Consider the following 105,346-nt stretch of genomic DNA (forward strand, 5'->3'; position numbering starts at 1 on the left):
TAGACCCGCTTTTAAATATATTGTACGATATTGCTATTTGGATAGCCACTATTAGAATCCAAAAGTGTAATGATCTTAGCATAGGTTTCCGGTTTGTTTTTGAGAAGGAAAAAAAAAAGTACGGTTTTTAGCAGACAAAAACCTACACCAGCCGCCACTCACGTATATAAAAGTACAACGAAATACTGGCATTCAGGTGGGCGTAACCACCACCTACATCGCGCATGCGGATCACGTCAAGTAGGTTTAACTTCCTTTTCAATGCATGCTGGGAAATATGATTCCCTGCCAAATGGTTTTTCGGGGCGGAGGCGGCAGTCTTCATTTCTTTCTCTCCTTGCATTCCCCGTTCAGACTCTCCCGTTGCAATTCCAGGGGAGACCAAAGCAGGCGCGCGCAAAATCCTCCACCTCTTCTTCTGATTTGCTGCTAGGTAACCGAAGCCCAGGCGGAGCGGAGCGAGAGCTCAGCCTGAAAAATAAATGGCGCCTTAAGAGCAAACGGCACTGAGTCAGATGTGACAGTCGGTGCGCCCCGCCCTGTGACAGGGTGGAGTCACCCGCGGCGAAAGGAAATCAGAGAAAACGGACTCCAGCCGTACAATCTTCTCCTGTTTCCTGCCCCCCCCCAAAAGAATTGGCTGAAGTCACGTGGAAAGGGCCGGTTGGGAAGCCACATGATCCTGAGCGGCCCCAGAGGTTGGGAGTCGTCGCGATGGGTACCGCGCTGGACATCAAGATCAAGCGAGCGAACAAGGTGTATCATTGCGGGGTGAGCATTGTCTGCAGGTGCTGCTGCACAAATCTGGCGATGTGGAGACGCTGGGATGTTAGGGAAGCTTTTATTCGTGCGGAAAAGAGCTCTGCAATCTGGTTGCGATCTTCCTCGGGATTACCACGTTGCATTTCCGAAGACTTCGGCGCGTAAGAGTTTAAGCTGGTTTTTCAGCGCTCGGGATTTTTTTTTTTCCCCAGTCGAAGTTGTGGTTTTTTTTTTTGTTTTTTTTTTTGGAAGTAACTCCTTAGGATCGCAGGTTTGTGGAGCCGTGGGATCTGGGCGTCAGCGTCTGAAGCAGCAGATGAGATCGCGGTCGGTCGGATGATTCTGGAATCCTCCTCCTGGAAGAGGGAGAGGAATTAAAGATGCCCGCCCTGACCAAAACGGACACCTTCATGAGGGGAAAAGAAAGAAAGAGGTCTTCCTGACATCTTGTGTGCAGGATATTTTTCTGGACGCTCAGTTCCGTATGTAACCTCACTACGTTCTAAAAGAGACTTTCTACAACACCGTTTTGCCCCCTGAATATCTGTTTCGTAAGAATTAGGTTATTCACATTTTTTTAAACTCTAGTATTCTGGTATAGTTACTAAATTGGGGATATCCTAAGATTTTATAGGCTCTCTTTATTTTTCTACAGAGTCAGTATTTGAATTTATGAAGTGCAGCAATGGCTTTGGAAGACAGGAGAACAACTCCTGCATTCATAGGAAAACAAACATGTACTTGGGAGTACTGGAGTTGAAGGCTTTGTTCCTGGTAATGTAAATGGTTCAAGATTTTAGAAGATCAGAGTTGGAGCCCGTGGTGTAAATCAGCGTTTCTCAACAGTGGCAACTTGAAACTCTGAACTTCAGAGCCCAGGATTCCTCAGTGAATAAACCCATTCATCTTAAAGTTGCCAAGATTGAAAAACACTGGCATTGAGTCTTGATAGAAAGTAGCTATGTTTGCCTCTGTGCCAAGCGGGAGTTGTGAAGGTTCAGACTCCCCTCACCCCCTGCAAAATAAGAAAAAGACCTAGTTGGGATTGCTAATGATAATTGAGGGGAATTGAAAAACTTTGGATTTTTTTTAAAAAAATCATTTTTTAAAAAATAAATGCCATAAAAAGAAGGGATCCTTTATTCCTGTTCAAATATTTTCTATTAACTTATAGCAAGAAGACATTTTACCTAGTGCATGAAACACTATTTTCCCTGTATAAAGGGCAAAACAGGGTGGTACAATTCTGCAATGCAAGAGAAGATGCTTTCCTGCCCTCAGCAGTCATTGGGCTTTCTACCAAAGGAAGGAGGAGGATTCAGTGCCTGCTTTGTTTGGGATTTTTCTGTTTTTTCTAGGGGTTGGTGAATCTGCTTTTGACAAGGCTGAAAGAAAATAACTGATTATTAACATAATAATTGTTTATTATATCTTGAACTTAATTTTTTCCTAGCTTATCCAAACAATAAAATTGATAGTTAGATTTCTCAGAATCTTTAAGTTTGTAATTCCATTTATTAGAAAAAAATAAACATTTTAAATGAAAAGAGCAAAAATATTGTTTGAATAAATTATACTTTTATATTTAATAAATGCATTAACCATGATAATTATGTGAGTAAATCAAATGCATATTGCATTTGCATTCTTAAAATAATGTAACAAGATTACTAAATGTAGTATAAAAATGGATACTGCATATAGCTCAGTATCTTTGAAAATATATTCCCTCCCCCATAAAACCAATAAAATTCTCCTAAGGATATGTCTTTATTGCCTCTACCTTTTGAATCCCAGACTTTGTGGGCTGGCAAAAGATCCTAAAATTTCAATTCAAAATATTTCCTTGATAATTATTTTCAGTAGTATATTAGTTTTTATATTGATTTACATTTTTATATGTGAATGACATTAGGATCAGAGCTTCAGAGTAAATTGTTTACTTGGATTTTTTATAGTGTTTTTATATTGAAATGCTATGCATGGTTTGTTAATATATGGATTATAGATTTTATATATATATATATATTTGCTTTAATTTATATGCCGCCCTTCTCCGGAGACTCAGGGCGGCTTACAATGCGTTAAGCAATAGCCTTCATACTTTTGTATTTTTATACAAAGCTTATTGCCCCCACAATCTGGGTCCTCATTTCACCTACCTTTGAAAGGATGGAAGGCTGAGTCAACCTTGAGCCTGGTGAGATTTGAACTTGCAGTAATTGCAAGCAGCAGTTGTTAATAACAGTGCTTTAATCCACTGTACTACAGGCTCTTGTAATTGTAAGATTTGATCTAATATATGGATTTGAACTGCACACTTAATTCTCAGAACTATTCATTTCATTGCATTGTACATTCTAAAGTTTGCTGAAAATGTTGAATCATTTGTGTTAAGCACAACTATAATCTCTTATTAATTTGTTTTCAGGTACGCACTCAGTGTATTTTATAATCTATGTGATATTTTTCAAAAACCATATTTGTTCTTGGCCAATAGTAAGGCATTGCCATCACACAAATGTACACACATGTTCATGTCAGTGGCCAATAAACTTTTAATGTCACAGGCATTCTTTTAATATTTATTCATATGTACAGTGAACAACCAAGTGGACATCTTTGTCTTCTTCAAAGTTGAGTGATTCACTAAACATTCAATTTATTCCGTTACATTCCCTTCCTTTCCATCACACATCAATCACTTATACCTTGTTCAGGATTCATGCAAATCATTCTGTCATCAAGAATATCCATGTTATTGTATAGTTTAGTTTTCTGATCAAAAATTGTATAGTCAATTTTCTCAAATTCATATAGATCTCATCGCCACAGTTCCTGTTAACATAAAACCACATTGCATTTCTTAAAAGATATCCTCTCAGATATCTTTTCAATCAAAATATTGCCAAATACTTGTATATCCCTGCTTAGCTGAGGTGGCGCAGTGGTTAGAGTGCAGTACTAGAGACTATTTCAGCTGACTGGTAGCTGCAGTTCAGCAGTTCAAATCTCACCAGGCTCAAGGTTGACTCAGCCTTCCATACTTCTGAGGTGGATAAAATGAGGACTAAGATTGTTGGGGGCGCTATGCTGACTCCCTTTCTGCTTAGAGAGGGCTGTAAAAGCACTATGAAATGGTATATAAGTTTAAGTGCTATTGCTATTAAAATAATTATCTAGTAATTTTGCCATTCATGCATTTTACCTTTTTTAAAATAGGGAAATAAGAATGACATTCTTCCAAACATTAAGCTCATAAATGTTCAATGTTGCACAACCATTTCATAAGCAAGCCATTCAGTGGTGGGTTCCTCCCGGTTCCGCCGAGCCAGTAGCGGTGACGATATGATGTCACCGAACCGCTTCTGCTCCCCCCGCGCCTCCCACCCCCTCCATGTTTTTCTTACCTTTTATTTGGCCCCACCCCCAATCTATTGCTGCCTCCTGAGTCCCAGCTGATGGGCTATAAGGAAAAAAAATGTTTAAACTCTTGCCAGGGGCCTTCAAAGGGCCACCCTACAGCTGATCATTGGTAAAAGGCAGTTTGGTGGTAGACCGGTGCCTGCAAAAATACATGAGTAGACCGGTACAGCTCTGCAAGCAGTTAAAAGCCTGGTAGACCAGTACCTCTGCTAAATCCTAAAGAATTGTCACATGACCATCAAGCCACGCCCACAAAATAAGCCACGCCCACAGAACCGGTAGTAAAAAAATTTAGAACCCATCCCTGAAGCCATTCTATATTTGATCATTTTCCAGTTATACCATCTCTGCCTGCTGTTTGCCATTTTCACAATACCTATTACTTCTTTTTCAACAGATACTTTCTTAGATACTATTTTCTTAGATACTTATAGTATTTTCTATTTTCTTAGATACTTATAGTATTTATAGCATTCACTTCAATTCTATTGATTTATTATTGTTTCCATATAAATTTTTAAATATTTTTTCATATTAATTATGTTAGTTCTACAGAAGGTTTCTTGTTTAAATTTTTTCGCTCTCTTCCAAAACAATTTTTATTGTTTCATTGTGAAAATTATTCTATACTTTATCTGCCTATTTAAATCATAACCATTCCTTACTGTCTTTTATTCCATTATTTGGATCTTCCTTTTTCTTACTATACACATTATAAACTGTCCTGTGCCATCCTATTTTATGAAGTATGAGCATTTATGAGCATTTATTTTTTCTCATTAACAACCTTTATTCCATTAAGCATCGTCTTTCATACTTTCCATTGTTGTATCGCTGAATGCTTTGGTGGCATTTTGTAGCAACATTATTTTTCATTCTATTCAAAGTAGCTTCTATATTCTCTTTCTTTTTGGCCAGTCATTCTGATGAGTGATTAATCTGTCTTCCAAAATATTTTCATATAGGACTCATGTTTTCTCTTCTTACAGACACCTGATTTTCACAGTGGTTTTTAACTTATCTCTTTTTCTACTACATCACTTTTTTTAAACAAAGATTCAGTTTTAATGCTCCCAGACAATCATCTTTCCTATATTTGGAACTTTCATATGCCTTGTGGCCTTTACTAACTTTCTCCATTTTTCATAATAAGAAATCAAAAGGAATCAGCCATATTTTTCTATTCAGTCTTAGGCAGGGGCACAGCACAGAAATGGCATTGGTCGCGTTGGTGGATGATCTCTGGAGGGCTCGGGACAGGGGTTGCTCTTCTGTCCTAGTCCTATTAGATCTCTCAGCAGCTTTTGATACCATCAACCATGGTATCATGCTGCAGCGGTTGAGAGGGTTAGGAATAGGGGGCACCGTTCTGCGGTGGTTCTCCTCCTTCCTCTCCGACCGCTCGCAGTTCGTGTTGGCAGGGGGGCAGAGGTCGACCTCGAGGCGTCTCACATGGGGAGTGCCACAAGGGTCGGTCCTCTCGCCCCTTCTGTTCAACATTTATGTGAAGCCGCTGGGTGAGATCATTCGTGGTTTTGCGGTGAAGTGTCATCTGTATGCTGATGATACTCAGCTGTACATCTCCACCCCAGACCACCCCAACGATGCCCTTGATGTGATGTCTCGCTGCCTGGAGGCCGTGCGGGTCTGGATGGGGAGGAACAGGCTCAGACTCAACCCATCCAAGACCGAGTGGCTGTGGCTGCCGGCGTCCCGATATAGTCAGCAGGTGCCATCGCTGACTATTGGGGGTGAATCTTTGCCCCCCACAGAGAGGGCTCGCAATCTGGGTGTCCTCCTGGACGCACGGCTGTCTTTAGAAAAGCACATGACGGCCGTGGCCAGGGGGGCCTTTTATCAGGTTCGCCTGATCCACCAGTTGCAGCCCTTTCTGGACCGGGACGCCTTGCGCACGGTCACTCATGCCCTTGTCATCTCCCGGCTGGACTATTGTAATGCTCTCTACATGGGGCTCCCCTTGAAGAGCACTCGGAGGCTCCAACTGGTCCAGAATGCGGCCGCGCAGGTGTTTATGGGCGCAACCCGTTGTGCCCGCGTGACACCCCTCCTGTGCGAGCTGCACTGGCTCCCAGTGGTCTTCCGGGTGCGATTCAAGGTGTTGGTTACCACCTTTAAAGGGCTCCATGGCATAGGACCTAGGTACCTTCGAGACCGTCTTCTGCCACCAATAGCCTCCCACCGACCAGTCCGCTCCCACAGAGAGGGTCTCCTCAGGGTGCCATCAGCCAAGTTATGTCGGCTGGCGACACCCAGGGGGAGGGCCTTCTCTGTGGGAGCCCCAGCCCTGTGGAATGAACTGCCCCCGGAAATACGTAAGATCTCCGACCTCCGGGTGTTTCGTTGCGCATTGAAGACCCTGTTGTTCCGCCAGGCCGGGCTATCAACATAATTTTAATTGGGGTATTTTAAATTTTTGGGGTTTTAATCTGGCCAAATTTATTTAATTATTTTAATTTTTAATCATTGTTGTGTCTTGTGTTTTTTAAATTGGCTGTACACCGCCCTGAGTCCTTCGGGAGAAGGGCGGTATAGAAATAAAATAATAATAATAATAATAATAATAATTATTATTATTATTATTATTATTATTATTATTATTATTATTGCAAAGGTCATGACTGAAAAATGGTCATAAGTCACTTTTTTCAGTGCCATTATAACTTTGAATGGTCACTAAATGAATTGTTGTAAGTCGAGGGCTATCTGTACCTTTATTATTTGTTTATAAATAACTCAAAACCATGAACATACTTAATACCCTTTCCTCCTCCCATTTTCCCCTCAAAAACCCTGTGAGGTAGGTTGCAAAGAGTGACTGGCCCAAAGTCGCCGAATTTGCTTTCATGCCTAAGGCAGGACTAGAATTCATTACTGTATCTCCTGAGTTCTAGCCTGGTGTCTTAACTACAAGACCAAACTACTAATTGAAAGACTTCTAAGTAAATGCATCAAATAATACCATTCTTATTCATTCTGGGGACTCCACACGACCCAATCCCTTTTATCACCATACATTGAATTATAATAAGCAATTATCACCATCATATGAATTCCTATTTTAATATATATCAATAGCAACATCATCAGCATCAATTCATACTGTCTTACATCATTTTATTCCTTTCATTCATAATTAAATTTGTACTTTTAACTCACGTGCATGACATCTAGACAAAACCATCTTCATTTACATATATTCTTGTGCTGCATAAAAATGATGTGACTAAATTCTATTGCATTCTCAGCCTATATGCCTCAACATTGTTATTGTGGAGAAAAATAGAGGGTACATTATGTATACCACCTTGAGTCTCTGAATAAAAAGGTGAAATATCCTCTCTAATAAAGTCCCAACATACATACATTCTTTCATTTTATTTATTTATTTGTGATCTTTACCATTTATCCTCTTGCATTCCAAGTTGCAATCTTACATATATTGTTGTTGTCAACAAATGGATTAATATTAATCTGCCATGTCATGCAAGAGGTTTCTGCATAAAAGTATTCTGATACAATAAAGGAAGAGTAAACTACATGATCAGATTTAGATAGAGTCATGCCACAGGCAACATTCTCTGCTAATTGTAAAAATACAATGTTGGTAAGTTTTAGCACATTTTGGCCACTATTCTATACAAACTAAGATATCTAAACTGAAGACTACCTTTGCAAGCCAACTTAATATTATCTACTTCCAGCTAATCAGAAAGTTCATGCAATATATTGACATATTAAGTGTACTGGTACTTCCTTGGATAATTATTGTATACTTAAATACTTAAATTGTCATAATATATAAAATGTAAGAAGTAGTATCAAAACTGATCTATATGATGTTCTCAATTTTTCCCCAATTAGGAAATTCTCACTGGAGTGGTGGTCATAACAAGTAAAGATTCAATCCAGCATCAGGGAATCTCATTAACAATGGAAGGATCTGTAAATCTGCAGCTCAGTGCTAAAAGTGTTGGTGTGTTTGAAGCATTCTGCAATTCTGTTAAGGTAAAACAAAAACCATGGTTTCTGGAGCACTTTTCTAGTATATGAGAAGAATATAAATATAGGGAGTCTGTACTTATTAGATCAGTCCAGCCTTGGTCACTGATGGACCCACAAGGGTTCCAGAGGGAGCTGGAGAGTGTTCCATAAGGTCTACAGCAAGGTCCATGAAGGCCTTTAGTTGCCATTTAGAACAAAAGGCCAGCTGTAGCTTTAGATCAGATTGCACCATGCAATCTCTCGTTTCCAATGGATCTCATCACTCCCTGTGGTTTACAGAGATGCCAAGGGAGATGAAACGGGAGAGGAGACATCTAGAGTACTTCTGGATGTCAACAAAGGATGAACTCAATTAAGCACAGATGAGAGTTGCTATTAGAATCTATTTTGTGGTGGTAAGGGTAGTGAAATCACAATACTGCTGTTATTGCACCCATAGCCTTTTTCTGGGTGACCTGAGCCCACTCAAATTTGTTCCCAGTTAGACTCCAGTGTTGGTGCAAGTCCTGTGGAGATGCTTGGAACACAGTCTTGTCTTGTTATCTGGGAACGGTTGGATCCTTACAACTGTGAGTCCAGCCATCTTGCCCCTCCTGGTTGACCATGGCTGCCTGGGGAGATATGTGGGTGGATCTTGCAGTATTGAATTCATGCTTGAATGAGAGATAGTTCCTTTATCTCTTACAGAAGTGTTGATTCATCCTTCCCCCATTCTCCTCAAAAAGTCATTACTGGATCCCACCATACTGCACAATGTTTGACCAGTGTTCAACCATCCTTTTTAGGAAAGTTTGTAGAGAAGCTGGCTGCACAGCAGCTTCCACAGATTATTTGGATCCTTTTCAGTCAGGATTCAGGCTCACACATAAATTATATTGGTTGCGCTTTTGGATGATTGACAGGAGGATGGGAATAGTACATCCATTCTGGGTGTCATTGACTTCTTGATGGCTTTCAGTACCATTGACCATGGTATTTTCCTGGATTGACGTTGGAGATTGGGAATGGACGACACCATATTGTGCTGGTTCACTTCCTTCCTATGGGGCCAATAGTAGTCAGTGTTGATTTTTAGTGAGAGATTCCACCCTCAGCTCCTACTGTGTGGGGCGCCACAGAGCTTTGTGTCCTCTCCTGTTTTAACATTTACATGAAACTGCTGGGAGAAATCATCTGTCACTATGGGGTGAGATATGATCAGCATGCTGATGATTCTCAACTGTACCTCTCTGCTTCTGACAAATTGAGTGATGCTTTTGATGTCCTGACCTGATGCCTGGAGGCTGTGGGAATCTGGCTAGGGAGAAACAGGCTTAAACTGAACCCTAGCAAGAAAGAATGAGTGGCTTTGAGTTTTATAGCCTTCTGATTTGGGGACTTTACCATTTCTGGTACTGGATGAAATTGCACTGCTCCAAACTGACCTGGTCTTCAATCTGGGGGGTTTCCTGCACTTGACTTCTGCTCAAGGAGGAGATGCAGTCATGGCCAGGAGAGCCATTATCCATCTTTGTGTTGTGTAGCAGTTGTGCCTGTTCCTGGATCGTGAAGATCTACTCATAGTTACACCCTGGTAATCTCCCAGTGGACTGTGTAATACACTATATGGGGCTGCCTTTAAAAAGTATCTGGAAGCTTCAGCTTGTGCAAAATATAGTAGCATGGGCAGTTTTGGATGTTCCTAGGACACTGTTAACACCTCTGCTCCTTGAGTTATATTGGTTGCTGGTTTGCTTCTGGATACAATTCAAAGCGCTAGCTTTGACCTTGAAAGCCCTCCATGATATGGGGTGAGGTTATCTAAGGGATCACATCTCCCTGTTTATTTCTACCCATCCCATCTCATCAGGTTCAGCGGAAGAGGCATGTTGCATTACATCGTAGGTATTACATCTGGTAGGACCCAGGAGATGAGCCTTTTCTGCTATGGCACTCACTCTAGAACAGGGCTGTCAAACTCCTGGCCTGCGGGCTGGATGCATCACGCAGTGGCCACGCCCACAGCCAGTTTAGCGAAGGGGAAACAAGTCCCAATATGTCATGTGACGCTGCTGTGATGACATGAGTTTGACAACCCTGCTCTAGAACATCATTCTCCCTGAGGTAAGGTTAACCCCAACCCTTTTGGCATTTTGGAAAGCCTTTAAAACATTTAAAAAAAAAAAAATCAGGTCTGGGCATCCCCTGGCAGCACCATATATGACATCTTAATTAACCCTTTCACAATCATGTTTTTACTTATGTTAATTATTTAATTGGTTTTAAATATATTCGTTTTTAATAGTTGCTTTTATTGTAGGCCTCACGTTGCTTCATGTTATCAGGAGATCTCAGTTGATGAATTAGATAGAAAGTGTATAATGAAAGACAATGAGCTGTATGGTGACTATGGGTGGACAGTAGCTAAATTTTAATTGGATATTGAGAGTTTTGAGCAGTGAGCATGTCTTAATTTTTCAGTTAGATTATGCAGATTATTTCAGATGTAATAAGGCTTTTATTATTTTTACTATTTTTGAAAGCAGTTCTAATATACAAATGAAAAAGATTACATGAGCGCATGTGTGTGTTTTTAAATTTTATTTATTTTTTTGGTAAAAGTTTTTTATTTTATAACATATGAAAAATTCCAATTTCAGTTGAACAGTGTCTTGTTTGGGTACAAGTACTTTTAGAAAATAATAAAATATTTACAGCAGTAGTGGTTACATTAATATTGATTCTATAGTGAGAGTAATACTTGCTTAACCATTTTAACAAATCTCTCCTATAACATTAATCCTTTTCTTATATTTCCATGTTTCTAACTTCTGTTTTTATTAGCCAACCATTGATAAAAAGAGTCCGATGTCGAAAAATATTCAGTTTCTTCTTTTTCCTTAATTATCATTGTCAATCTATCCATTTATGCATTCTAATATTTTTTTAATTATGTTTTCATCTGTCGGGATTTCTTCACTTTTCCTGTGTTTTTTAAACGTATATGCTGCCTGACTGAGCAGCGGTATATGTATGTATATATGTGTGTACACACACATAACACTTACATATACTCATACACCATTTGGAAAGTTTTATAGATACAGGAGGCTCTCTGCTATTTATTTTTGTCTCTTATGTGTGAAAGGGAGGCAGTGTTAACCAGAGCAGGTGGAAACAGAAAACTTCTGTCTACTTAGTAGAGCATATAAGAATATAGAATGTTTGTGCTGAGTTTAATGTAATGTGTAGACGGTGTCTAGAATTGTTGCAATTGAGTGTACGCGGTACTTCTGTAACTTCAAAGAGTTGAACCTGAATGGACAGGATTGCTGCTCTATTTCTTAAGATACATTTAAAAATGTGCATTTTCAGACATTCATAAGCTTTTTGTTTGCAACAGAAAATAAACGACAATTAACAATTAAGTCTTTCTAATTTTTTTTATTTGTTTTTGCAGCCTATCCAACTGATTAATAGTACAGTAGAAATGGTAAAATCTGGAAAACTGCCTAGTGGTAAAACAGAAATTCCTTTTGAGTTCCCATTGCAAGTAAAAGGAGGCAAAATTCTTTATGAAACTTACCATGGAGTTTTTGTCAATATCCAGGTGAGAGCAGATGATAGTCTACAAAACCTTTGTTCTTTATGGTGATTCTACACAATTGCTTTAATTTTTTTAAGATTTAGCCAAGGAAATTCATGCCATTAAAAGAGTTGTCTGATGGCATGAATTTCTTCTTTGGTCTATTTGATTCAAGTTTAAAGAATCCCATAAGAGCTATGAAAAACTGCACCTTCAAATATTTTCTTCATATTTCCATTATTTAAAATGAAGCAAACTACAGATCCTAGCAAATCAGAAAAATACTGAAGAGGAAACTCTTCATAGAAATGTACAGACTTCTTACACAGTCAGGATTTTTTTTTAATGAGATTCATCTTACCTAATGTAAGCTCAGACCTCTATAAATAAGTTTCTTCCTGTAAGCTACAGTACAGCATAACAAGCTCTCTGGTTTACGGTTTTAATTCAGAATTGATATGGCTCAGTGTCTAATCTCTTTTTATTGGTTAAACATGGGAGTTTTAACTAACAAAACTCACTGGGATTTATGATAGAGGCTTCCTTTGAGCTAATGATCGTGCTGCAGAAATTTGTGTCTCAAAACTATTTGCTTCCCTTCCTTTTGCAAATTATTCAAATTTATCCAAAATATTAATATACCTAGTCTTATGAAAAACATTAGGCTTACTCTTCTTCCTTGCAATGCTTTTTATTTCTAATCTTGAATAACATGGCTTTATTATTACTATAGTTTTAGGGAGATAACCATTGGATTTAGCCCAGTAGCAAAATATGAATGAAATCCTGTATTTGCTTTGTGTTTTTAATTCCTGTTTTGATTTTATTTGATTTTCAGCAATGTGCCCAAAGTATTTTTGAATTGGAAGATTTTTAGAATATATCTTACTTTAAACTAAAAACATTTTGAAATAATGCATTTCTAGGTAGGATTTCCATAGTAAATACAAATTATAGTACACATAAATAAAATATCTAATTTACAAAATTAGAAATAATTAGTAATAAATACTTATTTTTTTATTTCATGAGCAAGATAATAACTTTTCTGTTTTGCATATTTGTATAGTATACTCTTCGATGTGATATGCGACGCTCTCTCCTGGCCAAGGATTTGACAAAATCTTGTGAATTTATAGTCCATTCACCAGTAAGTTTGCTTTTAAGAATTAATTACTAGAGACTTGTGAATATATTCATTTAGTTGTAGTTGACTGTATAAAAAAGTCCCAGAGGAGCACATACACTTAATGCAGTTAAGCAGATCTGTAGCTATTTTTTTTCTCTGCAGAATGAAACTCTTATGCATGCAAAAGCTTGAGTTCCTTGGTTCAGGTACAGATGCAACATACTTCATGTTTCCCTGCATTTTCCCGAATTTATGTGACGTTAAATTTTCTAAGAATATTCAGGCTAATGCTTTGTGCCAAAGATAAATTAAACATATGGATAATTTTGACAATTTTGATAAAAGGATACTGCATGCTTCCTGGGCCATTAAATGGCATTGCTTTAAAGATCAAAGCCATGTCCACTCTCTCAGATTTTAATGGGTGGGCACAAATAATAGGAAAGTAATTAATGAAACTTGGACAGCAGAGGTATTTCAGCAGTTTATAAAGCATACTCGAACTGCCTATGCTGCTATATTCTGAACAACCTACAGCCTCTGAGTTGTCTTTAAATGCAGTGTCATATACAGCAGATTGCAATAGTTCTCATACTAGGTGACTAAAGCATAAATAATTATTAGAAAGGACTCTTGAGTCCAAGAAGGGGCACAGAACACCAGATGAAACTGTTAAAGGTTTCCAGCCACAGCTGCATCCTGCATACTAGTTTGGGGGGTGGGGGTTCACTCCCATTCAGAATTAAAGGTGAAAATCCACAGCATTAGAAGAACTAGGACACACAGCCACGTGGTCTTGTCACTGGTAAATCAATCTGTTCCTTATCCAGAGCCCAGCAGCCTCCAGGCACTGAGACAAGAATTTTAACGGCAGTGGCAGAGTTGAAGTACACAACTGGGTAGTATCTGCATGCTGATAATACCTGTTTTGACAGATTACGTAGGTGCTTCATGTAGATGTTAAGTAGAAAGGGTGAAAGCATTAAAGCCTATGGCACCCCACAAGTCATGCCTCAGGCTCAAACACTACTACCCCCATCAACACCAACTGAAAACCAGCTGCAGAGGAAAGGAGAGAACCACTATATCACCATGCCTCCCATTCCTAATCCTCACAGTGAAGATTTCTTCAGGATCTCATCAACTTCATTCAATCATGACGTTCTTAGTCTTCCCATCCACTCTTTTTTTCATACAGTTGTTTCACAGTTTGATGCTCATTCATTGTCTATATGATTAAGCCACATCAGTGTACTTCTTTCATATCAATCATGTTTGATATCCAAGGTCATCCATGATCATTCAGCATTCATTCATTTTTAACTATCTCTTCTTGCTTCAGCATACATTTTTTAAAAAAATATCCCATTCTAACTTCAATGTACTTTTAGAGCAGAAATACAAGGTTTATATACATATTGGTATTTTGTTCAACAAACAGTTATTCCTTATAGCAGGCAACATAGTTACTACTTTTCTACCAGTATTTATTTGCATGACTTAAAATTATGTATAAATGTTCATGTAAGCATACATTTACATTTGAAGGAGGAGGTAGATAAGTTCTACATAGGTCCAGCAGGTAGCCAGTGTGCTGTAATGGGAAGTATTGAACTAACAGAGACACCCAGATTCTAAGCCATTCACAGCCATAGAAATTTACAGAATAACGTTGAGCTGGTCACTCTCAGCCTAAATTATAAGGTTGTTGTGAAAGAAAGGGAAAAATAAATATTGCATTATACTTAGGAATAAGCAAACCCTAAATGATTTTTACGTAGATCCAGGAAAGAGCCAAGATAGTATAGTGATTAAGATCCTGGATTAGAAGCAGGAAGATCTGAGTTGTCCATACTCAGCCAAGAAAATGATGGAATAACTTTGGGCCAAACATACTATCAGCCTATTCCACCACCAGGACTTTTGTTCTGATGAAAATAGGAGGAGGGAGTGGCATATATGTCACTTGGAGCTCTTGAATGAAAAGCAGAATATAAATCTGATAAATAAAACAAGAATAGGAATTTGAACTTAATGCACTCACAGTATAATATCATGCTGTATGTATATGTAGTTGATCCTATTCTCAGTGTCCTAAAATACTGGGCTGGCCTTGGCTATAATATGAGTTTGCTTTTCATTATCATTAGTTGGAGTAGAAAATTTTTAAATGTTACTTTTTAGCTTAATTAGAGCATGCTTCAAATAGTATATCCATGTGAAGCTTGAATGACCTTAATTGTTCTTACCAAAGTAATTTCTTGCCAAGACTATTCTAGTAGTGATTTATTCTAGCTCTTCTAATACTTAAAGTACATGACTTCAAATATTCACTTTCTCAAACTAATAAATGACTACTAGATTTAGTTCTGAACTTTCTTTTCATTCTTTTTATAGCCTCAGAAAGGTAAGCCAACTCCAAGCCCTGTAGACTTTACTATTACTCCTGAAACACTACAGAATGTGAAAGAGGTAAGAACCATTTTAGAAAAGCAGTTTTGTGGAGTGGTTAAAGGCAACAGACTGGACACTTATGAGTTCTAGTTCCACCCTAGGCACAAAGGCAGCTGGGTGGTATTAGGCTAGTCACTTTTTCTCAGCCCTAGGAAGGAGCCAATGGCAATCATTTCCAAAAACCTTGTCAAGAAAACAGCGGGGATTTGTCTAGACAATTGCAAAGAATCCATTCTAACTTGAAGCACAAAAAGAAAAAGAAAAAATTGGTTTAAAAAAGTTTAAGCTCCCAGAACAGTGGAACAGGGCCAAATTGGACATTGAAACCATATGAAAGAATTTTGTATTCACGTACTTCTTCATTTGCATGTTCCAATTTTCTTCTATTTTTGATTTAGTGGCAAAATGTAACCTGCCATGAAATGGGCAAACCAGGATTTGCCCAAACCAGGATTATATAAATAGCTGGAAGAAGGATAGAAGCATATGGAGTGAGGAAAGAAAATATTTTTATTAAAAGATGTATCTGAAGAAATTCCTTCCGCTTATTTTCCAAATGAGAGTGAGTGTGTGTGTGTGTGTGTGTGTGTGTGTGTGTGAGGGGGGGGGAAGGGAGAAAGGTCTTTCTCAGTGTGGGGAAAAAATCAGTTAAGCAAAACTAGGTTTGAGAGAGCCAGCACTTAATAAAAGCCATCACTGCTTAGGAGAAAATCCCAAAGAAGCTGCTTTTCAAAGGGTTCCTGACAGCTTGAAATGGATCTTGGCTTTGGGAGGCAGGCCTTTACTCATATCCCTTATATGTCATTGAGACTCTTGGAGAAGATATTGTGAGGTTTCTCTTAATTTGAAGTGAGGAATGTGACCCTTTCTTTATTTAAGGCTTATATAGGTGATGATTCTCAAGTATTTTGCATCTTATGATTTTTATGATTTCAGTAGGTATGTTGTGAAGATGACTAAGTACAGATCCAACCATTCTTTATACTGCGTAGTTTTCTATATATTATAACTATATACAGAATTATTAACTATCAATTAACTGCCTACAGATTTAATTTCTGAGGAGTTAATTGCATGCTACACTAAACATATGTTTAGAAAAGCACCTGTTGCTTACATATATATCAGTTCTATTTTGAAGAAAAGATATTGAATAGGATAAGGAGAGGTGATGAAAGAATAAAACGTAATTTCTTCTCTTCCGCTATAAACTAATGATAATAAGAGACAGAGCCATGCTATAAAATGAAAATATGTGAAAAGAACAAGAAAATGTGTACATTCAATTATTATATAAATTACCTCTCTCTCCTTTCCTCCCTCCCTCTGCTTTTAGAGAGCATTGCTTCCAAAATTTCTCATAAGAGGCCATCTCAATTCAACAAACTGCATCATAACACAACCTCTAACAGGGGAGCTGATAGTGGTGAATTCCGATGCTGCAGTTAAAAGCATTGAACTCCAGCTAGTACGAGTGGAAACCTGTGGTATGTTTTTATATCTGCCAGTTCATAAATTGGTGTTGGGGAACAGAATCGGAAGCGTGTTCTTGAGTTGTAACTGTCAAATGCTTCTGTCATTCTGGATAGTTGACAGACTAGAGGACAGCTGGGCCCTCATCCACATCCAAATGTTTCCAGTTGTGATAATGGTATATTTTAGTAACAAACATTGGTGGAATTTATTTGGCAGTTACCAATTGCATATACAAATAAATAAAACTTGGATGTAATTTTTATTAATTCCAAAGTAAAGCCATCTTCAGAAGTTTGAAATGAATGTTCCAGATCTGTGTAATACTAAATTAACTTTATTAATTTTTAATACAGTTCATATTTGAAGTTCCTCCTGCAGCTCTGAAGTGATTTGGAACAGCTCCTCAAAGACATCCAACCTATGAGTGACTCAAGACATCTTGATGATGAATGTTTAATTATTAAACCTGCCTGCATTAGAATGTATTATTTAGTAAGTTGGGGGCTCTGAATGCCACTTGTCTCTCATTTTTGCAAAGGCTGTGCTGAAGGTTATGCTAGAGATGCCACCGAGATTCAGAACATTCAGATTGCTGATGGCGACATCTGCAGAAATCTTCCTATTCCAATCTATATGGTCTTTCCAAGATTGTTTACATGTCCTACACTGGAAACTACAAACTTCAAAGTTGGTATGAACTGCATTTTAAATTGTTAAGCCATACAAACAGGACTTTGTCTAATGCTTTATTTCCATTGTGGTCACCCAGCACCTAGAACAAAAAAACCTATTGGTAGGATATCAGCTGTACAAACCTGTATTATGTTTTCCTTTACTTGACTTTTCCACTGAGATAAAAACTAGCTGTGATTTTTGTTAACTTCTTTTTTTAAAGGAGCGCTGGTCTAACCATTTGGTTGTATTGTATCATCTTTCTTTTCTTGACAGCCTTTCTTTGGAAGAGTCATGATCATAATTATAGTATAAAAGTATTTCAAATGTGGTTCCTCCACAGATTTTTGTAAAGGCCTGTGTTTGTTTGATACATTTTGTATACCACTGAATTAAATTAATCTTCTAACAGTTAACCATATCATATGCATAATATAAAACATGCACAGCAAGCGAAACAATAAAACATCTATGGTTAAAACAATATAAGATGAACAATACATTAAATTACAAGATATCAATACATAACAAAAAGGTTGTATGAACAACAGTGCACAAATATAAATGGCTTCTGTTCAGTCAGAAATATTTTATCAAAGAGTTCAGCTTTGAAGTGACTTCCAAAATGAAATCAAGATGAACTTTAAGCTCTGTAGGAAAACTGTTCAAAAGCAGATTCTGCTATAGAAAAGGAGTGCTTTCAAGCTCCAATAGTTAGGCTGTTGTAATTATTAAAATAAAGTTTTACATTAGAGTGTTTTACCCCCTTTCTCAACATGAGTTTCATTTAAGCAAAAAGAAAAGTTTGGATTGCTAGGTATATTTTCCTGTGCGCTGCTCCCACTATCCATGAATGGGTTAATGCTTCAGCCTTTGGCAAACAACTGAGTGTTAACATAAAGACAAAAGACAAAAGGACTTCCCCCTTTCCCCCTGCTCAGCCACACCCCCTAGTCCCATGATACCCCAGTCTTCGCTCAGTTGTTTGGCAAACTCTGAAGTGTTTCCCGGGAGCTCCTGCTTTAAGGTATTGCTTCCATCCTCTTTTTCTCTTTCTCCCTTCTCAGGGACGCCTAGGTTCTTATTTTATTTTTGATTATTTACTTCCCCCGGTGTTTTTCTTTTTTTAGCTACTTTATTTAAGGTTTTTTGCCTCTCTCGCTAATTGCGATCTCAGAGGCAGCGCTGATCAGCTGGGCGTCGGGTTCGGGGAGCCGAGCCGCCCACGCAGCGCTTTCACCCGGCGCTTTCGGCGCCAAACTTTAAAAGCTGTGGGAAGCCGCGCGGGGAGAGGAGGAGTGCGATCGGCTTGCTTCCACGCCGATCGCACAGAAGCCTGCAGCGTGCAGCCGCGGTTCGCCCGGCTAGCCCTGCCAGCCACCGCAGTGCCGCAGAGGAGCCCCCGCGAGCGGAGAGGAAGCACGGCAGCTGGTTGGACCCTCGGGCCTCCAGCATAAGTCCGGAGCAGACGGAAGCCGCCCAAGCCGCATCCACGTGGCGCCCGCCATCTTGGAAGACCACGTGGGCCGCCATCTTGAGCAAGCCCCCCCCAGCGGCTCCGACAGGCACACCAAGCCTCCAAGAAGGGTGCCTGGGATAAAACTGAGTTAGCTGGTGAGACCTCCGGGCTCTCAGCTGCTGCTTCCAATCGGGCGGGGCAGAGTGCTCAAGCCTCGCCGTTCACACAGCGAAGAAGGGGGGGGTCCTGGCTCGAAGAACAGAGCACAGCCCCATTGCCATGTCTGACGCCCCGTTCTCTTCAGACCCGGATCTAGAGCTGAGCCCACCTCGCAAGGGGGCCAGATCCTCCAAAAAGAGCTCCAAAAAGCGGTCTGAAAACTCTAACCACAGATCAAAATCTGGGACGGGGCTAACTTTCCAGGACAAGGACGCGCAGAGACGCCATCAGGCGCTCGAGAGACAGTGCGCCAAGGCCCAAAAGGCTCTGGCTATGTCCCCCACCAGGGGGCCAAGACCAGAAAATGCTACGCTCTCCTCACCTAGGGAGTCATCCTCCACAATGACCACTTGGACGGAGTTTGTACGGACCCCGGCGACCCCGGTCACGACAGAGGAGGGGCTCCAACAGGCTTCCCCCGCCCCAGGCCGGAGCGAGCCAGCGCCCCTCTCGCCAGCAGGGCCTTCGCACAGCCCTGCCCCGTGTGCAGGAGCGCAGGGGGGGGCCACCAGCGCCATCTCACCTGGACTTCCAGGCCATGTTCTCCACAGCGCTTTCTTCGTTCTTAGCCGCCAGCTGGCAGCAGCGGGCCCCGCCTTCCCAACCTGCTCAGGTCCAGGGGGCGCATCAGCAGGCCCGTAACAAGACCTTCGCCCCCTTGGCACCAGAGTCCTCATCCGAGGAGTCAGACCAACCAGACGAGGCCCCCGAGGACGTCGAGTTCTCAGAAGATGAGGGCCTGAACCCAGACACGCCTGCCTTCACTGGCCTCTTTCGACCGGCACTATTTAGGTCGCTCCTCCACAAGGCACGGCTCACGACTAACCTGGGAGTGCCAGGGGAGGTGAAATCTACACCAACTTCCACAGCAGGGCCCCACGATGCCCTATTCAAGTCCTCCAAACAGGAAAAAGACTGCATCCCCTGCCCTCAGCTATTCTCTGATGTCATCCAAAACGCCTGGGGGCAACCAGCTTCTCAAACCACACCAAGCAGCCTAGACAAGAAGCTCTACTGTTCGGCCCCAGAGCTGGAGGATCTTCTTCTCCTCCCTACTGTGGACCAGCCGGTCGCAGCCCTATCATCGCCATCACTGGTCTCCACAGAGGCGCTGGATGGGCTCAAAGCGGAGGAAAAGAGAACAGAGTGGGCCTTCCGCAAAACACACCAAGCAGTAGCCTGGGCAATCAGGACTTCCACAGCCACGTCCTTCTTCAACAGAGCAGCCCTCATTTGGCTACGCCAGATGCAAGAAAGACTCCCTCCGGAGGACACCAGGCTACTACAAGACATCAACAAGATTATCGCGGCCACCGAGTACGCCTCTGATGCTTCATTAAACTCAGCAAAATTCGCATCAAGAGCACTAGCCTCCACTGTTACGGCTAGGAGGCTATTCTGGCTGCGTCCCTGGAAAGCGGACCTTAAGGCCAAATGGAAGCTGGCTGCAGCTCCCTACAAGTCACCGAACCTCTTTGGTGCAGCTCTGGACCCCGTCCTAGTAGAGGACAAGGATAAGAGGAAGATCCTGCCATCGTCCTACCGCCGCCAGGACCGGAGGTACTCCCCTTATCCGGTTCAACAGCCCTTTCGGCCTGGCTCAGGACCCAGGGGGTCCTTCTCACACCGCTCCAATTACATGGGAGGCGACAGACCACATGACAGGCAGCAGGCACGGGACCGGGGCAGGAACCAGCAATCCAGAAAGCCCTTCCGCGGGGCAGGCTTCAAACCCGCCAGAAGGGGAAAGTGACTCCCAAGCCGAGGGCCCCATAGGGGGGAGACTGCTCCTTTTCCACCACCAATGGGCCCAGTCGACCTCGGACTCGTGGGTAAGGCGCACCATCTCATATGGACTATCAATAGAATTTGCAGGGCCACCGCCTCAGCGCTTTGTGCGGTGCCCGGTCCCCCAGTCCTCCGAACTTCAGACCCTGATGGCCCAAGAACTGGACCACCTGCTAGAGGTCAGAGCCATAGAGATGGTACCCCCCAGCCCACCAGCGCTCGGGGTTCTATTCAAGTCTATTCCTCGTCCCCAAGAACTCAGGAGGATGGAGAGCCATCCTAAATCTAAAGAAATTGAACCTGTCTGTACGATACCACAGGTTCAAAATGCACTCCCTTCAATCGATTCTAACGGGGGTGAGGCGGGGAGACCTTCTCCAATCAGTAGACCTTCGGGAAGCCTATCTCCATGTCCCCATTCACCCGGACCACAGGCAATTCCTGAGGTTCGAATACGCAGGCCAACACTTCCAATACCGGGCCATGCCCTTCGGCCTATCATCGGCACCCCGCACCTTCACCAAACTGGTGGCGGTGGTAGCGGCCAGACTGCGAGCCACCCCAATCAGGGTCCTCTGCTACCTAGACGACATCCTGATACTGTCAACAACTCACGATCAGGCTGTCAGAGACTTGCACATAGTCCTCGAAACGTTCCGGAACCACGGATTCACAATCAACCTCGAGAAGAGCCACCTTCAACCCTCCACTCGGCTCCTCCACCTAGGGGCAGTGATAGATTCCTCCAGAGGACAGGTCTTCCTATCGCCAGACAGGGTCCAGAGTCTCCAACAACTGGCCCTTCAAATCCTGTCAGGGAGGAGGGCCACCCTCCTCCAACTATCGTGCCTCCTGGGGAAGATGGTCTCCTGCTTCGGCATCGTTCCGTGGGCACGCAAACATTCGAGGGCTCTCCAATGGCTGTTACTCCCTTACCAACGCACGGGGAGGGCAAACTCGAAACGCAAGATTCACCTCACCCCCAAGGTGCGCCTCTCCCTCAAATGGTGGACGTCCACGACACTCCTCAAAGGGTCAGAGTTCTTAGACCCAGACAGACTGATCCTCACAACGGATGCAAGTCTTCGGGGTTGGGGAGCGCACCTGCACAACGGGGTAGCTCAGGGCCAGTGGACCAAGGCCGAGCAGCGCAACAGCATCAATCTGCTGGAACTCCGGGCGATCAGATTAGCCCTGCGCCACTTCCGGTCCTTGGTTCAGGGCCGGCATGTCCTGGTCCTGACAGACAACATTTCAGCCAAGGCCCACGTGAACAGGGAAGGAGGCACGAGATCTCGCACCCTGATGCTAGAATCCGAGAGCCTGTTCGAGTGGGCGGAGAAACACCTGCTCTCGATCAGGGCGGACCACATCTCAGGGTCAGCCAATGCAAGAGCAGACTGGCTCAGTCGGACAACGATAGATCAGGCGGAATGGCAACTCCACCCCCGCCTCTTCAGGGAGATCGCCTCCAAGTTCGGGACACCAGTGGTGGACCTATTCGCGTCGCCAGCCAACGCCCAGCTCCCCCGATTCGTGTCACGTTACCCGACACCACAAGCAGAAGACCACGACGCCCTTCACTGCAGGTGGCCAGCAGGTCTTCTATATGCGTTCCCGCCAGTTCCACTGATCCCTCGGCTGGTGCGGAAGCTACTGGCAGAAAGGGCCGAGCTACTCCTGGTGGCCCCCAACTGGCCACGAAGACCGTGGTTCGCCGACCTGGTGGCCCTGTCAGTAGAACAACCGTGGGTGATTCCGCCACACCAGGTGGTGCTGTGCCAGGGCGAGGTCAACCACCCAGAACCAGGGTGGCTCCAATTAGCCGTCTGGCATTTGAGCGGGTCATCCTGAAAAAGGACAACTTGCCAGATTGCGTTGTCAATACTATTCAGGCAGCCAGACGTCCATCGACAACTCGGATTTACGAGGCATCCTGGAGGGCCTTCTGCAACTGGAGTTCCGAGCACCATGTGGACCCCACCACAGCAAGGATCCAGGACATCTTACTGTTCCTTCAGTCAGGGTTAGACAAGGGGCTGGCCCCAGCAACCCTAAGACGCCAGACCGCAGCCCTATCAACTGTCATCTCCTGTGCACCATACCAGTCCCTATCGCATCACCCACGGATCAGGGGGTTCCTCCATGGGGCAACTAACCTTCACCCGCCTGCAGTGCACCGTTATCCATCCTGGGACTTATCACTAGTGTTACGGGCCCTGACAGGCCCTCCATTCGAACCACTGGACTCCACTTCCCTCAAACACTTGACTCTCAAAGTGACCTTCCTCATAGCGATCACCTCAGCGAGACGAGTCTCAGAGTTAGCGGCCCTGTCCATCCGGAAAGACCTCTGCATATTTAAGGTTTCCTCCGTGGTCCTCCGGCTGGATCCAACCTTCATCCCGAAAGTGAACTCTTGGTTCCACCGGGCCCAGGAACTCATTCTGCCGGACTTCTGCCCGTCCCCAAAGGATCACAGGGAGAAACGTTGGCACACCCTAGATGTCCGTCGCGCAATTCAGATATACATACACAGAACTGCCACCTTCCGTCACACAGAAGCTCTCCTGGTCTCGTTCAACTCTGCATCCATGGGGCGGAAGATCTCGGCCCCCACAGTCAGCAGATGGATCAGGGACTGCATCGCATTAGCCTACAATTTGAATACCAGTCAACCTCCAGGCAACATCCTCCCCCACTCAACCAGGAGCGCGGCCACGTCTGCAGCCTGGGCTACACAGGCCTCTGTAGCTGATATTTGCCGAGCAGCAACCTGGTCCTCTGTATCACCCTTTATCCGGCACTACAAGATAGATGTTTATGACTCAGCCGAGGCGGCGTTTGGCCGCCGGGTACTCCAGCGGGTCGCGACTGGAGAGGACTCCGCGGGCAGTCAGCCCCCCACCCAGGGGACGTAAGCTTGGGTATATCCCATTCATGGATAGTGGGAGCAGCGCACAGGAAAATGGACGTTGTCTTACCTGAACGTCCCTTTTCTGGGCGCTGCGTACACTATCCATTCCCGCCCGTTCTTTTGGGCTTCCTGCCCGGCGGTGATTCCCCCCTTGTTTTTTTTCGGTTTTCTAGTTCCAGCCATGTTGGAGCTGGTTTGTTAATAAAGTCTTGGTTGTTTCTACAGCCTGGCTCTGTCAATGATTTTGCGCCACACCTTCGCTCAGACTGGGGTATCATGGGACTAGGGGGTGTGGCTGAGCAGGGGGAAAGGGGGAAGTCCTTTTGTCTTTTGTCTTTATGTTAACACTCAGTTGTTTGCCAAAGGCTGAAGCATTAACCCATTCATGGATAGTGTACGCAGCGCCCAGAAAAGGGACGTTCAGGTAAGACAACGTCCATTTTAGAATAATATTTTTGAACAGTACTAATTTAATGTATACTGTTTTATGCTTTGCTATATTAGTAACTTTATATGTGCTACAGGTACCCCAGATGGTAGATCTAATAATCTGTGCTAATTCCATAATATTTTTTTCCTTTTTTCACAGAATTTGAAGTTAACATCGTTGTCCTCTTGCATGATGATCACTTAATCACGGAGAACTTTCCACTGAAACTTTGCAGAATGTGATTAGGTTTGCTTTACAATTATTGCTCAGACTAGATGCCTCCCATTTGTTGGGCATCAAACTAATTGGCATTGCAGGCTCTAAGTAATACAGCCCTATAAATGATTGACCAGAATTTTAAGTTACAATAACAATGTTCTGACCCATTAAATCAGCGTCCAATAAGCATTGATTCACATTTGTCTACAATGCCACTGCAATGCAAGTGTTAATCTAAGTTGAAATGGGGCCTACACGGCCTACAGCTGTCTATTCTTATTTGTTTATGAGAGTTCTGTGAGTAAGAAATTTAGACATTGAGAGGAAGAATTGGTTATAGCAATGTTTTGACCAAAATTATTTTGTATATATATCTTAGCCTACCATACTAAGAAAATTTTACCTTAACTTTGGAAACTTTTGTATGTCCCATGAGTCATGAGAGATGGGATGTCCCTACAGTCATGAAAGATTGGAAATGCACTTATCAAAATATTTGACCGACATACTAAAACTATTCAAAACAAGTTGAATTTAGACATTCCTGTTTCCTTTGATAGCATCTAAAGACTTTTTGCATTAATTTCTTTTGGGGAATATCTTAGCTTAATTGGTAAAAATGTTGGTCTGACCTTAATAACCAATTGGAGAATTAGTCATAAGGAGTTGAGATGATTCAGTGCTGGCATCTTGTTACCAGATTAATGTTACAAGACAAAAACAATTTGGGGCAACATAGAGGAAAGAGGAAAGAGTGTGGTAGAGGATGTAGAGGTAGAGGAGAAGGTAAAATTATTGCACTTTGCCTATTATTGGAAGATGTTGGACTATATATTGAATACATTTCACTTTTGATATAGTATCATCTTGGCAATACTATAGAAAGTAAACTTTAATTAAGACCTGATATATCTGATTGTTGATGTCAATAAATCATTCATATATTCTAAATGTTGTTCGTTCAATGAATACAATTAGCTGTGATTGATTTGCATAAAATAGCTGAGAGTGTATTTTGTTCTTCACAAATATCCACTAGGAAATTTTAATTTAAGTCATTTTAATTTAACAGCCCATTTTGCTATGCTTGTTGGTGCCCAGGCTTGGTATGTGATTGTGCTTTGCTAGTTGATTTTGCGAACCCAGCTAATGTGATCTATAATATAAAGTAAGCCTTATAGTTTCAGACACTGAAAGCATGTGTAACCAAACTGTCATCAGTGAAGCTGATCATATGAACAAACAAAAACAGAGTTAAAAAGCATTATTGTTTATTAAAGGTCTCACAAAAAATGAGGAAAAAAAGCACTACAGGTAGTCTTTGATTTATTTCCTTTAGTGACTACTTGAAGTTACAACAGCACTGAAAAAATTGACTTGTGGCCATTTTTCACACAACTGTTGCAGTATCCCATGATCACATGATCAAACTTCAGACACTTTTCAGCATCTATGAGTTTCGGTGTCTTGGGGTCATGTGATCACCTATTGTGATCACCTTTTGTGACCTTCTGACAAGCAAAGTTAATGGGAAGCCAGGTTCACTTAACTGTGTTACTAGCTTTACACTGGAGTGACAAGAAAGGTCATAAAATGGGGCAATTAATTTAACAAGCATGTTGCTTACCAATGGAAATTTTGGGGTCATGTTACCTCTTCTTGCACACTCACACATCACATTAAATAATGACTTAAAATCATGGTGTATTGCTACACAATCATGCTAAACAATTTGTGAATTAAGATTACTTTCTAAAGAGGAAGTTATCTGTAAAAATCAAAAAGAATAGGGCTCCAAATGTACTGAATAGCATTGCTCACTAATAACTAATTCAGGGTATAAGACTACAGTCTTATAAACTAACAAGTAAAACTAAACAAATCTGTACTCTACAATTTTATTAATATGTTCTTTATTTAAAGAGACAATATGTATTAGATATGTTTTGTCAACTTTATGAACTGCTCTACTGTGACATAGTAAAAATAGCTAATACAGATATATAAATTACATATTTCTTCCAAAAGTGCAGACACAGATTAACAACATTGGATATATAATGCTGCACCATGTATCTTGACTCACTGGAAATGGCAGAACTAGTATCATGTATATATTCCATAAGATACAAAGGGATAATTTAATATACAATATACTGGAAATAACTGGAACAGAATTCATATATAATTATATTATCATGATTTTAAATAATCTAAATATCATTCTTGCTAATCTGTATATTGCAGTATTTTAAGTTTTTTTGTTACGCCCAGGAAGCTCAGGATAATCTTCTCGCAAAAGTATGTGACGCCGACATGTTGGACATGTACTGTGCTCCTTAATCCATGGCCCAATACACTGAATAAGACATAAAAAGATTGCACAAGTAACTCATTAATAATATATGGCTGTGAAATATGGGAAGAATCCATTCTTAAAAAATAAAGTAAAACTGAACAAAATATTTTAAACCTCCAAAATTAATGGAGGTTTAGCACCCCTGCAATCACATGAAAAAAATTTGGGTGTTTGGCAGCCCACAGGGGTGCCTTATCTCCCCATCTCTGTCCTTTGGGTTGCCCTGGACCTCATGGCCAGTGTTGGAACTGAAATAGACCCCCCCAGGGCTTTCAGCAGTCTCGGCTAGTTGCCAACCACCCCGCCTTTACTTTAGGCCCAACACCACATGCCCCGTGACTTGGCCAGCCACACCAGCACCACAATGCCAAGCCTCAGCTGTTCCTACTGCCCCCTGCATGCTGCTTTGCTGCCTCCCTCCCACTGCTGATGAAGTGGGCCTGGCATGGGCCTAGGCAAGGAAGCTGCTAACCATGCCAGGCTTTCTTCCTGAGGTGATTTGTGCCACCCTCTAAATACTGCACACTGTTCTCACAATGCTTCAGAAGGCTGCACCACCATTCTCCAAATCGCATACATCATTTTGGTGATACTTTTTTGAGATTATATTCAAAAAGTTTCTGGTACCAACTACATGTTTCACAGTTGCAATTTCTTGGTTTAAACCTCTGAATTCTCATCCTGTGGGCTGCTTTAACTGCCACTTCCAAACAGACTGCTATTCCTCCTGGCTAATATGAAAAAAAGCAATCCTTTCTTAAAGTGCCATCCCTGAATTGGTCATTTTAAATTACTATCATCCAGTCTCCAACATCCCAGTTTTAGGGAAGATGAAAGTTATCATTGACAGGGCTCTGGAAGAAAAGAAAACCTTGTACTTCCTTGAGGAATGTCAAGGATTACTACAGTAGTTTAAGAAACATTCTGTAATTTTCTGCATTTGAGGCTTTTAAAAAAAAAAATCTACTGGGAATTGTGGGACCTCAAGAAAAGTGGAGGATATTGTATTTTAGAGTCCTTGAAGAAATGGTACATCATCTTTCTACTCATATTTTTTGATACTGATATGTGAAAGTCAACATATTGACCTGCCTATCCTGAGGAAAAGCAATACTGTAGCTATCTAAAAGTACAACTGCAATAATAAAAACTGATATGGAAGCATTATATTTCCATATAATTATGGTCATAACCACTTTTGGGATTGGAAAACTCATTTCCTAAGTAATATAGATCATATTAAACATACTTTGAATTTGCAAGGAAAAGCTTATTTTCTATACTATAGGTATCAGCCTGAGCACTGAAAGTCTGGTCCTGGAAACCAAGATGATTTAAACTTCCACAATGTAATTTGTGTTTTTGCTCCCTAAGAGTAAATTCCCCAAGTATATATTGCAAGGATTATGATTATATTAAAAATTGGTGCAACACAGCAGCATTTCTCTAGTCATTTACAAAGTCACAAGGAACAAGTAAAGACCTTTTTTTGCTGATAATTCACTTACCAATTTGTGAAATCTATGTCCACAATCCAGAACATGCAACAGACTTGAAGTTAGTTCTTCATGACATATTACACATGGATCATTATCCTATAGAAAAATGCATTTGTCATTTCAAAACTGCTTCAAAAATTATTGATTCGCTATGCATTAAAATAAAATACAGGCTCTCAAAAAATTCTGAAAAGTAATGGACATATCTAATATTTTACATGCATAAAAATCTCCGTGATCTGCTGTCAAAATGGCAGATTTAAGTCCGTGTGTGATATCCTGAAAGCAGCTGATTCAGAAAGTACTGAACCAAATGGGCTTTTTGACTCAGTTACCTTTTAAACAGAAATTTGGTTTAGCAGCATCAAAATAAAAATGTATCATTCTAATCCATGAGACTTTGCAAAATTTATTTACTTAATTCTAGAATGGACATTATAATCCAGTGTATTCAGTGTCAATAGATTAGAAAAAATATTGCATCCAGAGTTCCATAAGTTAATTCTGCTCATAGGAAAAGACATGGGTTCAGGGAAGCAATGAAGACTACACCCTTCACAATTATATGACTCCCCCACCCAATTCATATAAAGTTGTCTTTCATGCAACGTATTCCATTGGCTAGCACCAATTTGCCTTGACCATTAGTAGATCACATTCTTGAGTATGGATAGCATCAGAAATGGTATTCAGCAGGTTCTGACCAGTTCTGGAAAACTGGTAGCGGAAATTTTGAGTAGTTCAGAGAACCAGCAAATACCACCTCTGATTGGCCCCATCCCCATCTATTCGCTGCCTCCCGAGTCCCAGCTGATCTGCTGGGTCTTCTTTTGTTGCCCTGCACAGGAGAACGGAGCTGGAAAGCAGGTTAGTGGAGTGGGGAGGGAATGGATATTTTATAGTATATTTCCCCTGAAGTGGGGTGGGAATGGAGATTTTATAGTATCCTTCCCCTGCCATGCACATCAAGCCACACCACCAAGCCACACCCACAGAACCAGTAGTAAAAAAATTTGAATCCCACCATTGGATAGCATGTAAAAAAATTGAAGTGCTTTGAACTAAACTTCTGTTCCTGATTATTTCCACCTGACAAAACCTTTGAGAAAATTTCAATTCCAGTCTTTAATAAGATTTTGGAACCTCCCATACCATATTGGTATGGGACATTGTTCATTTTTACTCAATTCAACTCTGAAGAAAAATCTGGATTTTGAAAATTGATTAATTTAGCTCATTCTTTGATTTCTATGATACTAGAAACTACATTTTGAAAACTTCTAAGACCTTGAAAACTAAACAGCTTATGTTTAAAAATTTTAAAGGGCTTTGGAAAGAATATGTATGGCATTCCTAAAATAACACCAAATTATCAAAGTAATTTATCAAAACCATAGTTTTCATAGAAAACCTACAATGGTATCATTTGATTTTCTCCACTTTGATTTTGAAGTTTCACCAATATTTTTCCATGGCATCTGATTTGATTGAGATGGAAGTCTAGTTTTATTTTTCTTTTCATTAGCAGCTTTAGACTTTGGTTTGCTTTGTACCAATGTGTTTAATACTTTTTGAGTATGACTTGCATTTTTTCCTGAAGTACAAGAGGATAACCCTTCATTTTTTCTGGAAGAGGAAAGAACCTTTAAAAACATAATGGAAAAGTATTAGTAATATCTTTTTAATTTATACTTCATTTTGCACTGTTTAGGTAGTTGACAAATATATTAAAAATAAATGATTATTTGAAGCAAGAACAAAAAGCAAACAAAACAGAACATATCAGCGTTCCAAAATAGCACCAAGATATATCTTAGTCTCTCAACTATAACAAAAATCTCCTTGATAACGCATATTGAATACCAAATAAAAATGAAACATGAAAAACCTAAACAGGTAGTCAGTTCATTTAATGACCATTCAAAGTTACAGCAGAATTGAACAAAAGTTATTTATAACCATTTTTCACACTTACGACTGTTGCAGTATCCCCGTGGTCACGTGATCAAAATTCAGATGCTTGGGAACTGACTCGTTTATCACGATGGCAGTGTCTTGGGGGTCACATGATCATTTGTGACCTTTTGACAAGCAAAGTCAATGGGGAAGCCAGATTCACTTATCAACCATATTATTAACTTAGCAACTTCAGTGTTTCACTTAACAACTGTGGCAAGTAAAGTTGTAAAATGGGGCAAAACTCACTTTCAAATGTTTTACTTAACAACTGAGATGTTGGGCTCAATTGTGGTTGTTAAGTCTAGGACTACTTGTATAACTTCCTTGGGAAGCTATTCAGAGTCTCTTGAGCTACAACAGAAAAAGGCTTATTGTTCGCTTCTCTTGATACGAATGAGACTTACTACAGGGACTCTCATACATATTTCAGAATGAATGATAACATAACTCAGGGGTGTCAAACTCAATTTCATTGAAGGCCACATCAGGATTGGGTTTGACCTTTGAGGGCCGGGTGAGGGTGTGGGGTGAGTGTGGCATTGGTGGGCGTGACACAGAACCGCACCTCGGCAGACATGGTTTTATAAACTTATAAAAATAGGCATACATTTCTGTGATTTTGTTTTTTTAATACTTGATCTACTTCAGGGGTCCTCAAACTTTTTAAACAGGCCAATTCATGGTCCGTCAGACTGTTGGGGGGAGCCAGACCAGCTGGGTGGGCGTGGCTAGGTGGTCATGTGACTGGGTGGGCGTGGCTAGGTGGTCATGTGACTGGGTGGCCAATTTAGCAATCCATTTTGCCAATTTAGCAATCCATTAAACAATACACCTGGGACTGTTTTATTTGCTTTTGTTTGCATGTTGCTCTTTTGATTGACTTTTCTTTTTACTAGATCATTTTTTAAGATGTTTAGGAGTCTAGTGGTCCACTTCAGGAAACTCGGTTTTGCAGCAATTCTTCTCAGCCCCAAGGAGCTTACAATCAACAAATAGAACAAACCAGGGAAGGCATTGCTTCTCCTTGTTTTGGGTGGGTGGGAGGCAAGGGACTCAGCCCAAGAGAGGCACAGGAGCAGGTTTATGTCTACTCCAGAACCTAGAAACAGGCACCCTTCAGCAGCAACCTCCTGCATACTTGGGACTGTTCCCTGGCCAAGTCCCTCAACCAGCACAGGCTCCTTTTGCTTTCCCTCCATTGCTGCTCAGTGCCAGAACAGACAAGAAGGAAAAAGGGTGCTTTTCCACTGGGCTTGATTCCTCTGCCCCCTCCCCAATAGCTCCCTTGCCAAGATAATGTGTTTCATTGTGGCTGAAGCAGCAGCCATGAGACCCAGGCAAGCCCCTTCTGGCAAAAGGGCCTCCTCTGCCTTCCTGGGCTAAGATAGACTACAAAGTATAATAGCCTGCCTGCCCTCTTAATGGATGGGGGAAGGGAAAATCCCTGCCCCCAATTTGGCTATTGAAATTAAGGCTGGTTTCCCCTAAACCCCGCTCTTGATTGGGGAGCCCTTGGCCTCAATCTGAAACCTAGGAAGAGGCATAGGGGAGCATGGGAGATGTGGTCGCATTTTCCAATTAAGAAAACTTAAAATCTACAACGCTGCTTTTTCAGATAATGTTGCCAGGTGTCCACTATTTGAGCGGACAGTCTGCTTTTTTCACATTATGTTCACTATTTTTTTTCACAAAATAGTGGACATTTTTTTTATTCAAAAGCTTTATGATGAAATTAAAATGTAATTTAATATTTTACATATTATTACAATATATTTGATGTTTTGAATTTTAAGTAAAGTTTTGAAGTGATTATTTTAATATGTGTTAAAATGTAAGAAAATATATAATTTAATTGTAAATTTTTTTTAATTTTTTTACTACTTAACAACCGCCCCCCCCCCCCCCCCCCGCGCTTGTCCGCTATTTTTTGGAAGCAGACCTGGCAACCCTATTTTCAGAATGCTGTGCCAAACCCCTTTTCTTGAGTGGGGAGGAGGAAAACCACCTTTAGTGCAGGGCTCCTGCTCCCGCTGCCACCGTGCAAGCCCATCCACAGCAGAGGCACCATCCAAAGATCACCTTATAAGAGAGAGACCAGATCAAGAAACTGACTCCTTAGGAAGACTAGAACTATAAATTATTGACGTAGGCTAGTAGCAGAATCCTGCAAGCCTGGAAGGTAAAATATTTTACTTTTCCTCACTTTTATAACCACCTGAGTCAAGGATGGCCTCCTGCAGTGCTCCAGAAGCCCCATTTTGGGCCTGGAAGGCCTCCTGGGCCACTTTGGAAGCCCCATTTTGGGCCTGGACAGCTTCCTGGAGCATTCCGGAGGTCCTGTTTTGTGCCTGGAAGGCCTCCTGGACCACTCCAGTGGCCAAAAGCAGTTGCTGGGGGGGGGGGGGAAACGCATCCCACACGTGCCTCATTTTTGCTAGCAGAGGCACCGGGGGCCAGTCCTTTGCTGTTTCCAGACTGGCCCTGTGGGCCAGATCTAAGCACCCCACGGGCTGGATCTGGCCCGTGGGCCTTGAGTTTGACACCCCTGACCTAACTTAACCTAAGCTTTTCCCACCTTAGGTAGAACATGAATGAGTCCATTTAGATTTTCTTTTGTGAATTTATCAATAGCAATTATCAGTAGCATATATACCATAGTGTATCATATGTATTTTATGGGGGTTTCTTCATAGCTACGTAAACATTTTTTGCAAATTACCTTTTTTGTGTTCGGATGATCCAAGATAAATTCAGTTACCCTGTTTAGGTAGTCATCTGCACTCAACTTGTTTCTGTTTTTGACATTGACTTCTTTTATAAATTTTTCTAAATCTGAACTGCAGGAGAGAAGAAACACAGGTATTCAGATATTTTGCAGGAAGATAAATACTGTCTACAAGTATTTTAGAAAACCTGACTATCTAAAACTTAATTGCATTATGTGCCCTGTCTCCATTAGCATTCTCAAGAATATATATATATTTAAAATAACAACTTACTATTTCTTCTTCATCTTAAAGCATCCTAGAAACAACGAAAACTTAAGACATCCACCTTATTTTTCACAGGTCTTTAGATAAAACAAAGATTCCACTCTGAATTTAAGATAACTGTGTAGTGTTACAACTCATCCCATGAATACTTAGTTCCCACTCCTGTTTCAGAAGAATTTGTGCAACAGGGTCACATATAACTGAACCCCAGGCAAAGGACTCTATATAATAATGATTTACTATGCTGTTACTATTAAAAAAAATCCTAAGAATAATTTTTTTAAAAAATTGAGTAGTGAGTAGAGAAACCTGAATTGAACATAATAGAATGCTGAAATGAGAGTCAACCCAATTCCTATCAACCAAGTTAAGAAAAAAAAAATAGAAACATGGTAATAAGCAGCATGGTACAGAAAGCACTGTCACCAAGTCTTGAATTTTGTGGCCATACTGAACCATAGTTCAAAAACACCCAAATTTCAGGCATTAAAAATTACTTAAGATAATGACAAGAAGAACCATTTCAAATTTTCTCTTAACTTTAAATCATATTAGGAAAAGCAAAAATAGTTAATCATTTCTAAAAATTTGTGCCAGAGTACATTTAAATTATACATTGTACAATTCTAACTAGATTTTACACATACACACAACATGATTTTTAACTAAAGTGCGAGCTACCCATTTTTTTCTACTGTAGATATACCTTGTATGGTATGGAAATATAATTCTAAGTTGGTCAATGATATTTTCAGATAGCTTTCCAAGAATTGGCTTGTTTAGAATTGTAGCATAGTCCAATTCTGCAGCTCCTGCTGGTTCCTCTAAAATGCTATGCAGTTGCTGGATATTCTGAAGATGTCTTCCTGAATTTCCTAGTGATTGAGGCAAGCATACTTTATCAGAAAGTGAGCTTTGTCTGCATTCAGAAGGCAGTTCTCCAATGTCTTTATCTGAAGGAGGCTCTGGATTTTTATTGCCAGTGTGAGTTTTAGCTTTGGAAGATAAGGAGTAATTGTCATTAACATTTGAAAATGGAGCAGACAGGTGCGGAGCAGCAGGTGAATACATTATGATGGCTGGGTCATTAATAGGAGACTTCTCAGGAGTTGCCTAAAGGAAAAAAACAGCACAAAGACCAAATATGATGAGAAAAACTATTTCAAGCATTCTAAAACTGTTTCTGCCACATCAGATAGCTTGAGATTGAAGTTTTTATTTATTTATAATTTTAAAAATTGCCTCAGACTCTAGATGGTACACAAACAGCAACAAGCCAATTTAAGAAACAGCAATGATTCCCAAATACTACAAAACTGAACAGTAAAAGTTAAAGCCAAAAGAGTAAGCATAATTTAATGTTACTTGCTTTGCTCAGCGCAGTCATTTACATATGTGGCGTTATATTTATAACAGTGCCTTACTTAGGGAAAAATAAGATTATCAACCAATATCTACTCTTCATATGATTCAACATAATGTACAAGAATATTAGAATAGGGCCTGAGATTTTCTATCAAAATATTGTAACCTATCACAGTTTTTATTTCTGTTGAACAATGAATCTTATACTATCACAGCCTTCTTTTAATTTCAGTCTCTCTGGGCATTCAAATGGTGTTTCAGGGCAGCAATTTGGACAAAAATCTGAAGAATTCTCACAACTAAAGGCAAATATACACATCCCAGGAATATGATGCATAATCCAATCTGAGTTGGTACAACAATCAATGACTTAATAGCTGACCACTAACACCCCAATTAACAACTAAAAGCCACACTCAACTAGGCACCACATAAATATTACATTCAGTTCCCAGAGGATGGGCTCCAGCAAGGAAGCTTGAAAGACTAAAACTCTGGTCCAGGTGACTGACTTAGATTGGGTCCTTAAGAATTATTGGTTTATGTCACAGCCTTCCATTGTTCAAACCATAGCTGGTAATGCAAGATACCCATTTCTTGTTACTGTATATATTCCCACAGGAAAAAGAACTCTATAGAGGCCCCAATGCATGAGGAAATTTCTCTGGAAAAAACTGAGCAAGGTACAGAACTGTTTGAGCTTTTCCATGCTTCAAATATGCAATTGTGATAATGCAGTGATCTGTTCATTTTGGCTGTAAAAATACTCAGAAAATAACTTACTAGTGACAAACCAGTAGGTGGCTGAAGAGCTGCAGTTTCTACTGGAGTGATACTATTTAGGAGAGCACCATTTTTTACTATATAAATCCTTTCTTCAAACTGACTCTGTGGAAAAGAGATAAGAGATACATTTAATATTCTTAAATCATAACTTTCTATCAAGAGTAGATTTACTTGGCTGAAAGCCCAAAATAAAATCTATCAGTAAAACTTATATAAATGAACACCTGATTCTTAGGCTAATTTCATAGCACCTGGTTCCTAAATGATGTCATGACACATGCTAGGCTCTTTTTATTAGTTAAAAAAAAGAGAAATTAATATCCTACAAATCTCAAATGTTATTTATTACTATGGTTGGTTGCAATCTGCGAGATGTTTAAACTGAATTTGGCATTTTTATCCACCTATCAAGTCCTTCCCAAGAACCTGAGATAGGCAGATATTGATGTTTCATGGTGTCAGAGGTATTGCTCCAGGATGTAAGCTATTCTGACTAAAGCTGCCTTTTGCAATTGACTGCAAATAAATAAATGGTAAATTTGTCAATGCCGATTGTGTCCTAATGATGCTCCAGTTGTTTTGGGATTTGACCCAAGGTGCCTATATTTCAAAGATTTATATAGCCACATATATTATACTAACAACTCTGGCCGGCATACAAAACAGTAAAACCAACAAAAAAAAAAAAACCAAAACCAAAAATAAATTTGACAAAAATGCCATTGGATTCCAAGGCATCACTATCCCATGCATTTGTGCAACATGAAGCTGTACTGTAACATTATCCCATTTCAATGCTTGCTGAAAAAGCCAGCTCATCAAGACCTCCTGGAAGGCAAGGAGAGTGGGAGCCTGCCAAATCACTGAAGAAGAGTTTCACAAGCAGAGGCAGGTACATACAGTGCATGCCTCCTAGGTCCCACTAGATGACAACATTTAAGAGAGGGGACATGGAGCAAACCCACTCTATCTGACCTGGTGGGACAGGCAGATACCCTCAGGGAGAGGAAGCCCTGTAAGTAGCTTGGCCCAGTACCCTCTTACAGCTTTAAAAGTGATAACCAGCAATTTAAATTGCATTCAGAAAAAAATTGGATGCCACTGCAGCTTGTACAGCAATGGTGTAATATGGGCAAAATATGGAACATCCATAACTGTGGCATTACTGCTACATTCTGGATGGTCTTCAATGGCAGTCTCATGTAGAGTGCAATATAGAGGGGGCTGAGGGGTTTTTTAGCTAAATTTTTAAGGAAAATTTTAAGGGGACCCGGGAGGACGGGTGGGAGTGGTAAAAGTGGACCTGGGGGGGTCCAGATAGCGACTGTGCGGGATGAGGGGTTGGTTAGCTGCAGCAGAGGGGTCGTGACAGGAAATTTAACTGGGGGGCAGGGGGACGATAGAAAGGGCTGTGTAATTGAAATCATGAGTGGGAGGGGCAGGTACGACGGGCGCAGGGGGTCATATCAAGTGTCGGGGGTGCGCACGCGCTGTCTCCGAGCGATTGCGCACTCCGGCCCCCAATGCGTGACTCGTGTCCTGGGTTGTGTAGAGCCTCAGGCCCAGGGTCCGCGGCTGATGTTATGTAATGCCAGGTCGGTGGTTAATAAGGCCCCCCTCATCTGTGATCTTATTTCGGAGGGGGGTGCAGACCTGGCAGGTATTACGGAGACCTGGTTGGGCCAAGAGGGGGGGGTCCCCCTCGTAGAGATGTGCCCGCCAGGTTTCCGTGCATTTCATCAGCCAAGGGCCCAGGGGAGGGGTGGGGGAGTGGCGGTGATCATTAGGGAGAGTCTTTGTCCGAGGGAGACCACTGTTCCTCAGATAGCCGGATGTGAGTCCCTTTGTGTGAAGTGGGGCCGTGCGGTGCAGATGGGTTTGCTGACTACGTACCTGGCTCCCTGCCACGTGGCAGCGACCCTGCCCGAGCTACTCGACGTCATTGCCGGGGTGGCGGTTGATACCCCCAGACTTATTGTCATGGGGGATTTCAACCTCCCATCCGCAGGTGAGGCGTCAGAGGTGGCTCGGGAGTTCATGGCTTCCATGACGGCCTTGGACCTGACCCAGTTAGTTCAAGGCCCCACTCACATAGGGGGACACACTCTGGACCTGATTTTTATCTCTGGTCAGTGGTTGAATGATCTTGGTAGAGGGGACCTAGATATTAAACCCTTGTCATGGACAGATCATTCACTCCTTCAACTAGACTTTCCTACCGCTTGCCCCCACCGCAGGGAGACGGAACCGACCAGATGGTTCCGTCCCAGGCGCCTGATGGATCCCGAAAGGTTCCTGACGGAGCTTGGGCCGTTTCCTGAGACTCTAACACATGACTCGACTGAAGAGCTGGTGGCCGCCTGGGAAAGGGCGGCCGCCGGAGCTTTGGATCGCGTCGTGCCTTTGCGGCCTCTGACCCGATGCCGATCTCAATTAGCTCCTTGGTTCTCTGAGGAGCTGAGAGAGATGAAGCGTCGGAAAAGACGCCTAGAGAGCATTTGGAGGACTAGTCAATCCGATTCCGACCGGACACAGGTGAGGTCCTATATCAAGACCTACCTAGTGGCGATAAAAGCGGCAAAATCTAACCATTTTTCCGCTCTTATCGCATCTGCAGAGAACCGCCCAGCCGCCCTGTTTAGGGTGACCCACTCCCTTCTTCGGGGGGGAGTGCGGGAAGATCCCTTGCAGGGTCGTGCTGAGGATTTTGTGCAATTCCTGCACGATAAAGTCGCTCGGATTCGGGATGGCTTGGACTCCGATTGGATGAGTCCACGGGAGGAGACCGGGGCAGGCCTTGAGAATGTTATCTGGGAGGAGTTTGATCCTGTGACTCCCGAGGATGTGGACAGGGTTCTGGGTAAGATTAGTGCCGCCACGTGTTTATTGGACCCGTGTCCCTCCTGGTTGGTACTGGCCTCCCGGGAGGTTACACGAGGCTGGCTCCAGGGGATTATAGGTGCTTCTTTGGGTGAGGGTGCCTTTCCTGCCGCCTTGAAAGAGGCGGTAGTGAGGCCCCTCCTCAAGAAGCCTTCCCTGGACCCGGCTGAATTAGCCAACTATCGTCCAGTCTCCAACCTTCGTTTTGTGGCGAAGGTTGTTGAGAGCGTGGTGGCACGACAACTTCCCCGGCACCTGGATGAAGCTATCTATCTAGACCCGTACCAGTCGGGCTTCAGGCAGGGGTACAGCACAGAAACGGCATTGGTCGCGTTGGTGGATGATCTCTGGAGGGCTCGGGACAGGGGTTGTTCCTCTGTCCTAGTCCTATTAGATCTCTCAGCGGCTTTTGATACCATCGACCATGGTATCATGCTGCAGCGGTTGAGGGGTTTAGGAATAGGGGGCACCGTTTTGCGGTGGTTCTCCTCCTTCCTCTCCGACCGCTCGCAGTTCGTGTTGGCAGGGGGGCAGAGGTCGACCTCGAGGCGTCTCGCATGGGGAGTGCCGCAAGGGTCGGTCCTCTCGCCCCTCCTGTTCAACATTTATGTGAAGCCGCTGGGTGAGATCATCCGTGGTTTTGGAGTGAAGTGTCATCTGTACGCTGACGATACCCAGCTGTACATCTCCACCCCAGACCACCCCAACGATGCCCTTGATGTGATGTCCCGCTGCCTGGAGGCCGTGCGGGCCTGGATGGGGAGGAACAGGCTCAGACTCAACCCCTCCAAGACCGAGTGGCTGTGGCTTCCGGCGCCCCGATATAGTCAGCAGGTGCCATCGCTGACTATTGGGGGTGAATCTTTGCCCCCCACGGAGAGGGCTCGCAATCTGGGTGTCCTCCTGGATGCGCGGCTGTCTTTAGAAGAGCATATGACGGCCGTGGCCAGGGGGGCCTTTTATCAGGTTCGCCTGATTCGCCAGTTGCAGCCCTTTCTGGATCGGGACGCCCTGCGCACGGTCACTCATGCCCTTGTTACTTCCCGGTTGGACTATTGTAATGCTCTCTACATGGGGCTCCCCTTGAAGAGCACTCGGAGGCTCCAACTGGTCCAGAATGCGGCCGCGCGGGTGGTTATGGGCGCAACCCGTTATGCCCATGTGACACCCCTCCTGCGCGAGCTGCACTGGCTCCCGGTGGTCTTCCGGGTGCGATTCAAGGTGTTGGTTACCACCTTTAAAGCGCTTCATGGCATAGGACCCGGATACCTCCGAGACCGTCTTCTGCCACCAATAGCCTCCCACCGACCAGTTCGTTCCCACAGAGAGGGTCTCCTCAGGGTGCCGTCAGCCAAGTTATGTCGGCTGGCGACGCCCAGGGGGAGGGCCTTCTCTGTGGGAGCCCCAGCCCTGTGGAATGAACTGCCCCCGGAAATACGCAAGATCTCTGACCTCCGGGTGTTTCGCTGCGCATTGAAGACCCTGTTGTTCCGCCAGGCCGGACTATCAATACAATAGTTTTAAATTGGGGTATTTAAATTTATTGGGGTTTTAAATTTGAGCCATTTATTTAATTATTTTAAATTTTATATCATTGTTGTGTCCTGTGTTTTTAAATAGGCTGTACACCGCCCTGAGTCCTTCGGGAGAAGGGCGGTATAGAAATAAAATTATTATTATTATTATTATTATTATAATAAACCAACCAGGAACTGACCAAGCATGAATGACTATGAGTCAGGCCTCCTAATCCAGGAATGGACACAAATGCCATACAATATGGGTCTGTGCAACACTCCCTTGCTCCAGCCATGGCTGCTCCTTCTCTTCGAGCTGTGAGTCCAGGAAGACCTCAAAATTGTCTGCCAACTCTATCTGGGTTACTGCAGCCCTGGTAAGACATTCTATCTGAACCAAGAGGAGGGAAAATCCAGAGTTACTCTATCTTGCATGGGTTGAGCTGAAGTCAATTTCTCCCCATCCAAATGCTTATTCCCTTCAGGAACTGAGTCAGTACTAGGCTAGCATCACTTGGTTGGTCAGGGGTGGAGATACACAACTGGATATCATCAGCATAAAGATATTGCACCACATGACAACAAAAGACCACATCCAGCTGTCTCATGTAGATGAAACCACAGCAGTATGAAAATGTATTGTTCAAACATATAAAAGAAGCAATGCAGTATTAAGTAATTTTTGCAAGGAGTAAGTTTATACATATCAGTACGTCTGGACAGGTATCTGCATTATTCCTTCCTTTGTAAGCAGGATGACAAATACAGAAGCCAAACCGTATAGCTTCCAGTTATATCTGAAACAAGTTTATTGGCTTTCAGAAAACTCTTGATATTAAATCATGGTTCAAAGCAAGTATAATAGGCTTTTTTCTTGAAGCCATTGTTTCTGTCTTTGAAGAGGATGCTATGATTAATTGTGATTCCTGGCTTATTTTCCCATTTGTGCAAATGAAGGGGTGAAGAAACTACAGAGATATAGAGCTTGTTTATATCTCCATTTTCTTACTTCAGATATGTTTGCTCAACTATGGCACTACCAATACACAATACACAATACCAATAATGAATAAAAAGTATCACAAGAGACTTACCTCTATTTTTTTCTTTTCTTCTCCAATATTGGAAATAAATGACTCCCAAGAATCAATCTGTAATTTTGACTGAGGTGCTGCAGAATGACTGAAAATGATATAATTTAATTTGTCATTTGATTATGTAATTAATTTGATATTAATTCATTTATAAAACTTATATCCTGATTTTTCATAATTAAAAATGATTCTAACCATGAAATGACAATTTAGTAATTCAAGCTATATAAGTACTGTAGTTGCTTAAAATATTGAAGTTTGATTTTTTTTTCCTGCAAGCATCCTTTCCCAAATCATGTTTATGGGGTTGAAACATAAAAAGTAGATGCTCAAATTATTTGAAAAACAAGACTTCTGGAAAGAAAAAGAGTATCAAGGCTTTATACTGTTAAGTTTAGAACAAAATAACAGAGCGTGGCCTAAGCAGAAAAAGAGAAAATGTTGAATTATTTGAATCAAGAGAAGAAGAAAAAGCAATACAAAACCCTAAAATCATGTTTTTGGCCTTCCAAGCATCAAAATGAGTTGTAACAGCTGTTGGATTTCAGAAAAAATGGTCAATACAATTTGCTGACAAATATTTTATCAATTGACACACTAACTGTGCTAGCACTATGACTTGCTGCCATAAGTTCAATGAAGCAAATATGTATATGGATACATGGTTCACATGATATATTTTTTCTATGTTGCAACTATAACAACATGAAATTTTAGTAAGAGATATGATTTGTTAGGAGAAGAATTAGAATCTAATGCCAAAAGCTAATGGTGAGCAAAGTCATTTATGGCAGAGTTTCATCCTTTTTGAGACCATGGATTCTGTTAGTAAAAATCGAATTTCCAGGGATCCTAATCAAGAAGCAAGACTCTGAATGGTAGAAAATCAGTTGCATTCAGATTAAAGTGCTTTTTCTCTCTTAGTCTTCCACAGAGCCCTATTAAGTTCTCATGAATCCCTAATATTCCATGGACACAATTTCAAAAACCCTGATTTATAATCCCATTCAGTATCCTTTCACAATAACCACATATGCAACAGAATATCTGTATATTGTAAACAATACCTGGTCATGAATTTTAGATATTTAATATTGGCTTTGGCATTTGTTGATTTTCTGCATAGTTTGTAGAATTCTTTCTCTTTCCAGTTTTCAAGTACTGACACCTGAAATAATATTAATGTAAATGTAAGCATCAAGCTGGAGAAAATAGTCTATCACATTAACTTTGTAGAAAACAACTAATCACCAACACTTATCACACTACTCTTTTTCATTACTGCAAATTGTAATCTTAAAAACATAACAGTATAAATATATTTTAAAAATCAACATAAAAGTAGCAACAAACTAAAAACTAGAAGTTTACACTAAAGCTGTATGTGCGCTCTGAAACTTAGTCTAAATTGTAACCCTGTGATCCAAACAAAGGAGAAGTGGACAGTTTTGTCTCTTGCAACAGCCTTTAAGAATGTTGAATTCTGACTACCAAATTTCAGCAGAAAACAGCTATATTAGATGGATGATTACAGTCATTTTCTATTATTGTAAAAATTGAAATGGTAGTTGTTTGCTCCCCCTCACCTTAAAGTACCAAAAATATTTTTAAAATGGTCTTGAAAACAGGCCAATTCATTACATTTGATTAATATTTATTAGTGAGAATGGTAGATGTTGATTTGTCCATATGTAATTATCAATTCTCTATTATTTCCCTCTTGAGTCAGTGTTGAGGGTTGCAGTGGAAGCCAGTTGAACCCCCACGCACTGCATCAAGTAATATATTACAGTAATTTAGAGAGGCAGAAAGAAAAGCCATAACTTTAAACCTCAACATTTTGTGAATTATTGCAAGTTTATTACAGAAACTTAATAAAATTTTTGTATCTGCCAGCTATTCTAACTCTGAAAAAGAGTAGAACTTCATGGGGAGGAGTAAGAATGCATGAGTAATGAGAAAAATAGTATTTTTTCACTGAAAATGAGAGGAGAATTCTGAATTGGGAGAATTCTGAACTTGCCAACAAGGAAGAAAAGATACCAGGACTCACAAAAAGTCTAAAATGGAGAAAGTACCTGATGAATGAAAAAATGGAGATGAAGGACACCTCTTCCTGCAACAGAAGTTCAGCAGAAAGGGAAAGATACACAGGATCCTTCCAAATTTATGGGGGAGGGGGAATGGAAAATGGAAGGGAGAATTGTGAGGTTAAAATGGGGAACCAGTAGCTCCTGGCCAAATATGCCATTATGTAAAGATATAACAACTGCTGGGCTTTAAAGCCAAGTAGCACTGGGACAACCATCCATTGATTTGGATGGATAAGAGGAAGAAGCCACTAGTTTAAACTCAAAGACTGTAAAATCATTTACATTTTTTCACGGGCAGTGGGCAACCAACTCTTATTTATGGCTTCTTTTTTATCTACAATAAAGTTTTCAGCTGGCCCAAGATGCTTCTGCCAAGCTTGGCCAAGATACATAAAGCCATGAAAAATCATGAGATACGTGATTTGCTAATGAATCTTAATGGGTGGAGCCCAACAACAGTATTACATCAAGTATGTAACTTTTAGACAAACATGATAAAATAGTAAGATAATAAACAGTTTGTAGGAATTACAATACATTCAAATAGCACCATATATTTTACCTCTGCTGCTATTGCTCTTTTAACACATTCTTGCTGATAATCCTGGGTCTTCTTTATAAGTTCCTCCATTTTTATTTTTTCACATTCAAACCTATTGCTATGAAGTAAAGTTAAAAGACTATTAACATATGCTTGGATGTCTATGTGCCTGAATATCTGCAAAACAAAAATTAATTCAGCATACAATCTATACACTGATAAAACTCTCGCATCAGTAAGCATTAACTGGGCAAAACTCTGAATCACGGGGTAATTTTTTTTAATCAAAGTACCTCAAATGGGCCAACTAACGAACCAGTTCTCATGACTCCCATGAAATTGAAATTTAGCAAATTTTATAAAACATTTTATGACATAAAAATTACAAAAATCATTTTATGGCATAATACAAAATGTCATAAAACATTTTCTGTGCTCGACTCCTAATGTTTGACTGTGCTATACAGTTCAACCTCAGCTACTCTCAAGGCAGATGCAGAGGAGAGGAGGTTTCAACACGTCTCTCCCAAGAGTTGTAAGGGGAGGGGAAACAGCATAAGCCGATATTATATATGGAAAGGAGAATGACCCAATGGGTTCCAGGTTGTCTAGTTATTTATAAGTAGCAACAACTAATTTTACTTTAATTAAACACAGCAAATATGTTCAACTTGATTTATAAAGTGCCTTTTTCACTGTTAATTTTTGACAAGATTACAGTTGTTTCATTGTGGTCTTACAGTTGTGTTTTCCAGAAATTAATTTCTGAATATTTAATAGACAGTATACATTTACCAAACCCATGAAATGATTTGTGAAATATCGAGTTAAAGATTAAAGCAAATTTAGGCCTACCTGATCTCCAGAAATTCATCCAAATATGCTTTGTACTGTTTATCCTTCTCATCAATATTTTTCATATATCTGTTTTATTACATAAAGATGTTTACAAACAAGCAATATCATAGTATATAGATATTGAATACAATATTTCTCCACTATATTACAATATTCATGATTTTTCCTTTTCTGCCAACATTCAACTTTAGATAACCAGATTATGCCATAAACCATATAAGAAAATACACAGATCAGAACTGAATCATACAGAGTAATATTCAACAATATGAATTATGTATGTTAGCCAGCACTTTTCAGAGACAAATCAGTATATCTAAAAGAAAACAATTCAGCCTATTTTTGACAACATCATAAACTATGTCGGTATATACTAACATTAATAATATTAATAAAACAACTTATCCAATTGTTCTATAGACTGAGTGGCAGGTAGAATTACTAGCACAACTAACATTTCTAGGATAAAAATATGAAGAAACAAGGAGCTTTTTGCAAGTTTTCATTATTTTGAAAATGCCTTAATATTTAGTCAGCTAGAATACTATACCATTAAAGTGATTTGAGAATCAATTTTACTATAATGGTTAATGTGCTTGCCTAAAAACCAGGGGATTGTGAATGCTAGACCTCCCTTATGCGTAAAAATTGGCTGGACGACTGGGCCAGTCACTCACCTCTCAAGGTTATTGTGGGAAAAGGAGGCATCAGAAGTGTTAGATACGTTTGTGCCTTGAGTTGAGCAAAAAAGTATGTATGCATGTGTTTGTACATGTAAGGGCTAAAAATCTAATTATAATAATGATGATGATGTAACCTGAAGGCAGGTTGTGAATGGGATCGTTCTTCTCTGAGATTGAATATATACCATTTTATTTTTTGTGTAACCCCTTGATACAGGTAGTCCTTAGAGTTATGACCTCTCGTCCACAGAATATTCAAATTTATGACAATGCTGAACAAGGAGAACTTACAATATATCCTCAGCCATCATAGGGAGCTGAAGTCATGTGATCATGATTTCTGACATTCCCTGCTACCTTCCCACAAGCAAAGTCAATGGGGAAGCTGACAGGAAGTTTCAGTCCAGAGAAGACTTCATTTAATGATCCAAGTGGTCTTCCCTTTAACAATAATAACTGGTGGAATTGCCATCACTAAGTGATGTGGTCATGTGATGTTGTGCTTTATGATCACATCACTTAGCAATGGCAATTTTAGCCTCAATTGTCATCATAACCCAAGGACCACTATATTCAGAAGCAAACTAAAATCTGCAAAAATATGTAAATCTGAAGTCCACTGTAATCCTAACTCTAACCTCTCACCACCTAAACATATTTTCATTTTCAGAATAAACGTACGTTTCATTGGTTTCTATTAGCTTTCTGATTTTATTTTTTCCTGCTTTTAATCCTTCTTGTTTTTCTTTTTTTTCTTGCTGCCATTTTTTAAAGTTGACTTCTGCATCTTGATGAAACCAATCCAATTCTCTCTTGCTGAGCTGTAAAACAAACAATATTTTCCCATATACAACATAATAGAATGCTTTCTTAAAACAAAATATCCAAATTTGAATTTTAAAAAACAGTGTTTAGAAATTATTTGGATTTTTAAAAAAAGTGATATGTAAAATTATTAAAGTACATCTGAAAAGAAAATATATTTTTGCTATGCAAGCAAAGTGACTGTTTTTAGTCACTTTGCTACATAACAAAAGAAATAAAAACTCTTAAGTATCTGATTTTCAGGATAATAGAAACTTTAACTACAGTAGTAACAGCATTAGCACTTAGACTTGTATACCGCTTCACAATGCTTTACAGCCCTCTCTAAACTCTTTACAGAGTCAGCATATTGCCCCCAATAATCTAGGTCCTCATTTTAACGACCTCAGAAGGATGAAAGACTGAGTCAACCTTGAGCTGGTGAGAATCGAACTGCTGGTAGCCGGCGATCAGCAGAGGTAGCCTGCAGTACTGCATTCTAACCACTGCGCCACCACAACTCATTACAGTATTAAGCAACATTTTTTTCTTTTAAGATGTACATTAATAATTTAATGTAATAATCTTCCATCTTGCAGTGAAAAAGGCTTTAAAATAATATCATTTCAAATACATTGAATTATAATGGCAAATTTTTTTTCAGCAAACGATTTAAAAAGCCACAAAATACAGCTGGCCATATAACGGTACAATAATAGTGGCAACTGTGATGATGGCCAGTTTTCCTTCCCTTTATATGTATAATTGCTAATGATGAAAAATAATTACCTTGTTTCCTTCAATAAGTAGTGATAACTCTTCCTCTAAAATACTGATCTCTTTGGAACTTCGACATTTAAGTTGTTCATACTTTTCAATTGCTTCTTTAAGTTGTTTTTGCAGTACATGATGTTCTTTCTCCATACGTAACATATCTCCCTGCAAAATATGTTACATCCTATATTCCTACAATGTTTTAACCAGTTTGCATAACCATAAAAAACACCAATAACTAATTTAAAATTATTATTGCTGCCATAGATAAAAAGTAAATATTCTTTTATCTACAGATTTCCATTTAAAAATAATTTGATAATCTAAGAGTATGTTAAAGTAGTACAATTTTTGATACAAGCATCTGATTTCCCTCTCCTAAGATAAAACAGGAATTTAAATAGCAGGCCAGCAATTAATGTGATCTTACATATTACACATATTTCTCTAAATCTGAAGTCAACCAAATAAATGTACTAAGATTGGCAATTTCAGTTAGGAAGTTTTAAAAGCAACATTTTCTTTATTATTACAGTAGTTTCAATAGAAACTATGGTAACTTATAACAACAATTGAGCTCAGAATCATGATTGTTGAGTGAAGCAGTCATTAAGAGGGACTTCCATATAACTGTCCATATGACTGCTTGGCTCAATTACTGCAATCCTGGCACTCGTTTCTGAACTCCACAGGAGGATGTCAGTTTCCTGCATGCAGAAGAGAACTCCTGATATGAAGATTGAATTACAGTATTATGATCTGAGCTCCATTTCTCCACCCTTCCGAAGGAATTCAGCATCCCTTGGCAAGTAGCTTTTTCAGCCACCCTTCAGAGACAATAGGGAATCCTCTCTGCTGCCTCCATTAATTTTCTAGGGAACCCAGAAGAGAACATTGCAAATGTCAATCACATCATCGTAGGGCACTGGGAAACCCGGGTGTGCCAACAGGTTGCCAAGCACCCAGATTGTGATTATATGACTCCATGGAAGGGGGAGTATAGCAGGAGCAAAAGCACTTAGACTTACCATATTTTTCGGAGTATAAGACGCACCGGAGTATAAGACGCACCTACCTTTTTTGGTGAGGAAAAGAAGAAAAAAGAAATCTCCCTCTGCCTCTGAGCAATTTTGCCTTGTTGCAGCAAACAGCAAACAGCCTGCTTTACTTTCATTTTCGTTTTCAGCATAGCTTGATTAGCAGAAGGGGGAAAAAATCTGCTCCAGCAATTTACCTCTTTGCAGCAAGCAGCAGAGCCCTGCGCAAAACAGCTGAGAGCAAATCAGCTGAGAGTCGGGAGGCTGATCCAATCAACTTGTGCTAATTAGGCTGTGCTGAAGATGAAAGGAGCTGTTTTTTCTTGCTATTTGCTTGCAAGGAGCTAACTGCTGCGAGGCAGAGGCCAAAGGGTGGGGGCCAGTGGGTGGGCGGGGCTACATTCGGTGTATAAGACACACCTAAATTTTCACCCTCTTTTAGGGGGGAAAAAGGTGCATTTTATACTCTGAAAAATACAGTATATACTGCTTCACAGCGCTTTACAACCCTCTCTAAGCGGTTTACAGCGTCAACATATTGCCCTCAACAATCTTGATCCTCATTTTACCAACCTTGGAAGAATGAAAGGCTGAGTCAACCTTGAGCCTGATGATATTTGAACTGCCAAATTGCAGGCAGCCTGCAGGCAGCAGAAGTAACTGCAGTACTGCATTCTAACCACTGCACCACCACGGCTCAACGTTTTACAACAGCCAGTAATGATTTCTGAGGTCATTGTTAACTTCAAATGGTTGTTAAACAACTGGTCATAAGACAAGGATTACCAATAACTCAACCTTGCTGGACACTCTTTCTATATCTGATAGTTTACTTACTTGTTGGCTTTCATAAGGATGAAGAGGTAAAGTATTAACTCCAGCATCTGTTAGTTCTTGATCCACCTGCAATGTAAAGGCCCAAAAATACTTTCAACAGAGCATATATATATTTATTATAATCTTCAGTACGGAACATATTCAGAACTCTTAAAGTATGACAGACAGCATAAAGATAAGCAACTATATGACAAAGAGAATAGTTCTGATATTTACAAAGAAAAAGAAGGAGTTGATAAATTACTGAAAGATAATAATGCAGAAAGATGTTACTTGGCTTTACAAGTAGTCCTCATTCTCAAAAGTAGGAAACAATGGGGAAAATGCACCATCACCAGATATTGGAGATATTACAAAGATAGTTGGAGGGATGGGCTGAGTTGGTAAACCCTGACTGAATTCAAATGTGCTCACCATGGCTAAGATACTTAAGGAAAATCAGGTGCAGGACTGGTTGTAGGAGCATAGATTCCATGTGGTAAAGGGGGAGGAAGAAGAGGAAAGGCAATATAAGCTTTTCCTATTCATCCTGGAACAACCCCCAATTTTTTCCCAAGTCAAACTAAGAAATTCCAAGCAACTGAGAACTGTCAGATTGAACTTCCAAGATGTAGCTGTTGTTCTAAGCACAAAATATGTTTATTGCTTTTGGTGCATTTTGATTATAATACTGAGCAGAAGAGACGTCAACAAGAACCCCAAAGCATCAAAGAAGCTTATATTTTTATTCTACTTTGACAATGACCAGATCTTTGGACTATGAAGGTACAGGGCTGTAGCTACCGTATTTTTCAGAGTATAAAATGCACCGGAATATAAGGCGCACCTTAGCTTTTGGGAAGGAAAATAAGAAAAAAGCTGATTGGCAGGTGGATCTGCCTCCCAGAATACCTCCAATCAGCTGTTCCCAGAGATGAATTTTAGCAATAGTTTCCTTGGTTGTGAGCTCTGTGCCTTGTTTTTTTTTTTTTTTTTTTTTGATTTTTTTTCTGCCTCTGAAACTTCTGGAACTCTGTTTCAGAAAAAACTTTCTTTCCTGCCTCTGAAATCCTCCGAAACAGAACTTCAGAAAAAAAGCCTCTGAAGCTCTGTTTGGGGGCTTCTTTTCTGAAGCTTCATTTCTGATGCTTTTTTCAGCCTCTGAAACTTCCATTGAGAAGTTGGGCGGGGCTACATTCAGAGTATAAGACGCACCCAGATTTTCACCCTCTTTTTTGGGAGAAAAAGGTGCGTCTTATACTCCAAAAAATACGGTAGGTAATTTTTTTTTTTTTATGCTTCCTGCTAGGCTAAAAATATAGGCTCTTCCTAGAAGAATGTTGAAATGGGAGATGGGGTTGGCAGCATTTTAGCATATGAAATGAGAATGGAAACTTTCATTTGATTTGAAGCCTATGTTCTCTGTAAGAAAATGTATACCAGCAGGGGAGCAAACCAAATATGGGTGAGGCAAATAATCTTTTTAAAAAAATCTCCTTGTATTCTGGCCTACCACCACTGAGATCTGATTCATCGCTTCCAAAGAGCATTTGAAGCAGAATCACACAGCTTGTGTATACCAAAATACAAAAAATCCATTACTTGAGCGGCATTTGATTTTTCAGTAATTAGGCATATGCAATTAGCCGGTACATTTGAGATGCATCAAAATCAAACCAATGTCTATCAGTATAACGTGCAAACCGATCCTTACAGATTCTGTTTTGTCTGAAACCCAGAACAAATAAAATGTTCCATGTGTTGTTTCTGTCACACTACAACCATTCTAGAAGGGTTTGGCAAGAGGAAGAAAATATTAGTTAATTAATATGCACAACATAATGTATTTTTCTCACCTGTATAGCAATCATCCTTGAACGGGGATTGTTTCTTGCTGATTTATTCTCTGTTTTCATTTTGGTAACAGAACTGCATTCAGTATCATTACAACAATGGTCCTCAATCTGGTCAAGATTATCTTTGCAAGTGTGAATGTCCGATTTCACTGCTATGCAAGGATTGTTCTGAAATGTATGTACTTGATCAACTGTGGTAAATTTATCAGCAGTACCCTTGCTATGTATTGCTTCTGAATCAGTATCAAAATAAGCATTATAATCTGCATATATATAACTGGTTTGCTCAGAAATATCTGGCATAAATGGCACTTGAGTAAAAACTGGAGATAGTCTCTCATTTACATATTCTGAATGAATTTCATTCAGAAATATTGTATGATCGTCAGATACAGTTGGAGACAAAGATACACTTGCCACTGGTGCAGTGTCAGTTGTCTGACTAGAAAAGGAATATGAGGAAGCAAAAGGACTAAATGAGGAATGGCTAGCAGTCACATATTCTAAATTATTTGTAGATGTTGAAATATAAGGCTTATTAATAAAAGAGACAGGCTTAAATTCCTTAGCAGTTGGATTTAAACTGGAACTGCTATGGAAATTGTTTTCTTGACAGTACAGGCTCTCTGAGTAATTGTTTTCATCAATTTCAATGATTTCTGTATTTTCCTGCAGCATAATTGCGTGTTTCATCAATCCAATAAGATCATCTACCATAACAAAACGTAGAGATCCCAGAAGAAAAGATTTTAGACCACCAGCATTCTCCACTATCCTACGAGTGTCTGTGGGGAAATCTTCATATTCCCCAACTAATAGTGGATTATCAATTTCCATGGGACCATGTTCTTCCAAGATTTGAGAAAAATAGCTGTGAAAGTAATCAAAATATAATTTTAATATCAAAATAAGCATTCATAATCTATATATATGCAATTAGATTGCTCAAAAGTGTCTAGAACAATTGACAATTATATTCCAAAGAAGCTGCATTCAGAAATATTGCATATTATTCAAATAGATGGAAGCAAAAAAAAAAAAAAAGTATTTGCTATAGGAATGATGCAGCCATAGTCATCTGTTTGTTACTGGTTTACTTTTTAAATGCTCATTGTTACAAGAGTAACACAGCATGGAAATCTTAAGAATTCCAGTTTGAAATATAAAAATATCTACAAATTAGAAAATAGACTTTATGTCATTTTGTATTAAACACTACAGGGCTTTCCAAATATCACATGCCGGGGGAGAAGTTGGACAGTTTTCTTCATATTGTAGCATTGTCTGAATGCATCCTGAAATACCCACACATTTGAAAGGAAGTGTTATAAAGGAATGGCTCAGTTCAAGTATTAAACAAACATGCAGAGATTTCAAGGAAGTAGTCTTCTGGGACTGCCCCGCTTCCCTTTCCATATTGCTAGTACAAACGTGGTCAAAAGAGAACTGTAAACAAAGCTCAATGTTTGAACCCAATACAATGCTACTTGTTCTATAAAGACAATTTGCAACGTAAGGCAATTAACAAACTTTGTATTAAATCCTGGTATAGGGAGCATCAGATACTTTCATATATTGGTGCCAAGCTATAACAGGTGGACATAGTTGGGATAAATACTTTACTGGCAATTAAAAAACAATTGCTACCAACGTGCCTTTTATTGATGATCTGCATACTGCATGTGTCAAAAAGAGGGCTGTGAAAATATCTACAGACCCCTCACATCCTGGACATAAACTGTTTCAACTTCTACTCTCAAAACGACGCTATAGGGCACTGCACACCAGAACAACTAGACACAAGGACAGTTTTTTCCCAAATGCCATAACTCTGCTTAACAACTAATTCCCACAACACTGTCAAATAATTTACTAATACTGTATTACTATTAATCTTCTCTTCCTTACTAGTATATATCTCTTCCCACTTATTACTATAACCATCTCGCTTATATCTCTCAATTTATATTGTTTTGATATGATTTGATAGCTTATTAGTAACCTTGACTATCACTAAGTGTTGTATCATTTTATTCTTGATGATGTATTTTATTCTCATGTACATTGAGAGCATATACAAGAAAGACAAATTCCCTGTGTGTCCAATCACATTTGGCCAATAAAGAATTCTATTCTATTCTATTCTATTCTATTCTATTCTATTCTATTCTATTCTATTCTATTCTATTCTATTCTATTCTATTCTATTCTATTCTATTCTATTCTCTATTCTCTATTCTATTCTAAATTTCCAACAAAAAATAAGTTAATATAAACAGTAACTGGATTGACATAAAGGAAAATGGAAACAGTAACTGGATTGACATAAAGGATAAAGAACCATCTCACAAAGGCAGCATACAAGAAATAAAATGTTCCAAAGGATTCCCAGTAACAAATGATCTTAAAAGCTAACTTTGTTCAGTCACATAGCAATCCATTGCTTTGCTTTAAAAAAAGAAAGTAAGGCACATTTGAAACAGATCCTTGGGAGGCTTCAATAGAAGATTTAGAAAAGAATGTCTCTTCATAAATTTAGCAAAAATACAAATGGGTTAGCTTGTAACAAAATAACAATTGTAATTCAATCAAACACTTAATCCAATCTAATAAGTAGCACTCACTAAAAAGCTAAAATAAGAACATACTCATATAAGCTTTCACAAGTTGGATCTGGGTAATTGTCCAAAATTGTCTGATAACTGTTGTTAGATGAAGCAGTATTATACAACGCTTCAAATATCATAACTTGTTCATGAAGATCATCTGGGATTCTAAAAGGCTCATGTGGATTCATAAAACTTCTGTTGAGAAAAAAAACCCATGTAAAAAATAATGCACTGTAAACCATTGTGTGTCTAAATAGTTTATAGTTAAATTGTTCAATCAGACCACTACAATGAGAATTCTCAGTATGACAAAATGAAAATAGGCCAATAGTTTATTATACTAGTTGCTAACTAATCTTAATTCCAATGTACAATTACCATATTTTTCGGACTACAAGACGCGCCGGAATATCTGACGTACCTAGATTTCGAACAGGAAAACAAGAAAAAAATAGTTTTTGGCCTTCCATGCGTCCGGTTTTTGCCTTCCCGAGCCCCCAGGAACACACTGCAGGCCTCCCAAACCCTCTATGCATGCTATTTTTGCAAAAAATGGGCCAGTTTGTGCGAAAAACAGGCCCTTTTTGGCCTCCAGAACCCCACACATGTCCCGTTTTTGCCCTCAGCAGCCTCCAGGAGCACTCTGCAGGCCTCCCAAACCCTCTGCGCATCCCGTTTTTGCGAAAAATGGGCCTGTTTTTGGCAAAAACGGGACAAGCGGTAGGCGGTTCAGGAGGACAAAACCAGGGCTGTATTCCATCTATAAGACGCACTAACATTTCCACCCACTTTTTTTTTTTGAGGGGGCGGAAGTGTGTTTTATAGTCCTAAAAATACGGTACATTATGAGCACTAACTAGAAAAGACAAATGCATCTTTCCATTTCAATGGTGGAATGAAACCCTTTTTGCAGGTTCTTTTACAAATTTACTAGAGCAGAGATTAATCAGGATTTTTTCACAATATTTCTGTGGGATGCTGACAGAGTTGAGTTTTATATAGTCTAAAGATTTTCCTCAAGGTACAAAGAGAATTAAGAAATAATTATTTGATTGTATATTCTAGTGCCTCTCCAACAGTGAAGACCTGTTTGATCCAGCATAAATTTCCCTTAGCAAAATAGAAAAGGAAGCAATATTTTGTTGAACTCCTCTCCCTCATTCATTATTCTCTATTCTATTTCTAAACAGTTTCCAAAAGGAAGCAGAATATCAGCAAAAGCTGCCTTATATCTTTTCCTTTTGAGGGAAGCTTTTGCAAATCAAAGAGCTTTTCACTGTCAAAGGGAAATGACACATAAAATGTATGTCTTACATTGGGTAGGGCACTGTATGTTTTAGATGCTTTAAAGACAGATTATGAACATGTGTGTGTGTGTGTGTGTGTGTGTGTGTGTGTGTGTTTTCATAGATTTTCACGGGTAGAGGTATGCAAGTCTTGGCGTGTTCAGGTCTTTTCCCGTGTAAGATTGAGAGTATCTTGGGACCTCGTCAAAACATCGCTAAGATACTCTCAATCTTTCATGGGAAAAGACCCGAATACGCCATTACTTGCATATATATATGTGTGTGTGTGTGTGTGTGTGTTTCTTTTTCGTACGTTTTATGTGTATTTCTCTTTAGGCAGGTTCTACCTACGTAAACCAAGATATTATGCAGCCCTAGTTCAGTGAAATCATAATTCACTAGTTTCTGGGCTTTTTTTCTTCTGGCAGCCAGCAGACCCTTTGCTGCCCATTGGGAGACTAAGATAGATCTATTTCGGCCTTATAAGGCCTCATCAGTTAGCCACACCCTCATCTCATGTATCCTCCCTGTAAAGGTACAATATTTGTTTTTCTTTCTTTTTCGTAGGTTTTATGTGTATTTCTCTTTAGCCAGGTTTTACCTATGTAAACCAAGATATTATGCAGCCCTAGTTCAGTGAAATAATAAGGCCGAAATAGATCTATCTTAGTCTCCCAATGGGCAGCAAAGGGTCTGCTGGCTGCCAGAAGAAAAAAAGCCCAGAAACTAGTGAATTGTTATTTCACTGAACTAGGGCTGCATAATATCTTGGTTTACGTAGGTAGAACCTGCCTAAAGAGAAATATACATATACAGTTGCAAGAAAAAGTATGCGAACCCCTTGGATTACGTGGAGTTGTGCATGAATTGGTCATAAAATGTGCTCTGAATTTCATCTAAGTCACAACAATAGAAAAACACAGTCTGCTTAAAATAATACTACACAAACATTAGATGTTGCCATGGTTTAATTGAACATAACATGTAAACATTCACAGTGCAGGGAGGAAATAGTATGTGAGCCCCTAGCCTAATGACTTCTCCAAGAGCTAATTGGAGCCAGGAGTGAGCCAACCTTGACTCCAATCAGTTTGATGATATTGGATGTGTTGCTGACAGCTGTCCTGCCCTTTAAAAACACACACCTGTTTTGGGTTTACTGGTGTCAAGAAGCACTGTCTGATGTGAACCATGCCTCACAGAAAAGAGCTCTCAGAAGACCTACGATCAAGAATTGTTGACCTTCATGAAGCTGGAAAGGGTTACAAAAGTATCTCCAAAAGCCTTGATGTTCATGTGTCCACGGTAAGACAGACTGTCTACAAATGGAGAAAGTTTAGCACTGTTGCTACTCTCCCTAGGCGTGGTCGTCCTGTAAAAATGACTGCAAGAGCACAGCGCAGAATGCTTCATGAGGTAAAGAAGAATCCTAGAGTGTCAGCTAAAGACCTACAGAAATCTCTGGCACATGCTAACATTTTTGTTGACACATCTACAATAAGGAAAACATTAAAAAAGAATGGAGTACATGGGAGGACACCACGGAGGAAGCCATTGCTGTCCCAAAAAAATATTGCAGCACGTTTGCCGTTTGCAAAAGAGCACCTGGATGTTCCACAGCACTACTGGCAAAATATACTGTGGACAGATGAAACCAAAATTGAGTTGTTTGGGAAGAACACATAACACTATGTGTGGAGAAAAAAAGGCACAGCACACCAACATCAAAACCTCATCCCCACTGTAAAACATGGCAGAGGGAACATCATGGTTTGGGGCTGCTTTGCTGCCTCAGGGCCTGGACGGATTGTTGTCATTGATGGGAAAATGAATTCCAGAGTTTATCAAGACATTTTGCAGGAAAACGTACGACCATCTGTCCGCCAACTAAAGCTCCGCAGAGGATGGGTGATGCAACAGGACAATGACCCAAAGCATACAAGTAATTCAACAAAAAATGGCTTCAACAGCACAGAATATGCCTTCTGGAGTGGCCCAGTCAGAGTCCTGACCTCAACCCGATTGAAATGCTGTGGCATGACCTTAGGAGAGCGATTCACACCAGACATCCCAAGAATATTGCTACACTGAAACAGTTTTGTGAAGAGGAGTGGTCCAAAATTACACCAGATGGTTGTGCAGGTCTGATCTGCAACTACAGGAAACATTTGGTTGAGATTATTGCTGCCAAAGGAGGGTCAACCAGTTATTAAGTCCAAAGGTTCACATACTTTTTCCTCCCTGCACTGTGAATGTTTACGTTATGTTCAATTAAACCATGGCAACATCTAATGTTCGTGTATTATTTTAAGCAGACTCTGTTTTTCTATTGTTGTGACTTAGATGAAGTTCAGAGCACATTTTATGACCAATTCATGCAAAACTCCACATAATCCCAAGGGGTTCACATACTTTTTCTTGCAACTGTATATGTATGTATGTATGTATGTATGTATGTATGTATGTATGTATATATTTCCCACTCAAAAAATTATTTATCTGAATCTAATTAAGATTAGATTTTTGAAGAATGCATTTTCATGCACCACTACTTACAATGAATTTTCTTCAGAAAATATATTGTCTTCTTCTTGAGTTACTGTACCAACTCCACCAGAGACAACTAAAATAGCCTAAATTAAGAACAGAAAAACTTGTTTAAAAGTAAAAACTAGGCAAACTATAATTAAAATTGACAAACCTTACTTGCATACTACAGATATATTTGAATACATGAGTAAGAAATAGTATTTTATATCCGCAGAATTGATCAAAAATATTTCTCAAAACTAGATATACATTTTAAGAAAAATGCCAATTGTTGTTCCTTTTGCACTGAATTTTGACGTTATTTACAACTGCAGCCAACTTCAGTTGAACTTGGGAGCAAAAAGGACTAAAGCTGTGATGGTGAACCTATGGCACGTATGCCAGAGGTGGCATGCAGAGCTCTCTCTGACGGCACATCACCACAGTTCAGCTCTGTTGCATATGCGTGCGCGCCTCCCGCTGGCCAGCTGGTCTTCAGCTCTCTGCCATGCATGCATGGGGGGCAGCATGTGCATGTGCAGGGGGCAGCATGTGCATGCGCGGGGACAGGGTGCACACGGGGCGCATGTGGGGTGTGTGCACATGCGTGGGGGCACGCATTTGGTGGCCGGCATGCATGCATGGGGGCACATGCGGGGGGTGCCTGCGGGAGATGTGTGCACATGGGGGCATGTGGGGGTTCGTGCGCATGCACAAGGCCCATATGCATTGCATTTTGGGGGTTCAGGTGCACTTGCGCACACACGCTTTGGGCACTCAATCCGGAAAAGGTTAGCCATCACTGGACTAAAGTATTAATGATTGCTGTGGGAACTACTTTTAGCTAACTCTTCAGGTATTATCCTGATGATTATTGATGAATAAAATCCAATTAGAATTGCTTTGTTTGCTTTGTTCCAGCCAAGACTTTGTTTACCAAATGAATTATGACTTAAGCTTTTGCGTCTTATCATTTGTAAAATTATGTAACATTAACTTAAGGCTCATCATTTATCCTTCTGAGTAAGTTTTTTTTTTTTTTACGATGGATATTTTTGAGCACTTTCATAAATCACAATAATTCAACAGTGTTGAAATTATTAAGTTGCATTTCAATTAGAATATAAAAATATTTAAAAGCCAAAGCTTTCTTCTCATCAGACAGAAATGCCCATTTAACATATCTTCTGCCAACATTTTGGAAATACCTTTAAAGTATTTTTTTTCCTCTGAAAAAAATTACACATATTTTTAAACAAATATATTAATATGAGTTTTTAATTAGCTGGATTTTTTCCCTTATATTCTTAAAACCCTAAACAGCCAAAAATTGAGTATCAGCGTAAGTTCAGAGCTAAATATTTTTGGAAGAATTGAAATAAGGACATGGTGGTACCTTGGTACTCATCCGGGATTCGTTCTGGGAGGTGCAACAAGTACTAAAAACAACAGATACCCAGCAAACCACATGACTTACCCCATTTATTTCAGCCAGAAGTAGTAAGTCACGAGGCAACCAATGCTAGCAAGTTCTATCTTGCACATCAAATACCAGGAGAAAGATGACTACTAGGACAAGATTTTTGCTTCAAAATGCATCGAGTACCCAATTCGACAAATTTTGAAGCAGTCAAGTACCAAGGTACCATTACACATTGTTTTTGAAACACAAAATAAAACAAAACATACAAAAATGGTCTCCAACCACTAAGCAGAGAGAAATGTAAAGAAAACAAAGTAGATGATATTTGTTAGATTTAATATTGTGGATGTATTTTAAAACTATTTACCTTGGATTCTTTTGATTTTTTCCTGTTTTTATTTTTAACTTTGATAGCATTATTCTACAAGAAAAAATAAATTTAATGTTTAGCATTTACCATGTCACATCAATATATTACACGGAAAAAAAACTGCTCTTTTTTTCAGGATAATGGTTATTTTAAAAAATTTGGAACTGTTGGGAACATTATGGGCTTCAGTATTGAACAATAAGGAAAAAAACGCAGTGATCACTGATGTCAAAACATTACAATTATATATGAGAAATAAACAGACCCAGTATACTGGCTGTTTGTTAATTGTGTAAATAAGAAAACAGAAACCTTGAATATATAGATGAACTGTGCTGAATCAGGTCAAAGACCTAGCATTCTGTTCCCAGAGTGGCCCATCAAATGCTCTTTGACTCTCATAAGGTAAACACAAGTTTACCTCTCTCCTTTCTAATTTATTATATCTAAGACAAAACTGACAAAGCCTATTTGGGATTAGCTGTAAAATAATACATGCAATGTGACACCAAATCTAAAATTAATAGGAAGATTAACATTGTCTATTTCTTCTAAACTACTTCAAATTATTACCGTATTTTTCGGAATATAAGACGCACCTTAGTTTTTGGGGAGGAAAATAAGAAAAAAACTGATTGGTGGGTTGATCAGCCTCCCGGAATACTCCCAATCAGCTGTTCCCAGTGGTGAATTTTAGCAACAGGTTCATTGGTTGTAAGCTCTGTGCCTTACTTTTTCTTCTGCCTCTGAAACTTCTGAAACTCAGTTTCAGAAAAAACTTTTTTTTCTGCCTCTGAAAGCCTCCGAAACAGAGCTTCAGAAAAAAAGACTTTTTCTGAAGCTCTGTTTGGAGGCTTTTTTTCTGAAGCTTCTTTCAGAGGCTTTTATTTTGAAGAACTATCTGTACTCTGTTCAATCTCCTTTCTTTGGTATTGGTATGTACATTAATCTCTTCCGATCTGTTGCTTATTGTGTCATTCTCCAGATTTATTAGCATAGTTTGGTTAGAATCTTTACTGATTATTCTTTTGTTGCTTGCCATATTATTTTAGATAAAAGCCTTTCTGAGGCTTTTTTTCTGAAGCTTCTTTCAGCCTCTGAAATCTCTGTTTGGGAGGCTGGGCGGGGCTACATTCAGAGTATAAGACACACCCAGATTTTCACCCTCTTTTGGGGGGGGGGGGGAAAGGTGCGTCTTATACTCCAAAAAATACAGCAATTCATTCACATTTTAATTGCAACTGAAATAAACAGAAAAAACAAACTTACTGAAGTAGTTTCAGTATATTCCTTCTTTAATACAATAAAAGGATTATCTATTGAAAAAATAAATTTTATTTATTTAAGAAAATATACAAAAAGCACAAAACATTATAAAGTATTCTTTTAAAAAAACACTAAATTCCAGGACTCACTCCATTCGGATAGCACTTATGCTTTTATAGTCAGAATTCAACAGTTATTCAAATAAGTGAATTAAAGACAAACAATAATTTCAGTAGAATACACAAAATAGGCTTAGACGGGATTCTTCATGCCTATGACTACAGAAATCAATAAACCAGCAAACCTGCCATTATATACAACAAACATACAACTAAATCATAATCAATGGTATAATCAAAATAAACTTCCATCCCCATCAAAGACGTGCTGAGAGTTTATATACCCAACAGTACCTAAACATTGTTAGTTTGCCTAATCTCTATATCTGCATCACAATCTACCCCTCACCCAAAACATTACTATTTGTAATATTATGTGGGAAAATCTTGGGAGGAAAAGCCACAGCCTAGGCTGTGATGGCGAACCAATGGCACACGTGCCGGAAATGGCACGCAGAGCCATCTCTCCAGGCACGCAAGCCGTCACCTGTTGCTCTTCCGGATTCCGGCGCACTGGCCAGCTGGTCTTTACGTGCATGGGAGCACCGGAAACCAGAAGACCAGCCACCCGGCACGCACATGTGCACCAGGTAGCTGCCCTTCTGATTTCTGGCACGGGTGCATGCTCCCGTTTCATCACTCAGTGCCGAAAAGGTTCTCCAAGATTGGCCTAGGCAATGGTCTGATAAATGAAATGTGACACCAAAATGAGGGGCACTGAACTTTTTTCAGAAGAGACCTTCCCTCATATTTGGGAGAGTAAAAGTGAGCGAGAGGAGGAGCACTTTCAGACTTGCAAGGCTTTGGTAAAGTAAACTTACAGCAAAAACAGAGCTAGCACTCCTGTGGGTGCTTCCTGTCTAGCCTGACATTACCTGAAAAATCAGCTATTCCTTTCTGCCAAGTTATTTCTGGGGATTTCTTTTAAATTGGTGACAAGTATTTCATAAGAGTGCCTTTTATGCATCCTTGCACACTTACCCAGGTTATCAAAATAGTCATCTAAACATTGATGAAGAAATGGGAAACACTGTCTATTTTCTTCTAATAACCACACTAAGTAGCGAAGTTCCGTAAGTGACAATTCTTCTAAGTATTTTATTATTTCATGTGCATCTTCAGATAAGCAGGTGAATGTTCTGCTGAGTTTAATACCATATTTCTCATTCCAGAGGACTGCTACTGAATTAAAATCAATCTGTAGAATGTAAGTTATATATTCTGAGAGAAAAAATTCAGTAGCTTTTAAACCTGAAAAATAATAGAAATAGTAATAATAATAGCACAGTAGAACTAATAAGGTTCATGTGAAGATTATCATTTATCATTTGGTTTACATTTATCTCTCTCTTTCTATGTGTGGGGGGCATGTTTGTGTGTGTTTGAGTGATAACCTGCTTATTTTGGGAAGTTTTGAATATTCTTAAATACTTTTTGGAGAACATATTTGAGAATGATATACTAGAGAATATTACATTAATTGCTATTTTCATATTACTATTGTATTTTACTTTTGCACCACTCTTTTTCCTAAAGAGATACAAAAATAATAAAAACCTTCAATTAAAAAAAAAACCATTTACCCTTTTGAAATAGAAGTTAATTATGATGGAGATACTGTACATGCTGTATTCTACAAAATAAATAAAATAACTTTAATTTACATATAGTTTCTGGAAACATTCTGATTTTAGATTAATCATAATAAAAATGGCATAGATTTTAAGGGAGAAAGAAAATCAGCAGAGTAAAATATATGTGATAATTTTCATCTAACTCCTGGTCCTGAATTGTCATAACAAATTAAAAATCTATACAGAAGACTATTCTTAAATCTGTTGAAAGCATGCCACTGCAAATAGCATATTATAACTAACAAATTAGAAAGAAGTTCTGACAAGAAACTTAGTAGAAAAAAATATTGGCAGCCAAGATACTTTTCTAGTCCCTCAAAAGATTTAATGTGACTGATTTTTAAGGGACTGTTTCCAGACTATAGTTATGACAGGTGTAATTATACTTGCTTTAGAATAAACATATATATATATATACATACATACATACATACATACATACATACATATATATATATATATATATATTCTTACTTCTTTGTAGGGTTTATGTGTGTTTTTACTCTAGCCAGGTTTTCCCTACGTAACCAAGGTTTTTCTGCAGCCCCAGCTCAGTAGAATCACATCCACTTGATTCTGGGCTTTTTTCCTTTCTAACAGCCAGCACGCTCTTCCTGCTAGGTGGGAGACCTATATAGATCTATTTCTAGCTCGTTTGCTTTCATCAGTAGGCCAAACCCACATCTTATGTATCCTCCCTGTAAAGGTATAGTATCTGTTTTCTTACTTCTTCATAGGGTTTATGTGTGTTTTTCCTCTAGCCAGGTTTTCCCTACGTAACCAAGGTTTTTCTGCAGCCCCAGCTCAGTAGAATCACATCCACTCGAGGGAAAACGTAGGGAAAACCTGGCTCCTTTCTTTGAAGCACTCCAGCAGTTGCACCCTTGCAAGGCCCACTTGGCTGCTTTGAAAGCTGTTCTGGATTATCTCCACTTGCCTGTGTGTTCAATAGACACTTTGCTTTGTTGGAAGTCCCAGTGCAGGGCACTAAGAGGCTGCCCACTGAGGGAATACCTTTTATAATATATTTAAATACAGGTAGTCTTCGACTTACAACCAAAACTGAGCCCAAAATTTTCATTGCTAAGCAAGACAGTTGTTAAGTATACTTTGCCTCATTTTATGAACTTGCCACAGTTGTTAAGCGAATCACTGTAGCTGTTAGTAACACAGTTGTTAAGTGAATCTGGCTTTACCACTGACTTTGCTTGTCAGATCACAAAACCCCACAACATTGTAACAGTCATAAATTTGATCTTGTGACATGGGGATACTGTAATGGTCATAAGTGTGAAAAACGGTCATAAGTTGCTTTTTTCAGTGCCATTGTTACATTGAAGGTCATTAGCCAAATAGTTGTAAATCGGGGACTACCTGTAATAATCTTAACTTTCCTTAAGAACAAAGCATAAGGGAATTTGCAGATCAGAATTAATAAGAATAGTTCCAGGTTTACAACAGCTAAGAAAAGTGTCTTCTTTAAGATAAACAAACCTCATTCATAAATTCCATGAGCTACAGTATTTATAGTCCTAGAATGAAACAATAAAGGATTTATTACAGGACTATAGAAAACATGACCATACCATTATTATCAAGATGTTTCATCCAATCATGTAGCTTAGGATCCACGTCTTCAAATTCACTTACAACATGTACAAAAATTCTTGTCTTCACTCTATCATTTTTAGCAATTAAAAAGCTTACGAGCTGGTCCATTATTTCAGCCGATGATAGACAACTTGTTGAAAAGAGTGCATAATCCTCTTCACTAAGTACCCACCATGAAAGCAATTCAATCAGAAGTTTGAAGGCATCACGTACACCATCTTGTATAGTCATTGTATATCGTCCAATAAGTTGTAGGATTGTATCCTCAACAAAAAAATTCTTTGGAATATTTCCTAAGATAAAGCAAATACTGTGATGGACAAACTTTGGTGATATAAACAAAGCATCAATATATAGTTATATGCAGATAGTCTCAAAAGAAAGATCTATATTCAGATACCTTTAAAGCTATCATCTTTTGCCACGTTACTTCTGTTAAATACTTCAAGATTTCTGAAGGAGACTGCTTCTTTTATAAATTTTCTTCTTAGTTTTTTCTCCTGTTTTACTTGTAACTTCCTAAAACTGATGCAAACAATTAAGACTGCGCTTTACAAGACATTTAACAATATAGGCATATAAGTCACCACTGAAAAGTCAAAACCATCAATGCTTGAAATATGCAAATACTCTTGCCCAATTGCTGTTAGAGAAAGCAAAGAGAAACTAGCCAAAGAGCTATGTGAGCGCAACAGGTATATGGACAGCTCCCAGTGAAGATGAAATTCAGAAGCACTTTGACAAGTACGTGACGTAATCTTTAAATATTAAAATGTGTCATCATTTATTAATTAAAAGGTACATGAACTTTAGTAACCTGGAAAATTGTCTGTAGCCTAATACGGGCTAATATGGACATTTAAGATTTACACAACTAATATACGCTTAATGAAATAATACATAAGATTCCAAAAGAACCACTTATAATGGCATCATTCCCACAAAGCTCTATTACATTCAACAGAATTAAACATGGTTAAGTAATTCTACAATCTGTGTAAATAATCATTAATAGAAGTCACAAATTTGTATGACTACTGATTGTATTTATACTATACTACTATGTCCCATTCACAACCAATATTCTTTTCCAAATGTAAATCCAATTAAAAATTAAAAAGTTGATAAATGCTGATTTTTACAGGGCTTAGAAACTTTTGAACATTATTACTCATTAGCTCAAAGTGACTTAGCGAAGTCCTATTAACCTTGATAGGTAATTCAAGGCTGGAGGATAAGAAATCAAAGTATCCACAGTTATCACAGTCAAACTATCAGCAATACCTTTGTGTATCCCATTCTAAGAAATAGCATTTTTAATAACATTGCTAGTTCATCTCTTCTTACTGGGAATATGTTGTTAAAAAAACTATTACCTGTAGAGTTTGGAAACTTACCTTGAGCATTTCTGCTTTAGAACAGGCCTTGGAGGATTCTTGGTTATTATTTTATGTTCAAACTAGGAAAGCAAAAAATACCAGCTTCAAATATTCCTTTAATATTATGTTATTGTGTTTTTTAAAATGAAGGAGATGCTGCTATGCTATAAGATTAATTCATATTAGTATGCTTTACTAGGATCACAAGTATTATTTCGTAAAATAAATTATACATTATTTTATTCAATGTTACAATATAGCTATTCAATAGATTCTTTTCATTTCAATGTTATCAGTGTTTTGCATCTCATCCATCATTTTTCTCAACTATCAACATTAGCTGAAAATATTGTTATACAGGTAGCCTTCATTAATGATGGTCTTATTATCAATGGTTTTGCATCAGAGTTTTTTCTCCATCTCTGCAGTTGGAAAAAACCTCCCACCAAGCTTGTTATCCACAGTAAAGGGTTTTGCATATCAACAGTTTTGATAAGTGGTTTTGTTTAGAGGAGGACACTTGAAGTGGGTTTTTATGTGTGCATGTATTTTACAGCCACACAAAAAAGTGGATAGGCATTTCCTGCATGTGCAAGAACTACCCTTTTCAGGAATTCATCCACTGGAATGTCAGGATACATACAAAACCACCTGTATAATTTTTCAGCAACAACCTAAGTTTTTTTTAACTATTCTTCCCAGCTAGCCTGATGTTTAATAATACAGACTGCTACTCTTCAAACTGCATTTAAGTGATATGGGGCAAACTACATGCATATGTATTTCTTCTTTTTTGTTTGTCTATTCAGCACAAATTTCCCAACTGCCTTGGATGTTAACAGGAAGGAAGAAACTTTCTACTTTAGAGAAAGCAGAACTCTGAAATGTACATTCTTGGATCCTTTTATTCATAACTGGTACAACAAGCACACATGACTAAATCCAAAATTCCTACCTGCAGCAAAATAATATCTCAGCATTTTGATTCCACTGAAAGATTTCTTTAAAAAAAACTTACGTTTTAGTAATACTTACTTCACATTTGACAATACCAGAAGAACTGAAGACAGTGATTTTAGAAATAAGGCCACTACAATCTGGAGTGAAACACATCTCTTGAAGAATATCCTGTGGACGTTAGCAGAAAATGTATTTGTGGACAGGATTTCATTGCAAGATTTGTGGTATTAACATATTACTTTTGAATTTACACTGAATATAAGTGCTGTATAAATGACATAGCTATGGCATTATTTTATTGTTTTGTTCCTATTTCCTTTCAAATATTAATTTATACATTATTACTGCTGAATATTTACTGTATCATGAATGGATCCATGGTTTTATTATCCTCCTTAGCAACCTGAATTCAAAGACTTCATAACTGACTGAGCTCATTCAGGGTAGCTAAAATTTATTAGGTTATTTTGCAAACTGCAAACAAAATACTGTAAGGGAAGAATGTACAAGAAATAACTCCTTCTCCTATAATGCTACAGTATATTGTAGTGGTTCAGGATAGAAAGTGGGAAACTGGGAGTACTAGTTCCATCTTAGGCACAAAGCAAGCTGGGTGACCTTGGGCCAGTCACTCTTTCTCAACCCAAGGAAAGAGGCAATGGCAACCATTTCCAAAAAACTTTGCCAAGAAAACTGCAGGGACTTGTCCAGGGAGTCTCCAAGAATCAGACATGGCTGAATAGGGAGGAGGGGGGAGATTCCCTTACATTCTTTGAATGATCTGAAGCTTATATAAATCTGAACTGATGAATTTTCCTTATTATGGATGAAAGCATCTTGATGATACAACAAATAATGATCATACAGATGCATATCAAGCATGCATAACTTATGAAATTCCATTCAATTCAATAAAAGACTAAGCAACGTTCACAAAGAGAATTTCAAGAAGTTACCTTATCATTTTTATCACAATATCTTGTAGCTTTTACTTTTTTCCAGCAGCTTAAATGAAATTCTACTATACACTGTTTACAGCAGGCAATACGTATAAAACCCTGAAATTTGGAAAAAAAAATATTAACCCTGCAAAAATTTGATGAAGCACAAATAAATAGTACTAGAAAAGTAATATTTTCCAAAAATGTCTACAACATAATTAAAATATAATACTTACCTTGAAATCCGGGTCATTAAAATATATTTTGACTTTATGTGCTTGGCATTGCTGATAACGACATACTGCATCTGGTTTGGGTGGAAACTTGCATTCTGTAATACAGTCTTCCAATATAACCTATGACCCCCCAAAAATCAAAGTTATATACTGTCACTTGTTCCCTGGAGATTATGTATTGCTAAACACTGCTAATCTTAAGAACAACTTCGAAAGACGACATTTAAGGCAAAAGAACATCAGTATACATCACACTTAAAAGTCCACAAATATATAATTGTTAAATACACAGTACCATAAAATATCACTTTAAGTGAAAGACTGAATATTTTAATTTCAATTTTCAATATGGAGGCCTTTCTTCACCAATTAGAAAATCAATGCCTGAATTTGTCTACTAGTGTAGTAATTGTACAGTCAGTTAAGATTGACTCAAGGCTTTTAGTTTTATTAAAACAATGCAAGATGCCTTCTGTATTACAACAGTAGCATAGATATTTTAAGAAGCATTTTCTCAGTGAAGTTATCAATTCAATCAGGTTAAAGACATTTAAGGCATCATTTTTTTAATTGTCAACATAACCATCCTGTTCCTCAGCTAATAAATGCTGATTTATTATGCATAGGAAATCTTTTACATGTAGGAATTCCCTTTGAGCCCAATTTAAAATGCTGATTTTTTTTAACTATTAAACACTAAATCATTTGGGTTTATTTGAAAGACAAATATGCTCAGAGAAGATTATCAGAATGCTAATAGATAACCAAGACAAGACAGAACTATTCATTTGACACAGGCTTCTTCAACAAAAAGGATAGACTTTGCCAGCCTATGAAGAGCATTATGAAGTATAATTAAAGGATAAAATTGATAGAACCATGGTCAGGGAGTATCTATTGCCCTCAAAGAGTCTTAAATCTTCAGGGCCAGAGGTACTGCCTTATACAGTACTTTTTATATATATATAAAAAAATATTGAGGACTTTAACAATACTAAAAGATAATACAGTCTGAAATCAGAAAGAAAAAAGAAAATAGAAAGAAAAGAAACAGCCAGTTTGGTCTAGTGGTTAAGGCACCAGGCTAGAAAATGAGAGAGTGTGAGTTCTAATCCCATTTTAGCCATGAAAGACAGCTGGCTGATCTTGGGCCAGTCACTTTCTCTCAGCCCAACTCAACACATAGGGCTGTTGTTATGGGGAAAATAGGAGAAGGAAGGAGTATTAGATAAGTTTGCTGCGTTGAATTGTTTAGTAAAACAATAAAGGTGGGATATACCTAGACATCATCAGTCTACCAACCACATATATAATTCAGCAATCCAAGCACAATTTTTGCAGGTTTATTTTAACAGCAAGCAAGAGACAGGTACAGCTTCAGCAACTATTCTTTACAAGTTCACTCCAGAGGGAACTCTACCCACCCTTTTGCCTCTTCTCCATCTGCAGTGACAATTCCTCATCCACATCAACATCATGGTATCATTGTTGCTGTTGTTTACCTAGACATCATCAGTCTACCAACCACATATATAATTCAGCAATCCAAGCACAATTTTTGCAGGTTTATTTTAACAGCAAGCAAGAGAGCAAAAAGACATTTTTAAGGACACGTGAACTTTGCTGACTCAACAACTGAAGCAATCTGCCTACCCAGCAGAGGTAATACAAATCGTTTTGAAAGGTAAAAGCAATTTCTAAAGGTTCTATCTCCTGAAATGGATGGATAAAATCATCTATGCCTCCACTGAACGTGGATAAAAGTTATTCTGTTCATCTGCAATTGTCATAATGAGAAATATATTCCGGAAAGGCACCGTGTGAGATGGCTTATAGAAATAAAAGTTCAATAAAAAGTACAAAAAATATTGTGACTTACTTGTAATGTTTCTGACCTTGTCTCTTTGATAACAACTGAAGTTGTAGGCCATGTCAGTACTCCAGGTACAATCTTAAGGTTAACCATAGTTTTTGACTTCATGAATTGGTCTAGGGCTTCAGAAAATCTACACGTACATGAAAAGACTCATAGTTTATACAATTATTTAAAAAATACATGTCACTTTTTTCCTCCCCATCCTCTTAACAGTTACTAATATATATATATATATACATATACATATACATATACATATACATACACATACACACACACACACACACACACACACACACACACACACACACACACACACACACACATATATATATATATATATATATATATATATATATATATATATATATATATATATAGTTTACAGTTTTCTGAGTTTCCACTATGCTCTGATGCGTACATTTACAAGGTAGGCTGTGTTCACTTAACTTCCTAGCTAAATTGTAATTGGCTGGATTGTGATTTAGTGTGTAATATAAATTAAATTAAATTAAAATAAAATAAAAGTATTCATAAAGTAATTAAAAGGAGGAAAATTAAGGCAAATAGATTCCACTGTCTAAATATACTTTTCCAGACCTTTTATAGGACAGGTTTCTGGAATGTTATAACTGTTACAGTGCATATAGACAGTCTGCACACCCATTAAAATGCAAGAGTTTTGGGTATGCACACTTATGCAACCACATAGATTTCCCCCCCCAAGAGATTTCCGTTTGTTTTTCAGTTGAATTGTACTGCTTATGTACTGTATTAAAGGTAGAAAAAATTCTGAAACGATTTATCTTTCTATATCCACTGTACTATTAAGCTGCCAACGCTTTGCCTAATCCTTTTTGCAGTGACAAGAGACAATGGATTAGTTCTCCTATTCCCAGGTTTTTATTAGATGTCAAGAAGATAGCACATCCTTTCCTTGGAGAGAAAAGCAGCAAAGCAACGACGAATAAAACATATCAGGTCAAATCAATAACAAAACCTGATTCAGACTTGCTTTTTCTCAGTAAATTCCAATTACTCCCCATTCCCCTTTTTATTTTTATATATACAATGAACTTGACTCTTTCTAGAGGCCAAGAGACAGAAAACAATGGGAGGAGGAAGGAATGCCTTGAGTGGGCTATGAATTTGTCAAATAAAATAAACAAAAAACAAAACAAAACAAATACTTATTAATCAATTTCTGTATATGAATAAGTTCCAACCGATTATACTATTATCATGGTACTACTCACCGATTTTGTCTCAAATATACTTTTCCAATTCCATAATGTGCCAAGCAGTTGAATCTCACTTTCTGATATTGCTCAATTATTTTATCAAAATGATATTTGGCTTTGCTTAGTTCCTGTGGAAGAAATGAAAGAGATCAAAAGCACTGTGCAAACATTCAGATACAAAAATGCCATTTACACAAACGTACAATTAATAAGTACAGAATGAATGAGGCATATAGTTTATTGTTTTCATTCTACTAATTAGCACCAATTGATAAATTCTGCTTTTGAAAGCATCTTATCTTAGCAGAAGAAATGCTATGATAAATAGTAACAATAACAATACTTTTGAGAGCAATTCTATTATGTGTAAATTCCTCTGATGCACATTAAGCTGGTCTAGGAGACAATAATAGAGTTTGAAAGCTTTCAAACATCTTTCCATTATAGAAGCACAAACAATTAAGAAGAAACTGATGAAGATCATATTGTACGAACTATTATTAATAAAATAAGGCAGCACTTTTTTCACAAATATTCAATTACTCAATTACTTTAAATGATAATATATCATAAGAAATATAAGTATAGTCAAATTTCATGCTAAGAATTATTGTCTTCCTTTATACTTTTTTCTAAGCAATATTTCAGTTTTGATTTAAAAAAAAAATAGCTGTAGCAAATCTGATGTAAGAAAAGAGCTGAAAAAAACAAAGAGCTGACCTGAAAAAGCCTTACTCTAACTAATTTCATGCCCATTTAAAGCATCTTACGTTCATACTTTCCTATGTTAGGTAGATAGGTTGTAAAAACATTGTAGCTTACCTCAGGCTGTCCTATTCCAAGGAGAGCACTGGCATATCCATACATGATCACAACATAATCAACAAGAGAAAGGTTCAGACACTGCAATAATTAAAAAAACAAACAAACACTAGATGTGTAAATGTTTGTTGTTAACATATTCTGGCAGAAATACAGGTTTGATCATACACAATACTGAAGCATAATACAACTCTTTTCCTTTTGCTACTCTTCCATCCCTTCCTTTTTCTTGTGGATGTCTCATTACCTGACTAGGTTAGCATCTTAAATGCTAGAGGAGAGCAGGGTTTGCTCTCCGTTTATATACAGTAACTTGCCCTGTCAGTGTTGATGTGGATGCTGAACGGTTCAGAAAAAAGAGAACTGCAATCTTCTATTGAAATGCTATTCACCAAGATGATTGTTCTCATTCAGTTCATGTTTGTTTATCTGTATGTGATATTAATTATCCTGTGTGTAACTATATCATTTCTTAAAAAATATCTAGCCTTTCTGGAAACTTATTCTTTTTAAGATTATTTTGTCTTAATTTAAATACTAAAAAATATCACTGAAAGGATTTTATTCCATCTATAGGAAAAATACAGATTCTGGAAGAATAAGAATGTATATTAAATTAGTTGTCTTCCAAAGGAATAGAACTTGTAATATCTCAAGATTTCCATCATATGGAAAAAAATATTAAGGCTGATGAGGCAGTAACAAATGGCTTCAAGTTAGGGAACCATTACATACTGTCTTCCAAATACATAAAGGGTCTTGCCAAAAATCCATTAATTAATCCATTAATTTGGAAGTTTAGGAGAAAGAAGCCCATAGTTAAAATCTATATAAACTCTTTGACTTTTATATATTGCAGTGGCTGATCAACTGCTATGCTTGTGGCTCTATTCCTATCTGCACAGACAGCAATAGAGCTTCTGTGTAAGTTATTAATTTATCTTAGTCATGATAGGGAGATTGATATTAAATCTACCTAAGAAGTAAATTCAGAACTAAGTGTCTGGAGATTTAAAGCCAAATGATAATATGCACTCTCACATTCAATTAAAAATTACTGTACTTACTTGTTCCTACAATTTTTAGTCTATGGATTGACTACCTAAATTACAGAAAAAAATTAAAACTCTTTGAAAACTATAGGAACCAGCTGTTATGCAGTATCATTTTGTAGACAGTATATATTCATAAAAGCACATAAATGCATTAAGTTTCTTTGGCAAAAGGTCAAAACAACAAATTCAGGCACTCTGCTAAATATATTTAAATACATTCACTGCCAAGAACTACCAGGAAGGAACAAATTCAAAAAGTTGAGAGATATCACATACAGATACTAATTATTCCTAAAGGAACCAACGTGTGAGTGGAACACACTCAAACCATTTTTTAATAAAATTACCTGCTCTGACCCAAATTGTCTACAAAGTTCTAGAGCAAATATAATTTGTTCCAAGCCTTTCTCCATCCAGAACATTTTGAACTGTGTATGTTTTACATATTCTTCCTATAGATAATTTGTTCATTGATAGATTTTTTTTATCAATATGTAATTATATTTTCTGGCATCAACATATTTAATATAGGAAGTCATAAGCTTCTTTATAAATTACTGTTTTAATAGCATTTTGGAAAAAGTATACATAGCGTATTTCATTAAGAAGTAAATATTACTGTAAGCAAATTATAGAATCATTTCTGTTACCTGTAGTTGAGACGGATCTATCATATTTAAAGATAATGCAAATGATTGTTCAGCACTGTGAAAGCACTGATCCATTAAAGATGTGGATCCATTTTTCATATATGTCTTCAACATTTCTAATGAAAGTATTACATCTCCCTACAAAATCCAAAACAAGGATAGTTGTTTTTATTGTATCAAAAACTCTTGGTAGTATGATTAAGAAAAATCCTCTAGGAAACTTAAACTATATCCTAGGCAAGCAATAACCCTTCAGCAGAGTTTCAACTGCATTAGAGTTATACTGCATGAACAATAAGAAAGAATAGAAATTATAGTCGAATAATATAAACAGGTTCAGATATTGACCACTCCTACCCCAAATATGATGCCACCAGTGCCGTAGCACATACAACACTTATACATGGCTTCACTGACTGTCCCAAATGGGGAAAAAATCACCAAAATCTCACAAACTAATCAAATTTTTACATTTGGGGATCATCCCAGGAAAATTATTTATTTATTTAATTTCAATTTAGGTTTTCTGTTGCTTTAACGATATACATTCACAACATAAAATAGTCCTAACCCCTATTGTATGGCATACACAAAGAACCCTCAAAATTATTCTTGAGTTAAAGACCTACATTTTTCTCGCAAATAAGAGCAGATTCATTGAATGGATTTATTTTTTTCATCACAAATCAATTTCCATTCCTTTATGTTTGAAAAAGATTGCCTTGCTATATATCTTACAGGTCTACAAGACTCTTCTACTCAAATTTATTGCAGGCTAATATAAAGGCTATTAGAATACAAAATACGATAGATGTAAGTGAAGTTGTCATTAAGCTAGATGCCCACGTGACCACTTTGCTCAATGATCACAATTATCCCAGCTCTCCCAGTTGCAGTCATTGAGCAAAGTGGTCAAGTAGGCATCTAGCTTAATGACTTCACTCAATGACTAAGATTCTGGTCCCAATTATGGATGTAAGTCAAGGACTACCTGTATTTACCTACATCTATTTTATATTCTAATAGCCTTTATATTAAAAGAGCCTGCTTTGTTTCTGCAGACTGAAGAAAATTTCCATCTCCACCCCACAATGCATGAAGGACAGAGGAAATCCTTCAGCAGGGAGCAGCAGCTTGCAGTCTTTCTTGCCACATTCACCATTAACTTTCTGGGGAAGCCGACAGAGAAGAATGCAAATAGCGATGGCATAATTGCAGGGTGCTAGGCAACTAGTCGTAAGTGCAAGGGCCCAGATCACAATCACATAACCACTGTTTTATGATGGCCAGAAGCCATCATAAAGTTGTAACTTCAGTAATTAAACAACTGGTTCTAAGTCAAGGACTACTTGTAAAACCCTAGGTAGTAAAGCTGACATCAGATGTTTCCGGCTTTCAAAAAAGATGAAATCCCTTTTTTCTATAGAATATTTCTAAAGACTAGCTGGTCCAGAGAAATACACTGATCTGTTTTATTTATTTAATTTCTATATCAAGAAATTATCAACAAAATTCCCTAATATAAACATTAGCAGTTTAATGATTGTCAAGATTATTGTACAACTCTTTGCATATCTTTCATCAATTTAATAATCATATATTCTACCCATCATAATCAGTAAATTCATATGCTTGCTATATTTCGCATATTTCGCATATTTTGCATATTTAAAAATAATGTATTATTTATTCTGTTACCTGTTGCACATTTCCACATTGTAAATTATATTTCTCTACAACTTTTTTAGAATCAGTTTTCAAATTCAATTGTTCTCTGCAATTAAAACAATTTAAGAATTATATTCTTGGTTAAGAACTTGATTTTCATTCTCTAAATCTCTGAAAAATATATTTTTACAGACTATTGCATATTTCTCTCTTGGGATTTGAGAGATAGAAGTGATGTTGATGAAAAAGAATGCTGAAATACATTTCTTAAAATTAAAGCATCTGAATATCAAACAAGGGATTTGGGAAATATCTTAATGATATGAGATACAGAATATTTAATTCCCTAATTTACAGTTAAAGAATAATAAAACTTTTTTTTCTTAACTGACTATAACTACTGGGAAACTCTAAAAATAATTTATTTATTTTAGAATGTGAAGAAAGAAAAAATTGTGGATCAGTCAATTAGTTCGAACAATGAAATAAGGTCTTAAGGACACACTAAAATTGCATTTAAGTCTTCAGTGAACACATTTCCATTTGCTTACTTCAAGAATACTGTGGAGAGGCCAGGCATTATCTTTACTTCTTAAAGAAAAGCTCTTAGGTGTTCAGGTAAATTGGGGTATATTGTGTTAATTCTAGATATAGACATTTCACAGAAATTGATTCTGCAATGTACAATATTTGTGTTTTTATTAAAAGATGCAAGAAAGACGCTTTTACTTGAGACAATTGCATATTGTACAGAAATTTGAAAATGCACTTCAAATATATAAATGTATCTGCAAATCTCTAAAGCAGTTAACATTAAAAGATAACATTGATTTAATATTAATTTAGACATTTCTACCTGTGAACTTTCATTCCCTTTATTTGAATAATATTTACATACTTGTAGCTTGGCTTCATTTTTTAAAAAGAAAAAAGGATAAGATAGTTTAATAAACAAATTAAAAGTTCTATGTGCCATTAGAGCAGTGTTGCTGCATCTGCTCTGACTACATAATACAAAAAGAACATTTACTTCAGCTTTTCAGAATCATCATTTTGGCTTCTTTGCTTTTGTGGATTTTCACTTACTTCTGTTAATAATAGGGGAAAGAAATGCATATCGTTACTTATTTTAAAAAGAATTGCATACTTAAGATCACATTTGCAACTATTATTCCCAAGAATATAAGGAGTAATATGGAAATAAGTGTGTAAAGAAACTAAGTACATAGAATCATCTAATTACATGGACAATTAAAAATCTTAAGGCTTAGAAACATGAATATAATTGGTTTAAAGACACAGTATTTAACACATCATATGCATTTAGACATACAATCCTACATCAACTGTTTAAAATTTTTCAATTTCACTAGTTATTTTATTACTAGGAGTCTCTCAATCTAAGTACATACAACTTTAAAAATCTATTAACTTACCTGCTAAAAAAACTGATACATGATCTCTGTTTTCTCTAGTTTCTATATTTCCGACTATCTGATAATAAAAAAAAGTGATTTTATATATTATGTACCAACCAAATCTAGATTAAAAGAATTTAATCTAAGCATGAAACATTTTAATGCAGGTAGGCCTTGATTTACAACAGTTCATTTATTGACTGTTCAAAGTTACAACGGCACTGAAAAAAGTGACTTATAATTGTTTTTCATATGACCATTACAGCATCCCCATGGTCATAGGATCAAAATTCAGATGCATGGCAACCGACTCATATTTATGAAGATTGCAGTGTCCCAAGGTCATGTGATCATCTTTTGCAACTTGTTTACAAACAAAGTCAATGGGGAAGCCAGATTCACTTAACAACCATATTACTAACTTAACAACTGCAGTGGTGAGCTTAAGAACTGTGGCAAGAAATGTCGTAAAATGGGGCAAAATTCACAACAAGTATTTCATTTACCAACTGAAATTTTGGGTTCAATTGTGGTCATAAATCAAGGACTACCTGTATTTTTATTTATTTTTGGAAGACATCTTTCAAAGTTAAAATGATCCATTGATCTGTATTTTAAGCTTCCTAGATAAGTTAAAGTAATAAAAGTCTTCTTCTTGTTAATGAGTACTGTCCATAGGATAAAAATACAGTGTACTGCCTCCTTTATCTGGATGTAAAGGGAAGGACAGCAAATAAGACTTTTTGGATATGCTGTTATGGATTCTTGTTTTATTTGAAGAATAGTCAGGAAAATAGCTTTTCTCAGAATCAGAGACAGTAAATGTAGTATATCTGTAGCATCTTGGTGTTTGGATTTTCAAAAAAAAAAAGATACATGCTGATGGAAGGCAAGCCTTGACATTCTACAATGAACAACAGAAGCCACGTTCCCAGTCATAGTTAAAAAAAAAAAAAGACTGAGAAGAATATCTTGCAAAAATCTCCAGAGTTTGGTAGTATTAACCAAACCAAATAGCAATCTGATTCTCAGAGGGAGCATCCCTTCACACTGGAAAGGTCAATGTTGGTTATTTTTTTTAAATTCTAATGTGCTTCTCCCACCCCCCTTTAAACTTTAACTGAGGCAAGATTGGTATGGCTCTGCTACAAAATTTGTCTTCAGGTAAAGAGGAGGGGAAAAGTGTACAGGCAAAGACGTCTAATGACAGTTTTGGAAGGTAAAAGCCCCTGTGACACCCATCCCCATAGTCAGGTCACACATTCCCCAGCCACCTTTGATTCACTGGCAACTTCAAAATAAAGATACAAAGAAACCACTGAAATCTTTTTTCCATTTGTATTCTATTTTTGGAATTTATACTTGGACTGAAAATGATGAAGAGCACCTCTCTGGCTCCATCAAAGAAACGGAATTCCCCTCAAGATAAGTAAAAATCATAATTCCACACCAGACCCTCTCATAATAAATTTACACCTAAGGAGCATCTACACATCTAAGGGCAATATTCCTTCCCCTGAGCCTCACATATCCTCAGGGCAACATCTTAATATACACATACTCATGATCAAAGCCCAAGACCGAAGCACCTCAAACTGCACATCTAAACACCAAAGCCAGTTGTCATTATATATATTTCTACTGGTATATCCCTAACAAGTCTTAGCTTTTCAAGAACTGGTTTCTGTATTGAGTCTAAGAAACAAATACCCTGTCCAAGCAACTGTCTTCACTTCATTCTTATCTCCCTATCTCCCAGCTCAGGAATCGGACCTCTTTTGTTTTCAACAACAGTAATCCTGTTTCTGGAGATTCCAGCACTGCTTGGAGTCTGTGATTCCACCCTGACTTTGACAGACCTCAGAAGATCATAAGACTCCTGCTGACAGCAACTCAGACAGAAGATTAACCAATTAGTTTTAATGAAGATCCAGAATCAGAGACCTGAAGTTTGAAGATCTGGGAGACTAGTCTAAAGGCAGGAGAACAGATTCTGCAGCCATTGTTTGATAAGTACAGAGGCTGGAAGTTCATTGAGGCTTTTTTATTGTGCTTATTCTCTGGAAAATAATCTACCAAAAACACAACTCATTGTTTACATCTATTTTTTCTGACATTATCAAAATAAGCCTGGAAATGAAGAAGGACTCATGAGCGCAGATAATAAAAACAGTAGAGTGAAATAAACAAATTTCTAAGGTACTATAATACTGAGAAACAAAAAGAGAGAGAAGAGATTATAAAAATGAAGAAGGATGCTTGAGATAAATTGAAGTAGAAAACAAGCCAGTGCCTGCTCTAAACAAATAAATTGGAAGGCATAGCAGAAATCCCACTGATACTTGATTCCTATCTTCCAAGAAAATGTAAAAATTAATTCACCCTTTGATGCTACATGAGCTGGACAGAAGGATAAAGATTCATGCTTGTTATAACTGGTGAACATGGAAGAGTTTTAGAATTTCCCCCCAAAAAAGGTTCATTAATGGAGAATGCTCTATGATGTATAGTGACATGAGAAATTTTAGATAGTTTCTGGGTATTAAAGTCCATATAGTGTAAATGTAACCTCTCAGTCATCTGGCCTCGGAAATTCAGGAAACTTTAATTCTTCACTAGGCACAAAGGGACATGGGAAATCTGGGAAGGTCACCCAATTATTAAGCTTCATAAGAAATTTTAATATTCTAGGAGCATCTAAAATTTCAGGGTTAAGAGCTATGAGGATAGAAGAAAAAGAAAATATATTCCTGAGACCTGCAAAAGTCATACTGACATTAGGAACAAAAGAGTCCATTCTCACAAAGATAAAGTCTTGGAAAGAAGTACAAGGTTCTAGGAGATTGACGGTTACCAACTCTAAAATCCTTTTTTACTGAAATGATGATAAGAAATAAATACTTCAAGAACAGAAGCTTGAGAAAACAGATTCCAGATGTTCATATGGCCTAGCAGTTACAGCCTCAATAACAATACTGTATATAGGCTTTTCCACTGAATTCTATATTCTACAAGTTGACTAAAAACGCCTTTCTTCTAGGAGCCATTTGTCGGTAGGATAAAATCCAGTTAAACACTAATTAATGAGATAATAGCAGTAGCACTTACTTATATACTGCTTCACAGTGCTTTACAGCTCTCTCTAAGTGGTTTGCAGAGTTGCATATTGCCCTCAACAATCTGGGTCCTCATTTTACCCACCTCGGAAGGATGGAAGGCTGAGTCAACCTTGAGCCTGATGAGATTCCATCTGCCAAACTGCTGGCAGCCAGTGATCAGCAGAAGTAGCCTGCAGTACTGCACTCTAACCACTGCGTCACCGCGGCTCTTATAAGGGCTAATGATACTGACAAAAATTTATCTGTGCAAATATTCAATTATCATTTTATCTTCCACCAATCTGGTAAAGAAGAAAATACCTGTTTAATACAAAATGACTTGCACATCTTTCCTATGGCACCAACAAATTATGATTCATAATGATCTCATAAATTATTTAAATATGGAACTTTCTAGACAAAATAATAGTTCTGTTTATTGAACAACTGTTGACTACAGCTATATATGATGCCCATTTAGTAGTGAAGTATCTATTAGCGTAAAATAGGGATTAAAGAATGAGATCCTGCTATAGTAGATGCATGCAAAGTCCTACAGCTAAGAGAGTAGAGAGTCCGGGACAATTGTGTACAGAATTGGCCAATATAATATACCGTATTTTTTGGAGTATAAGACGCACTTCCTCCCCCACAAAAAAAAGTGGGTGGAAATGTCTGTGCATCTTATACATGTTGCCGAAGCCCCGCCTACCCGCCGGCCCCCACCCGCCTGCCCCTGCCTCCCAGCAATTTGCCTACTTGCAGAAAACAGCGTGGTCAGCTTCGGCACAGCCTGATTTAGCACGAGCAGCTGATTGGCGGTTGGATCTGCCTCCCGGAATACCTCCTATCAGCTGCTCCAGGCTGCAGGGATCGCTGTTGCCCGTCGCCGCCCATCACCGCTGCCACCTATCACCACCTCCATGCACCCCATTTTCGGCCTCCACACGTCCCATTTTCGGCCCGTTCCAGGCAGTGGGGATAGGCGGCGGTGGCTGTTTCAAGCTGCAAACAATACAAGTCCACTTTTTTTTAAAAGAGACAAATGTGATCTCTAAAATTCCAATATGACCAAACTGGATCCACTGTGTTTGTGCAGAGAAAACCAGGTTATATAGAGTTCCATGATCAATAAGGAATGGATTTTGCTATCCTACCCAAAGAAGAAGTGTATTAAAAGTGTTTTTTGTATTAACTTTTACTTCATCTTAGTAGATAATGTGTATGTTCACTTCTAGCCCACCAGGCAAATGAAATTTTGACCTTTGTAGCATGCAAGATTGGAATATGTTGTTCATTATCTATATGAATTTGAAAATGAATTAGAAGCCACTGGTACATGAAAAAAGCTGAAACCAGGATAGCATCAATCCCAGAATCCAGGTAAAGTTCATGAGACACTTCCAATAATTTTTGAACTGGTAAACAGCTTTCTAAATCTTTGGAATGGTTTTTGGGTAAGTAAAGTAGCCAGGCAGGGCTCTAAGTATACCGTCAGGAGGTATCGGTTATTTTTTGTTTTGGTGTTGGTAAGATGCTCATAAACACTGACAGTCTTGACCATTTTGAATATTTCAAATGATCATAATTTTTGCAAATGTTCTTGGTTTTGAAACCATAGCAAAGGGCAAGGATCTAAACTGGAAATGACTGCCCTGGTAAGAAAAACAGACATATTTCTCTGTGCAATAGTTACAGAATATAGTCCTCTGACACATTTACAATTGGATGCTCTCCATAATCAGCTGAACTAAACATATTTGTTCACAATCTTGTAGTCTGTAAAGGCCGTTCTGTAATTTTTGCAAATGTTCTTGGTTTTGAAACCATAGCAAAGGGCAAGGATCTAAACTGGAAATGACTGCCCTGGTAAGAAAAAAAAGGCATATTTCTCTGTGCAATAGTTACAGAATATAGTCCTCTGACACATTTACAATTGGATGCTCTCCATAATCAGCTGAACTAAACATATTTGTTCACAATCTTGTAGTCTGTAATGGCTTATTTTTGAAAGATAAAAATGAAATAAATTTCTCAGAATATTTGCCTAGCATAGTTCCATAAGTTTCATTTGTAATACATAAGGTTTTCAAGATTCTGTTATTTTACCATAGTACAACAAAGAGCATTCCTGAAATCCTTGCACTACCTCTATTTTTACCTTGCCTGCCTCAAGGGGCTAATATCAGTCTTGCAAGTCTATGTTTCTCTGTTTTGTTTTATATTTGACAAATTCGAGGTGGGTCTCTTTTTCCTACTTTCATATTTCTCATGACCAAGTAATCTTTTTGCAGAGCCCTCCCTTTACAGCTCAGTCACTCCTTCTCTATTCTCAAGATCAGCTTTATATTCTTTCATTAATACATTGATTTGTAACTTACTATTGGTAGCTTCTGCTGGCTAGGATGGTGATGAGAATCACATAGTTTTTTGTTTTCATTGTGAGATTTTTTTGATTCTTGGTTACCAATGGACACATACTCTGAAGAACTAATGGAATTAATTAAGCACAAATACATAAATAAAAATATATTTCAAAGATTGTTAGGACAATTATCATTTTAATAATCTATAAATATACAAGAGTATCATGAGGTATGTTACCACCCAGACGTACTGTACAATATAACTAATCTTTGTTAATAAAATAAATAATATTCTAACAGAGGAGTAAGTGACTTTCTTGGGTTGACTGAGTTCCATGTTAATAAAATCTTTGATAAATATTTATTAAAATGGGGTGCGCTGAGAAATTTTAAAACATCCAAATATTGATAGAAACATAAAAGAGATGTATTGTATGGAGTGTGCAAATAAAGGGGAAAAAATGAAAATATGTATTCATTCTGCTGACTTTGTTATACAGAAATTAGAATTGGGTAGACCAGGAGAAAAATAAAAAATTAGTTAAATGCAATGATAAATGCAATGATACTTAAGAAGTATCTGTGAGGGGAAAAAAAAGAGGGTGAAGAATGACTGCATACTGAGCAACATTATGAAATAAATACCAGTATGAGGGACTACTGATTATTTATTATTTATATCCCGTCTTTATTATTTTTTACAAATAAGATGGTGAGCACACACAATACTCCTTCCTCCCCCTATTTATCCGACAAAACCCTGGAAAATGGGTCGAGCTGAGTGATTGGCCCAAGATTACCCAGATAGTTTTCATGGTTAAGGTGGGACTAGAACTCACAGTATCTTGCTTTCTAGCCTAGTGCCTTAACCATTAGGCTAAACTAGCTCTCTTTTACAGAGAGAATGTTTTAGGGTTAAACTAAAGAAGAAATATGTGAAGGATAGATGAGTGGATCAAGAGGAAAAGACAAGAAAATCATGGTACGGTGGTGTTCATGACATCTTCCATAAAACAGAGCATAAGGTTAAAGAACAAAGGCAATTTATCAATTGATTTATAGACCTAGTGGAAGCAAGGATGGTCCTCAAGAATAGAAAAGTATAGTAAATGGTGGATATGGATATAGTAAATGGTGTGGGTGTAATATTAGATTTAGATTCCCTTTCTCTTATCTCTTCCCATTTAATTATTTTTGTCCACTACTTATTGCTTTTTGACCATTGGTAAATATTGCTTACCCGAAGGGGGTAAAGTATACAAAGAATATATAAGTACACACTTATAGGTTAAGTATGGATATGTATGTATGTGTTTTTAACACAAAAGTTGATCTCGAACAAAATCTGTAACAGTTGAGATTTACTGAGTAAAAATTAACTTTATTAAATTTTCCACCCATCTCATTTTAAACAATTTGTTTCAAACAGTTATTATGTTCTCATTTACTTAGAAATGTGAATTTTGAATTAAACTTACTTTTTCTGCAACAGTTGTTTCTTTAGTCTGTATTTATTTTGCTTTATACCTAAATGAATTAAAAAAACTGAGTAATTCATATCATACAGGACACATAATTATTATTTCAATAATTTTAGTTTCATTCAATATATATTTATTTATAAAAAAATAAATACTTTAAACAAAGATATGGTTACCTCTAGCTTCTTCCATTTGGTTTTTAAGCTTCTCGTGTTGCTCAATAAGACCCTTCATTCCTTCAGGATTATCTCTGCACAGGTCCTGACCTCTCTCATTGGCTTCTAATGCCTTTCTATGCTCACCCAAGAATGATAAAGCATCACAAAATCGATAATGTCCCTACAAAAAGTGGAAAAGGCTTAATTTCATTTTAAAATAGAAGAGTTTGTCAAACATTTACATTTCTTAATTTGCTAGCTACTTCATACTGCAACCCAATCCTATGTCGCTGAGCACAAAAAGAAATTATGTTTAATATTATACACAGATATACACTTGCACTAGACTGCAAACTAAATGTTAACACTCTTTGATTTACCCAGTTGCTATTCTAATAAAAATATCCAAGTATGTAAATGAAGGATTTGGGAGTATAACAACTGCAATTTTATAGTTTTATTGATCTTAGAGTGAGAATACATATCTACTATGACATTTTGTCATCTTGGTATTGGGGCAATTGGATTATTCAAGAATCTATATTAGTATTCAAATTATAATTGCTTTATTTGCTTCTTTCTCAGTGCCTCTATTTTTTAAAAAATCTGCAGATAAGCAACAAACTGTTTTAATGATATTATTAATGATATTTGCTTGGCCATTTCCAACCATCAGGAGAAATAATAATTCAGTTTAATATTTTATTTTGCATGTCCTCATACTGCTAGAAATGGATTGCTCTCAGAACCCATAACTTTCAGATTGACAGGATTAAATACAACGGGAACATCATGGTTAAATTCTTTTCATGTATAATCTCAAACTTGAATCATAATAAAACAAATTTATAGAATAAGAGCAACTAACCTTAGGCCAACAGGGATTCAAAATAATAGCTCTTTTCCCATCACACAAGGCTTTCCTAAAACAAAAATATATTTGGCACAAACAATTTAGTACAATGCTTTCATTCAAATTGAAAAGATTTTCAAACGACAAGATTTTAATAAATCTGAGAAAAAATTATCATTTATAAAGTTCCATTTTGAGAGCACGGAAAGCCATCTTTATGACTGTAATCGTTTTCTGTTCTTCTGGAATATTCTAACTTCACTAAGAGAGAAGATGACTCTGCCTTCTCAGACCAACCTTGGAAGAACTAAAAGTTTCATTCCTCTCATAGTGTAATAGTTTTTGGAAAAAAAGACACTTAAGTTTCACTTCTTTCTTTTATTCTGAATCTCAGTTCTGCTAGTATTTTTCAGAACATATCAAAAGACAAATAAATTAATGGAAAATCAAATTAACATCAATTAAAATTTTATTTTTAATGCAGTTTTCCATGTCATGAATTAGATAATTAGGGCATGAAAAATAATTTAAGAATATTTTATGTAATATACAATTAAGGATCTTTAAACTCTAATACTGTCTTCCATCCCAAAGCTGAACCAATAGTCAGTCACTGACCTATTATCATAATGGAAACCTGCCCATTACAGTCACAAGCATGATGGTTGTTAAGCAAAATTATCACATGGTCGCCTCATTTAACAATCCCCCCCCCCGCTTGCCCTGATAAAATAACCTTTATTGTCATTTGTTTTTCCTGTGGGCACTTTGGCACACATTAAAAATGAATTTCTGTTGCCTGCTCTCAAAAGTGTAACACACATATAGATATGCTATACATACATATATATATATGCCTACACCCTAAACAGTGTTTTCCAAACTTGACCCTTTGAAGATGTATGGACTTCAACTCCCAGAATTCCTCAACCAGGCATACTGGTTGGGGAATTCTGGGAATTGAAGTCCATGCATCTTAAAATAGCCAAGTTTGGGAAACACTGCCCTAAAATATAAATATTAATCACTGTCCATCTTGAATACATAGTGGAAAGAGGAAGCTTGAGAGTTCACAAGGTTGACACTGTATGGAACAAAACTGGCTGAATCTGGATGTTCTGCTTCAGATACCATAAAGCCTCCTCCCAGAAGGTAACAAGGAAGTTAGGTTGTGAAGAGGATGTATACCGTCCCAGACAATTCTGTGGACTGTCATTAAATGACCATGCAGGTCATTAAGCGGAGCAAAAGATTCCTAAGGATGGGGAAAATCCTGGGAGGCTTACGCAGGCCGAGGCCTGCCTATCTTGGGTCTCCCAAGGCCTCTCCACCCCGAGACATCCTGTACTCTGCTTCCCAGCCCTTGGGATTCCCAAAAGGCCTACTTTCCACCTCCTTTCTCCCACCCAACCACCCACCCACCACCCATTGTTCACTTACCTTTCAAAGACCTCAAGAGCTTTGGACTTTGTGTTGTGTGAGGGCAGGACACTCCGTCCCACAGGGTCCCTGGGCCATGTGGCTGTGTCCTGGACGCAGCTGCTATTTTCAGAGTGGCTGCAGGTAATTGTGCCGCTCCAAAATAGCATCCCGCATCCCAGCTGCTTCTGGGATGCAGCCACACAGCCCAGGGACAAAGCTATGCAGACTGCGTTAGGGAAGCAGAGTGGATTACTTTGTCTCTGATATACATGGCTGCATCCCAGAAGTGGCCATTTTGGCACAGTCACAAGGAATTAACTACTCTGAAAATGATGGCCGCTTCTGAGATGCAGCCAAATGGCCCAGGATACTGTGGGACAGAGTAGTTTATCCTCCTTCCCCAACATGTAGTCTGGCGCTCAGATCTTCAAAAGGTAAGTATGAGATGTCTGATGGGTGGTGGGGACAAGCGTAGAGGACCCAGGTGCTTGGGAAACAGGCTTAAGACCTGAGGGGACCATTGTGGGGAGGAAGCTGGCCCAAGGACTGTGGGGACTCCCACTGATGGGATGGTGAGGTAGCTGGGAGAGTCACTGAAGATTCCTAAGGTCGTAAAGATGAATGTTGTAATTTTCACCATCACTAGGTGACTGATTATAAGTAGAGGACTATCTGTACCTTCCTTTGGGAAGGTTATATGTTCCTGTTCATTTTTAATTTTTCAAAATTTTCCTTAGACATCCAGATAATCAAGAAGCAATCTTCACCAGAAAAATATAGAAAAAAGCACAATTCTCCAGGACACCAATACAATATGACATCAATAAAATTTACATTTTTTTCAAGCTGCGTTTGCTAATAGATGTGTTTAATCTTGTGTCTGGTGAATGAGCGCACTGAGGTCTGTAAAACATTTTAATTATCAAATTTCATGAAGTATCACAGCTTGAGTGCAAAACTGTGGTTTCAAATAAGAAAAAGCATTTTGACTTTGAAACAATGTTTTATTTACAGCAATCAGCAAAGATAATAACTAGCAAAACTAGAAAAGATATAACTAGCAACAGCTCTTTTGGCTTTGCTATATCTGTTGGTAATATGTCTTGGATTTCCCAAGCAATCATTTAGTTGTTAGGCAAAATCAGTTTCATCCTGCTGAGAACTGGATTTTGAAAAAGTCAGACACAATAAGAGTAATATGCACTCAATGTTCTTGTACTGGTAGGTACTCTTTGTACCTAATTGCTGATATACTGTGCTCTGAATAATGGTAAGTACAGTGTTCCATGCTGTTTGTTCTGAGACAAATGTTGTATGATAAAAACTTGCCATAACCCCTTTCTTTACTTTGCCTGAAAGTTTTTACTTTGACTGGATAAAGAAAGAAGAAATAGGGCAAGTAACTTAAAGAACACTGTCACCTAGATCTTTTCTTTTCTCTGACTCTGCCAAGACTCAGATAAACTGGCTTGGCTTTTATTCCCCTTCACTGAAGGCTGAAGGTCATAACATTCTGTTTTGCCTTTCTCATAAAATAAAGAGTTGGCTCCCTCAGCCAGATTTTTCAAGGATCAAAGGAGTTTGCAGTTTTTTAATCTACTTCCTTATCTTTCTGTCTGTCAATCCTATTTAAATCCCCATTTTTCCAGAAACTCCCCAGTTCAATTATAGAGGACGGTATATAATTGACAGGGAGGCATGGTTATACAAGGTCACCTTTAGATAAACTCACAAGCAGGAAACCTACTATTTTGCTATAAGCAGAGTTGAAATTGGCCAACAATCCCAAATACCTTTCTATTTCTATTTTATATTTTTGAACACTTGCTTCAAAATAGTAAATTGAACTAGTACTGTAGTTTTTGAATTCTAGCTATTGATATTTACTTTTTTGCCTCATTTATTTAATAAGATAGAATAAAAAAAGAGAAATGCAACTTTTTAAAAAAGCAATAAACTATAACAATAATTATAAGGGCTTCTTTATTGTTTTACACAATAGTTTCAATGAAGATTGACTATGTTTAATGGGATATTGTTTTTAAAAGTGAATTTTGTCCTTTTGCATTAATATATACCAAGTACATAAACCCTGAACATCTCTAAGATGTGAATTCCAGAATTAAACATTTTTAAAAACAGAACCATGGAGAAGAATATTTGTAGCTCAGGATTGAAATAAGGAGTCCTTGGTGATCTCTGAGTTTGGTTGTTTTCTTGCAGATGTTTTATTACCCAAACTAGATAACATCATTTGTGCACTGCTGATGTCTGGAGAAAACAACCAAGCTCTCAGAACACCAAGGACTTTCAGAGTCAGAGGGAACTTTCTCTGGAAACCACAGATTACAAATGTAACTTATTACTTACAAAACATCCTTATTACATTTAAATAAGTGTGACTTTTCTCTCCCTATTTCAAAATAGTCGTTAAATAATCTATGGTCTGAGTACACTTTTCTCTATGCTCTGATTTAAACCACAGGCACAGAATATGTTGAATTACTCTGTAAAATAATGTAATTTTGCAGATGAACAAACTGGATGTTTCTTTGCTATTTACAACCTTATGTGTCAACATGATTTAAGAATATGTTCAAATCAGCAAATCTCTCAGTTGCAAGGGGGAAACCATACTTACCGATACTGTCCAATTCGGAGAAAACAGAGAGCCCGATTGCCATAAAGAAAGTGATTTTCAGGCCTTAAAAAAGGTTAGATAATATTTAGTTTGTAAGCCATAAAGAAAAACATAAAAAATTAGCCATAAATTATTTCAAATGAAATTTTAAGGTATCAGAATTTAATTTGTAAATTGAGTTTGAAGAAATACTCAGCTTTTTTAAAAAAACGTATCTAAAGAACAAATTTTATGAGAATTGACTCTAAACAGAGAATGCAAGTGGCATGGCTTTTACTGCTAGCCAAATGTGGCTAAATATCACAATTACAACAGTTTGTAAAAACTGACCTTGCTAACAACAGTGCATATATTACTCATTCCTAAACAATTAATTCTTAATGGACAATCTACTTTTATGCTTTCTCTCCTGAGAAGACTGTTGAGCTGAAAATGAAGGTGAACCAATAGGAATATTGCATGCTTTGCTTTCCTTAGAAGTAGAGATGAGGGCTTAGGGTCAAGCTAATTTCACTATGAAGTCTAAGCCTACAGAATATAATCATTTATGGGATCAGGATCACAAATATAAAGCAACTTTTGAAGGGCACATCTTAACTTAGCAGTAAAGATTTATCAAGCATGTTATGCATGCAGGCTCTAAAGCTTTAAATCCCTTTACTAGTTAGCAAAGTGCTGGAAACAATGTGTTATTAATGGCACCATTCTCAATTTATCCTTATTATCCATCTTGGACTGACTTTTTGGAACCTAATTTTGCCTATGCTTTATCCATCTGCTGAATTTGCAGTAATTACTGACTTTTGATATGTATGCTAATCTGGAAGCTATGTCTAAAGAGACACACACCATAATAATTTCCTTTTATATCTTTTCCCATAAACGTATTGTTACTTAAGAGGTTTCAGAACTGACCATTTTTATTCTATTGTTCTCTATTCCTACTGAGAAGAAAAGCTTTTTGGAAAGCTATAACATATACCGTAGAGCATACAAATTGTATGTGATATGCTGGCTTCTTATTCATTTCCCAGTTGATTTTCTCAGTAGTTCAAACTGGAACTTACAAATTGTTCCAATATCAATCAACTGGGGAGGATGGAAGTAAGGTACAATGGCACTTCTGGGGATCCCGTTGTGCGTCTTTGCCAGTAGTCTGGTGCAAAACCTGAATATCTTATCCATCTACAGTGTGATGTACTAATCACAGAATCCATTCACTGAATCATGGACACATATCTACCATTTAATTGAAGTAGATGTCTATGTGTGTGCATGATCAAGGGAACTATGGCTATCAAATGAAAAAAATGGAGAGTCCATTTTTAGTTGGACTGAAGAAGTACAGTAACGTTATTCACTATCTGAAATGTTTAGAAATCCTTTGTGGGTCTTAATAGTCAGAATAAATGCTGGTCTCAACTGATATGGCTACGGCAATTCTTTGAAAAGATACTACTGATCGTAAGAATTAAGTATCAGCCATCTGAAAGCAAGACTATACTTTCATGTGAATATTATATTAGTAAATTCTACAATTTTAAAATACTATATTCCTCCCTCTCTACTTTATTATACTACTCTAATTACATTCTCCCAAACTTAATTTCTGGACATTTGCATGCTTTTGTATAATAACATAATTTATCCCTTACCATAGTTCTATAGCTTTTGTATAGAAAGTGACTGCACTGTCAAATTTATCCTTAGCAAATGCTTCATTTCCCCTTTTTTTCATATTCTCACTGGTCTGTAATAAAATATGACAAAATAAATTTAGGAAGAAATTGAAGTTATTTTCAAATTACAATATACATGATTTGGTCTGTAAAATCTCTATGAACAATGATGCTGTTTTTAAATTATTTTAAGATTTTTGGGCTATGCAATGTAGTGCATTAAAAACATATCCGTAATAATCAAATAGCTACAACAAATAACAAATAATTATCCCGTATATCATTTCAAAATTCTGAACATTCTCATTCTAATTTAAACATTAGTTTGCATGAAGTCATTTATTCTAGCAGTGATCAAGATACACAATGTAAAAAGATGGTACACTTTACTGAAATGAATGGAAGAACCAAAGCCCACACTCTATGAGTACATCAAAGCTTATGCATAAGGATTGGGTGTTTTGAAATGTCTGTTTACATTCCATAATCATTGTAAGGATTATGAGTCAATGAAAGTGAGTTGGGCAGCCACATAAATTTTCTTAAAGAAACAAATAAGTAAATAATGCAGAGATAATATATTTTATATATATAGGTAGCACAAAGATCAGATAAAACCACACAGAACCCCCTCTCTGATGGAGATGGGAAACTTAGAAAGGGATAGATAGATAGATAGATAGATAGATAGATAGATAGATAGATAGACAGACAGACAGACAGACAGACAGACAGACAGACAGACATAGAAGCATCTCAATATTAAATTAGCCTTAAATTTTTGTAATATGTAATTTTTAAAAAAAACTCACCATCATACAGTTGTCACAATAATAAGATTCGAAGGCTTCTACTAAATTGTAGTCCTCCAAAATAACTTTACTTATATAATACTTATCTGTAATAAGAAATAAAATGCTCAATTAAGACAACTGCATTGATTGTTTGCTGCTAAGAGGTATGGTACTGAAATATGTGCAACCTCCTTTTAAGGACAAATGGCCCTAAATTCTTCTTTATTTAAAATGAGTTAATAGGAAAGCTAAAGGAAGTATTCCTAAAGGCAGCAAATAATGCTGTATTAATAACAATGGGATACTAAAAGGCTTTCAAAGCTATGGAATGGAATAGACTAGTAATGTCCAGAGGCCATAAATCTACAAGTTTCACAGGGGGAAAGGTCACATGGGAGGTCCTGAGTTACACATACGCTCCACTATTTAATCACACAAAGCTAATAAAGCTATTGGGGCGATGTTCACAGCAATCCAGCACAATAGCAATTGCCCAATGGCAGAATTCCAGCTGAGTTCTTGAAACACTCAAGTGTTTTTCAGCTATGGTTGCTTACATGGACAAACACTGATATTACATGTTTTTCCCCCTTTGTGATTGGGGCACTCCATTTTTTTCTGTCAAGATGTAATAAAAACAATTCAAACAAATAGATGATTGAATTAAGGTAAATCCCACTTATATACTTTGAATAAAATAAATCATAGAATTTAAAAAAATCATTCTATTTCTAATAATGAATAAGAAGAGCTTGCACAAGGTAATGCTGTTTCAGAACTCTTAATTCTACTCTATATTGCTTAATAAAAACATTCTGATGAATCCTATATTGCTCAAAGGGAGCATTTCAATCCCTGGTGATGTGAATTCTGCAGAAAAGTAAGACATTCTTTACAATAATTCATACACTTAATGTAAAAAAAATCCCAACATTAAAATGTTATTTATTTTTATTTTATTTATTAAATTTGTTTGCCACCCATCTTGCTGCTCTGAGTAAAATGTAACAAAAGTTTACTCTGCTCTGGTGGATTACAATAAAGGCTTTAAACATCACCATGAATTAAATATGTTTTTGTTTACTAATCCTCTATATAAAATAATTCAAAATAATTATAAATTCCAGCATCTATTGTACACTTATCTAACCAAAATTTAACAATGCAATATTTCTTTTTTAATTTTTTTGAATTGTTTCAACTGAAAAAAAGTAGAAATATTAAAGAGTTCTATTACATCACTAATGATAATTGCAACTTCATTAGGCGTAAACTAACAGTGGATCCAAATGCTGAATGCTTGGGCAATACAGTGTAAATTTTTAGCTTTTAACTGAAGAAAGATAAGAACTTGTTCTCCCTGCTAGTATTTTCATTATTAGTTCTTAACCTGTTGTAAAACTGCAGTAGCATCTTATGTTTGTTTGATTGTAATGAGGTAGACACTAAATGAATCAGTATGAGAAGTAAGAGGATATGGAGTTAGATCCAGAATTCTGTTGACAGGTGGGTGACAGAAATGGCATTTTCTGAGTATTTCCAAAGATTTCTCGTCAAGGGCAGCTGCATAATGAGATATGATGCGGCATGGAGAGCTTAAGAGAAAATGGCATTTCCTTTTTCCTCTCTCAGGACAAACTGATATGGAATGACTGATATCTATCAAAGACAGCTGTTAGTAACAGTCTTTCCTGTAATGCAACTCTGAATGTAAGCTATAATATATAAGACAAGATTTGCATTAACGACCAACTATTTATTTCAGCTTAAGACTACAAAAATCCTCTTTCCTTCATAGAAAAAAAAAAGCTTCCTAAACTGATTATAGGAAGTTTAAATCATTTGTATACTTACATGCAGAAAAGAACAGTTTGAGGATAGACCAACAACAATAATCTGCAAGTTTCCTTAATTTCTGTAAAATGCCAATGTGATCTGCATATTTCATCCACTCTAAAACCTCAGAAGTTCTAAGTATTCCCTATTTTAATTAAGGAAAATATCAGCATTATTTTAATTATTTTCATAATTATATTCAGTGTAATTAAATTTGAGCACATTTTACAAATATGTTCCTCAATAACCTTGTCTATTACAGAAAGGAAAACACAATTCACATTTAACATATTACATTTAAGAAAATAAATGTTAAACTACTGTTTCAGAAGATCATTAATATATTAGTTTATTGATTGTATAAATTATAAGCAATATATTAAAAATAATATAATAGTACAACCCAACTAAATTATAGTTGCTACCACACATAATACTAGCAGATCACAGAAATTAGCATGTCCTATGTAACCACTTTTGCAAGTCATTAATAGCAACACCTTAAACAATACTTCCTGCACCAAGTAAGGGTGGGCAACCTGCATTCCCCAAATCTAATTTTTCAATTACTTCATTTTATTTATATCCTGCCTTTATTATTTCTTACAATTAACTCAAGGCAGCAAATATATCCAAGATAACTTCCTCCTCCTATTATCCTTACAAAACAACCCTGTGAAGTGGGTTGGGCTGAGAGAGAAGTGACTGGCCCAAGGTCATCCAGGTGTCTTTCATGGCTAAGGCAGAACTTAAATTCATGCTCTCTTGCTTTCTAGCCTGATGCCTTTTTATCATGAGTATAAAATGTTAAAATAGATGAAGTGAAGCACACAAAATAACAGTGAGATTTGTTCAATGAATAACAACTGGGTAAAGATATCAACCTGAGGAAGTAATTCTGATTATTATGAACAAGTGATAACAAAGAATGTCAAAAGAAAGCTGCAAGAAAATGATAATAAAGATACTATTCTCACAAAAAGCCTGGTTTCTCAACAAAAATTCCTGTAGGTTTATGCAAAGCCTATGAACAGAATGTTCTTGGACATTTACTGATAAGGAGCATGAAGTCTCTGGGAGACTGGCTCTTTGTAAGCAAAAGTGAAAGTCTGTTCACTATGTACAGTAAATGATCATACATGAGTACAGCATCTATGCCAGAGGTACAATGCAGTCTATAAATTTATAAGAACTGTTAAGTGTTAAACTCTCTCTCTACTACAATTATGCATATGCATTATAAATAAGCAAGTGTACAAAACACTGGATTTATTTCTATCAAATTTATTCTGACAGATAAGGCATATGATTATTCTGGATTTTTATATTTGACATATGCATTTTAAATCATGATCAAGTCAGTGCTGTAAAAGTCCCTTACGGGGAACAAAAAAGATACAAAAATTTAATAAATCCAAGAGTTTATCTGAATAATAGTTCAAACTTACCTTCTCTAAATCAGTTTCAGTTGTCAATATTCCACTGATGAAAAGTTGATCATCCTGGAAGTAAGAGAAGAAAAGGCTTGTCAGAAGAGCAATCAATCATACACTTTCTTTCTGTTATAATGCCTCATTTATGTTACATAGAGCAGTACTTAAGCTTGCAGAGCACATAGATAGCTCCAGTGATACATGATTATTTTACATTCCACAAACTCAGAAATACTAAAATACAACTCTCATTTTTATTTTTTTGGCTCAATAATTTTTCAAACTTTCAATATGTCAAAATAAAGTCATTGGAATATATTTTACAGACCTAAGAGTTTCAAATATGCAAAAGTCCAGAATAATCATATGATTTTACTAAAGGTTAGAGCATTCACATGAAGTTTTTTTAACTTCAACTGAACTTGGAAGTCCTAAGAAAGACAATGATAATTGATAATTCTCTGAAATACATTGTTCTTTAAGAAATATTCAGTCACTTTTTATGCTGTTCCTGAATTAATGTAGATTAATATAACATTAACATTTTGGATACCTTAAAATATTTTAAAAATTACTTACAGCAAATTTTTTTACTATATCAGTAACATCTTCTAAAATCTCGATTTGACAGAGTTTCTCCAAATTTAGCTCATCAAATTGGCAACTGTTAAATGTAGAAGAAAAGATGTTTAAAATCCATTATGCATTATTATTTATGAAATTCTATACCCTTGGATATATGTAATTTGTTTTTTTAAAAAGGGCATTACAACATATCTGATTTGCTCTATATTTGGATTTATGTCTGAAACCACAGGTATTCCTCATTCACTCAATAAGTCAAATACCTGCAATCAATCAGTGGAGGCAATTCTCAGCATACCTGCTATGAAAGAATTGATTCTGGGATTTAATGCATAATATCTTTAGGATTAGTGCTTCAAGCCACTGAAGTTGATTTTTTTACACAATTACTCTTGTCAATGTCATTCTGAATAACTTGCTCCAATATATTTCTTGTTACTTTATTCCAATCTGTTAACTGTTTTTCATAAGATTTTGTAAAACATATATAGGTTTTCTATGTTTATACTTTTAAAAATACAATGGACAGACAGAATGCAAATAAATATTTGTTTACCTGGGATCATGGCATTTCTTACTGGGATCACAATGAGGTACAAATAAAAGTGGTCTAAACGTGCATATTTTAATTATGTCACAGTATTTCTGCAGCTGAAAAACAGGTTTGCTGCACCACAGTTTGCAAATATCACCTATGGCACAAAATTGGGAAAAATGGGGTGGGGGGCAGAGAAAGACAAAATCAAAAACAACTGTCTAGTAATCCTCCAAGCCCAAGGATCTAACTAGTGAGTGTCAAATATTTTGTATCTTGTCTTTGTACAGCAAGATAACAAGGACTATTAAACAAAACCCAGATAAGAAAACTATAGAACAAAAAAAGCATTATCAGTTTAAATACCTGGTTCATACTTCTTTGGAGAATATTCATGAAATGTTCCACGCATCTAGAAACAAAGACATTATAAGTACCATTCTAAAAGTGTGAAGCAAAATGAAAACCAGCCCTGAGTTAAGCAACAGTGTTAATTCAAAAGTGGATGTTGAATGCTCTTCAACCAATACCAAAACAAATATAAACTAACCTCTTTGTAAACCATCCCCCTGCCCACTTGGGTATCATGGCAGACTAACAAAGGATCAGTATCCTGAAAAGCTGATTTAACATTGCATAGGCCAGCAAACCTTTCAATTCTTTTCTGGAGGAAGTTTTTTTTAAAAAAACGACCTTCTTCCTAGAAACGAATAAACTCTCCTTCTCCAAAAAAACTTTCAGTAAACACAAATAAGAAAATGCTAATATATAAAACACTTTCTGAAGTAAGCTATACTGCCTAGTGCTAGTCTTCCAATTAAGTCCGAATAAACCTTGTTTAGATTTGGATCAAGACAAGCTCAGTTATATGCTGCCACTTGATGAGAAACCATTGCCAATAGTCTAGTGTTCAAAATTAATAATATATTTACATTCCTGGTTGTGCATTTCACACCTGTGATGCCAAACTTTTATCAGAATATCTATGCAGAGATTCAAATAAAAGACATTAACTGAAATACACTATATAGCAATAGCACTTATGACTTATATACCATTTCACAGTGCTTTACAGCTCTCTCTAAGTGATTTACAGAGTCAACATACTCTGGGTCTTCATTTTACCAACCTCGGAAGGATGGAAGGTTGAGTCAACTTTGAGCTGGTGAGATTCAAACTGCTGGCAGTTGGCTGTCAGCAGAATTAGCCTGCAATATTGCAATCTAAGCACTGTGCCACCACGGCTCTTAATAGAAATTTCAACCAATAGTACATCCACACAGATTAAGTACTTACCAATTCACAACATGGCCTGATGTAAGGGCTATAAAGTGAGATGTACCTGATGTCTTCAAAAGTAGGATTTTCCATACTGCATGACCTTTAAAATGTAACAAACCATTTAGAAAAATGGATTTAACAAAAATGCTAATTACCCATGTTTTAATAAATTTTGGTTAAAAAAAACCAATTTGTTCTAAAACAAAATTGCAAACATTGTTTTAATAACTTATATAAATAAAATTAAAACAATTTAATTATTACATTAATTCTAGATGATCAGACATATATCCAAATATGTACTTCCTTGTACAAGTATATGACATACAAAAAATCCTTTTGGTTAGGTAGTTGTAAAAAGTGACAATTTTATGAAGGGAAATGAAGGGAAGAACCATCCTGCTGGATCAGGACAAGGACCATTTTATTCCAGTGTTTTGCTTTTCACAGTGGCCAGATGCTATGTAGTACTTGGGTGCAAAAAACAATTACATTCTCTTTTTCCACCATTGTTCTCTGCAATTGATATTTGGAAACTTGCTTCCTTCAACCTAAAAGTAACAGTGAATTTGCAAGCATTTGAATATGAATATATTCAATATCCTTTTAAAGCGACACAAATAAACAGCCATCAGTACATTTTGTAGTGATACATTTAACAAATTAAATGTGATCTGTACAAAGAATTGAAATCTTTCATCTTTTCCAAATCTTTTTCCAACCAGTATTGTTGAATGAGTCCTAGTCCTAATGCCCTAAGGAAGGAATTTTTTTCCCTTTAGACTTTCTCCTTGCTTTGTATAATATTATACAGCTCAATTATATCCTCTTTCAATTACACTTTTCCAACCTGCAGACTTATACACATTCTCCTATGGAAGCAGTTTGAGTCCCTTTTCAACTGTAAACAACTATACACAGTATTCCAAATGCAGACATACTATATATTTGTGAAATAACATTGTAAGGTCAATGCTTTTACTTTCAATTTCATTTGCCATTTGATTGACTGTTTAGCTAGCTCCAAAAGATATTTCCAGTGTTTTTCCAAATCGTGTTCCAAAAAATATCCTGAAAAATTTGGCACCATTTTTACGCTTGGCCAGTTCATTGCTTACCAATAAATTGATTTCATCTATGGGCAAGTTAAAAAGCACTAGTCCTTACACACAACCTTGCTGGATTCCTCTTACCGAATTCCTCTTATTCCTTGAATCATAACTGGGGCCACTCAGAACACTGTCAGGTCATCGAGGGGAATCTGGGAGGCCAAAAAGGCAGCTTACTTGGAAGCTGGTCCAGGAGGAAGCCTTCTGCGGTTGCTAGAGAGAATATCAGCGGAGAATAATGCCAGAGGGCAGGAACAGAAGTGGCTGCCCTTAAAAAATACGGAGCCTTCCCACGTCTTGGATGAGCTGCATCAGAGCATTCATCAGCACAGGAGTTTGCAGGTTGGGCTATCTGGCAATAACTGCAGTCCAACGCATTAGGAAAACGCCAGGCTGCCTACAGCGATTCCGAGCCAGAATTTGTACACCAAATAAGCACATCAAAAAACACTTTTTAATGTACTGCCTGAAGGCGGGTCGCGGGAAAAGGGAGCCCGGTAGGTCAGCCACGGAGAAGGCTGAACGACCGCGAAGTTTAATTAAAGCCGCGACCGCATCAATGCACGCAGCTTTTCTCTCACGGGACGATGGACAAGCCTTACGGGACTCCCCGCTGCTCTTACCGTCACGCCGCCTTCTTCTTTCCCCGAAAGGAACAATCACCGCCTCACCACGTCACCACCATCCAAGACGCCTCCGACTTACTCTGCCTCCTCATTGGTCCCTCACTGCATAGACTGCATAGCTTTCAAAAGAGGATGGTAAACCTTGCGCTTTCCGGACTGCGAACGTCACTTCCTGTACTGTGCACTTTCCGCCATAGAGAAAAGCGGCGTTTTTAATAGAAAGGTGTATGTGGACCAGAAGTCCTATCATCTTGTAGTCCGCGTGCAGGAGATGAGGAAGTTGTTATCTTTAACTTAATCGGATGACATGCGAAAAGTTTTCTAAATCGGATTTTTCCAGTTCAAACCCTTCCATATATCATATTCTTTGGACAGTTTTGGACGGTGGACCTACGCTGCATTTGTAGTTCTTCTATTAATGGTGATGCAGTAATAATTTTACTTTTTCTGTTACATAAATGGCTTCTAGTTAAACATACGACGATACGGAAATGTTTTAATAAAGAGATAACTAAATACAATACATTTTGGACACATTCCATTATCAATGATCGTTGATTATCCTGTGTTATGATTATTGCAATAGTAGCATTGATAGTGGAGTTAGCAAGCAGCGCACTGGAGCAGTTCCAATTGCTGTCATTTTGGGCATGAAACATTGGCAAGGAGGGGAACAGTTGAAAAAATGGCTTTTAGAAGCATGTAAGCTTGACAAATGTGGTTAAATATTAATGCTTTTGAACTAGGGATTGAATTTTAAATTCTGCTACATTACATATAAGGAAGTGTCTTAGTTTATAAGAATAATTTTTGAAGAGCCATATATATAATTTCAAGCTTTTCAGAAAATAAAAATTTCAAAGTAGCAATAAACCCCCCACAGGGTTTATTTCTTGTAAATGAATACAAAGAAATATCATTTGACCATGGTTTCCTAAGGTATCTCTCTCCAACTTGATGCCTTGCAGATGTTTTGGAGATATGACTCAGCCTTCCATTCTTCTGAGGTTGAAAAGAGGAACCAGATTGTTGAGGACAATATGGTGACACTTGTAAACTGCTCAGGGAGTGCAGTAAAGCAATGTGGAGTGGTATATAAGTCTAACTGCTATTGCTGTTAAAGCAGATAAGGTCTTCCTCTTTGCACCTCTGTGAAGAAGTTGTCCATAGTTTGAAAGATTCAGTTAAATGTAACGGGGGGGGGGGCTTTTGGAAGAGTTTAATACAGTAATGAATCTTTTGTAAGATTGTCTATGAGGGCTTTGATGTTTGTTTTGGAAATCTTTATTCTAACCGTTATTGTTTAACTATCATGACATTTATAGCAGATTTGTTTTTGTTTTGTTTTTAAAGATTTTTAGGACTTAAAATAAACACAACGTTGGCATCTTAAACATAGGAACAATTTTCTCTTCTTCACCCACAGCCACAGTTCTCTTGCTATTGGATATGATTTAAGATTAAAGGTAAACTTTGAATAAAAAGATAGAAAGGACTTTGTTTTCATTCTTTGCTGGCCAGTCACCTCAGTAAGAGCAGTTTATCGTGTGTGGCCTCTTATTTGATTTAAAAAAAAACTCTTAGAATTCAGACACTATTTAAAATTAAAAAAATAATTTTTAGCCTCTGAGAGATTGAAACTGTAGTTGCCAGGAAAAAACCATTAGGGATGGCTGATCTATTGGATATTGAAAATAGTAAATTACATGATTATCTATTATAAATTATTTGAATTTGCAGCCAGTTGTCTTGCATGTAGCTAGACATAAAGCTAATTTCCAAATACCTGATGGAGTGTGCTTTGAAATTTGAAATGTGTATATCCTAAGTAGGATATTAAAAGGGGATTAGTATCCATATTGTATTTTTTGAATACCATAATTTCATTTCTTTGGTCACATAGAAGTGAAATTATTGATAACCATAGTTAGGTTAACAAAAACTAATTGTTTTCCCTTTTCTTTTTAATAAAATTAAGGCATCAGCATGGTTGAAAATTCACCAGCCCCATTGCCTGAAAGAGCTATATATGGTTTTGTTCTTTACTTGGGCTCCCAATTTGCCTTTAGTAAGTAAACAACTTAAACTCAATAGTTTGAATGTTGTGATACAATATATCTCAAATTACATCATAAGCAAGATAGTATATGTATGTTGGCTGTTGCATTTCATTGTTGTCTTTTCAACATTGCCTATGCTGCAATTGAAAGGTTTGTAAAGTTTCAGAGTTAAAGTGCAATGTTGCATGTGTTACCTATACTGAAAATAAGAGTCATAGTTCTGAAGGTGCTGCACATGAGAGTAAATTATGTTGAATTAATTGCTTCTAATTAAAGATAGAGAAGATCTCAATGGTCAAATAGCATGTTAGATGGTGGACAGAATATCTTATATGTATTTGTGTTTATTTAAAAGACTTTGATAACAGATACTCCATGCTTTAGTGTCTATTCATAGATAGTCCATGCTTTAGTGTTCAGTTACCACAGCACTGAATGAAGGGACTTACACCCAGTCCTTGAAGTTCAAGACACTGTAACTCCGCTGTGGTCACATGAACAACATTTGGGCCCACTTTGCACACCTGCCTTGATGATGATCTTTTGGCTATCTGCAGCTGTGCCCACTTCATTATCCGACACTACTGTACCAGCCGAGGCCTTCTTTCACACTGATAACAGCTGAGGCTTCTCCCTCACCACACACAGGGTCTTTTTTCACATGCTAGGCATATTTCATGAAAGGCTCTGGGCGGGTCATGAATGGAGGCCTTAGGCGATAAGAGAAATCCTTGCTAAAGTCTTGGCTGCACAGGCCCAAGAAAAGGCAGCATGAAAGAAGGTCCTGGCAATGCAGTAGTGGTGCAGTGGATAAACTGGCAACCAAAAGGGCAGAGATTCAGGGAGGAGATAGGCAGATGGAAGGAATTCAAGTGGATGTAGAAGAGGCAGTCCCTAACCTTGCTGAGACTTGGGGCTGGGAGGGATCAAGTATCCACAATATTCAGAGAAATTAACTATATATTTTAACAATAATACTGACATAAATATTGGCATCAGAATAACCATTACCATTTTAAAACTTTTTCATGTATCCTGTGCCTCCCCAGAAACAAGATACTAGAAAGAGAGTAGCAATAATATTTTAAAATCAGAAAGCCCTGAAGTGATAAAATTATACACTTTCCTCATGTACAGTTTTAATCAAAAATTTAGGCATACCTGCTCAAATTGTATGTTTTGATGTATACCTAAATGAACAGAAGCTGACTCCAAAATTGACTCAGCTTTTATCTGATAGAAAGTTAGACTGAATTCTTTCTGCGGAGTTAGATGCATACATACATACATATTATTTATCTTATGTAATTGTAGCTATGAACACAAACAGCTATTTTCTAATGCATATCCATACAAAATATCCACCAATGATCAGAAATGCTGACTCCCTATATCAGAGATAAAACTAAATCAGCTCTTTTATTATGCCTGTTAAAAATGCTACTGAGAAGTTGTTAACTTACGTCCTTCAAACCAATTATGAATATGATTATTAAAATGATTCTTACATTATATGCTTGCCTTCTTTGTGGATATAATTTACCACTGTACTTAATTTTTTGCTTTTTGTCTGCCTGCTGTATCTCTATATATGGATATATGTAGTTCTGTATATTGTGTGGGCCTATATACCTGAATCCTGGCTGTTCTCGTTGGGCTTAACATACTGGCCTCAAAAGTAAGTTCTTAATAACACTTCCATTAAAGTTTTTCCTATTGAATCTACTGAATGATTTTACAAATACTATGTATATTTTAACAAAGCAGGTAATCCTCAATTTACAACAGTTCATTTAGTGATCATTACAATGGCACTGAAAAAAGTGACATGACTGCTTTTTACACTTATGACATTGCACCATCCTCTGGACACGTGATCAAAATTCAGACACTTGGCAACTGATTCATATTTATGACAATTGCCATGTCCTGGGGTGATATGATCGCCTTTTGTGACCTTCTGAGTCAATGGGAAAGCCAGATTTACTTAACAACTGTGTTAATAATTTAACAACTACAATGATTCACTTAACAACTTTAACAAGAAATATCGTAAAATAGGGCAAAACTCACTTAACAACTGTCTCATTTAGCAACACAAATTTTGGGCTCAAATGTGGTTGCAAATCAAGGATACCTGTATAATCTTGAATAAGAATAATCTCTGCTGATTCAGAAGAATCATCCATATAATTTACCATAATATTTCCAGTTGAATGTAAAGGTACTTGCCCCACTCCCATTCCCCCTCTTCATTATGTATGTGGCTCCTGATTCAGGACTTATGTGAAATTTAAGAACATATATGATGTTGAATGTGGCTTTTAAGTATGAGTAAAATTATGAAACTAAAAACCAAGTAGGCAGGACTGTGACCCTGAAAAGGAGAACACATAACAAAAACCAGACTGTTGACTTGTCTATGATATAAAAAACAGCATATAGTCACAAATAAATGCCAGGGCATTGGTATTTAAAACAAGATTGGTGTGGAGTCCTCAGTGTTCTCTGAGCTTGGTTGTTCACTTGCAGATGTTTTATTACATGACTAGGTAATAACCATGCACGTGGAGAACTAGGGACTTCACTGTTCAACCCTGACCTACATATATTTTCTTCTATCGGGACTGGCATCCCTAATTGTAGAGGCAAATCATTGTAAGATCATCCCTTAAATTTTATATGAAATATTCCAGTTCTAGAGATCATAATATGATTTACATTATTTTCTTTATATGTAACAATCCAAAGATATATAATCTGTAACCTTGTGTTTAGGGGCTCTTTTGCAGTCCTTTGGTGGAAAGAAAGAATCTCTGTCCATTCAAAGTGTACTACTTATACAGTTCTAACTAAACTTTTTACATTCCCAGAATTTTGAATTAAAGAGCCCTAAGATTTTAGACTTTCTTTCCAAACAAACCACTCCATTCCCTTATCATGTTGCTAATTCTCTTCTTTTTCTACTATACTACTATACTATATTGATAGTTGTTTTATTACATTTTCTCATACAAAACACTATTTCAAGTGTTGTTTCTACTTCCTAGATTCTGGGCTACTGCATTGCCTGTGTATCTTTTAGTTGCTGTGGGAATAGGCTATGTACTCCTCTTTGGTATTAACATGATCAGTACAGCTCCACTGAATTCTACAGACACTATAACAGGTAAGCATGAGAACTACAAAAATATACCTAGAACTGTTTGCAATGTACTCTTAACACTTTATTGTGAGATGAACAGGCTAATCTTTCAAGTATGTGGTTTTTTTGCTTTATGTTGCATTATTAACCCACTTTTTCCAGCAAGCCGGGCTGGCTTAAGAAGAAATTTTAAATGTTTTAATTGGTTTGTATTTTTAATTTTGGGCCAAATTTATATATATTTTAATTGTTTTTTAATATTTGTATTTTATGTTTTTTAATTCTGGCTGTACACCGCCCTGAGTCCTCAGGGAGAAGGGCGGTATATAAATTTAAAATAAATAAATAAAATAAATATTTGCATCATTATGTTTTAGATCACAGAGCCAGTTTGATCTAGTGGTTAATGCACCAGGTTAGAAAGTAAGAGACCATGAATTTAAGTCCATGGCTAGCTATGAAAGCCAGGATGATTTTGGGCCAGTTACTCTCTCTCAGCCAAACTCACCTCAAAGAGTTGTTGGGAAAATAGGAAGATGAAGATGTGTTAGATATGTTTGCTATCTCGGCGTATTTGTAAAAATAATAGAAGTGAGATATAAAATGAATGAATGAATGAATGGCTTTTTCAGAATAAAGTTTCCAAGGTGATAGTGTACTGACTGTAATGGCAAATACAGACACTGTGAAAGTTATAAATGCAGGCACTGCTCACAAATTTACTTTTTCATCACCACTGTACCTGCAAATAGTTGGTGTCAGAAACAGTCTCTAACATATTTCTGCAATAAATAATTTCTTGCATTCTCACTACATCTAATAAAAAATGTATTTGTGATTTTTAAAAATCTTTTACAGATCACTATGCAAAAAATCAAAAACAGAAAATACCACAAGAAGCAGCAATTCCTGCATTAAGAGATATTCCTATTCATGAAGTAAATAAAATGTTTTTTCTTAAAGGCAAGGAGAATTAATCTAGAGGCTTATGTCAGAAAGTATTTAAAATTTGCTCTCATGAAACACGATATAGAAATATTGACAATGGGGTGCCAAAACACTTGACTTCAGACAGCTTACATAAATTAGCCCTAAAATAAGACTATAATAGCATTTTAAGGATTAGGTGGAGCCCCTTCGGGCATCGTATTTCCACAACTTTGATCCATTCATCCTTAGTCCAGGTTGCTTTTTTCTTATATATTGCAGATAAAGTTTTTCATTTCTTCTCTCCTATAGCTGATACTGTATTCTAAATTATTTGAGGAAAGTAGTTTCCCCTGTAAAGTTCTGTTGACAAATCCTGCTAAGTATTTCTCTATGTCAATATAGTATATTTACATGACAGTGAATTTAGCCACTTCTCAGTAGTGTTCTGTTTTGTATAATAGCTAGGCTATGTATTATTTAAGGATACGTTCCAAGAGCTAATGTATAAAACTACCAAATGTGGCTGTTATTTTTAACAAGGTACACCATGTAAAATTATGATCATGTTTATTATAAAGCATCTTAGATAAGTGCATAATAGAAAAGTTATGCTGGATCAAGTCCAGAATCATTACTCTTAGACATTTAGATGTGATTTTTCTTCCATGTTCATAGAAAAATTTGCAGCTAAAGTAAACAAAGTTCAGATTTTTAAAGTTATACTGAATGTATTCCAATGTGAAAGTAATACTATAAATAATTCCAATTGAAATGCAGACCTAAGTCTTGAATGTAATTGTTTCATAACTAGTCATAATATTTATATGCATGCTGGTTAACAATTAAAGACATTTTCCTTATTCGCTGTATTCATTTATTTCGAGTTTTATTCTTCAGTCATGCTTAAAATAAATTCTGGCGATATCACAAGAAATTGTAATATATTGCAGTGAATTGGTATATATACTTTCAGCAAAAAAGCTTGGAACACTGATTCTTATTTCAGTTTAGCTTTGTATATTGGTATGTAAATAATGGACAGCATAATTCTTTTTACAATTCTGTGTGGGTCTACACAGATGAATTCTATTCCTAGGTAAATGGTTATAGAATTACAAGTTTAACCCCTAAGGCAGCGATGGCAAACCTTTTTGGGCACCGAGTGCCAAAAAGGGAGCACATGCACACTGCACCAAGTGCTGAAAAGGGAGCACTTTGCATGCGCACTCGCACTCGTCAGGGCTGCGACCAGGAAGAGAAGCTGCCCAGGAAGCATGCACACACCGGATAAGGTACTTCTGGCTTCCGGCGCACACATACGAACCGGTCAGCAAGTCTTCTGGTTACTGCCGTGCATGAACATGTGACGATCAGCTGGTCAGCACGCATGCTCATGCTGGAAAACAGAAGACCAGCTCTTCCAGTTTTAGACACTGCCGCATGCACAAAGGCCAGCTGATCGTCACATGCGCATGCGCAGCAGAAACCCAGAAGTGGAACGGGCAACACCGCATGTGCCAGGCAACATGGTTATGTGTGCCACTTTGGGCACACATGCCATAGGTTCGCCATCACAGACCTAAGGGTACATAAAAGAGATGAGAGAAAAAACTGGAGTTATGATACCCTACCCAAAGTTGACTGCAAAAACAGGTCATTTAGCTACTAAGGAGCAAAAGTACTTAGAATATAATATTTAAACTAGTTTTTCTATCCTAAACATGTAGTCTAGAATCAGAGTTGGAAGGCACCTTTGAGGTTATCTAGT

The 105,346-nt window shown here is 37.6% G+C and overlaps 3 protein-coding genes across 8 annotated transcripts; 2 read left to right on the top strand and 1 right to left on the bottom strand.

The window, feature by feature from the left end:
• Positions 1-311: 311 nt before the first annotated feature.
• On the top strand, positions 312-25,814 carry VPS26C (VPS26 endosomal protein sorting factor C). 3 transcript variants are annotated; one of them, XM_070944311.1, is made up of 8 exons: positions 312-771; positions 8,071-8,214; positions 11,651-11,800; positions 12,846-12,926; positions 15,303-15,377; positions 16,696-16,846; positions 17,374-17,526; positions 24,480-25,814. In XM_070944311.1, exons 1-8 carry the CDS (start codon positions 715-717, stop codon positions 24,560-24,562), a joined length of 894 nt encoding a protein of 297 aa, XP_070800412.1. In that variant the 5' UTR covers positions 312-714; the 3' UTR covers positions 24,563-25,814. The 3 variants fall into 3 exon arrangements, with proteins under 3 accessions (XP_070800412.1, XP_070800414.1, XP_070800413.1); XM_070944312.1 differs by lacking the exon at positions 312-771 and adding an exon at positions 1,026-1,324; XM_070944313.1 differs by lacking the exons at positions 17,374-17,526; positions 24,480-25,814 and adding an exon at positions 17,189-17,344.
• A 621-nt stretch (positions 25,815-26,435) lies between these two features.
• Positions 26,436-97,522, bottom strand: TTC3 (tetratricopeptide repeat domain 3). Of its 2 annotated transcripts, XM_070944309.1 has the most exons (47): positions 97,441-97,522; positions 96,902-97,030; positions 95,724-95,808; positions 94,794-94,839; positions 94,449-94,584; positions 93,887-93,971; positions 93,323-93,376; positions 91,893-92,019; positions 90,057-90,142; positions 89,221-89,315; positions 87,566-87,628; positions 83,518-83,572; positions 82,668-82,830; positions 82,489-82,537; positions 81,026-81,134; positions 75,565-75,622; positions 75,159-75,216; positions 74,159-74,234; positions 72,461-72,598; positions 70,756-70,836; positions 69,949-70,061; positions 68,696-68,822; positions 66,817-66,936; positions 66,596-66,697; positions 65,715-65,807; positions 64,698-64,759; positions 63,701-63,825; positions 63,276-63,593; positions 61,037-61,306; positions 59,940-59,986; positions 58,668-58,721; positions 56,905-56,981; positions 53,102-53,257; positions 50,454-51,324; positions 48,619-48,684; positions 46,760-46,909; positions 45,848-45,987; positions 44,481-44,549; positions 43,647-43,743; positions 42,059-42,159; positions 40,992-41,079; positions 35,498-35,602; positions 34,056-34,462; positions 33,076-33,193; positions 29,813-30,040; positions 28,407-28,493; positions 26,436-26,898 (listed from the first exon to the last, which is right to left on the bottom strand). In XM_070944309.1, exons 2-47 carry the CDS (start codon positions 96,925-96,927, stop codon positions 26,791-26,793), a joined length of 5,889 nt encoding a protein of 1,962 aa, XP_070800410.1. In that variant the 5' UTR covers positions 96,928-97,030; positions 97,441-97,522; the 3' UTR covers positions 26,436-26,790. The 2 variants fall into 2 exon arrangements, with proteins under 2 accessions (XP_070800410.1, XP_070800411.1); XM_070944310.1 differs by lacking the exon at positions 96,902-97,030.
• A 156-nt stretch (positions 97,523-97,678) lies between these two features.
• Positions 97,679-104,438, top strand: PIGP (phosphatidylinositol glycan anchor biosynthesis class P). 3 transcript variants are annotated; one of them, XM_070943513.1, is made up of 6 exons: positions 97,679-97,864; positions 98,797-98,909; positions 99,422-99,511; positions 101,109-101,181; positions 102,554-102,672; positions 103,507-104,438. In XM_070943513.1, exons 3-6 carry the CDS (start codon positions 99,430-99,432, stop codon positions 103,623-103,625), a joined length of 393 nt encoding a protein of 130 aa, XP_070799614.1. In that variant the 5' UTR covers positions 97,679-97,864; positions 98,797-98,909; positions 99,422-99,429; the 3' UTR covers positions 103,626-104,438. The 3 variants fall into 3 exon arrangements, with proteins under 3 accessions (XP_070799614.1, XP_070799616.1, XP_070799615.1); XM_070943515.1 differs by having other exon boundaries at positions 98,870-98,909; XM_070943514.1 differs by lacking the exon at positions 97,679-97,864 and adding an exon at positions 98,383-98,534.
• The last annotated feature ends 908 nt before the right edge of the window (positions 104,439-105,346 follow it).

The sequence above is a fragment of the Pituophis catenifer genome, unplaced genomic scaffold (genome assembly GCF_029215685.1).
Source record: "Pituophis catenifer annectens isolate HBS135680 unplaced genomic scaffold, rPitCat1.0.hap2 SCAF_4, whole genome shotgun sequence".
NCBI lineage: Eukaryota > Metazoa > Chordata > Lepidosauria > Squamata > Colubridae > Pituophis > Pituophis catenifer.

Bases quoted from the DNA above. Each gene is read 5' to 3' on its own strand.
- VPS26C (XM_070944311.1), top strand. From the start codon at position 715: ATGGGTACCGCGCTGGACATCAAGATCAAGCGAGCGAACAAGGTGTAT. The intron at 772-8,070 runs GTGAGCATTGTC...TTCCCCAATTAG, and splicing joins ACAAGGTGTATCATTGCGGG to GAAATTCTCACTGGAGTGGT. The intron at 17,527-24,479 runs GTATGAACTGCA...CTTTTTTCACAG, and splicing joins AACTACAAACTTCAAAGTTG to AATTTGAAGTTAACATCGTT.
- TTC3 (XM_070944309.1), bottom strand. From the start codon at position 96,927: ATGATTCAAGGAATAAGAGGAATTCG. The intron at 53,258-56,904 runs GTAAGTAGTGGT...TTTTCTCAACAG, and splicing joins TTTTCTGAAGAAAATTCATT to AAGTTTTATGAATCCACATG. The intron at 26,899-28,406 runs GTAAGTGAATTA...TGTCTTATTCAG, and splicing joins GACATAGATTTCACAAATTG to TGTATTGGGCCATGGATTAA.
- PIGP (XM_070943513.1), top strand. From the start codon at position 99,430: ATGGTTGAAAATTCACCAGCCCCATTGCCTGAAAGAGCTATATATGGT. The intron at 99,512-101,108 runs GTAAGTAAACAA...GGATATATGTAG, and splicing joins GGGCTCCCAATTTGCCTTTA to TTCTGTATATTGTGTGGGCC. The intron at 102,673-103,506 runs GTAAGCATGAGA...AATCTTTTACAG, and splicing joins TTCTACAGACACTATAACAG to ATCACTATGCAAAAAATCAA.